General features: G+C 41.8%; 3 protein-coding genes across 3 annotated transcripts; 1 reads left to right on the forward strand and 2 right to left on the reverse strand.

Moving 5' to 3' along the window:
• Positions 1-1,970: 1,970 nt before the first annotated feature.
• thada (THADA armadillo repeat containing) lies at positions 1,971-84,098 on the reverse strand. Its single transcript, XM_058651826.1, has 38 exons — positions 84,002-84,098; positions 83,534-83,618; positions 82,959-83,068; positions 82,557-82,687; positions 82,289-82,437; positions 82,133-82,165; positions 81,995-82,043; positions 81,575-81,768; positions 81,283-81,377; positions 80,753-80,976; positions 79,944-80,662; positions 79,592-79,746; positions 79,323-79,478; positions 79,083-79,190; positions 78,869-78,992; positions 77,818-77,963; positions 77,280-77,508; positions 77,045-77,180; positions 76,759-76,895; positions 76,317-76,463; positions 75,665-75,825; positions 68,851-68,960; positions 64,674-64,806; positions 61,434-61,556; positions 61,008-61,130; positions 60,607-60,698; positions 53,908-53,997; positions 50,847-50,978; positions 43,121-43,289; positions 33,028-33,131; positions 29,511-29,593; positions 23,358-23,749; positions 18,981-19,105; positions 15,043-15,115; positions 14,151-14,301; positions 13,945-14,061; positions 4,098-4,288; positions 1,971-2,536 (listed from the first exon to the last, which is right to left on the reverse strand). The coding sequence occupies exons 2-38, from the start codon at positions 83,607-83,609 to the stop codon at positions 2,210-2,212; spliced, it is 5,814 nt and encodes a 1,937-aa protein (XP_058507809.1). The 5' UTR covers positions 83,610-83,618; positions 84,002-84,098; the 3' UTR covers positions 1,971-2,209.
• Positions 84,099-87,639: 3,541 nt separating this feature from the next.
• On the forward strand, positions 87,640-110,204 carry plekhh2 (pleckstrin homology domain containing, family H (with MyTH4 domain) member 2). The gene is made up of 29 exons (XM_058652102.1): positions 87,640-87,777; positions 95,331-95,393; positions 95,484-95,633; positions 96,164-96,247; positions 96,366-96,447; positions 96,782-96,970; positions 97,343-98,289; positions 98,799-98,874; positions 98,947-99,041; positions 99,298-99,457; positions 99,836-99,972; positions 100,047-100,160; positions 100,714-100,800; positions 100,944-101,102; positions 101,204-101,284; positions 101,409-101,588; positions 101,744-101,852; positions 102,451-102,563; positions 102,715-102,894; positions 103,547-103,644; positions 104,717-104,894; positions 105,246-105,401; positions 105,483-105,580; positions 105,751-105,892; positions 106,019-106,155; positions 106,989-107,118; positions 107,706-107,792; positions 107,911-108,060; positions 109,283-110,204. The coding sequence occupies exons 1-29, from the start codon at positions 87,655-87,657 to the stop codon at positions 109,466-109,468; spliced, it is 4,491 nt and encodes a 1,496-aa protein (XP_058508085.1). The 5' UTR covers positions 87,640-87,654; the 3' UTR covers positions 109,469-110,204.
• A 1,488-nt stretch (positions 110,205-111,692) lies between these two features.
• epcam (epithelial cell adhesion molecule) lies at positions 111,693-114,484 on the reverse strand. Its single transcript, XM_058651774.1, has 9 exons — positions 114,133-114,484; positions 113,486-113,587; positions 113,135-113,399; positions 112,984-113,049; positions 112,832-112,898; positions 112,624-112,722; positions 112,316-112,513; positions 112,173-112,217; positions 111,693-112,078 (listed from the first exon to the last, which is right to left on the reverse strand). The coding sequence occupies exons 1-9, from the start codon at positions 114,191-114,193 to the stop codon at positions 112,055-112,057; spliced, it is 927 nt and encodes a 308-aa protein (XP_058507757.1). The 5' UTR covers positions 114,194-114,484; the 3' UTR covers positions 111,693-112,054.
• Positions 114,485-117,394: the final 2,910 nt, after the last annotated feature.

Below are 117,394 nucleotides of genomic sequence, written 5' to 3' on the forward strand. Positions count from 1 at the left end.
CACCTCTCCATCCCTCTCCATCCCTGTGGACGGGGTAAAGACCGCAAGTATGAGCGGAGAGGAGTCGAGGCAGAGTGCAGCACAATTTTTAGAATCCACCGGTTGCATAATCAGCTTCCACAGTGCAACAGGCAGCAGCAGCAGCAGCAGCAGCAGCAGCAGTAGTCTATTCCAGTCTAACACACACACACACTGACAAACAGTTACTACCTGCTGTTCTCGCATGACCTACTTTTGTACCACCTCAACACCAAACCTTAAAAAACCCTAACTTCCACCCTTTGATTAGAAACGTGTCACTTTTTAAACACACGTTGAATCACCGTGGACACAGTGTGTGTGTGTGTGTGTGTGTGTGTTTCTGCTTTCCTCTGGAGCACTCTCAGTTTCTCTCTAACTCTGTTTCCACCCTCAGTCAGAGCCCAGACTGCAGGAATGTGGTTTCATGTCATTGTACAGCAGCACAACACTGCCCCCATGAGCGCAGAGGGAGAAATGCTTGTAAAAGAAAGACGGGGGGCGCCATCTGCTGAGCAGAAGTGGAGCAGGATTTGCGTGTGCGTCCACAGCAAATAAGACAGCAATCTTGTTTATTGACTTATTTACTGTAAAACAAAGCCTGCTTTCTTTCCAAAAACACCACATCCTCTTTCTTTGTAAAGCACAGTGCAGTAAGCTGCACCCCCTCCCCCCCCCAGCACGGTGTAACCTACACAGGATGGCAACATGTTCACATGAAAATGTCAAACTACTCCACTCTTTGCTCTTTGCAGTTTTAAAAACCACAGTGGAAAGACTGCCGAGCTGGCGAGCAGAGAACGAGAGTCTATATCAGGGTTTCCAAAGGCTGATATTTTGGTTCGTAGGGTGTAAAAATGTTGTGCAACACACATATCACCAGAAATTGCAGGTTTGTGCGACACTGGTAACCATTAAGTCCTTTCCATATAGGATCATAATTGAAAGAGTGGCTTAAAAATGATTTTTCTTTCTGTGACATGATTCAATATTCTCTTAAGTGCTGAATGGTTTGGTTGGAGGGGGGGGGGGGGAAATAGCGACAAGCGAAAAACAAGTGACATAAGAGGTTGGAATCTACTACTAGCCACCCTAAAATTAGTCTGAGGGCTGTCCCCGGACTATTTGCGCTGTGCAAGATGTGATAAATAGTTTAATGGGAAGGACAGACGCAGCAAGACTCCTAAGAAATCCCTTGAACATGTCCTCGTCCACAGAAACCGCTCTCCCATCACACAGCTCTGTTTTTATTGGGGGGGATGTTGAGCTGTTCCAAAACATTACGTCAGTTTTACTGTAACAGGGAACATGGCAACCAGGGAGAGAGAAGGGCCCAGCTGTAGGAACACGCAGTACCAACACACACACACACACACACACACACACACACACACACACACACAGGACAGTAGTCCATTGTGCCGTCCTCCTAATTACATAACCAGGAAAACTAGAGGGAAGCGTAAAAACACCGTCCAATGGGAAGAATCCTGCAGTAAATTAAATATCACAGGAAAATAACACCTCGTATAAACATACAGTAGAAGTCAAGCGTACACTAAAATACAACGTTGGTGACGTGTCAGAGCAAACACTTGCTTTCACAATCCCGTGCCTCGGTCATAAAGCTCGGCTGGCTGCACAATCACACCACTGAAGTCTGTGCTTGAAGCTTTTTTCTTTTTTTTGGTTCCAAACTTTAAATCCCTGGTGACACGGAGAGAGCAGACCGCTCAGAAGTGCCGTGTGACAAGTTACGATCGATAAAAACAACAGTGCGTCAGAGTGTTGTTGTGTACAAGCGTGTTCTGAAATACTCCCACATGTACAGTATTCCCATAATATTATCATTGCCTAGTTCCTCTCCTTCCTCTCCTTTTTCCAGAATCAAGAGAGAAGCAAAGACGTTATTTACTTTCAGGGGAAAAAAAAAAAAACCTGGAGCATTGGAATCATGTAGTAATCTGAGACAGTATTTATTTAAAAGACATCAAAAACAGTAATCATAAAAATCAAATGGCAACATTTGTAGGAGACAAGTACAGAGTGGAAAAACAAACTAAAGACTTGACCACAAAGCCTGTCTGTGGTCTTTTCTGTGTTGGGATCTTTTTTTTTCCCCCTTTTCTGAAATATTAGGAATTCCCCTTACGAAATGTGGTGGAATCAGAAACACACCTTGCTAATTCGTCTACTTCAGCCTCTCCAGCAAGTCCAGAGCCAGTGTGGCCCTCTTGTGCTGCAGAGTCAGCCGAGTGTGTTCCACGGTGCAGGAGAATTGGGGCAGAGCAGGGAGGGAGTCCAGGGCCTGTTGAGTGCCGAGGGCCTGGGCTTGGGCCTGAGTTGACAGTATTTGGAGCTGGGTTTGGTCCAGGGCTCCCGCACCTGGGTGCTGGGTCTGCTTCAAAGTCAGGATGAGGGAACTGAGGTTTCTGTGGAGCAGCGCCACCCACTGGACAGGTTCAGCCCACAAGTTCAGGTCCCCCTTCTCAAACAGGAAGTCTTCCTCATCCTGGTCCTAAAAGAAAATTTCGACATTACTTGAGTTATGGTTTATGGTAACAAGTCAAATGCAGCATAACGTAAATGTATCCTAGTTTTATTCCCTGAAGTCACAACACTGATGGAAATAATGACACTGTGGCAGAAAAGAAACATGTCCAGGAACCAATTAGTTCATGAACACTAAAATACTGAGTGGAACTGCAAAATGAGGTGAAACTTTGTGGTTTTAGGGCGGAGGAGCTCCGCAGAAGAGGCTGTGAAGATTGTCCCGCCAGCTTCCTCCTATCATCTCTGGTCAATGTCCAAGTGAGCTCATGTGAAAACGCAGCGGGAGAAACGGCAGTTTGTGTCTCACAACCTCCCATCGCATTCATCACATGTGGACGGCATGCTCTCCTCAGACATTGTCTGGAGTTCACGTCTAAAAAAAGGCTCTGTGAGTGAGTGGGTGAGTGAGTGACACCCTTCACATTAGACACGGTCATTTAACTTTGTTGATGTACAAATAAATGGTGCAGCATTAAAAACAAGAAAGACCTCAGGCTTTCAACGCTGTTAATATTTAAACAATCAGACACAAAGAAGCAACGGTCGACGGTGGCTTGCTCAGAGCTGCGTCGTACAATCCGCCGTTTAACTCGAGTCTGAGAAGAAAGAACCCGGCAATTAAACAGGCACCAAAACAAAACAAGCTGCTAAACAAAGTGGTCGGAGAGCAGAAACTTTGGCGGCTATAAAATGCCCTGCTATTTTGTCTGCTACTGTGAGTAAAACAAGAGCGACGATAAAAAAAAAGAAAGAAAGATATAGTTCTATCTGTTCCTGTTATTCCACAGTGTTAAATCAACTGGAATCACAGGTTGGATGATAGAAATTGTGTTCCAGCGTGAAACACAAGGATAATGATTTTTTTTGGAGGAAATGTTTTCCTTTCCCGCTCGAAAATAATCACCCGCACGACCTAAAAGCTGGCGATCACATTATTTCTCAAGGACCAGTGTCGCGTCTGTTGTGTCCTCGCAGTTTTCCTGGCAGATGACGACACTTTGACACAATCTACTGTCTAACAAATGTGTTTTCTGCAGTTTGTGATGTTCCTGTTCCATAGAGTAACAATGTAAGATGACAATATGTATCTGCGCTGAGGTCATAATCATTTTTATATATATACAATACACATCATTTGTTTACAGTGTGCCCTGTGGTGTGTTTTTCTTTCACCCCTTGCCTCAACTGTGTGTAAACTGTGATGTCATGGTGGGGGGGAAAAAAGAGTTGCAGGAAGAAAAACAACAACAGCTCCATGCGGTTGCATCTTTTGATTCAGTCTAACTTTAATTTGACCCTTTCAATGATCCAACTGATGAATGAACTGCCATCAAACACTGTCCTAAGTTTAAAAAAAGTAAGGATGACGACAAAGATTAATGTTAACAGCTGCACTGATCAAAGCTGATAAAAAAAAAGAGTATTTTGACCCAGAGGTGAATGCTAATTAAACAATGGTAAAAGAAAACAAAAGTAGTTTAAACCTAGAATTAAACGTGTTTTTGACCATTGGAAATCTAACTTACCGGAGAAACGTTCACCAGGCCAGAAGCTTCGTCTTCAGCTGCCTCATCGTTGGCGTCGTCTTTTCCCAGCAGCCACTCTGTCAGCGCGAGGAAACCTGCAGGAACCTGCTCCCACGTCTCAAACAGACGACACAGGAGTCTCATGCCCGACTCCAAGGCGACTGAGGGACACACGGACGTGCCTGCCATGTCTGTGGACAGACAGAGACGAGACATTTAGGACACACAGGTGGACCAGGTCACAAACCCGGACCTTCTTGCTGCGAGACAACGGTGCTAGCCACTCCTCTGCCGTGTGGCCCATTAAAAATCATGTAATTGAGAAACCTGATTTTCTTAAACAAGACCCTTGTCACCAGAGCTACAATGAAAAGGAAAAATCTTTCTGCGGCGTGTTCACTGAAAGCAGTTTCTACAACAGTGTCTATATGAGAGTGAGTATCGTGTGATGTGGTGGCATGAAGGGGAAAAAGCATTACTTGTAGTGGAGTGTCCCTCTATCCAAAATAATTCAATTGAACCAAATATTTCTAAATAAGTCGTTTTCCACGGCTGAACAGAGCACCATTTGTAAAATTAAGATTTGCCTCTAAGGAAAAAATGTGAGTGTACTCCCGTCACTGTGCCGCAAGTCCTTAAAGCAGAGAACAAACTCCATATTCTGCAAGATTATCACATGTAAAATATCACGTCTGGCTCACAAACACTTACAAGACAAACAGAATCCCTAAGTTGTTGTGTCAGTGTGGGGCAGTGATGTTTGAATGATGCTGCGCTGACGCTGTGTTCCAAACTCAGTGTGCGCATGTGCGTCTTCTTCTTCTTCTTCTTCTGGGAAACAAAACTATAACTCAGGCAGCCAACCACCATCAGGGTGTGTATGAGTGAATTCAAACGCACACACACACACAGAGGGAGCAAATGTGCCACTTGACTTCCTGTTTACATGTCAATAAGTGGAGTCTTAACCAAACGTGTCAGTTATTTCATCACAACAAAACGACTTAATCCATGGATTATTGAAGACATTAGAAGTAGAACAATAAATAAGTTTAATCACATCTATAAAAATAATGTCTCTTTCTTTTGTTTTTGTAGTTTTGAAGCTTTTGGTTCGAACATTAAATGGTTATATTTCGTTTATTTGATGCCACGGCCACATATTCTTTCATCACATTTGAATAAATGTCATATTCGTGTGGATTTTTTTTTCCCTCACGACCACATCACTAACCCGAAGAAATAAATGCAAATGTCTCACACAAAACCGAGGCCGACCTGCTACGAGCCCATATGCTGTGTAAGTCAGAGGAGGACGTGTGAGTGGAGGACACACAGACTTCAAACGGGGGGAAACATAATGTTCGACTTCACTTGCCGTCTCCAGTTGTCCACGCAGAGAGACGGGGAGAGTGTGTGAGTGTGTGTTTGTTGTTCTCCCACCTTGACCATCCTCACCACAGCTGACACCCTGATAACACCAGACACATCAAAAGACTTTGGGAGCCACTAGCCAAAACACTACCACTCTGGGAAACAAGGAGGGAGGGAGGGAGGGAGTGTATGTAGACCCTCATCAGCACACAGGCCGTATACAACACACACACACACACACACACACACAGGGTTGTTGGGAACCCGGATTGTTTTTCCTCTTCAGAGAGGAGGCGTAAAATCAGAGCAGAGCCTTCCGTCTGCACAGAAAGCGGGAGAGAGAAACCTGGTCTGTGAACATTAGAGGCTGTTGATTGTAATGTATTAGAGGAGATTTAAGAGTTTAGGAGCTTGAGTGACAAATTCCTTTCTTCACCAAGAGGCCACCTCTCTTTGGGACGGCCCTGCCTCTCATGTCAAACCTTTACAGGTTCCTGCCGCCCTCCCTCTCCCTCCCTCTCCCTCCCTCCTTCACGGGAAATTTTAGCTGCGTTCAATTTATCTACTTTTCTATGGAGGTTTCACACATTGCTTAACATGATTTCTCTCCTCAAGCTGTTGGTGCAAAATGTGCCGTTTTCTCAAGGGGATTGTCTTTCACGCGGTTTACTGGTGTGGAGTGAGTGAGTGAGCATCTGTTTGTGTGTGTGTGTACTTGGGTATATATTACCTTTTCAGGACCTTTACTGGCATAAACACAACCAAACACAACCAAAACCTGGTCCAAATGAAGCAGGACTTCATTTCTTTGCAAGTGGTAAAGTTTAGGGCCGATATTTGAATTGTGGTTAGGTTAAGGTTAGGCATTAACTGGTTATGGTTAATGTCTAAATATGAATGGAACTCAGTGCAGATTGTGTGTCGGTATGAGTATTATCCAATGTTGCGTGTCAGTGCCAGTTGGTGAATGAAAGGGTGCGAGTTTGACCGTGTGTGTGTGTGTGTGTGTTGGCATCCATTGGCACACATCTGAGCTGGGCAGGGCAGGAGTGTGAGGGAAAAACTTAACCTTATGCCTCTTGTGGAAACAGTATAACAGTTGTACCATTCTGCTTCTGATGAGTTTTTTTTATTTTTTTCTTTTTTTTAAAAAGACCTATGATGTTTGGTTGCCTTCTTAGAGACAGTGGCTTTATATTTTAAAACTGATTGAAGAATAACAAACAAGCCTTCAAAAACGTCACATTAAAGAGCCCCACTGAGGTATTATACATGGAAATGAAATATGGAAGCTCTTTTAACCTAAATTTAGCTGTTGTTTTTTTTTTTTTTTTCAAAAAGAGGTCGGTAAACCTGGGTTAGGGTGAGAGGCAATTTAGTTTTTTCCCATGCCAGGGAGGGAGTTTCTCTGTTTTCTTCCTCCAGTGAATCATGTTTTATGTCACAGTGTACCTTAAACAACCAACGTGCCTGTCAACAGTGCAGTGGTCACATTTCTTTTTTTTTTTTTTACATCTTTCACTTCAGTCTCTCATTCAAACTCACCAGCAACTGAACATGTTTTTCGATTGCTGCTCATAACGTCATGGCTAAAAAAGGAACAGCACAAAATAAAGTATAGTAGTAGATTACAAACTGACCATGTTCACACACGTAACATGTTTAGATTAGAGCCAATAAAATAACCAGATACAGTGGAAAAGGGGCAATATTTTTTTTTTAATATGTACATATACATATATATATATATATATATACAGTATATATATATATATATACATATCTATGTATATACATGTGTATCTATGTACATATAAACACATGTATACAGCACTGTGCAAAAGGCTCCGGCCACTATTATATTTGTTGTTTTAGCAATCCTTTAAGGACCACATGGTATAATTATTTCCAGGAAACACACCCAGTAAATACAGGAAACATATGCATTTTTAAAAGTAACACATTTTTCCAAGTCAAGTATTTAATGTGACCCACAATAGCACGTCACCCAGCTCTCTTAAACCTGGAGTAGAATCTTAATTCATGTTACCGATAAAACCTGTGTTTGTCCTATACTTCATTTAACAATTCAACAATTATCTGCTGCCAAAAACGTCTATAACACCAGGTTTATTCAAGACATGCTTGAGCACTGCATACACATGTTGTATGGACAGCGTTCTAATATATAAATAACTTTCAGTCACATTATTCCAATCCAATGATCACAGAATAAGAAGAAGACATAAAAACAACAAAGCTGGTGACGTCCTAAGACTCTAGCACAGTACTCTCCATCTCCAACAAAGAAGGCTGCAGGAAGTCATCACTGGCAGCTCACGCTGCACAATGGCTTTCCTGTGTGTTGGGGGAGGGGGGGGGGAGAGTAGACTGCTCCGGGGACAGTATAGTTTTCCAAAGTTAACAGAACAAATTGCTCACCTGGACCTTGTATCATATCTGTTACATGAATCAGAACAATGTGACCTTTCAAGGTTAGCTCCCTATATATGATATTATATTACCACCACTGCACAACATACATTCACGGCATGGTTATGAGTCTCTCTTTAGTTACTCTGTCCGTCCATCCGTCCATCAGAAGGCAGTCAGTACATTTCCAAGCACAGTTAAATCGAACCACGCCATTTAATTGGACTGCAGAACAGACTGAAGCGACCTGGGTCTCTGCAGAGGGCCTGGGCTCTACCATGTGAGCCATCCACCACCCTGCATTTAAAAGTCCAGGTTAAGTCGCACAAGCACAATAATCATTGTTCTAATGTACCGATGGTTATCAACATATTCACGGTGGTGGGACTTCATTCCTCTGCTCAGCCACCCACAGAGGCGCAGCGGATTTGGTTTAGAAACCCACTCATCTGAGTGTTCAGCAGCGGGTGAGAGGGCATCCATCCCACCTGGGGCTGTGAACTGACGACAGACCACCGTATGGGTCCCTCAGCTACACCTGTCCTGTCCCAAAGTCAGGTCTTCATTCTATACAGCCTGAATAAAGATTGTCTGTCAAACAGGGGGCCCCGCACAGATCAGCACGGGGAGCCGGGTGTCTGGGCCCCTCAAACATTTCATTTATTAACCCTAAAAGTGCATTGTTGCCTTGTCAACTGTACAAGGAAGACTTGGTTAAAAAAAAAAAACTGACAAATGACAAAGACAAGAGTGTCCCCCTGACAAATGGACTCATTTTCTCACTCAAAACCCACACAGAGTGATTATGTTTCCATGCACAGGAACGCACAGTTGCAGCTCCACTATGGCCCTTTCCTCAGTAAACGAACACTAGTGGGGAATAGATTAATTAAATGAAGTGTGTCTGCCTCCATTACTCTAGGGGATAATACACGGCCCCTTTGTCAGTTCTGTGGTCTTATTTTTCTGTGTACTGGCTTCTTGGGTATACACGCAGCAGCAGCAGCAGCAGCAGCAGCAGCTCCACTCCCACTCCTTTCATTATCTGGTGTGTGTTAGTCCAATTTTGGGAAATTCGATTTAGTCCAATTTCGCTCGGACTAAATGGTGTTTACATTCATTTTAAAAAGGTCTGGCTTTAGTTGGACTAACACAATTTGCTTGTTTTCTAAAGTCATGTGAACGCTCTGACTGCGTAGGCTACAGGCACGACAGTGGAGCCGAGACACCAGGAAACAAAGGTGTGAGGTAGAGAGAGAGGTGTGAAAAAAAACAGACACTTTACAGCCTCGACTTCCTCTGGAGACTAACAACAACAACAACATCCCCACCAGGAATAATTAGCACGACGATCATTATACAAACGTCAGTGAATAATGACATTAACATTAAAATAACAGTCTGAGAATATGCTGGTACATGAAGTCTGAGCGAATCATTGTCATCAGAGCCCAGTCTGTGGTTGGCTCAAGGAATCATATACAAGTTAATAGCTCTCTAATGGGGGGTGGTCTCCTGTCTGTCTCTGTCATGAAAACAACACCATCACCTGCAGTCATTTCTTTCCCCCACAAGACACAAACACAGGATGATTTACAAACAGTTGCTAATGTTTTGGCTCTGGTTGTTTGAGTTCAAAGCCTTTTTTTTCTCAGATAAGGAATAGATTCTGCTGGTTTCATCCTCCTGTGGAATAAGCTAGTGTTGTGCGCTTCTGTAAACGATTGAAGACACATTGACTTTTGTGTCTTTCTTTCTTTTATTTTTTAGAACTAAGTGATGTTTAAAAAAAAAAAGGGTTAATGTCGATGGTTCGACATTGGCCTCCAGTGCAAGGAATTCTCATTATTAATTAATCTGTCAATTATTTTCTCAGTTCTGTCGTCCATAAATCTAAACCCAAAACATATTTATTCAGAATGGCTTATGGCAGTAGTGTGGTGACAGTTTTTATTTATTTTTTATTCTTTTAGTTCACTTTTAATTGGTATATTCAGGCTTTGATTTATGTGTCATGAATTTGTTTTTAATGCCATGTGTCTGTGATGCTTTTATTTTGTAAAGCACGATGGGTTGTTGTAAAGGGCTCTAGAAATAAATAACATTACATTACATTAAACGTATAAAATAGTGATCGGTGTATACCAAACCTTAAAATGACGTTCATCAATTCCATCACTTTCTGATGCGTGGTTCACAGTAGCACTATCCTTGAAATCTCTATCCACACACTTTCTCAACACGAGCCTCACGACACCAGTCATTACTGCAAACATGTGATTGTATTTCCCACTAAATCATTAAGTGAAACCAAAAAGAAACACGTCTGTTTGGTGTTTTCGGTGGACTCGCATCCAAATTCTATGCAATTTATTGTTTCTTCTACGATGATCGACATAAAGAAGAGGCACGGACGACGCGTGTTTGATGACAAACTTCCACCTCCATTCATCCCTGTGAGTGAATGAACTGAGGACACATAAATGAAAACATTACATACAGAGAGCAAAGAAGGTTCATCCAGGACAGTTGGATGATAAAGGTTGATAGAGAACGTCCCAGAAAGTAAGTTTGTGAGGCCACCGTGGAGAACTGAGCTCATTTTGGTTTCCTCTTCATGCCTAATAGTTACTGACTAAAGTCATTTATGTCCATACTTTTCTTTATTTTTACACAATGTGTTATTTTTTCCTGCTTCCTCCTGACTTTTTGTCTTGATTCTAATTCTAATCACTGCCTTCTTATACGACGTTGTCCAATCCAAATCCCTCTGTGTTCTCTCTCTCTCTCTATATATATATATATCTATATAAAGTGATCCCTCTGTTCCTGCACGGCTCTGTCACGGTGCTCGAGGTCCAGTGAGGGTGAGTGGAGTTTGATTTCAGACCCAATTACTCTGGAGGTATTTGGGTGGTGGTGGCAATGCTGGTGGGGGATGGACAGGAGTGTGTGTGTGTGTGTGTGTGGGGGGGGAAATTGTTGGCGAGTGGGATGGGGTTAAATTAAATTTGCTCTTCCTGTCCAGAACAATGACTCCACTGTGAATTACAGCTCTGGGAAGAAGAGCCTTCACTAACCCTAACACCACTAATCACTAACTAAAATATCAGTACGCAATTGTTCAAGCGCAAGGAAAATTCACGATTGCAAGTGATAAGGAAAACATTCACACACTTCATTTAAAAATAAAGGCCCTGCTCTCAAATAATAATAAAAGCATGTTTGATATTTATCTCTTTCACTAATGACATGAAATGAGCCATTTGTAAAAAAAACAAACACCAAAAATACTGCAGAGTCCCAAACTATTTTACAAAGAAATAATTTACGATGTAGGGAATTATGCTTTTCTACTTTCTAGCTAAGTCTGTGATGTTGATCTTCTGACTATTACTTGTCATTTCTAGTTATTACTATAATCACTCTTTGTCGTCATCAACGTACAATATGTTTATTGAGATAATCTGTGAGTTCTAGATTGTTTGTGTCTAACCAGGGAAAGAACTGCAAATGAACTGCAGCTAAATCTCCTATAAACAAGGTATTGAAACATTTAACTGACACAGAATATGTATGATATGTATTGCCCCGTCAGATAAATCAATAAAAATGGTTTTAAAACACTAAAATTGGATTAAAAATGAAATACAAACGACACTGTCCAGTAAGATTATAATCAAGAAGACAACAAGTGAGTTTCAAGAAATACATTTGAATTGTCTTTCTTTTTATCAAAGGGTGGGGTTGTTTTGCATTTTGCCCTTTTGTGTGACGGCGAAGACCCCGTCTCTGTTCTCACATCTCTGGCCGTCCTCCATATCAAAGGGCCAAGAGTCGTCGCCTCCATCTGAAGCAGCTAACACCTCCGATACTTGACTCTGCAGCGGCGGGTCATAAAACACACCCACACACATTCACAGTGACCTGTGTACAAGCTCCCAGTTACTGCGACACCAGAGTAATACTGCTGAGCAGAGATATTAAAAAGGTCACCAAAGACAGACAGACAGAGAGGGAGGGAGAGTACCGCCATTAAAAATCAAACACCTGGTGTCTGGTAGGCGAGAACTTGACCACGAGGGTGTGATAAACAAACGCATGCTCTCCAAAACAGAAACCGTCCTTTTAAAACAAAAAAACAAACGTTGGGTACGTTTCAAGCCTTCAAATCACTTATTCGGTTAATAACATATTATTAATTCAAACGCATTGCACTGTGTGTGCATTCCTGACGTGTGTACATGGCACATGTTAATAATAGGTTGGAGTAGGTTTCGGAGTGGCTTGGCTGGAGAGTAAGTGGTCATGCAAAAGAATAGAGATAAACACTCATTACCCACAGTGTGTCCAGGAGGAAATGTAGGCTGGTTTACGGTAAGTGACTCACACTGGGCCTCCCACACACACACACACACACACACACACACACACACACAGACTGTAATCTCAGCCTCCATCTTCTCCAGTTGCTTTGCCCAAACCTTGAGACACGTCCACACATTAAAATGTAATGATTTACATTACGGGGACTTGTTTTTTTGTCCCCATACGAAAGACAAGTCCCACATACACATGTGGACACCCAGTGTGTAATTATGCCTATTGTGTTTTCTTCCTGTTTTAGAGAAAACCTCTCCATCTTAGTCACATTGCTCGGCTTATATCTGATTTCCAGCTGACAGCTTATCTCAGCCCGTCTAGCCTTATGCACATAAACACAGGCACACACACACACACACACACACAGAGAGTCCGATTTAGCCTTTAGTTGAAATAACTTGGCATTGAGACTTCCCTCATGACTCTGCCTGCCCACTCATCCATAAACTGTATTTCCATGTGGGGCTGCAGAGACTTTTGAGGAGCTGTTTTTCTATCTCATGTTATGTTATGTTATGAGATACTATCAGCGTGGCAACAGACACAATAAGGGCGGTGCAGGGAGAGGAAAAATAGACAAATACAGGAAGTGTGTGCGGTGACAAGTGACAACAGGAAGTAGCACGAAGGCTGCTTTTTTTGAAGGGACATTTGAGAGGTGCCAGCTGTCTGTCCTTGGGAGTGTGAGGGTCCTGTCCCTGCTGGGTGTGTGCACCTGAGTTCTAAGTAAGGACGGGCCTCATTTCATTCATATAAGAGAGAACTGACCTCACACGTTCCCAAAACAATGACACATAACCACACACACTTTTCACTGTTGCTTCCCAACTGCCAAACTACAATTAGTGCCCTTCATTACAGGAACGCTTCACCATCCTTACCACAAAATGATGTCATGAACTGCTAGTAACACCAGCATGTTTTTTCTTTTTTTATATATATATATATATATCGTTTTAACCATTCATCCACAGGGCGAAAGGCGGGTACACCCCGGACAGGTCACCAGTCCATCACAGGGCCACACAGAGACAAACAACAGTCCACTCTCACACTCACACTCACACCTACAGTCAATTTAATCTGTCCTGTGGGAGGAAACTGGAGAACTAGGGATAGGACGATACCACTTTTTTTGAGTCCGAACACAAACTATCTATTGATAATTACTCCGATACATGTGTCCGATGAAGCTGTTTACATTTGTGCTGAGTCATTTTTAAAGTTATAATTCTCCGACTGTGGAACAAACATTGCACTCCCCAAAAAAGAGGACATAAACAGCCCAAACATGAAGCTAAAATGCTTTTGCTGATATTTATTTACATTTTGTCTGTGATTTTTGGATTGTACCTGATTTTACATTTTATATCTGTGCGATATTATATCCAGTGAGTTTTGACCAGTATCGATACCGATACCGATTCCCATCCCTACGGAGAACACACGGGGAGAACATGCAACCTCTTCGCCTTCTTGCCTCATTCGAGAGTGCTAACCTTGTGACATCATCATTGAGTGCTGTATGTGACATCATTGTGGTCTTATACAGCTTTGGTAAGTGCTTGAGTCAGTAAATCCCAAGTAAGCAAATCTGCTCACATGTATGTCACAATAGTTGTGTACTCGGTGTGTGTGTGTGTGTGTGTACGCTTACTGAGCAGAGGTGCTGGTACATTTGCAATGAAGTCAGAGGCAGAATCTCGGACGTCCTGGTCTTCATCTTGCAACAACATGAACAGACTCCTCCACAGGGAGACTGTAGTGGACAGACCTGCAATACACACACACACAATAGTCAGGATCCTCAGATCAATATTTAATTTCACCAGTTTCACCAGTTTTACCATCTTTGACACTCACCCAGCGGCAGATGACTGCTGGTCAGCAGAGCGTCTGTGCAGTTGACCAACACCTTAGTGGCCATCAGCTTCACCTCTACTGGCTGCTCCTCGCTGCAGCATGAGCACACAAGCGCCCCCCACTGAGATAAGGACGACACCGTCCTTGCACCCTAAAAATGTACATCATAGCATTTCATTGTGACGTCGATCACAGCATAGCAGAATGAAAATGAAAAATAATCAATGATAATACATTATCAGCCACTTTCATTATAGGTTAGGATTCAGTCAAAAGTATTTAACGTCCAGTTTAAACTGGAAAATGTTCACTGACAGCTGCCTGCAGGAAAATAATGACTAAATGTATATGACCACGGCTGACAAAGGTTGTTTATTTTTAATGTCAACTTTAAAGAAAAGATGAACAATAACACACAGTAACAGTGAGTTTGCTTAAACATCAAAAAGAGAAAAGGCATGTCTCTTTTCACTGACTATATTTGTAGACGACGTCATCAATAACAACAGTCTAAATACGTCTTTTTTTTCCTGGAACAATTCTTAAACGCTCTTTACCTCGTTAAGATTCTTTTTTTCCCACAAATCAGATTCACTGACCTTTCTCAGTTTGGACACGTTGAAAAGCACAGGTGGAGCTAATGGCACTAATAATGTCTGTTTCAGTAATTATTGTAATTAACTATAATTAGTTGTGCTATTAGTGGCATCTGCGTTTAAAAGCCATTAGGGTACAAAGGTGTGTTTTCTACTTTGTCATTATGATTCACCGGTGCAACAGCTCTCAGTGCTTAAGTCTGGCAAACCCCGACTACTCTGTGGTAAAGACAGTACGCAGAGCGCATGCAGGCAACTAAAGTGTCTATGTCAGTCCAGTGTTCAACAGTCTTTACCTTTGGGTCAGCGTTCACCAGCTGAACGACCAGCTGAGACACCAGGGTTAGAGCAGCACAGTGGAGCTCCACACTGAAACACAAAATCAAACATCTTGAGCAACCAAATCTAAAGTAACCTAATCTTGACATTGCCCCTACCAGAAGAGAGTTTTTCTCTCATACAAAATTAGGAAAATCAGGACGGAGTTAAAGCCGTCACTGCAGATTAACAGAACACCGTGGGGCTGCAGTAAGTGAGTCAATAGTTTTAGTTTGTAATAGCCAGATTAACATCGTGAGAGAGTGAGTTATCCTGCTCTAGTCATTCTGTGGAAACTTTCTTGTTACGGTGCTACAAGCTCATTTGAGTTGCAAGCATCACATCAGAATTATGGATCTACTTTCTTTGATGGTCAACAGATGGTAAATATTTATCCATCAATAGTTACTAATGTGTGGGTCCATTTTTCTTATTTTTTTTATTTTTTATTACACACTGGATCCATTATGTGATTATCAATCTGCAACAATGTGAACCCAATCCAACCCACTTCCACTTTTTGAGGACCATTTCTCCCTTTTAACATTTTTCTAAACGCTCCTTATGTTGTTAGTGACAAACAAAATGAGATTTGGCAGTGAGGTGCAAACAAAAGCTACCATTAAGGAAAACCCCATCTATAAAGACACAGGAAGTCTAAATACATAAATGTAAACATAAATGTGAAGATAAAGCTGCCGAGGTGGGTCAGACCAACTGGGTGCAGAGAGTGGAGGGTTTGGGATATTAAGCCTATGATACAAACTAAGATATTTGACTGTTTCGCTACATATTAGTGTCATTTTAGCATTTTGTGTTTGTTAAAGATGTTGTATGACACCATCATCCAGTCTTCTTACCGATCAGAGCAATTTTTTTTATATTACAGTATATCTGTTTCCATTCACTCACTGTGCACACGTTTCTGTCTGTCTGACTGCCTTACTATGTAAAGATAGTTTGTCACTATACAAATACATTTGGATTTGTTTGATTTCATTAATCACATCGCCGTTAGTGTTTGATGGAGGAGTAGAACTGCATCACACCATCTGTGTAGAGAATGTGTTAAAACACTGAATTTACCTTTTACTCGATGTAAAACAATGTTGTTCTAATGAGCATCTACAAGCACATGTGCAATCAGGGTAAACAGGAAATCAAATCCAGCGCTACGGCTCATATTAACCGCGTTGGACCCAGGTTGAGTAGACGTCCCGTCCGAGTCCAGTTACTGGACTCGCGTCGGGTTCTGACAGAATTATGCAGACATAACACTGCAGCGCGGTCAGCCACACAAACATCGCTCAACTGTATTGACTTACAGTCACACAAAAGAAGTGTGCTCGTACTCACTGCTGCATTATAGATCACAATAGCACCAGTGCCATTCAATCACATGGCAGACAAGGGCAGCCAGCAACCCAATCTTATCCCTCCCTGGCTCTAATCATAACCCTGGGGCCACTCCAAAGGGAAAGTGGATCCCCGGGTCCAGAGATTGTGGCCAGGAAAAGGCTTTACACGGCTAAAAGCCTTTGTAATCCAATACTTATTCAAGCCTGTATTCTCTTGTCGGAGTGAGAAACGTACAGCGGTGGCTTGTCAATGAAGGTGTGTGTGTCTGTCAATGCATGTCAAAGGGCTTACAGTACATGCGCACACACACACACACACACACACACACACAGACAGTATGTGCCAAATCAGTTTGTGGTAGAGGGGGCCTGTGACTCATGAGCGTGTAAGCTCTCAATAAAGTAAAGGTTTGACATTTGAGAATAATGTAGGCATAACACTTTGATGACAGCTTTTGGGGAGCCGAAATATCAGCTTTCAACCACAATTACATTTCTTTGTTTACTTACTTTTAAAAAGCACCAGTCTCTCAAGCTGGGAGACCGTTTGGTTAAATAAATACTGCAGCAGTCTATGAATAACACCAGGTACGTAGCAGCAGCAGCAGCAGCAGCAGCAGCAGCAGCAAAGTGCAGAGAGCAGGCCTGTGTGTCCCTATGGATACGGGACAGTTGCCCGACAGCAGCAACAACAACTGTGGGGTTGAATCTTGAGCTGAAATAAATTCAGGTCAAATACTAACTATAACTATAACTATCTCTGTTTGCTGTCAGTTCATCTCAACCTGCCGAGCTGCGATTAAATCGCTTTATTTTTCTGTTGGGAACTTCATTTATGTATAAATAAGCATCAGTGTGAGTCACACACACACGTCACAACATCCAACATATCATCACATAAGAATACTGCACATCATCACCCCAACATACAAAACACCATTTTCAGTGCGTAAACACAGTGAACCATTTGTTGAAAGGACTTCATAGAGCAATAAAAAGTGTAACAGTCATTAATGAGTCAGATGAATGCTGGCATGGAGCTCGACGTGGCTTTTTTTTGTGTCCTGAAAGTGAGTGATCTGTATCTCCCGCCTGAGGTGGTGCGGTGTGTGGGTGGTATCTGAAGTCACGGCTCTTCTGTTGTAAATAGTGATTCCTGTTCCAGCCCAATAACTTTGCTGCTCAGTCTTGTACAGGTCGAACGATATGGGATTTTCTTTGGCTGATGTTTTACAGATCAGGGCGGCTGACGCTGATGTTTTTGGCCCATATATTCATCCAACTTTCTTTTTGTTTTTTTCTCCCCCTCCATTTGATAATATATGACCATTTAATGGTAACAAATAATACAGAAAAAATGGTTTACCTTCAGTAACTACTTATTGAACAACACTAATGGTACGTCTGTCCAATCATTTCTACATTTGCACTGCAGTGCAATTGTATACAGAGTTTTTAATAGAAATAATGTATAAACTAAATATGAAGCACATGAAACAGGTCATCAAAAATGCAACCTTAAGTCAAAGAGCAACAACTTTCGGAGAAAACAAATGCATAATTTGTAATAATTGTGCCAATGGCGATTCTTAAAAAAAAGGCAAATTATTTGGCCCAAACAATTCATTGGTCTTCCTTTAGTCTTATGATTTTTTTTTAACCCGTGGAACACAGAGCATTTAGGCTGCTTTTGCCATTACTAAATTAAAACATGATGAAAATGACATTAGGAAATAGGTCACATTTCAAAGGTTCGCTTGGCTCGTTTTTATGAACAAAAATAAAAAAGATGTGTCCTATAAACACACACAGCCCATATAAGAGTTGTGTATTATTCCCACTGCAATTTACCAAGGGTGCGCCTGTGGCACAGGTTGAATCCTGGAAACCTTCAAAACCAGTAAGTACTTGTAGTCAAGACGCTCATGGAGCCTCTTAGGGACGAGTACTCCCTCAATCCATTCAATTTGGTATTGTGTGTGGTTAAAAGTTCATTTATATACATATATATATGTATATGTATGTGTATATATATATATATATATATACACATACATATATATATATATATATATATATATATATATATATACATACATATATATACATATATATATATATATATATATATATATATATATATATACATACATACATACATACATATATACATACATACATATATACACATATATATATATATATATATATATATATATATATATATACACACATATATATACACACATGTATACATATATATATGTGTATACATATATATTGTGATAGTGGTTACAGGCCCTGATCATTTAAGATAACTGATGAAGTCATAAATATACCTGAATAAAAAGAAAGAGAAACTAACTGTAGATTTTGTTTTTAAGGATGGTCTAAAACACAAATGCAAGTGTATTCATTCAAAAAATTGCATTCACATGTCACATACGCATCAATTGTCTAACCCTTTCATCCAAATGGAGCCAAAGAAATGTTGCATCATAGGTGTAGGAGGAGGTCAAAGAACACTTGAACAGGAGTGCGAGTGTGAGTGCTCTGACCTGTGAACAGAGTTCTGAGCCAGAGTGAGGAGATGCATAAGGACCTCCTCCTGGGACAAAGTCTGAGCCCCATCCCGCCACAGGAGTTCACCACTGGAGCTTAACGCACACAGCACCTGGAGGACCTGAGAGAGGGATGGAGAGGCAGAAGGAAAAAAAGACAGTGTCATAGGAGCGAGCGATACGATATAACACGCACGCACACACACACACAGGTGGGGGAACTTCCTCAAGGCCATCCATCAGCACAGCTTTGGTGTCCTCTCTGCACGAGGCTGGCAACTTGCCCCGTAGGGTATTTTTACCACACCAATCAGATCCTCCCTATGCACACCCTAACCACGGGCACACAGCTGCCACGCTCGCATGCACACTTGCATGCATGTGTGTGCGACTGAGGGCGGCATATTCCCCATTTGTCTTCCCCTTCCCCATCAGCTGGTAACACAGTCCTTAAAGCGTCATCCAGCGTAACCTCCTAAACTTGTTTTTTTCGTCCATCACCCATCACTGCTTCCCCCTCTCCCCGTGCTGTTTTCTTTGCCTGGTCACTCCTCCAGAGAAAGAGGCAGCTGACCGAGTCAGAGGAGGGCGAAGACTTGTTTTCCACAGCGTGAGACCCCTGTTAAAAACACACATCCAGCCGAGAACACATGTTGACATTCCTCCTGCATATCTCGATGATTATTATTTCTTTCTAGGTCCCAACCTGTTATTAGAGCCTTAAAATAAAGCTTGCTTTACAGGATCTGTGTGGGTGGAGAGCAGGGCATGTGGGTGTATTCAGTGTCTGTGTGTAAACATCTGTATATTTGTGCTTATGAGCACTGACAGGATGAGGCAGATTCAAAGTCTGTTGTCTTTGTGCTTCTGCCAACCGAAAAAATAATCATTAGGTTTAAGGAACAACGTTTGATACTAAAGATAATCACGGGAAATAACATAAAAGACTTACAGGAGTCATTGAGTCATTCAACCATGTAGAGAGTTTCAAAGTTACACTCATAATTGTTTGTTTTTATTAACAATGGATCATGAAACCTATAGGGAATCATCAACACACTCTAAAGGACTATAAAACATTTTTGTAGTGTACTATTCCACAAACAAGTAGTATCTGGAACACTGTGATGGACATATAACATCAACAAAGGACGACCGATAATCAGCCAATGATTTTTTTTTGCACGTTTACATGTTTGTATTCTCAGAAACTTGATAAATGTGCACTAAAACATAATATTTGGACTCAAAATTTGATTTAATAAAAGGTTTTTTTGTTGACTGTTTCATTTATTTAATATTTTATTCTACCACAGTGCAGAGACAATATCACAATATATATATATAACAATATAATGAGCCAAACATACCAGTGCAAAAACAAACAAACAGAAAACTGCATTTATCAGCCAAAGAAAAATCCATATCAGACGACCTCTAATATCTCACCACCATCTCTTTCCGATTCCCGTGAGTATGAACTGATCAGGAGTCATTATTCATTCATCAAAGCATTTGTTGCATCAACGCTTCAGTTACCCTGAAAAACATCTGACGTTTGTCCCTTCCTATTTCTATTTCGAGAGGATATGATTCTCTCATTTCAAATCCCTGCTAGTGACCAGATTTCTCACCACCCATCTGCTCATCGGTCTGCCAGGTACCACCACAGCTGGTCTGAACATCTCCGCCACTTCTGACATTTAAAAGCCGCTTTTAATGAGCTCTCCATCTTGCAACACACTCGACTGCCCAACAACTCAAATATACAATCACAGAAGAAGTGTAGACACAAAGAGCACATTAACAAACTACACGAAAAAAAACACAACAGACTACTTTTGTTAGATGGTCTAGACAGACTTAACATGACTTTATGTGACTTAATAGCCCCATGTGTGAGGTGTAAGTTTACATGCTCTCACTGTGTAGGCAGGTGTGTCTCAGGTCTGAAATGTACCGACATGAAATTCACTTAACCCACACTTGATGCACATTTATCCTAACACTGCTTCAGGAAGGTATTCAGCCTTCCCACAATTAATCACGGTCTACTGCACAACACCAGTCCAGCTGTTGGCGGTAATGTCGCTATAAAGCACTTTTATGACCAACGGTGAGCAAAAACGCACATGAAGAAATCCGTTCACTCTTTTCCTGACCAACAAGCTTTATGCGACAATATTAGAATAATAGTTTCTTTATTTCCATGCTGCCTACATCAGCTGCTCAGGATGCACAATTCTTCGCTGGGTTTCAGCTTTAGTCTCGGTAACTTATCACAATGTGCACTTTATACTATGTTGGTCTAAAGTGCCTATTTACATTGCTGTTTATAATGTAGAGTTAACATGGAACTGTGTCTTCAAACATTAGTGTTACTATGATGCGCTGGCAGCAGTTTAGTAAGATGATGTTTTCTGCCACAATGATCTATAGTTAGAAAATATGAATTTAACCTTTTCAAAGTCATTATAGCAAAGTATTTACTGATGAGTTTGCTTAATAATACTAGGTTGGTTGATTTTTAACTTTATTATGTAACAAAAACAACTTTGTTGACTATTCCTTTTGATATATTCCAACAAGAACTGGTTTTTAAAACCCAAGCCTAAGCATTAGACTTCACAGTTTCTCTTTCTAATGTCTGAAATGAGAAACCTGGTGTCCAGATGCAAATGGTGAAGAGATGAATGAGCTTCATTTTTACCACGTTCTTGATTATCACACATTGGCTTCTGACAAAGTGTGGCCTTCCGTGAGCAATCTGGGTTTACGTGGGTGTCTTTGTTACACAGGCCCCATCAACATTAACAGTTATTAACTATAAATAACATATCAGTCATAATTTAAGAGCTAAAAAATTCTATCTGCAAAGGTTATCCTAATTTGGTATCGTGGCAAACTCGAGTACATACAGCTAGCTTTGAGATTCACCCATTTATTTACTTATTTAAAGCTGCATTTTTATGACGTATTAACATAAACAAATGTATGTTACATTGAAAAGGATGCCGCTGACTCGACTACAACAGCTTCATACAGGGGCATTGTGGGCGGAAAACACAAAGTTCCAGCAGTAGATTCTACTGCTAAAAATAAACCTGCACATTCAGCAAAACTTCACAGTCATATTTCAGTCACAATCATGACTTTGGCCGTCCAATATTGAAAATATGAGCTCCGCTAACAGCAATCAAGCGCTCCGTGAGCAGCTGTTCGACAGATTGCTTGCATGATCAAACACAGCTGCTGCTGTTTCCTTCACCACGTAGCTCCAAATACATTTTCCCGAACGCAGTCTGTACGAATAATAAAGGCTACGTTAAAAGACAGATACATAATAGATAACTCAGCCAAGTACGAAGTTAATTATTATTTCACTGTGTGTGTCTATATATGCGCGAGGGTGTGTAGAAGTGGAGGGGAGACAACTAGGTCATACACCGCATCCTGTTTTGGTAATTACTCAGAAATCAACAAGGGGCGATAGAGGCTCCAAACTGGAGCTTAATAATAGGAGACTAACACAATGTCCTTGGCCTATTGCTGCCCCTGGTAGAGGGGAGGCTCCACTTAACAGGGTCGAGACACAGCTAGTCTGTAAAGCAGTGCTTGGTGAACAACCGCAAAAAAAAATGTGCAGCAGCATGCATCATACAGAGTTCCGGCAGTGGTGACTGAGTCCGTAAGAGAGCTGGACGGAGCAGGTCTGCTGGCTGCCCGTCCGAGCTTTACGAACACAGTGAAATACGACCTTCTGTCCCTGTACAGGAAATTGGCTGCACTTTCCCTTCCAAGACTCCTTAGAGGGGAAGAACTACTGAACATGAGTGTGCGTGTGAGCGAGGGAGAGAGTCAGCTCACTGCCAGTGCGCTTGGCATGTCCCCCCGCAGCCGATTAGCATCTCACGCAATCCTCCTCAAGATTTCAAGGATTTGGACATTTAATCGATTTTTAATCGGTGTGTGATGAGACAGCTACTCTTCATCAGACACTGCACTATCCTTCCACTCATTTGGACAACAAAGTGTTATCCCAAACCTTAGCTGTAACCAGTTCATGCGTAACCCAAACCTTAACCGGACCACAACTCAACTCTTAGCCCTAAATCATTTCCTCAGAAATAAGGTTCTGCCTCATTAGGACCAGATTTTGGTCTCCATGAGGACTACTGGTGCTGACAAGGTCAGTGTTTATGCCAGAAAAGATCTCAAAGAGGGAACATAAACACACACACACACACACACACACACAGGCAGTTAGACCTATAAAACAACCAGACAAGTTCTCTCTCAAAAAAACAAAAACAAAAATAAAAACAAACTAATGCACCTATCATAAAGGTTTGTGTGTGTGTGTGTGTTATCCACCTTGGCTAGACACTGGGGGTGCGTCTCGTGAAAACTCAGGCCAATCAGGTCAGACATGGTGGTCTCATCAAGCCACTGAGGTCTCCTCTTCTTCTCCTCCTCCTCTTCCTCCTGCTGCTGCTGCTGCAGCCTCTTCAGGATCTCCTGCAGAGCCAACTCCCTCACCTCATACTGTGGGAACTGCAGCAGACACTGGAGAAGCTGTGTTGTCAGCTGAGGGACCTTCCACAGCTCAGGAATCTCCACAGTGGCACTGAGGGCCACCCGCGCCAGGCTGAGCAGGTAATGGGTAACGCCGGGCCCGCGGGTGAGAGAGGAAGGGTCGGCGATGACCAGGTCCGAGTCCATCAGGATGGACAGAGTCTTCTGACGGAGCTCTGCCACCTCTGAATCTGGAAAAAGATAAATCAAAATAGGATAAGGACTAAGTAGTTTGGGGTTGTTACACACATTTTGGCAGTTTAAATATTTATTTTAAGTATTTGAAAACCTAAGCCCTTACTGGCGCCATGTTTTGTTTGTTTGTTTTTAAGACGGTATTGTAAACATATCTGGGAAAACAAAACAGATGATTTTACAAATCACTGTAATGAACTTTACTCCAGTCGGGGTCAGATTCTATAACAATAACTAACAACAGTTAGCCAAATGATGAGACAATGAATTAGTGGTAACATGGGAGCAGGGTCCAACACTAACGAGGATCATTGATTCAAAGATAGTCATTCAATCGCCAAATATGATTTAAAATCTATAAATTATGAGCTGAGAACACACTTCTTCAATCAAATGATCACTGTCGCACCCTTTATTCCACCTTCCCATGCAAAGTTTAAGCATCCTATCCTCTATCCACATTTTATACAAGGCAAAATGGAGAATTCAATGCAATGGAAGTATGGTTGTTTGCTGAAAAGCCGTTCATTTAAACATACCATAGATGTCATGTGCCAGTAATGTCTGAGAAAGGGATAAAATAAAACTACAGTTTAACTCTTTTCCTTATGAAGGTGGATACAGTTTCAGCTAATGTTTACTGACAATAAATGGGATGTTTGTTTTTCATTTTCTTTAAATGTATGTCCATTTCTACACACACACACACACACACACACACGGCCCTTTGTGACGCAAACAGATGCAGACAACAGGCCAGACTGAAGAAGCCAGTGTCCTCTGTGTTGCCTTGCTATTTTGACTTTTATAGGAAGGGCCACGTCAGTGTCCGTAGCTGTGCCAGGAGCTGTGCCAAGCCAGCCACCTGTGAACATACACCACTGGGGAGTGATCGACACACAAATAAACACACCATTATGCGCACGCACACGCACACACACGCAAACTTCCCCTGAAATTTAAGAATAATCCAGAGGCAGGGGCAGCTATAGAGTAACCCAATGCCATTCTAAAGCTGTGCTCCTCCCTACAGTACAGCTTCAAGACTCCACACAGACCAGGGCTTTGACAGCCGACTCAATTAGTTTAACACACAGTCATACGTGCACGCTGGACGCACACAAACGCACGCATGCACAAACACACAGAGAGCTTATGAAGCCCACTGCAACTCAATCTGGCCCTGCAATGCCACCGAAAATGTGGCCTGACAAAAGAGTGGTAAATGCTGCATTCCTCCAGAGATGGGCTGGGTTACTGTGGAGATGGGCCAGGTTACTATGGAACCTGATCCTCAAAGGGGGGGCGCCGGGCCAAATAAGCATGGCCTAATGGTTATAATAGGGGGCAGGGGCACGGTAATGACACCAATGATGAAGGGAAAGAGAGAGAGGAGGATGACTGTAGGTGAATGGGAGCGTGTCAAAGAAAACGGCTGTCTGTCATAGTGGGAAAGAGAGAAACATGGTGTGTGTGTGTGTAATGGCTGTGGAAACAGCATGTTGCCATTAAATATAACTGCATTTCTAAAGTCCTGATTCATTGCAAACTCCGAGCAAGAGACAAATCACTACACATGCAGACACAGGATTTGAAGGAAGCAAATCAAGACGAATGGAGGCCCCGCAAAAAAACCTTCAACTGACTCCACATTCATTACGGACAGAAAAAGAATGACGCGAGGGGAAAAAAAAAAAAAAAAAAAAGTGAAAGAAAGGAATGGTTAAGTTACAGCTGGGGAGAGAAAGAAGAAAAACCCAGTACACGTGCGGAGAGCTGTTTTTATGATGCTTCTTATTAAAATAGTGTGCAGAGGAGGGGGCGTGGCTTCGGCTGGGGTTCCTGTGATTTTCATGCAATTTTTTTCATGTCTGATCATAAGCAGCCATTGTTCTGCCACAGCTGTGTTTATTTAAATCCGCGTCCACGACACTTGTGTCTCTTTGTGTCGCTCGTGTGCAAACCTGCAGCTGGACCCAGTCCAGGCTCCAGTGGAGTCGTGGTGACTATTTGATATTTTAGGACTCTGTAATGGGACCTGGCTCAGGGCAACACAATGTAAACAAAAGTGTCAGGCTCTGTGTGTTCAAAAATGTTGGTTCAGGTGTCAGTGGACAGTTCTGATGTGCCGCTTCAGAAATGTTTGGAAACAGAAATGAAAAGCGTGACAAGGAAAATCTCGCCCGCACACCTTTTTCAGGTGATTCTGAGTGACACGTCTCGACAACAATTTTTACTCCCATAGGGGTGAACTGTGAACCGGTGTTTTTAGCAGTCTGACACCTGAAATGAAACTGCACTCTCTGATGTAGTGCTATGAAAACAACCAAGAAAGTCCTCGGAGACAAACGCAAACTAACTACCCCCCCCAAATAAAAACACATGGCTTAAGAAAAATAGACTTATATGATGTGCTGCTCACATGTCTGGGGTAAGTGCTGTACATGTAACGGCGTGTTTTATAGTACAGGTCAAATATTTAAACTAAATCAAACCACAACATCTGGTTTAAATAGACCTTGCCAACCTTACCCAGGCCCATTCTCCCCCCCCCAAAAAAAGTTATTGAATCAGGTTGGATGAAGGAAGGAAAGGATCCAAACTAAACTGTAAACCCCAAACTGTAAAGTCCCACCCAACAACATCACCATTTTAACACTGCACGTTTTAAAAATGCGTCCCATACAACTGAGGCATACGTGTGTGTGCTTCTATAAAGTAAATCAATGTACCACAGAAACTTAGAAAGTAGGCGAGTGCGAGAGTGTTGATGCGTGCGTGTGTGCTTGTGTGTGTGTGTGTGTGTGTGTGTGTGTGCTTGTGTGTGTCAGTGAGTTTCTTGGCTCTCCATTAGCCCTGTCCGTAGCCCACTGACGGTAAAGACGCTGTGTCAAGCTAGAACTTTAACTAGACACTTGCACAGGCTCTCACATGCAAGCACACAGCTGGATTTCACATCAGCTTCCACACCATCATTACCCAAACTGTGAAAAACAAGCCCCAGACGCTACGTGTGTGTGTGTGTGTGTGTGTGTGTGTGTGTGTGTGTGTGTGCGCGCGTCTGCCTGCCAGAGAGAAAGAGAGAGAGAGCTGACCTCCTTCTCATGCTGATAGTGTTTTAAAATTTGCTGGGGTCCCTCCCTCTCATTACTCAGTCTTTATACACACACACACACACACACATATATGCATATGTATATATACTCTATGTGTGTATTTATAGCTACGACTATTTTGTCTGCCAGGCACAGTAGCTGACAGATTCACGAGGACCTTTTTTTTATTACCTCTCTGACCAAAATTACACTTCAGAAAATGACGACAAAGGCAGTGTACCAACAGAGGGGAAGACAAAGTGATCGACGAAAACCTCGAAGCAGAGCAATGGGCTAACATATTTAAACTACTTTGAGAGCACGGTACAAAAAAATCTAATCAAATCACATTCTAAGAATTCGCTATGCTTTCATTTGATTTATTCTGGAAGCTTTAATTCCATTCCACTTTCCTTAGGGCACTGTTTTTCCTTTTGGCTTGTGACACCGTAGAACCTCATCACAGGTTGCCACCAAAGAGAATTAAAGATTGCTGTGTCCTATTTTCAACTGAATAGTCTTTTTTTAAATAGAGGTCAACTTGAAAACAGAATTACAGTAAAAAAAACAAAAAACAAAAACAAACTCCCTTAAGTCAGAAGAGGAGGCGGTTGCGTACACGGTTCTCCTCTCGACACTGGATTGCAGCGGTTAGTGCATATTTATGACCAAGAATCACATCTTAAAAGTTAAATGAGTGCATCCAAATATGGAAGAATATGGCTTACCGAGCTGTCACAGATGAACATCAATCGCTTTTGCTAAAGATACTACAAGTAAATTATGGCAACACACTTTTTTTTACTCCTGTTAAAGCAAATTACACTTCGAGGACAGGATTTCTTCAAGACCATCTCACCATCAGATCCCGACATATTGCACATGTATAGTAGCCAGACTGATGGGATTGTGTATATTTTTTAGTGTTTCTTTTTAGCGTGTTGACTGTTTACTTGTTTACAAGCAGAATGGTGACCAGTGGTAAAAGCATAGTGCTATGAGTAGCTGTCCAAGTATGAGTGTATGAGCTACAGAGGGGCCACCATGATATTTTAAGTTTGATTTAAATCAGACAATTACAGATTCAACAGGAAATGAAATCGAGGCTGATTCCAGATTCTCAGACAGAAGAAGAGTGACATGTCATTGACTATGAAAGCACATGAAATTCCAGCAAATTCACCGCAACGTCGGATCGCATATTGTGTCAGGCCTCTCTTCCTAGTTTCTTCTCATTTCACTGGCAGAGAAACCTAAGACTGCCGGAGGTCGAGATGAAGCAATGAACGGTGGGGGCTTTTTTTTTTTTATGAGTCCGCGTGGATCAAAGGCCCAGGGCAGAGTAACACATGCGCATGCAAAACACACACAGACCTGTGTTCAGAGGGGAGGAATCAGCCGGTAAAATACACTATTCCTATATAAGTCAGGGTGCCAGTTAAAAGCAGGGGAAGAAGCTATATTGAAAAAGCCAATTGTTCACCTTTGGCCTCGGTGCCAAGCGCTCTTAAGAGCTTTACAAGACATCTGAAACCCCACCAGAGAGAGGGCGAGAAATTATGCCAAAGACAGACTTATGATAATAATAGACAGGCATTAGAGGTGTGTAAGCTAAAGGGTGCTTGTTTAGTTATGTAAGAAGCAGAGCCAAGTCGGGCCAGGCTGAGCCCTCAATCTACAGGCTTGTTTTGAGAAATCTCCGGTATTTCCACTGTCAAGGCGAACATGTGCTCAGCACATGGCCAACCGAAAACATTAAGTGCCTCCCCCCCCCTCCTCTCTCTCTCTCTCTGCCTCTCCGTACAGGACTCCTCCATAAACTGGGTCATAGGCACAATCCCACCATCTGTCAGAGATCGCTCTCCTTTGGTTTCACATTCCTCCGCTGTGCAGACCCCCGCACAACCCCACCACATACACAGATATAAACTCGCATACGTCTCACGCACACACACACACACAAGTAAGCATGGGGGTGGGGGGGGTTTACTCTGAATCATCCAAGTCATGAAGCCAACTTCTGTCGACCGTCCGTCTAAATGGAGATCAGCGCCGACAGCCATGCCGACAAACGTCGCAGCGTTTGTCCGTTCAGGCGTACACGTTGTCAGACTCGCAGCAAATGGAGGGAACACAGTTGCTGCTTCCTGAGCTTAGAAACTCCCCAGCAACTGGCTGACATCAGCAAACGTCTGTGTGAGCACTTATGTCAAACTAGAGAGAGGCCAAAAGCCCTCTGAAAGACAAATAACCGACCATTACCTTTCAAATATTCTTCAAATCAACATGAGATTATTCAGTTGACGCCCCCTGAATCAGTGACATAAATAGTCGCTGTTAAGTGATGATTTTATTTATCTCTAAAAAAGAGAGACCAGAGTGCAGCGGAGAGAAAACTGAGCCAAAAGTTTTTAGTCATGTTAGTAAATTATACTATTGAAGTATACAGAAGTGGATTCATCTTCAGGAGTTAAGAAGCTGCTTTGGACACTGGTGCATTTCTTGGAAACTTTATATCAAATTCTTGTCAAATGATGCGAGTATAAATAGAAAGAAAGGATGATGATGATATATTTTTTTTCCCCTGCTCCATGAAATTGGGCAGTTTTTTTATTAAACATGAAATTATCTTGATCGTGGTTACCGCACAGTAACTACTCACCTTCCAAAAGAGTGATCTTCGACCCACACAGGCAAACCAGCACATCCAGAAAGGCTCCTCTGGTCACCACACAGCTGTTATGTCTATAAAGTGAAAACAACCAAAAATTGTGTTTGCTTTAGCAAGAAAACTTTTTTGTACAAGTTTTTAATAAGAAAGTTTTTGTTCACTTTTATAGTTGAGGCTACTCAAGGAAAATGGTGCGGAAGTTCTTACTGAGTTACTGAAGTAACACTACAGCCTCCAGTCATTGATTATCTATTTTCCACTTTAAACTGTTCAGAAACAGACTCATGTCTTTACCCCAAACTCCTGTATTAGGTCACTGATGATGCAAAACTGAATGAATTCATTGATTGGGAGTTCTAATGTGATCTCTTTCACTAATGTTCTTGACCTGATCAGACCTCCCGCTTTTCTTAACTCTTAACTCATGAACAGTACATGATTGTATCAAAGATGCATTGCATTAGTTAAATTCTGACTTAGTGGCCTACTCTTTCAGGGCCATTAAAAAGTGCCTCAGGTTAAAGTGAAAATCTTTGTGTGTGTGTGTGTGTTGCATGTGCTCGTATCTGTGTGTGTATGCGCTGTATTTTATTGTGTATGTTCACCTGCTTGTGGAATACAGTTAAGATTACGAGGGTGGGCTGAAAGGTTCATGAGCTGACCGTGATGCGATGGTCAAATTTGACCAAATGTGGTTTATTTTTCCAACATCTTTTCTGCTGCGGTCTAAATTCTTCTTCCATTGATGCTGCAGCGCTTGGATGTCCTTGGTAGAGAAGCTGTCATCCCGATAGTCAAATTAAAGTCCTCAATGGAAGATATTTCCATAGCATGCAATGCCTTTTTGTCTGTGGCTCGAAGTGGTGGACCCAACACTCATCCACTCATCAGCTGTCTGACAAATAGTCAAACGTCTGTCATCCATCACCATGTGGTGCACACAATCAGTGTTTTCTTGGTTGGTGTCTGTGGCAGGACATTTGGATCTTGGGTCACATGTAAGGTTCTCCCTCCTCCTCTTGAATTCACATGCCCACTATTACACAGTTGACAAAGCTGCAGCATCATTCCATAGTGTAGGATTGAATGTAGTGTAGCATGAATATAACCTATAACTTGATACTGTTATACATCCGCTCCTGGTCTCTCTCTTCTGTCTCTACCTCACCTTCCTCTTTCCCTTTTTGGTCCCCCACCTCTCCTCTGTCCCATATTTTCCCTTTTACCCCAACCGGTCGAGGCAGATGCTGTACATTTTTGTTGAGTCAGAGATTTCTTCCTGTTAAACGGGAGGTTTTTTTCTCTCTACTGAAGCTCATGGTGTGAATTGTTGTTGTTTTTTTATCTCTATAATATTGTAAAAGTTTCTGCCTTACTATGTACAGTGCCTTGAGTTAATGCATGTTATGATTTGGTGCTATACAAATAAAATTTTATTGAATCGAATAACCCCTTTTCTGCAGATGTTTGGTAAAACCACATATTCAAAGTCTTCAATTACCTATTAAATGAGGGTTGATTAAATGTGAGGACACAATGCAGTTAGTATCATGAGAGAGTGAAATCTGTTAAAAAAAAAAAAAAAAAGCATCTTTTCTCTTGCTAAGATTAATTTATTTGGTAAACTGTCACAGATGAATAATTAAACTAAACAAACTAAACTAAACTAAGTCAAAATTTAATCAAATCTAATCATTATGATTGCCCAGCTTGGACAGCACACACTTAAAACGCAGATTAATTCCAAATGCTGGACAAGTTGTTGTTTTTGTTTTTTTTAAAGAGACACATATATAAACAACAGACGAACAGCAACATCTTTCTTAGCACATGACTGGATAATAAATTGGAATGATATCATGTTGACAACTCAAACAGAAACCTACTGTCCTCACTGAGTCAACAGCTTATAGCAGAAGATGCATGCTCCACTTGTGGTGAGACCTTGAAGCAAAGATCGTGGACCCATCACATGAAATGCCCCCAGACATATGATCAAGGCACCAGTTGTATTTGCTCACTATCATTTTATAAATATAATCAATTACTTTTTTTTTTTTAATATAAGCAATGAACTACTTACGCTACGACTCATGCATTAGCAGAAGAATTACTACCGTTACATTAGTTGTAAACGTTGCCAGAAATTACATGCATGCAGCCTAATGTGTGTGAAGTGAAGTAGCGTGTGTGGGCAGAGAGAAGTGTGTGCACTCAGTCAAGTGTACGACCGCAACGCTGTGAAAGTGTGAAAACAAGGGCCACAGTGTGTGATCTTGACGTCATATTTTCATCAGATACTAATAACACGCACATCCCCTCGCACAAATCCACACGACACACACACAGGTTTGTGCAGCTAATCTTCTTATTACACGGCATTGACTTCCATTTATTTGGACGGTCTAAACAAAGTCTAACCCTACCCATAATCTATCTATGACTCAAATCTTACTCAGAAACAAGCCAGAAAAGGATTAAAAAGAGATTAAAAAGGACACACACACACACACACACACACACACACACACACACACACACACACACACACACAGACAGTACATGCGTACTAGAAGAGAGGCAAGGGGATTGTTTATGTATCTTAAATGACAACATATTTGAGACAATATTAGTCATTTGAAGTAATGAATGTGAGTTAAATGTAATGTGCATGTAAAGCTGAATGCTGAAGTTGAATTGACAGATCACACTCCAAATAATACAGTGGGGATGTTCTAATTGGTAATGAGTCTGCTGCTGCACCACCCAACCACTAAGTCAGCTGCAGTGAGTTAAACGAGTGCCGGCAGTCAGCGTTACGTCGACGCCTTCTCTGAGCCAGACAAAAGTCCCAAATGACAACACAGAGCGAGTGTGAGGCCAAAACCCAACGGTGACTCTCACCATTTGAACAATGCATTCCGTCCTTTTTGGAAGGTGACCACTTCAAATTAGTGGTGTTCTGGACGAGAGAGGCAGATTTCGTTTTACCAAAAACGGAGAACCTCTGACCTGTGATGTCCTTGGATGGGAGTGTTGGGCTGTGTGGAGCTGTACGATCAAACAGACTGCTCTGTGGATGTGCTCCGGTAAGCAAGAATTCACCCCGTCATTTTAATAAAGGCTCATCAGTGCAACCAAGCGGAGCTAGCAGGGCTTGTGTTGCGAACTCCGGAACCCAGTGTTATCTGTTATAGGCCACAGCACGGTGGAGTCTGGAGACCTGGGCCTGACCTCATTCGGGCAGGAGGGGGCAATATCTGTGCCCCATCTTAAGGTCTCGGTCTTGGGTGAGAGGGGCCAGAGGTGTGTGTGTGTGTGTGTGTACGGGTGTGTGGATGGGACGGCAGGCGGTCTCTTTGAAATCAAAGCCTGGGCAGGACATGAAGCGGACACAGCCAAGGAGGGGATGAACACTGGGACAAGGAGCTATTCTTCTGGTGAGGGAGTTGGGAGTGAAGGAAGGATGCTTATCTGTGCGTGTGTGTGCGAGTGTGTCTAGGATTACCGAGAGGCGAGCCACAAGCGCTGAGTGAGGGCCTCGCTGATGCCATTTCCTGCTGGCAGGGGTCTGTGTGAGTCAGTCTGGTAGGAGCGTAGGAGAAACAGCACCTGTAAACACATAAATACAGTACACAGACACAGTTAAACCTTTGTGTATGAGCACTAATAGGGCTGGTAATAAAAACATTACATTTTCCAATTCACAGCCATTTACATTTTGAAGATCAGATACCGATTCATAAAAACCTTAAATCAATCTTTTAATATGTTATTTAGACAATCAACATCACACAAGACTATGAATACAATACAATACAAAAGTCTTGCATGACCATGAGTTGTTAGCTCCGGTTAATCTAACAGCTAAACTACAGCTATGGTGTAGAACTAGAAATATGTTTGTTGCTGCCATTGTTCACTGAGGGTGGCAGTTTTGTTTTGCGCTCACAGCACCCTCTGCTGAGCAACTTGTTAATTACTTAAAAATGTCTGACGGCAATCGTAGGATGGATTTTTTTTTTGAACTTGAACAGGTTTAGAGTTTGAATCTACAACTGTACTGCAGAGTTGCGCTTTATGGTCATAATAAATAAAAACTGCACAAATGTAACCACTTTTCTGTCAATTCCTTTGGTTTAAGAGGTTATATACATACAATTTTATTCAATTTGCAGCATAAGTTCAGTCAAAATCTCTTAAAACTTAAAATATCTCGAAATGAATTGATACTGAATCAAATCAAAATTCAAATTCAATCAAATCGAGACATTGTGTTTGGAATCAAATTAATTCAGGAAGTCGGCATCGATACCCAACACTGAGCACCATCATTCACACATCAGTTTCTCATTAATGTTGCCACATATACACTCACCCATTAGAAGGGTCTTCGTATCAAAAAGCACAAATGGTGGAACCAAACGTCTTCAACCAAGGTTCATACTCCTTCAGTATGTGTATTTGGTTGCATTGTAGGTAAGAGTTTAACCTCACAGCAAAATAAATCCTGACTTCAACCTGCAACACTACATGACCTCTTGTTGTGAAAGTGTTTTTTTTGGTCGTAGCATGTTAACCCTGTCATAGACTGATGACATGTCTTGGTATATCCCAGCTGTTGTTGTATAAATTGGAATACGCACTAACACAGAAGCAAATGTTTAATTTAGAGTACATTTCATTCACTATGTTTACGCTACTCCAGATTTTTAAAACTGCTACTGGCCTGTTTTAGTTTGAAAATCCAGGGGCAGAATTTGTCACGGACAGAAACATTGGAAATGATGATGCATCCATGTTCTTATTAGTTCTTATTAGTGGCAAATGCAGAGCATTACTAATGCCTACTGTCAGTAACATTTTCAACTTGTCTTAGATCCAAGAACAGAAAACCCCAATGTTACTTTCAGCCATTGCCATTTCTAATTTGCTTTATTTTCTGCAACTAAGCAACCAACTACAAAAAGACTTCCTATTTATACTGGCACATGCATGCTCACTGTATGTGAACGGTCATATGAGAAGTATTTCCAGATGTGTTCGTATCAACGCTGATTACTACTAACGGTGAAATGCTCATCTGGATGGATATTGTTTTCATTTAAATGCCATTTTAAATCTAAAACATATAGACGTGAATGTAACCATAATGTGGAGACCGACAACCAGACAAGCAATTTTAAAAACTACTAGGCGGTAAACCTAACTTTGCCTTTAAGGGGAGACGGTGAACATCATCCCTTCCGTTACAGAGCATCGGCTCTTCCTTGTACTTGGATTCTAACCCGTGTGAAATACATGTGTGACATTAGACGACACAGCTTGTGGCGACAGCAGCGATCAAAACACTTTCCCATTGAAGATCAAATCATTCTTTTCATTGTGGCTAATGTGACAGCGAGAGTGCACTAGTTTGTAGCAGGTGGACTGGCGGTTGGGAGTGTTCGGAGGCCAGGACACAGGCTGGCTGGCTGGGGTGTGTATTCTGGGCCTTGGTAAGTATACTCTTTAAGCCGGGGCCACGGCCACAGACCAGTAGGAAGCCATTCATTACGCCATGCAGGGAAGGCAACGTGGGGAAAAACCAGGCCGACCACGTAGCACCAAGCCTGGCCACTGAGACCTGGCCAGCCTCTTCTCTTCTCCAGCAGTCTCCACACCCAGGCAACACCCACTGGCTCACACAAACAGCTTCCACACCCCTATATCCGTCTTTCTTTCGCTGTCACTCTCTAAGGGCTTTTCCACCGACAAGGAGTCAGAGTTGGAGCTGAAACCCAAACCAAATACTGAACCCAAGCAATTCCATTGTCAAAAAAAAACAGGTTCTGCAGAATCGGTCACACTTGGACCTGCCTCTTCCCTCGACTCACAGTCATTTCCCTAAATGCCACAAAACTAAAAATTCCAAGGAATGTTCAGAGTGAGCTTCAACCAGGTTTGGCCAATTTCCAAATCATAGCTCAACTGTGGAGAAATCGACATGTTTGACACAGTGATCTCTTCATGCATCCTCTGACGGACAAGAGAAAAGCTAATTATTCCAGCATTGTACCATCAACTGGGTTGTTCAATACAATGATACCGACCTAAAATAACCTCAAAACAAGTCTGGCATCACTGTACAAATCCAAAAACGAGGTTTGAATTAAGTGGAGGGTTTGAGATTAAGGACGATTTTTCCTAATCAAATATGGCCTCAGATGTGTGTTTATGATAACACAGTCCATTTTGACATGACATTAAACTCAACAAGAACTCTTTTTGATCCACTCATAGAACTTTATCATTACTGATTTAACTATTTTTTAATTGAAATGTAGATTATGTAAAACATAGGGTCCAGTGTTGTTTCATGCAATTACACAGAAACATACAGATGTGTTTTTATGTTGTTGTTTTCCCTCCATAAAACTGCAAACCATATGTAAAACACCAGGCTCTGGTTCCATCACTGAACCAGAACACACTGGAACCAGAAGCCTTATGTCTTCATTTCCTCTCCGTGCACTCCACAGTTACACCTCATCCATCGGGTTGGGAAGTCCCGGCTTGGGAGGCTGAACCAGCTCAATCCAGCCCAGTACAGAGAAAACTGGAATATTTATAGAAAAATGCAGCCTCCCTGTTCCTCCCCCAAAAAAGACAGAGTACTAAACTACACCCCATGTGGGAGGAGATGTTGGGATTGGATCAAGCTAAATGAATGGAAGAAGATAAGACGGCAGCACAGAGCTGCCACAACTACTACAACTGCAGACGTTTATCATGAGAATGATTTCAAATTTGAACCAAACTTACACACACTTGAAATATATAAAAAGTGAATGAGCTTACTGTTAAAGAAAATTAAATGTGCACAGTTAGTGAAAGTCCAGTAATTCTGACCAACATTGCATCTCAGGGTCCAAACAACCTTGTTTGAATGGATTTCTTTTAATCATTGGCCTTAATATTAATATATGTTCTGCTCTAAATGACATTGTTACGATACTAGAGGGTTATAACGAAGAGCAGAAGGTTTTACCTGAGACCTCTATATAATCCATCATTAATATTGAGTTATTACCTCTAATATATTACTACAATAACATTCCACCCTCTAGACCAGGGGTGTCAAACATATGGCCCGGGGGCCAGAACCGGCCCGCCAGAGGGTCCAATCCGGCCCACAGGATGAATTTGTTAAAATTTCACACTAATCTAAACGTAATGTCAAATGCTCCAGATACCCGTGACTAAATGTTTGTGCCTTTATAGATCCATTGTGCTGTGTAAATAGTAAATTTAGGCATGATATTGTTGAAATTGCACTTATATTTCTCAAGAAATGTCATGTTTTGTAAAAATATCCTTCATTAAATGTAAAACAATGGAGAAAAAACAAAGGAGTTCTTGTTGTTCATAGGTTATTATGCTATTATTTTACTATTTTTACTGGTCCAGCCCCCTTGAGATCAAATTGTGCTGTATGTGACCCCCGGAACAAAAATGAGTTGGACACCCCTGCTCTAGACGTTGGGGTTGCAACTTTATGTATAAATCAAATCAAACAAATGTTCATATGTACATATATGAACATTCGTTTGATTTGTTTTCTAGTGAGGCATTAAAACGCTTGTATGAGTGTGTGTTGCAACGAGCCTTATGCCTCTTTTGGGCCTGGTAAAAATAGTGGTGGTGGATGTGAGGTCCCTTCAGACTCTGTTATCAGCCTGCCCTGCTGTCCCTCCCACTGCCGCAACCACAGACTGACCACACGCGGCAGCAAGTGCGCACGCACGCGCAAACACACACGCACGTGCAAAGCAAGTGCAAATAATTGCACGCCAATTCGTGGTTCAGTCCAGTAAAACACATGCACAAAGAAACATATAAATCGGCATTCACATAAAACCGAATAGGGGTTAGGCAAAGTGTGGACGCGCCCAATTAGGCAAAAAGAGATCCCGGGGCTAAATATAAAAAGAAATAAACACGCTTGCGTACTTTAAATAGCCAGATTCTTGCACAAACAAAAGCTTCCATATGCAGTTGAGACACCAAGTCACACTCCCTCACATAAGGATATGAACATGGATGCCGCAACCGAGGCAATTAAGGGGCATGTGTATGTCTGTGTTACAACATGTTTGTGTCAAATGTTTGACCAGTGCATCTCAAAGAGTCTCTGGGGAGGAGTAGCCCCCTCTGCCATTATGTATTATACGTATTATGTATTTTTATGTCAGCAGTGAGAGCAGTGTGTGTGTGTGTGTGTCTGTGTGCGGCTGACAGTCAGTACGCCCCTTGCCACCACTAGTGCGAGCATTTCCTAAGGCAATAAAACGTCGACCACTTCAACGACAGGAAGTGGAGTTGACTCCCTGTTTCTTCATCTGAAATGTTAAACAAAACTTCACTGGATTTTTTTTCCCCCCTTGGCTTAACACGTAAAAGAATCTGGGCAAGCAAGGAATTTGTTTTTACATTGTAAAACAAGCAGACTCAACTGTATCAGCTCCAATGCTGTGATGAACTCGAGAAGGTGGTAGGATGACGTTGTATAAGGCGTCAGTAATTATTATGTATGTTCAATTTATCAAATAAATAAATTCACTCATTCATTAGTTGATCGTTGAAAGGGCTGTCAGTGAAATACTTCAGTTAAAATATGTGTTCTATAGCTCTTTATTCTAACAGCTATCACTGATCAAGAGTGTTTGGTCAGTGACTTGTATTTTCAGTTATTAAATATAGGGCTGGGCTATTAATAGATTGAATTAATTCATTTGAATCTTCCATTGCTGTTCTCCTTCGCTTCAGTGTTTGTGTTGCAGCAACCACCCCGGGATCAGGTCCAGATTCCTCCTAAAAACCAAAGTGAACATACTGACCAGACACCAGGGGGCAACTCCATTTGTTGAAAAAAGATGAAAGTTTGAAAGGAAATCTGTGGGGAAAATTAACCTACTTTATGCTTGATTTAAATTATTTTTGAGGAGTTAATGGCCCCAATCGCTAGTTTGATATTTTCAAAAGCAGACGTGTTAAAATAATGGTACATATGATTGACAGCTGGTCGTCCAATAAGAGTTTCTCGAGGCTTCATAACAAGAGTTCAGATTCCTATGGGTGCCGTCACGGTCTGACACCAGAATTTAACACCTGGGTTTTCCTCAGGATTACATAGACAAGGGCTGCAGCAATTAGTTAACATAGAACCATAAATACTTTCACACGCTGCTTTTCAGATGGTTTGAGTCCTCTATTGTCACCTCAGAACATCACTGTTGTTTTCTTCTTATGAGAAAAGAGGGCATGTATGCAGTCCATGTCCAAACTGAACTGTACCATATTTAAAAAAGTTAATTAATGTAACAACTTCTCTACATTGATCAATATTGAATAATATCAAACTGAAAATTGTATCGAATGGGGAACTTGTGAATCGGAATCAAATTCAGGGAATCAGTAAGGATAACCAGCCCTAATTCACAATGACAGGATGTGCAACATACAGAAGTAGTCGCTGGAGTGGGACGTGGAGTTGGATGGAAACACAGACATCTTCACTGTGTGTGAGAAAGTCAGCAGGGTGGTACAGCCTCTGCTTCAGAAGCGGTGATGGTTCCCAGCTCTAAACTTGGCCCACTCACATTTGTTTCTTTGACTATAACAGAGGAAGTCATTCCTCCTTCCAGCAGAAACATCTGCTACCTGTTTTTCTCGCTCTCACACACAAACACACACAGAGACACACACTATTACATACATTAGCCCAAGGCTAAACACAACGCCCTCATCATCTCAGCATAAACACACAGACACATCCCCTTTCTCCCAAGTCTGTTAACTTTACCACAGTCTATTTAACATACACTTCCTATTATGCACACTCACTATCTTCTCAGTCTGTAACAGTGAGTGCAAGACGCTCCTCTCCCCATGTACACTGTAGACCTCTATCTCTGTTGTACCCTGTACCGATCTGCAGCTTCTGCTATAACTGTCCAACGCCTCTTCCCACAGCAAATATCTGCCTCCATTATCTCCACGATGCCCTCACCCTACAACCTTCACCTGCTATCTTTAGCATGAGTACGGATGGTGTGTGCAGATTAGAGCATAGACACCTGACCTGAGCCCATTGGGACCTGTCGGGTCAAGAAATCGGACAGAAATCCAGAAATGTTTGGCAGTCTCGGGTCAGGTTCAGTCTCTGATATTTTCAGGTTCTTTTAGTGAAAAACAGTAAATTCAATTCATTTTTTATTGGTTTATTGAAAAAAGTATTGTTATAGTTATTAAATAGGAGACAAGGTTGTGCCTCACTAGAAATGTTACTTTATTTTACTACGATGCCAGGGGAAAAAAAGAGATCAAATACCTCATCCCATCGCTCATTGTTTTGTTTTTTAATATATACAAGTTGCACAAATGCGCTTTAAAGATGCTAGTGGACAAACATTATTGTCTCTGGACAAGTCTTTATGTTACGTTGAGATAAGCTAAGCTAATTTACTTCTTACTTAGCACACGGCCGTCTCATCTAACACAGACACTTAGTGGAAAAGTGAATGTTTCAGTCTCCCTTTTGGGCCAACAGCAGAGATTATTATTCATAAATCCTGTAACTGTGAAGTATGTGTGAGGTTTAACAGTCTGCTGTGGAAGGAAAGAAAAAAAGGGAATAAAAATGTTTAAGGCAGTCTGACAGGCCCATACAGACATTTTTGTGCCAGTGCCATGTGTTGGATGATCAGGAACACAAACTGAAGGGGAACAGAAACAGAGCTACTACATGCCATAAAATGAAGTGGGAACAAGTCGCGACGTCACCCATAAGAACTCTCTGAATCTGAACGCCCGTTTTCAAGCCTCAAGAATTGGGATTTGGCTGGTGCCATATAGAGTTTCAGAGTTCAGTAACCAGGCTCCTGTTGGATAATACCAGCGGTCAGTCACACTGTTGTCCACTTGTATAGGACACACATTATTGTCTATTATCCTCAAAATGGAAACATATTTACAAAATTGGCAGCAAGTGCTACTGACGAAGGCCTGAAACCAGTGATTGAGACCATTAACTAAATTAAATGTAGACTCATTTTCTACAGACTCACTCAAAAAGACTTCTTTTTGCAACCAGTGGAATCACTCCATGTTGGCTATTCAAATTATTTGATTAACCTCACAGAGGAAACTGAAGGACTTTATATATAGTCTATAAGTACAATAAATGGACAAACTTTCAAAAGTTTCATCCTGTTTCCCTAAATGCACCAATCTAATCTTTCACTCTCATTTTACTGCTTTAATGCTTTGGCTACAGAGTGTCTTCAGTTATGTCAACGCTGAAGAAAGCAGCAACACTATTTTTTTTTTTTAAACCTATTTCCAAATACTACAACAAACTTTTGGTAGGTGTCCAAAAGGTGTTGTCATTGCAATAACGTTGGCCAAAAAAACACAGCAACAGTAACTAAGGAACCTGTGGTTATAATGGGTGGATACGATTGTCAGGTTGCACGGTGCTGAATAAAATTTAAAGACCTATGTTTACCTCAGCCAAGGAGGTTATGTTTTCAGTGCCATCTGTCTGCCTCCATGTCTGTAAGTCAAAAGGATTGACTTACAAAAATCTAATTTTCATAACATTTTAAAGTAGATCTGGATAAGTAGATGGACATCAACATTGTGAGATACAGCGTTTTACGTGTTGGTGGAGGTTTGTGTTCTTTGAGAACTATGTACAGTAAATCACATTGTGTAACTAAACTGCTGTAAATGCATACAAAGCAGCTACCTGACAGGTCCAGAAATGATTTCATGTGACAACATTTATCACACAACTGAAGGAAAAGACCAAGAGAAGAAAAGACAAAGGAGAGCAAGAAGAACAGGAAGTCATAAATGTACCAAGCGTGACTTTTGGGGGGTTTTTCTTTCCAAAAGAGGAGACAGAAAGCAGAGAAACAGAGATGGATGAGAGGAGACGAATGCAGAGACAGATCAGGAGACATCTGGGCAAGCTCCACACATGGAGGCCATGACAGGAACGCAAACTAAAATCCTCTCTCTTCCCCCAAATCTCCTCTAATCCTTTAAGAGGCCCACCTTTCCTCCTCATCATTGACCTTTACTCCACAGCAGACCTCCCTGCGGTTTAGACCGTTATCAAACCGCAGGTGCTCCATCAAGTCCTGAAGAAAATGATGCAGTTTCTATTCTTCGTGTTGTTGAACCCTCGGCCCTGGTGCTTCCACACCATGATGCCCACAGCTCCTCATCAGTGTTATTCAATAAAAAAGGACAGGGAAACCCCCAATCCCTCTTTTCCTCTGTGTGTGTTGATATTACCAGCAGACTGTTTGGTTGCGTTTGTCAGAGTGCGATGACAGAACTAAACACTGGTATTTACACTGCGATAACCGCCTTGTCTGGACAGGCTCTGTGTGGGACTGACAGAGACTGTCTGTGCATGTGTGGGTGTGTGTGTGTCTTACTTCACTTGTGTGGACACATTTTGGTTTGAATCCAAGGCTGTAAGGACATTTGTCACAGCTTTAAAGGTTTTTTTTTATGAATAAGACACTGGGATAAAGCTTCAGGTTAGAGTGTGTGTGTGGGGTGGATTTTATATTTCATCTTTGTGGTCTGTCAAGATGTCCGTGTTTTTTTAACAGGCTCATGAAATTCTCGTTTATAAACTGAGGTCATTTCATCTTCAGAAAGGTTGTAAATGCAAATTTACGACAACATTTTATTTTCGCTTGGACGGGGTTCAATTTGCAGTGGACAATCGTTTTATCTATTACGAAAGTAGATTTTTCAGAACAAAGAAATCTCCCGCAACTATAACAAACCATGTTAAGAACTTAATTAGAGCTAAAAGTGCAGGGTTACATCTTCTAAGTGTTTTGGCCAGAAAAGGAGCATTCCATTGCATTTGAGATGTGAAAATAAAGGAAAGGCACAACCGGGCTTACTAAGTACTTGACTAATTGAATCCGTAATTGAATCAAAATGAAGGTCTCATTTCAGGGAAGGATGAAAACATGGCACCATGTAATAAGCTAGTGGCTGGAGTGTGTGTCTGCACGACCACAAATTTGTAAAAACAGTCTGATAATGTACGTATCAGTGTTTGTCAAACCTGGAAATAATGACATTCTCAAATGTCTTGTTTTGTCCACAAACCAAAATGAGTCAGTTTTTTAATGACTGCTTTGTTTTACGGAGCAAAGAAAGAAAGAATATATTCACATTTAAGAAGCTACAACAATCGATGAATCCATTATCAAAGTAGTTGACGATTAATTTAGTAATCAATTAATAATCGATTCAACTAGTTCAGCTCTAATGTCATCTCCGTGAAAAATAAGTGCACTTCATCAGACGCAGATGAAAGCTTTCGTTAGCACATAAATGTACAGGACAACAGTCTTTACAGCTACATACAGCCTTGTTTACCTTATGCTCAATTAGACTAAAGTGCAGGATACCACTGCCCCATAGAGTGTAATGTAGTCCTCTGCACCGCATGAACACTGTGGTTCAACGCTTGATTCATCTGAGGCTACAAATACATAATAGACATTAACTGAATGTCAGACCTGAAGCAGAGTTCCATGGATGTGGTTGTGTTGGATTCTGGGCCGTGGTTCTGGAGGAAGCTCCTGTAGCAAAGAGTGGATTGTGGAGGGCACCTGGGTGACGAGCACAAAGGGGACGAGGGCCCGAGCTGCCATTTCTCTGGTCCGATACACAGCAGAATGACCACATCTGCAGAACACGCAGACACAGAAACCAGCAACAATAACATTAGTGTTAGTGTCATAATCTTTTAATCATGCATTACATAAAACTTTTGGATGCTTGAGTTAACACAGATCATGGATTGTTGTTGTAACCATTGTAAGCATTGTCTGTATTATGATGAATTATAATTTTTTTTTAGTTCTCCAGTCACATTATGTCATGGTATACTCTAGATATAACCTATAGTACATTTTCTTCCTGCTCATTTCTCCCTGTCTGAGTTGGTTTTTGCATAAACTTTTACTGCAACGATGAAAATCAGAAGCAAAATAGCTCCTAGACCAGCAGACGACCAATAATCCCAAAATCAAATATTTTCCAATCATTACCTAACCAGCCAGGAAATAACCTCTTTCATTCTGTTTTCGCCCACACACAGATGTCTGTATCACACACACACACACACACACGGTCATTTACAGTGTTCACTAGTGAAGGAGAATGTGGCCAGTCACCCCAAGTCCGGGCTAAAATTAACCTTGTTTACAAGCCGATAAGTCTTTCCATCTCCAGTGTCATAACACCGCCATCGCTGATAAGAAAGAAGGACATGACCAAGACCTAAGGGGGGGGTGAAAGGAGGGGTAAAATAGAGCAGAAGAGGCAGAGGCAGAGTGTGATCTACTAAAGGAAGTATGCTATTCCAAGAGACTTCAGATCAACCCACTGAAAATACCAACAAGATTTCACAAAGCTTCAGTTTCAAAGGAGTTTTGAGATGCTTCAGTATCTCAGAATAATATGCTTCGAGCGTGATCCATACAACTCTTCTGTCTGTCTGTCTGTCTGTATGTACAGACAGCAGCTGATTATCTTAGCACAAAGATCACTGACCAGATGATTCCCAATGGAAAATCTAATATCTTTAGCCAAGAATAAATTGTGACTACATATAAGATATGCAACAAGAGTTTAAAAAGGATAGTTATCCAAACTACTCCCAAGTGACTTGCAGTTGTCCAGCACCACACAACAGTCATATAATCTTATAATATACAATAAGATTGAAGCCAGTATTTTAGGGCAGTTTTACACCAGGATAGTCCAGGGGACTCGGTTTGATTAGGTGGGGAATGCTGAAAAATTCCACACCTGCATTTGGTTTAGTTCTCTTTCACACAGCACTTTTGTAAGCGGACCAAGGCACCTGGACAATGTGATGCAGTTCAAACAGCTGCTCGTTTGGGCACCTATTGCCCGAAACGAGCTCTGACCAGGAAGTCAAAATGCATGAGGAAGAAGAAAACCTGGCTCATCGATCGGCCAGGACCGAAAAATCCCCTTCAGCCAGCTTCTTCACCACAAAAACAAACAAAGGAGCAACACCAAATTTATTTCTGTTTTTACTTTGGTGCTCAAACCTAATTGGTTTTTCACAAGACGCTGACCAGTATGAGCAGCAGGCGAAGCGGCGAGCTATCCTCACTCCCTCTCTCTGGTTCACTGGATGGTGCGAACCGCACCAGGGTTGCAAGCGAAAGGAGAGCCATATCTGCAGGCGGACCAGAACTGGGGTTTGGATGAGCTTTCACACCTGCCCAAACCAAATGCACTATCCAAGAAAACAACAGGTATGACTCTGTGTCTGTTGGGGGAGTTCTGCCACACACACATGCTGGCCTGTTCACTTTTTGCTGTTCTTCAGTACTTGTACAGAACATTAACGTAAACGAAATGGTATCAAACTTCTTTTTCAAAGAAAATGTAAAGGAACAACATGTTCAGTCCCCCGCGGGAGTCTGCTCTTCTTTATGATCTACTTCTCTACATCATTTCCTCATCTTTAGGAATTCTGAATAACACGGCAGAGCTTTTCTGTGTGTTTTTATCTTGAAGACACATTTTCAAGACAAAGACATCTCAGCTAGGTAGCAAACCAAAAGCAGTGGAGAAGGAGCTGGGGCAGTTATTCATGAGTGAATGGTTAAATCGCTAATAAAATGCACTAAGGGCTCTTATTTTGAGGTTGGAGGAGGAGTTATGCTAAATAAAGCTGCTTTGCATCATCGAGCCATATTTTAGACATGCCTAAAAAATCCAGTAGACTGAAGAGAAACTGTTTTCAGTCTTTAGCCCACAGTGGTAACTTTTTTCTTACATATACTACAAGTAAAGAAAATCTAAAGCAGGCTGAAAGCCAACTGTTGGTGGTACAGTGGCAACATTCTGTAATGTTGATCACGTTCACCACCTAACAGCATGGCACTTGTCTAAGCACTAATACGCCTGGATCCTCCAGAGATTACCGCTGCTGCATCTGTCCTACAGTATATAGACAGCAAAAGTCGGACAATAACCAGACCCAATTCTTCAGATTTTATGCAGAGATCTAATGTCGGAAAAGGGCTACACTGATGCTGAACATATGCATTTATAAAAAGCCAAGGAGAGTCTCAGTTCAGGGCAACAACTGTGGCCTACAAATGTATTGCGAGCAATCCCCGAGTGCTGTGCATAGCCAAACACACACTGGCATTTATGCAAGCATAACAAAAGTCAAAGACGCAGATGAAGTGTGTATGGGTTGCAGACTGTTTATAGGCCAAACAAGAGGCTCAGCTCCAATGTGGAAAATTCAGCGGGAGGTTCTAGAGAAATATGAAACACCTATCCATCACGACAGTGGTATGTGGGGATGAAAAGTAAGCTTGCTTTTTTGGCTTTAGCATGTGAGAGAATGAGGATGAGAGAAGTTAAAAGACCAACTTATAGAAGAAGTAGAAAAACACTTAGGAAAACAAAAAGAGTGAGAGGACGGGGAAAACGTTACTTGCGAATAATGACTAGCGAGTTAAATTATAACAGAGCGATGGAAATTGCTCGTCAAAAAAGCTACTGCTGGTCAGAATAAGAGCTGGGGAAAATATAACAGCGAAGGCTGTTTGGAGCAACAAGTCAACAATTGTCAACAAATGCTTTTCCACCTGCTGTGAGCAGGCCTCCTTCACCCCCAACCCCTCACACACACACACACACACACACACACGCACGCACACATGCATACATACACCTATAACCAGACAAGCAAAGACCCTGTATCAAACACAGACAACAGTTTGCATTCCTGAGCTGTTCACGCCTGTGGATGTGAGTTTATGTGCACATACACACACCCGCACGTCTAATGACCGAGATCCACGTCCATTCCTCACTTTCCACATTTGCCAGCCACCATTTGGGGCCCATATGTTAACTATCTGCACTAATTTGTCCCATTGAAACTATTTTGCAAAAGGAAATGACAGTTTGGAGGGGTGTAATTTTAGAAACAGGGTCGTCCCCTGTGGGGTCTGGAGGCAGACTGCTGACTGGCATGGATGAGACTCATCTGGGTTTCATTTCAAAGAACTGGGAAAATTGTTTCTTCCACAGACACTGAACAAGTGTTAGCAACAAAGAATGTGGCTGATTTCAAATGTCGACAGTTCAAATCATTTTGGAATATGCAGCAGTCTAAATACAACCACTCTTTTACTCATTTCCAAAATGGTCTTTGTTCGACTTTTTAATGGTTAGTTAGAATCAGGTTTGGTGCCACCCAGTGGTATTGTTAAAAAAAGAGTCTGGCAAACTAAAGTACTTACAGATTCATTCATCAAGTGTTTGATATTTGCTATCAAACTCATTGACGGCAATTAATAAATTGATGTTTAATTCTACTACAAACTTTATTTGATAATGTGAAGTAAAAGGTGACAGACCAAGTCCCAGATCAGTAGATTTCCTTCATAATCGGTGGGTGAATTTTTACTTCCACAAGTCTATGTCCCACAAACTACAGAAGAATAAATGACAGTTGTACGATTGTGTCTACTACAGTATACGCAGTAGTGAGTGACTGCAAAAGAAAGCTGGTTTTAGGCTTAGTTTTACAAAAGTAAAGTGAAAGTAGATGTACATGTACATGTACTTAAACCGAACATTTTCATAGTAATTGTAGGATGTGCACTAAATTACGTATGTGTGACATCCAATCATCCACATACTCAGTCATATAATCTATAAATGAATTATAATAATTGTTAAGTCTTGAACTTACCATGTAAAGTGCCTCGAGATAATGTATGTTATGTTATGTATAGTCTTCTATACAAATACAAATTTAATTGAATTAAACTTGCATACCACTTTTTTTTATTATTATTTTATCAGCAAATGTAACCTCTGTTAGTCATTGAAATAATGACGGGCCACAGCCACACAGTATCAGTTCACATTTTGAAATTCGAACTTGGAACAAACCATTTCTTTTTTTGTGACTGGCAGGCTTCAGCCAATGTTGACAGGTTCACATTGCTGAGATTTTTCTTTGCGATCCCAGCAGCCTCAGAGTGTCTGAGCAGTGATTTATGCCCTATGATATCCACTCCAGGCTTCTCTCCTCACACTCCCCATCTGCTTTACTCCTTTGCTTTGCTAAGCTGCTAAGCTTTTTTTATTTAAAAGGCAACAAGGACAATGACGAATTGTAAACAACTTACAATTTGTCTTTGCACTTTGTCCCTCTTTTGATTTTAACATATACACGGTGAAGGCGTCCAGCATCTCTTTTGGGAAGGAAATAAAAGTGGTGTCTCTTAAAGCCTCACTTTAGTTTATGGGCAATCCCATGCCCTTTCAAAAGAAATGAGATATGTGACAGTGAGGACGGGAAAGGAAAGGAGTAAGACAGGGAGGGTGAGGAGAGATGCCTGGACTGGATATCAAGGTACATAAATCACAATACCAGCACTCTGAGACTTAAGCACTATGGCAGAAAGAGAGAGGAATAAAGGGAATGGGAAAGACAAAAACACCAACTGATCATCAGATATAAAGATGTGGAAGACTGAAATAAAGCGGCCATAATGTATTAGAATAAACGTATCTGCTCCTCATCATCATCATCATCCTCCCCTTCTGCCTTTGTCATTCTCTTCCCGAGTCATTACCTGTGTAGGTGTGACGCAGGCACAGGTCAGGCAGCAAAGGAATGCAAGTGGGAGAGAAATTGTATGAGGATAAAATGCTGTGTGGTGTAAGGGAAGAATTATTAGGCAGGATGCTTCTTCCAGTCTACAGAGGAGGAGGTGGCTCGGATCATCCGACACGTCCGCACACGCTTGGTGAAGATGGGTTTGGGGGGTTGGGGTAGTGTCGAGAAACACGGCTGGAGCCAAAGAAGTCGGGGCTGGCTATATTTAACATCTCCAACATGTGGGCTTCATTTGGGTGGATGTGTGCTTTGCATAGATACTCAGGCAGACAGTCACACCTCCAGGAACAGACTTTAGGAATAACCTTTAAATTTCTAAACTAACTAGTGATCCGTTCAAATATTAGCCGGGTAAATCTGACACCTGTTCAACTGCTTGCTAACATACATACCAACCACATGGCAACAACTCCAAGTTGCTACAAGACGACCTGCTATAGAGGAAAATTACCAAACTGGTTTGAGATGATAGAAAGGCAACAAATAACCACCACCACCACCACCAGTTCATCACTGGGCCACACAGAGACAAACAACAATTCACCCTCACTATGGTGAGTGTCCAATTTGCCTAATCCTCCAAATCTGCATGTTTTTGGAGTGTGGGAGGAAATCAGAGAACCTGGAGAAAACCTATGCTCACATGAGGAGACCATGGAAAGTCCATGCAGAAAGGCCTTGGTTGAGACCAGGTCTTCTTGCTGCAAGGGCAAGAGTGCTAACCACTACAGAACCATGTGGAAGAATCCCATTTAGTTGTTGAAGTCCGGAATAATGTCCTCTCCAGCTGTTTATATACCCAGGAAAGGTGTAGAACTGTTTATTTTTGCAAAAGCTTTTCCTGCCATCATGGCGGTATAAACAAACTGAGTCTCATGACGTTGGGAGTTCTATAGGAGCTAATAAACAACTCTAACACTGACACTTGGCTCTGAGTGGTAGAAGCAGATAGACACCAACAAACCATTTATTCATAAGGAGGATAACAATACTACGTGTCCAACCAACATTTACAAACACTACCAACATTTATTTTCAAAAACACAGCGTCATAGACACACAGTTGGAGGAACACACACAAGTTATCTAAATAAAGCATTCCAACCTCAAGGTCATCGTCCCAGATCTCACTGAGACAAATGTAGTCAGGCAGTGCAGGTCCTCACAAGAGCGGTTACACAAACCCGTGTGTGCAGGACGCACAAGCTCCAGCTCCATGTGCAGGTGCAGTGTTCACAGAGATGAACATGTTCCAATAATATTTGTAGATTTCTCTATCTGAGGAATGTGAAAGATGAAGAGCGTAACCACACTTTCCCAGTGGCCTGTGAGGCCTCCGCCACAGTAAACACTGAGTGTATTCAGACAAAAGCAGTCACAATATCACCCAACTACTATGACACGAGACAGCACGAGCAGTGTATTTTGTCTCAGAGTGCAAACGAAGATGCACACACTGACACACACCGATCTGGTCATTCGCCAGAATACGCCGCATTAACAGAGATTTTCTAAGACATGGGTTTCTATGAAAGACGTACTGTAGGAGCACCTGTGCAAACAACACACAGGAGCGCACACATTGTTGAGGCTGTAGGTGTTTTGTCTCAGCGATTGTGAAGTGCACTATTCTTAGAAAGGGGTTGTGGTTTAAAGGAATGTTGGAGAGGTTTATCGTGGACGTGAGAGCAGGTGCGTGACCCTCTTACATTTGATAGCAAAGCCCTTTATGTTTTTGACTGTAACCGTGACAGCGAGGCCAATCGTAAAAACAGATGGACATGACAGAAGGACAGACGGACAGTTGAGTATATGGCTCTCAATGGCCATTGTTCTTAAAAGACACAAAGATGTGAGGGACTCAAATCACGTGACTTGACAAGAGTCTGACTAAAGTCACAAATTTGAGTACTGGAGGAGTAACAGTTACAATTTGTTTTTTGAAACGTGTAAAACATTGGGTGTCTGCTTTTGCGGCCTTGCATACAAACCTGGAAGGCGAGCGGCACCAATACCCCTACATGAACTCGACACTTCAAATCCCACAAAGGACGCTAAGACAGGAAGTCAGTTGGTAGCTATTTCAAGCTGGGGCTAGTTTTGCTGGGTCTGATGTTTGAAATGCATTTCCATAGTTTAATGTAGTCATAATGTCAGTATTCTATATATTTTAGGCTATGTAGTTCTATTCATTTTCATTTTATTGATGTTAATTTTATATCGGTTTTTTTTCCAGTTGTATGGGACCATGAAGCAGTCCTTACATTGTATGAGTGATACAGCTACAGACACAATGCCAGCAGTATTTGTATAGCAGTTTTAAATGTGGAATATCTGGGAAATCATTTTCATCTTGACTTGCTTGAATGACTTGAATGAAACTTGAAGGTTAAGACTTAGGACTTGCATAATGTGTGATTTACTCCCATCTCTGGTAATTGCTTTATTCTGTATATGGACTATCTATTATGTACATAAATGTGCGTATACTGTACTTGTGAGTGTGTGTGTGTGTGTGTGTGTGTGTGTGTAGCACTGATACCAACCTAATGATGAAGGGCATGAAAGGTGCGAGGCCCAGAGGAGAAGATGATCCGTCCATGGGAGAAGGGTAGAGTCGACTGAGCACCAGCAGCAGCAAGAACAGACTGGGATGTAGCTTCACCTGACCACTGTCACTGAACACACAAACAAACGTTCCTTTTTTAAAAAAAAACAAAAAAAACTGTGCAGTTGACAAACTAAGGTCATTGACCACTAAAATGTAAAGGAGTAGAGATATAGAGGTTTAACTGTGGCTGTTTCTGGACACCAAAAAAAAATGATCGTCGACCAGCCCTAAGTGAGAGCTACAGCAATTTACTCAGAACTAAAAAGACTGAATGATTTATTCTTGAATAAAATGATGCACTTGTGTTTGGAACTATTAGGAGATGCTGGAGGGCTGGATTTGGTTCACAGGCCTTTATTTGTTGATCACTGTCAACGGTGAAGAGAAATGGGTGCGTCGATGATTTACGACTAAAATAAATGATTAAAAATACTACGCTTCTGTCAAGAATGTGACCGTTCTGGAAAACGGTGATAAGCAAAATAGCCAATATTGATTTTATAGCCCATTTTTCATGTATTTGCATTAAAAGAATGTTTCCTTTTAGGGGTAAACGAATTCAAAGAGTCTTACTTTATTATTTGACTTGATATGCCGCAACTATAACAGAGAGCACGAGCGATATATAGCGGTGAGCGCAGTTGTCGAGCTCAAACAGAACTATGAAAACCACATACAATCAAAATGCCAACGCAAAATATAACGGGCCTTAATTCCTCTGGCTTTTTTGAACGCTGCATATGAAAAACCACCCACACACCCAACACAGTCATCTCCTCATCCGTCCTTGAGCTGAGCTTTTCACCTCCCTTTTTCCCTCCATCCAAATATCATCATCACCAAGTGACTCAGAATGGAAACTGTCTGCCTGTGCCAGCGGTTTCACATTTTCACTCTGACAGGCTCACAGTGAGCGAGGGAGGAAAATGAAGACAGAGAGAGAGAGAGAGAGAGAGCGAGAGGGAAACAGACATGAGCTAGAAACACAAAGTAGATTAAGGTCAAAGATTAAATGGATGAAGATCAGATACCTAGTATAGGAATAGAGTTTTGCAGTGTCTCTGTGACTAAAGGAGCAACTCTCAAAAGGTTATAAAACTACTTAAGCTTTAACTGTGTTTAAATACAGGAACATGATAGGAAAACAATGTTTACAATGTAGCGAGAGCTCGCAGTCGAAGCTAAGTTTTATTGTAGGTTTGGGAGCTTGTCAGATCTGCTTCTGTGAGCGTATATGTCAGGAGAGCGGAATGTCCTTTGGGCCCCCATCATTAGTCATGAGGATCTCATAGAACCGAACAGAACAACAACAACAGACCCCCTGCGAAAACAACTTGTGCTTTTCATTAATTCACTCAGCGCTGGAGCGTCCGCCGGGACTGTTGCGCTGCAGATCGGCGAGATGGTCACTGTAATAGCGGCCCAATTAGTGACCAGTCTAATGTGTTTAGTGTCACAGTTCAGTCAAGCCCAGTGAGACAGGATGTGATGTGAAGAGATATAGGAGGGAGGCAGATAGAAGGAAAATTGCAAACATATTAAGTCATGTTGGGATACAGCTGGAGGCTCAAACACTTGACAGGATGAAAAAGAGACTCGGTGGCTTTTAATGGCGCTCTTAAATTCAATGCTGCGTGCCCTCTCTCTCTCTCTCTCTAAACTCCATCCATCATCTGCGATTTATTTTGGTTTAACATCTTTTACTGAGAGTGCAGTGACAGTACACTGACCTTAAGGAGTTTCATTTTTCAACAAGAAAGCAACGAGAGGGACAGTAGCAGGGACACAGAAAAGGCTCTTAAAGAAAAAGGAAACGCTCGGCGAACCATTTCGTTCACTCTCAGACAAACAAATCATCCGTTTTGTTTTGGAAATTAGACAAAAGAACTCAGGGCACGACATGAAAACTGTTTTCTTAGGAAGAGGGGGCCGGAGGAGATAAGACAGGTTGTTTTTTTTATACAAACAAATGTAAATATAGACACAAATTCAAATTTCAATAATAAAATAGACTAAAATACTTGTATTACTGTTAAAATTCCTGCATAAACAATTGTTATGATCACGATTCATGAGAATCTTCGGGGAGAGCCGCTGCGCCGAGCAGATGGATTGCATCCATGTATAATATGTACATGCATCAACTCTTAATTACAACCTCAACATCTCAAAATCTCATTTCTATAATCTTTCATTTATTATGCGACCTATTTTGAGAATGCACTTGCACTGCCACTTCCACAAGGCTGTTTCAAACCACTAACAGCAGCTCTTCTACCTCCTGTCCTGCTGTGCACTGCCACAGTATAGCATGGCTGGTGTGTTTGGGTGGCGAGATGCACTGAGACCATGTGGGAATTCAGAGAGCAGAGATCTGGTTCCGTGGGAAATGTACGAATGTTTTAACAAGGCTGGAAGGGAGTGAGGGGGAATTGTGACGGAGGCAGTCCGAAAACGCATTTAATTAATTCGAAGCGCATTAAGATAAGGCCGCCTGAGGAGCTGTTGGATGACGTTGATGCTTTTAAAAAGGGAGTTTGGGTTGAACAGTGAAAGATAAGGCCAATGACCCTCAGTGGACTCAACTCCCCACTGGAAAAAAAAAAACAAAACTAAATCTCAAAAGACATGTTCTTTACATGGCTGTAAAACCGTGTGCTTTGAATAAACAGTCTGTCAACTGTGAAAGTTCATTTTTGGCAAAAAGGTGTACACAAGAACTCAGTCCAGGGCAATTCTACTTCATTATTAGTGAGACCCCGGGTTCACGGTTTGTTTCCCACTTAAAAAAAATGTCTCTTTTTAATGCTGCGGTAAATGTATTCAAAAACCCAGCAGCAAAAAAGCTCCACTGCTCAATCAGTTTAACAGAACAAATAAGCTGCCTTAAATGGCTTAAACGCGGGTGAAATTAAACCCCTAATGGGATCAACAAAGTGTGAAAAGCCATGGCAAGGCCTGAATGGGGAGTGTAGATTAGGGGAGAACCACCTCACCTTTCCACTGTGGCAGCAGCCTCCTCCAGCTGGTTCAGAAGGAACGGATAGAGAGCAGGAAAACGAGTGAAAAACTCTCTGCCTGTCATCCTGCAGGGAAGAGAAGAGGAAAGACGGTATGAGGATCCAAATATTAACAGGCATGTGTACAAATAAAGCCGCTCTGAGCTGAAACTAGCCCTCTGCAGATTTTTATACCGATTCCTGCAAAAGCCGACATAAAAACGAGGAATTGCAAATTCACAGAGTTGTTGTTTTTGGGCTCACTGAACAACAGCATCCGGATTAGAGACGTGCTGCACACATGAGCGCTGATGAGGCACAGTTCTGATCAGATCTGAAACGACCTGATCAACACGAGCCAAACCCAAAGAACGGCGAACAGAATGCGATTCACAATATGGCAGATTGTCTTCCGTGCAAACTCGTGACTTACACAAACTGGGAAAGACAAGGCAGTTTAATGCTCAGTTCAGTCTAGGGCTGCAATGACTAACTGACTATTACTACTACAACTTCTTCTTTGTTCCATATCACAACGAAATCATTTAAACTGAATAAGTTTGGTTTGTGGACAAAACAAGACGTTTGATAAGATCATCATTTCCAGGTTTGGGAAACACCAGTCAACATTTTCTAACATTTTATGGCCCAAGCAACTAAATGATTCATCAAGAAAATAATCAACAGTTTAATCCATTAAGAAAATAATCATTCGCTGCGGCCCTATTTTAATAAACTGAGGTAGATTTGAGGTGCTGCACAGACACAGCAAACAATGGATAAAGTGAAAAGACAATCCAGAACCAAAAAATCACAGAGAGCAGAGTAAAATAGGTAAAGACAAGAACATTAAAAAGAAAAGAAAAACGATGTAAAGTAGTCCAGCACAACGTATCTGCTGACTCAATCTTGAAAAGAAATAAAACAGCAGTGAATTAAGGCTAATGTCATTTAGAGGAACAGTGGCAGCAATTACGTGATTATTTTTAACATGTTCCATAAAACATCTGTCTGTACCTCCAAACAACAGATGACGGGACACGGACACAAGAGGAGGAGACCAACTGAGGAGAAATGTCTCAGTCAGACGTTTGTAATATACCGATAAGGACAATCTCATATTAAACGCTGTTGACTGGAACAAACGGAGCCTTTGGATTTGTTTCCCCTCTTACTGCTCAAACACAACAATCGCATGAGTGTGGTATGCACATGTGCCTCCGCCGTGTGTTTGTGCACACGCATCCACTCAGACACATACACAGCTATCAGTGAAACGGCAAACGTTATATTTAACACTGGCGGTCTTGCTGATGCAACCGCCATTCAGCCTCAAGGCCAATAAAGTTTTTATTTAAACTCTGCCAGTCTAAATCAAGTTGCTCCTAAAGGGAAGAGGTTTGGTCAGCCAAGCACATGATCACAAGACTGGAGAGATGGCAAACTGCTGCAGTCACGACTGCCACTAAATCTGGACGAGCGCATACGTACACACACACACACACTTGGATCTGGTTCAAGTTAGCAGCAGGCGCTAACTCATGGTAGGCAAGAGATTCACGTGTAGGTCTCGGAGCCCCTCTCTGCACAAATGTGTGTGTGTGTGTGTGTGGAAACAACTGCAAATAAACTATAATGTCACAGTGAGACGTGAGACGTGTGCATTATACAACAGTATGTGTTCACCACGCTCCTCCTCTGCGTTCTCCAGTGCGAGTCTCTCCGTCTGATGAGCTGCCTGAAGGGCAAAAGTCAGAGGTTGTGCCAGAGCAGATAACAAGGGCAAAAAGAGTTGACAGAGTGAGGTGGTGGGTGAGAGTGAGGGTGAAGAGGACTAATCATACTTGTAAACTACAAATGCGGGTAGTTCCACTCACGGATGGGTTGCGAGACCTTTAGAAAAACATTCATTAGCAAGTTGTAGTGAAGTTATGACAACCGAAAAAACGCCAGTGCGGAGCTGAGGCCAAACCTCTAATCATTCTTTATAAAACCACAGCTGTGTCTACTGAAGATGCAAGCCCTTCCAGACAAATGATGGCGGCACAATAACAGGACAAGTGTCCTCGTTTCACATTCAACTCCAACGAGAAGCGGTTAACAATATCATATCATAATCATAATATCAGCGTCCGCTGCGATTTGTGAGAGAAAATAAAGCCCCCCCCCCAAAAAAAGGATTTAAATTAACATATTTTTTTTTCTCCAAAACCTGAAATGTTATTCTGGTAGTGCGGCTTTCTCGTATCATGAATGTAGTGACATGACACACACAGCAGAGGAGATTAACTATATCAAGTATTGAGCAGCTCCACCAAAACAAACATTACATTCAAATATTTCAACACTGATATCGGAATAATGTTCCAGTTGTAGGTACACGATGACACAATGAGGACACTGTAATCTCCCTTTCAACTGTCACATCCTCACTGGTTGTATGATTATTACATTTTAGATTGTGTTCAACAACATTGGAATAAGACGTTTACTTTTTCCAAAGGACATCACATCAAAAAAAGTCAAACTAGAGTTTGCATGCAACAAAACAACCAACATGACACATTATTTAAACACACCGTCTCTGCCAGAAATGAGAAGCCTGTCGCTTTGTGTTGGCGTTTCACGTACTCGTACAATTAAATTAGTCCAATAAGACTAAACGGAAGAGTGAACTCAGTTTAACAGTTTAGATAAGTTGCAGATGTTCCTCTCCCCTCTTTGACGACAGTCATGTTCACTAAAATTGGTGTTTTCATGTTTTGTCAATAATATTTATGTAGCAGGATTTGGATACTGGACATTCATAAACTTTATACACATGATTAAGCAAAAGTCAATGTCGCTCTCTCTCTCTTCAAAGACAACTGTTTACTTAAGGGCTCAAAACCACGTCAGCAACGTTCATTTGAGACCTCTGTGTGAAAAAAAAGAAAAAGAAGATGAGGTGTAAAATGAAACGTTGACGCAATATTAGGATAAAGCCGGAGACGCCGGCTGGAACGCAGACGGAGCAGAAATCTTCACAGCGTCAACAACGTTTAAACTTTCTCTCGACGGCAGCGTTGCCTCAGCATCAGTGTATGGATAAACAGAGTTGAAGAGCAAACAGCACGTCTGGATCCCAGTTACTGCACAATACTGAGATTCCCACAGACGGCAACAAGCTCGATCTTTCCAAAAGGGCCCGGTACACGAGCAGGAAACACTGCCGCTTCAAAGAGACCGTGACACACAGTTTAATAATGTTGCGTGGACAAACTGTCACTGTGCATTTTCTGCTGCCAGAGATCCCAAAGCAATAAAAGTGTGGTAATAACAAGGACCAGGCGTGTGCGAAAGACAAACTCTAACACACACACACACAGACACACACACACACAACTATAAATGAGTTGCAGCTTTCTCACAAACATGCACGCAGTTCTGTGCCAATTATTGATTACCGGCATGATAATAAATGAAATATTATATTGTTACTATTGACTTGTAAAGTAAAAGTGTAAAGCACAACATGTACAGACAAATGTTGGTAGTAATAGGAGACGTATACAATCTCATTGTATTCCTCCTATGACACTAATTCTCCCACATGATTATGAGGGCTGCAACTAAAATGATTTTCATAATCGATTCATCTGTTGTGTATTTTATTGACTCGTCTATTTCTTATTTGGTCCATAAAATATCAGAAAATGTTGAAAAAAACCCTTGTAAATGTGATGTTTTGTCCATGAACCAAATGTATTGCGTTTTTATTGATTTCAAGAAAATACTTAGGACTTTGTGTTCATTATTTAAAGAACACTCAATTGGCGATTCCTTTAGTAATTGACGAATAACTATGACAGCCCTAATGATTATACAAAAAACAACATCACACTAATGAGAGAAAAGAAAGCGGCAGACATGAGGAAGAGGGGAGATAACACAAGTGCACCATGGGAGGGACAGCAGACTGAAAACACAAGTGAAAACAGACCAGATAAACAGGAGCAGCCTTGGTTCGGTTAAGTCTTTTCAGTTGGATTCGGCGACATTAGCCAATGGGAAAACGGTAAAACGGAGCCAGACTGAACTTCCTGGAGAGCGGCCCAGAACATTGTGAAACTCTGCCATGGTCACTCAATATAGAACTGCTCATAGGGACAATGCTAACATGCTGATGTTCGGCAAGAGGCATAATCACCACTATGTTGTTTACCTTTACGGTTTACATTTAGCACAAAGCTGAAGGCAGGAGCACAAGGCTTATTCGTGTCAGAGATGGCATTACAAAGTGGAAAGTTGGATTTTTCCTTTAAAGCTATAAAACGTGACACTTGGCATTCGTTAATATAAATATATCTAACACATCAGACCGGTATGAATGCCTCAATGTAATTAAGCCCAAATGTGAAGGATAATAAAATGTTTTATTGTCAGCGTACTCAGGATTTGAAGCTCCACATACCACCACCATGATGATGTAAACACTGGACTTAGATTTAAGATTAGACTTAAGACTTTCCTCAAGTCAGCATCACTAAATGCTCTTGAATGCAAACAGAAATAAACTCCTCAGTTTATAAAGGAGGTAGGAATGCAACATTATGGATGTCAACTTCCATAAGACACCGGTGAAGAAGAAGGAGTGGAGCCTGGCTTGAGCATGCAGGGGACCAGGACTCTTATCTGAAATATTCCCTACTGATTTCTCACATAAATTGTCTGAAAGACGCTCACTACAGTCAGCTGAATTTCTTTGGCTTGTTCATTTTGAGTTTTGAGCAATATTTTCCGTCACTTTTCGGACGTTTTATGGACGAGACAACAAAGAGATGAATCAAGAGAAGAATCAACAGATGATCCAACAAGGAAAAAACTATTAGCATTATCATCACTACTATTATTATTGTTGTTAATAAGTGCTACTGTGATTGCTGCTGTTATCATTTACGCCATTGCACAGTGACACGTGGTTATTAAAGAGCCAAGTCTTCCAGGTTGTCTGTCTAGTTTTTCCTCTCCCCATCTCACTGGCTGAAGTAAAATGTGTCTCTGCAGTTGGGAAGGCATTTCTTTTTTGGTGTCTAGACATACCATCTTTGTTCAAAAGTGGGAAAAGGTTGCTGGCACTATGGTATTAAATGACTCTTTATTTAATGTGTAATCACATAAAACGTGAAGCATCCCGAGTGCTTAACTCCACCTCACCTGCCTCCAAGTTGTCAAATTAGGTGGAGTTAACAAATCATCAAATATATATGTGGAAAAGATCCCTTCACCTGCTACTATTCTATGCTTCAAGGTTTTTCCACATTCTTGTCATAATTTAAGACTCTTTTCCCCGAAACCTCAGAAATGATCTTCTGTTTTTTCAAAGCAACCTTGGCAGCAGAGCAGGATTAACAACAGCTAACCTTTCAACTAAAATAAAGAAAGTTAAACCTCCGTGAACCACTTCATCACTTACACAGCTCATACATGTCCGCTGTCCGCTGTTTGTGCAGCTAAACTGCACATTTTTGCGTATGCAGGTGCTTCTGGCTCTTCAGATTTTACCCTGATAATTTGTAAGAATATCATCACCGTTGCTATTTATTGTGAAATCCCCAGGCAGCTGTTTTTTTTCCTTAAATAAAAAGCTGTGTGGTCACTGCATGGTGAGTCCCATTTACGACTTTGTCTTGTTCTGGCTTACCTCATGAAACAAGCAATTGAAATTACGGAAGTGGTTTCTACACACCTTAGAACAATCTTATTTAAATAGCAACCAGGAGGCATATCAGTTACACCACATCAATGATGTTTTGTCAAGGCACGTAGTTCCACCATATTGTCAAAACAGGGCACTCGGCTAAAACCTGTTATTACAAAGTTTTAATCTCTGAGGTAATTAATTCAGGTTTAATTCATCAACGTAAACATCATCGCCTTGGGTTTAAGCACGCCCTATTTAACTCCCCCGCGGTTTATGGTGCGAGCGCTGTTTAAAATCGTGTGACAACGTCCTTTTATCCTGCAGACAACACGGTTCATAGATGTATTATCAGCAAATATTTCCTGCCCTCATTACACCCAATGTGTAGCTTTTTCCATTGAACTCTCTGTTTGTAATTACAGGACGTGTTTGGTGGCCAACATCTGCAACAGATGCAGATACAACAATGTATTGTACCGTCTCAACTACAACCCGCACGTTCGCTACGCCAGGCTTGGGATGTTTTTGAGTGCTTTATAGAGTAATTATGTGTTTTCATTTATATTTCATCATTCCATTTTATTTTGAAACTGTCGTTTCCCCCACCCATTTGTTTATTGTGTAAATTCCCTCTAGCTGGTTAGTTCAGACCTGCATCTCTGAAGCAAAAACCAGCAGAGGCCAAGAGTGAATGAAACTTCTTAGGCAAGGTGCTGTCACAACAGCGCCCCTCTGTGCTGTAAGATAACTACTGCTCATTGACATTATTTTACTTAACCTTTATAGTTTTACACTCATTTTTGATCTAATGTTTGGTTTATTTTAAATTGTTATGTCCTATAAAAAAAAACATTTTCCATTTTATCTCAAACGAACCTGCATACTTTAAAAATGGTTAAAGCAAGTGGAGTACAACCGGAAATAAAGAGAATGATGTCTCTTGTAATTCAGCACCGAAATTATAGTAAACTCTAAACTGGTAGAGCAGTGTGAGAGAAGGCGAGGTAGCAGACCTGTTCTTCTTCGAGTGCTCGTCCTTCCCTTTCTTCACTCCAAAGATCCTCGTGATCAGGGTGCTGAAGAGAAGAGTGGACGAGTTCCTCACCTGGAACAGAAAACAAATGGGAATAAATGAGAGGAAAGGATGAGAGAAGAGAGAAGTGTCTTTTTAAGATTGTAAACAGCATCACCGCAAAAAGCATGACTCATGCATTTATGAAGCAATTCTATGCGTCGGACCTGCGATCGATTAATTAGCTACACTGAGCTAAAAAAACCTGCAATCCAGACAACAGCAACAGACTTATAAATGTGTTAATTCAACTCTATGATCACTTAATAAGATAGAACAGGATGCTGCTCAATGACAGTATACTGTGTTACTTTGTAAGACAGAGGATGGAGAGAAACTCACTGCCCAGACAGGAGAGGTGAAGCCCAGCACAGCGGCCTGCATCCCATCCGAGACGAAGGGGATGATGTTTTCACCCAGACGAGTGTCCCTGTACAAAGCCCTGAGGATGTTTAGAGCGTGGACCTGTGGCGGGAGAAACAAAACAATATTCATATCATATCAACAATAGATCACATTTCAATTCACATTGAAGAAATCAGACACAAAATGTGGAAAACGTTGACATGACCCCAGGATTATTATTGTGTACAGCTATTGGATGAGGTACCTAAGCACAGTGTGGTTGCTATTCATGAGTCTTCTAGAGATGGACTGTCTCCTCTGTGGATTCTTAGTGCAGTATTGATCAAAACCCCCACTATAACTGCATCGACTGACTGACCCTCACCTGTGCCAGGTGAGCTCAGACTACTTGAATGACCATACCTGAGGGACAGTAGAGCTCTCGGTGTCCCTGTCGGCAGACGGCATGGCCAGTGTGATGAGCTCTCTCATGGACATCTTCAGCAGACTGCAGCTGGACGACTTGGGCTCAGAGGAGAGCAGAGCCTGCAGAGATGGACAAACAAAAACACAACATTAAAGATATAGTATGTAACATTTCTGCATTAAAACATCTAAAAACTAAAGGCAACTGGGATTTTTTTGTATTGCACTCCAATATAGAAATCTGTATTTATACTGAAAGCATCAACTGTTTCATTCATTTCAGTCACCTTTTAATGATGTCATCCACTGCCATTGCCTCTGTATCATGACAATACACTTTTAATGATCTAGAGCTTCTCTGCACTGAAAAGAATGCCAGGACTCTTCAGTAGGAAGCCACACGTCCATTGGTCCCGCAAATATTTACTTGCCAGCACGCAGAGATGCAGAGTGCTCTTACTTAGGTAAGGCAGTGACGAGCTGCTCAGTGGATCAGAGCCTCACCAGTTGTAGTGAGGTGTCTAATCATGGTCTCAGTAGTGAGCAGAGAGAGAGTGAGGGGGGGTGGGAGTCAGTCGGTCAGTGTCACACTTAAAAAAAAAGCTGACATATGCAACTTTCAAAAAAATCTTTCGGGGAAAAAAAATGCTGAGGATCGCTCCCTTAATCAGAAAGTGAGCTGAAGCTCATGATCCCATGCTGCTCCTCGTGTCATCTATTCAGGATCTGACAAAGTGTGAAATATGGTCACAATTTACCCTCCCGGAGCAACTGTATTGAATACAGCTCCAGGCATAATGTGACTCAGCACTTAAAATCCACAGAGATCGAGCAATGAATCAGAGAACCTGACCGACACTTTATGTCTGCTCCTTACACCTGCTGAATCCTGACATCTTTAACTTTCCTCATCCTTCTCTGCAGACATTAACACATCCCAATAAAAGCATGTAAAATAAACAAGATATTATGAAGGGATCACAACACAAGCAGATTTGGTTACCTTTAGATTCCCATCACTTCATCCTCTCCGGATTTTCACCACTTTTTGATCTTGATCTTGTTAATACTTTTTTTCTTTTTTTTTCTTAATACCTCTTCTAACAAGTAATGAGAGATGAATATTACTGATGTGATATAATGACAATTTCCTATATTTTCAGGTCTCTGATGATGATCAATATGTTGTTTGTGAGCCCAGGGACACGTTGGCATTTGGACTAGCAGCATTAAACCCGACTTTCCAAATGCAAGACAACGTATTCTACCACTGAGCCCCAAACGTGGATGGATTGATGGATCGTTTGTGCAACTGATCTTCATTATAGGCCACATGAAATCAACTTTTAAATTGCTTGTCAGTGTGCATTTGATTACTTCATATTTCTTTGTTCTCAATTGAAACCACCACCGCACACAATCATATCCTGTGATATTAAGCAACAGCCATTACATAAGTTCTTCTACACCAATAGCTTCACTGAATGACATCATTTGTATGCACCAGGAGTGGGATTTGGGAATGTGGGAGTAAGGAGGTCACAGCACTTGGCTGCTGTGTGAGAGAGGAGTTATCTTAGTGTGGGAGCTGATGGGAGCCAGCTGTGTGTCTGGCCCGAGTTATGGTTAAATGTCGGGCCTGGGAGGGATAGGGAGATGGAGGATGGGAGGAAAGGAAGAGGAGGAGGTGGCACAGTCTGGCTCCTATAAACATTTTTGGGGAGGGGGGTTTGAAGGTAGGAAAGAGGGAGAGGAGGGCTAGCCTGGTTCCTGTGAAGTCTTTCCTGTGTTGATCCAGACCAGTATGAGGTGAGCATAGGAGCCAGCCATCTCTGATGTGACTCCATCGTCTATGTGTGCAGGAATGCAAACTCAAACGTCTGCCAAAGTGTGGACTTGTGCTTCACCTCAGACTTCCTCTGCTTTGTCGGCATGTTCCTCTTTCTCCTTTATCTTTCTCCGTCTCTCTTCCTCATCATCTTATGACATCCGTGTTTGTTTTCGATCAATTTACCGTGATACTACTCCTTTTATACATGACTTCAGCCCTCTGGTCTTTTAATTAAAACAGTACATTCTGCCAACCATACAACTTTGCCATGTAGATAATTACCATTAAACCTAATAGATAAATAAATAAATAAATAAATAGTCACACATGAGTTTATATTTGTATGAACATCAATTTAAAAGAATTGCATCTGGCTAAATCCAGTTCAAAGAATTCAGCTCTTTATATGACAGCACATGCCTGGCATACAAACAGCATCAGTCATATCAGCGGCAGAGCCAAGCGCCTCCTTACCATAACCACAACAAAGAGCGAGCCCGCTCCAAAATTACTGCCACTATAAAACACGAACCCTGTCGTGTCTAGTTTTAATATCAGTAATCAGAGGAAGTGGGAAGGAAAGCTGTGGCTGAATAACAGCCTGACTCAGTCAAGTGTTGAGTCAGTGAGAGATTACAACACACTGTTAAAGGTGTGTGTGGGACTGGTGAGAGGGGTCAACAAAAGGACAGTGTGTGTGTATGTGTGTGTGCGTGCGTACTTGTATTTGTTACCTCTTTAGGACCTTTGGTCCTCATGGAGACCCAACCCTGGTCCTAATAACACAGAACCTAATTTCTGAGGAACTAAGATATGAATTGTGGTTAGTTTAAAGTTAAGCATTAACTGTTTATGGTTAACGATAACGCTTTGGTTCCAAATGAATGAAAGTCAATGCAGTCATTGTCCTAAGAGGAATAGCTGTGCAAACCTGTGTGTGGGTGTGTCAGTGAGAAAAAAGCAGAGCTGGATTAAGAAATGTGGCGTTCTTCCACCGCGAGTGCTTCAGTCAGTGACTTAAAAAAGAAAAATGGAGCATTCTGACATTAAAAGCAACAACACAATAAAAAAATAAACATCCTGTTTTGTCACACTTGTGTCTGCGATGATGGACAGAAAGGGAACGAGTGGTTCTAAACAATGACAAAGGATCACTGTGTCCGGAGAGGGTTAGAATAATGAACAGTGGGTGAACCAATGTGACCATCACCCCAGCACACTCTGCAGAAACTAAAACAGTGGAATGTGCACTTTACTAAAATTCCTGTAACCTCTGTGCTCTGAAGTGTTGTAATTTAAACAACAACCTCTCACAAACACTTGAATTCAACAGAGCGAGTCGCGCTTCAAGAGTAAACTTTACAAGCACCCTTCGGATACTTCTTGAAACCCATGCCCACACAAACCTGGATATAGAAGGGTATTCCAGCGCTGCGACGTGTGGCACACAGCTTGGACGATGGATCGCTGGATTTGACCTCCTCCAGGACCTCAGACAGCCAGCAGGCCGGAAGCTGCTGCAGGGCCTCGCTTCCACTCCTGACACACACATGAACACAGACAGTGTAGTAAGTTAAGTATTTCTTTGCTTGTGTGATCATCAAATTCAATAATATCCTGTATATCACACTGTTTTTCCTCAGTATCAACATGTGGATCGTTCAATATACAGTATATATCAATATAATGTTTAAGCATTGTGCTGACTTTTAAATGTTCTATAACACAGACTTTTCAGCTCTTTATAATCCTCACTGCATATTTCCGTGTGCGTTTTATCAAGATCATAGATTTCCTTTTATTTTCGATCCAATACGTTTCCTCTCACCAAAAACAAACCAAAGCACAATGTCGCTGCAAATGATCTTTTACATTTGTTCACTTAGCCAAACAGATGGATTTCAAAGTCGGTTCAAAGAAATGATTAACATACAGATAATAAAATGTGTCACACAAGTGGACAGTTGTCATAATGTGATCTTTAAAAAAATCTTTAAAAAAAATAAATAATAATAATAATAATAATAAATAATAATAATAAAACTGTTGATGTGTCGGTTGGCTTTAAACAAACTGGAGAATCATTATTTATAACTTTATCCAATGTGATTCCTATCAAGTCACATCAAGCAACCACAAATGTATTTGAAAAAATCCACAGTCTTTGGAGGGATTAATATTACAAAGGAAATTGCTGCCCCACACATTGACACATTAACTGTTCTCTGGGGCACCTGGTGCTCAAGGCACTTTTAAACAAATGCTATGAATACAATCTGAAGCAGCAGGTCTGGCAAACACACACGCCCCACAAGAAACCACACACTCACCCTGTGGAAGAAGCAGCTGCTTCACAGGAAACATGGAAGCAGAGAGGATGAATTTAAACAGTCAATGTGGAGGACAGTGCTAGAGGAGCGGAAAGTATAAGGAGCATTCCAACACTTTAGAACCACAATCACCATCAAGCGTTTAACAGTGATACGCAGTAGAATAGTGTTAAAATCAAGTGATGTGATGATGGAGACGCACAAAGCTCGACATCATAGTTCCAGTGTTCAGTCCTGAATGTGTGAGATCGGTCTTTCTGACGTAGAGGTAAGTGACTGTATTGCTCGTGAGGGTTTGAGTGTTTTGTGTGTGTGACTTTGGGGATTAGGCAAATTGGAAGCTCTAAATTGACCGTAGGTGTGAGAGTGAATGAGTGTTTGTCTCCACGTGTCCCTGCGATGAACTGGCGACCTGTCCAGAGCGTACCCCGCCTCTCGCCCCATAGTGCCCCCGTGACCCTCATGTGGAGGATAAAGCAGTAGAAGATGAGTGAGTGATTGGGTAAATGGTATAATAGTTTGGGGAAAGCAATGAATAAAAGTTTTGAAACTGATAAAAGAAATTACGGACAAATAGTTAAAAGCATTCAACTTCCTCCGAATGTCCGAAGTGTGCATGCAACGTTTGCCAAAGCAGCGTAAACAATATCAATCTTCAATAACAATCATTACAGCATTAAAAGTGGAATTCTCAGAATAAAAGCCCCCATTTTGTAATAATTGTTTTGTTTTGATTATTTTGTTTTTGTAATTTTTTGGGGCCATAATCGTAATTGAACACCTTGAATAGAACTATGTATTTCTTATGGATTTAAAGAGTGTTTTGGCTACTGTAAGAACACTAGTGTAACAAAATATGTCACATTGGTCTCATGGTTTTTATACGTTTTAGTGGAGAAATGTTACATATTATATCTTTTATACCATGAAACTGGTGAAAGCCTGTTGTGATTAACACATTTAGAACATGACAGGTGGAGTGGCGGCTGAAGGGGTAGCTGAGTTCATCTGGTATGCCTGCGGGGGTACGTCTGAAAATAAAGGTTGTGAACCACTGTCGTAAACAACTTCAGATATATAAACGCACATGGCTAACCAGTCACAGAGTGAAAAAAAGAAAAAGAAGAAGAGAAAAAGTAAAGAAAGATATATAATAAGTAAGCGGAAAAACTGGGAAGAAAGAAGAGAGAGACAAAAAGACATAGTAGAGCGCAAACACAGTGGAACACACCAGAGCCAGATCCCAAGGCAGAGTATCAAAAGACTGTGGTTAAGCACCCCGCAATCAACACCCCATAACGCAGCGCACGGCCTGCATACCATCCACACACTGCTCTACGTCTGATGAAAACACACACTCACATCCACACAGGCCTGGAGCAGCACACACACACACACACACACACTGCCAGGACGCCTACACACAACCACTAGAATGTCACCCTCATTATACGACACATTGAGAGACAGGTTTCTGTGCAAGAAAGAAAACAACTGCTTTGTATTTTAACTGCCCTGCACTGGGTGGTTCAGAGTCAATACTGCTGCAACGGTTTTGTGGTTCGTCACCTGCCGCAGGGCTAAAGACATCTCCTCCACAACCCGCCATTGAGGAAAACAGAGAGGTACGTGAAGACAGTGAGAAATTCTTTCATGACATTCAGGTTTAAACAAATTTGCTTTTTCTTTTTTTTTTTTTTTACTTCCATAAATAGCAGAGGTTTTAGGGAGTGCGTAGCCGATGACACCCGAGCCAAGTTTGATGTCAGAACAGAAGCCCCATCAATCTTGCAATGTTAATTGTCCAAATAAAGTGAATAGGAAGCTTTGAATTATCAAACTGAGATATATTTAGAGAAACCATCAGTGGGGCAATAGGGTTTGGCCCTGACTTGTTATACACGTACGTCAGTTCTTTAAACCTTGCTATAAGTTTTATTCTGTATGCAAATTCAGTGTAGTGATTTGCCATCCTAAGGCTCTATATAGGGCTGCAACTAACAATTATTTTCATAATTGATTAACCTCTCAATTATTTTCTTTATTAATAAATTAGCTGTTTGGTCCATAGAAATGTCAAAAAATGTTGCAAAATGTTAATCCGCTTTTCCCAAAACTTGATATGATGATGCTCTCAAATGTCTTGTTTTGTCTTGTTTATAATGACTGCTCTGTTATATGGAGCAAAATCGAGCTTGTTGTAATTATAAAACAACACTCATAGAGATTAGAGCTGAAACAATTAATCAATTAATCGATTACTAAATGAATCAACAACTATTTGGACAACCGATTAATCGGTTTAAAGCTTTTTTTCATGATTAAACGGGATTTCCGATTGTTTAAGCTTCTTAAATGTGAATATTTTCTTCATTTCTTTGCTCTGGATAACAAATAAATCATTAAAAGAATCATTTTGGTTTGTGGAAACAAGACATTTGAGAACATCATCATTTCCAGGTTTGACGAAATTCGATCAACAGGTTTTTTGATATTTTATGGACCAAATGATTAATCGAGAAAATAATCGACAGATTAATCGATTATGAAAATAATTGTTAGTTGCAGCTCTAATAGTGATTAATCAATTCTCAGAGTAGCTGGTGATTAACTTAGTAATCGATTAATAAATGATTAATCGATTGACTGTTGCCACCCCAGTTCTATACACGTCAGAATTATCAGCTACAATGTTATTTGATGCCTATATGTTTTCAAGATAGAGGGTCTTATTTCACACTGTCCATGCATGTAACGCAGGGGTCTCAACCTCAAATGTGTGTCTAGTATGGACAGCTGGGGGCCGGTCGGCAAAGTTTTGGAAAAAAAGATATCGAAATAATAATATTTATGGTGATATTTCACATGATTTTGTTTGTTTTGATATGGTACAATAGTTCACGTTATAAACTTATTTATGATGAAAAAATAATTTAATAATTAAAAAAAACAGACAGAAATAACTCATTGTAATGTGATAAGTGACGGGCCACATGAAAGTGACTGGGGGGCTGCATGCGGCCCACGGGCCATGACTTTGACTCAGGCACAGTGTGATTCTCAGTTGGAGCCAGCTCTATTTTTTTTTTTCTGATAAATGTAATTCCAGCATACTTCATCTGAAGACAAGGAGACAACATGCCTTTCGCCAATTAGAAGGTAGAGTGATATTCATTATCAAGATGGAAGCTAATGGCCACAACCTTGCAGCCGTATTACCTTTCACTCCACACACACACACACACACACACACCTGCACAGCATGTCGGTGAGGCGTACAAAGCCAACATAGGCCAGCTCGAAGGCGCCACGATGACGGGACTGAAGAAGCTGCTGGCGGAAGTACAAGCCTACACCCTCCACCTGTAACAGAGAGAGGGACAGAGAGGGAATCAGCTATGTTTGTGTATTTGTGTATGTGTGAGTGTGTGTGTTTGTACTATGCCTTTTCTGACATAAACGGAATAATGGCAGAAATGGAAGTCTGTGCAGTGCACATTGGTATTTAGACAGAAGCAGTCTGACTAAAAGCATAGCGGATAGAGTATTGAAGGAAATACTCCATCCCACGTTAACCTTTCCTCCACTTACCAAGCTCGCTGGAGCTGTTACACAGGCTGCACTCTTGTTTTAGAGACACCACTTAAGTTTTCAGCCAGTAAGCAGCGAGCATGTCAAGCGTGAGAGCGGCATGTCAGTAGCGTGACAAGTGTGTTCAAATAAGGATGCTGAGCCATCCACATAATGGCCACCGTCAGTAAAACCATCCAGTTAGTAACAGTGTTAGCAACATTATTCTAACTATATACATACACACACAAGTGAGTGCTGTTTGTGTGGCAGTGTGTAAACTGGTGAGTGTGTTGCAGGTGAGGCGGCAGGGCGAGGCGGACGCAGAGCTCCAGTGCCCTGTCATTAAGGCTGTGGTATCACCGCCACCACAGAGGCAGCCAGGCCCCGACTTAGTCAGGGGTGGCATGGAGGGCACAGGGAGGAGTGGAGAGGCTCTGGTGCAAAAAACCCCTGTGTGAAAAGGGAAAAAAAAAATCCCAAAGGCCCCTTAGGGGATGTGGGGTTAGACACAACATCTAAACTAACACAGACACAGACCCACAGATGAACAAGGGGTAGACCAGTCACTGTAACCTTCAGTGACCAACCCTGATGTAACTGGAGGAACCAACAACGACGCATGAAGACTGGGTTTTGTCTGAGAAAAACAGCAGGAGAAAGTGCTGAAACAGACACAAATTGAGAAAGCACTTAGAGAGTGCAAACCCGCACCACGGCCGATCCGATTCTCACTTTGCAGATAAACCACAAAAAAACTTAAACCAATGAATCAATTATCAAGTTAATTAAGTAGGCCATTCATAATCAATTAATTAATGAATTGATGGAGGCTACACACAAGTGAAATAAAGTCAACCCTCTGCCCCAGAAAATGTCATCACAATCCATACTTAACTTTTTTGGTCAATGCTGCTTCCAAAGAGACAGACTAACAGTCAAAACATAAACTCCCGGGCTGAGGACAGAAATACATAAACTACTGTATATATGCATGAAATCGAATGATTACAAGAACAATGAATGCAAAAAATGTGGGGCTTAGGCAGCCCACTTTTAGCCAAATGACTGGTCAGTAAACTTGACTGACCCTGCAGACCCAAAGTGGACTCACTTAAACACCACTGAGTAAACCACAGTGGTACCAAACCCAATGACTTATCACATTGGTGGCCAGAGTGGACTCCCAGGACAGGTCTGACCTCACCGGGGTAAAAATGGCAGCGACAGTCACTGTTAGATAGCCCGTGGCTGCCAGGGAGCAGACCGCTGCGGTGCTGAGCTGGGCTGAGCTGGGCCGAGCCGGGCCGCGGCTTCTCCTATTTAAAGCTTCCCTCTCAAAGGTTCCCGTCTGTGTAACGATTCAAAAGGGCCGAGCAAGCTTCCTGCGTGGGGCAGGGGAGGGTTTGGGGGGGGGGGGTTCCTTTATTTAGACGTCAACTTCCTGTTTGCAAACGTGCCCGCTTCCCAGAAAAACTTCCATGTGCGGAGAGAGAGAAGTTTCCCAAGTCTAATTACATGTATGGCTCAGGGCCGTGACAGTGACCCAAATAGCCAACTTCTCCCCTGACGGGACAGAGTTAGAAAGCACTCCAATAATGTTTGTCTGAAGAAGGAGTAGTGATGTTTGTTTGTTTTTTCAATGTTAGAGCAAATCATATATAGTCAGAATCGTCTATTGAAACATAATAGGATAATAATCCGTCTCTCCAGCACTAATGCAGTGCTAGATGAACTGATTTGGTATCGGGTGAAAAACGTGATCAATGTTATATTTCAGAGAAATTAAATTAGAAAGTCATATCATTTCAACACAGTGTTTCGGTCTCTAAGAGGATGTATGAAAACAATCAGTATCTAGAGGAGTTTCCTTTAGTTATTTAATGCCGAAGTGTTCAGCCAAGTCCAAAATCCATCCCTCCTTCACACATTCCCATTCATAATACGCACAATACTGTACTCTGTCCAGGATATGAATCATTTTAACTCTGCAGCATCGTGGACAGATTGAACAAATATCCACAGTGGGAATCTCTGAGGGCAAAGTTTGGGTGCAGAGGAATTAAATTTGGACACTCAAATAAATTAAATAAAGTGCACTACAAAACAAATTGCCAAAAACTGCCAGACAAAGCATTCCTATTGTGTTATATGTGGTGTGCGGCTGTGGGTGTACTTCCCTCCCAAACGGTCCATCTCTACTGTGTAACCAACGCTCCAACCGATCCATGCCACGCTATGCCAAATAAACATCAGCGCTGTCAAAGACGGTGTTGATCGGCTACTTTGGTGGTCTCAGGATGTTTAAGCGCAGCCATTTCATTTCTCAACTAATGCAATACAATCATCCGACTCCATTGTTCCGTCTAAACCAAATCTCCCGTTTGTGCTGAAAACATCTACAAGTGATAATCAACGGAAAACACAGAGAATGACTCAAACGTTCGCCTATAACAACTGTTGTGCCACCCAGTCACAGAAAGACTGGCCAACCTCCAGGCCAACAAGGATATAATACAGGATGCTCGCCTGTGGACCGCAGGAGGTGTGGAGCTCACACACATTTTGGAAGGTGATGTGTTTTGGTCTCTAACACACACACACACACACCTTTATTTACCCGTGCATGCCATCACTGTGGTAGGGCAGAATGATTTTCTTCACAGACTTAACTAGATCCAACTTTCCAAACTGTATTAGAATAACCAAACTGACTGTTAATACCAGCAAGAAACTTCATTCACACACACACACACACACACACACACACACACACACACACGCAAGAAGAAAACCAAAGTTCCGAATTTTCTCATATTGTATTATTTATGGCCAGGAACAGACTGGGACAGACAATTGGCCCAAGTCACAGATCATCCCCATTAGCACAACTGGTAAGGAGTTTCACTTTGAAACCAGAGCACCGGTTTGCAACAACCCAGCTATTTACCTCCTGTTAAGATATCTGACTACATCTACCGTGTTCACTCCTGCGTGGATTAGATTTGGTTACATTGGCATTTAAAAATGATAATTGTGATACGGAAAATAAAATTATTATAAAACACTGTAGGCCACATGGTTGGTGTAGTGGTTAGCACTCTTGTCTTTGCAGCAAGAAGACCTGTGTTTGAGCCCCGGTTGGAACAAGGGGCTTTTTGCATGGAGTTTGCATGTTCTCCCCGTGTGTGCATGGGTTTTTCCTGGTTCTCAGGCTTCCTCCCACAGTCCAAAAATCATCTAAAATTGACCGTAGATGTGAGAGTGAATGGTTGTTTGTCTCTATATGCGGCCCTGCGATGGACTGGCACAGCACCCCCTGTTGAACATAAAGCTGGAGAAAATGCATGGATGGATAAAACAGTGCATTTGAAGTGAAGTATGAAACTTCTACTTCTTTGTTAAAAAAAAGGTCTGAAAAGACCATCGGCCCCAGGGAATTTTCACTTTGTCAAATCTGGCGCTTGTTTGCTCAACCCTGCATTAGAGGCACCATTGAACACAAAATTTTAATTTTAACATATTCAAACATTGATACTTCACAATCAAGTTTTTATAAAGAACTCTTATACACTGCCAAAAGTCACGAAAGGATGTGTTTCATTGATACTGTGAAGGTCATGAATCACCTGTCAACATTATTAAAATGGTAACTGTGTATATCAAAGTTTCAGGGGAAAAAACCCAATTTTCTTTCCTGTCCATATTAAGATAAGTCAGGAACTAATTTGGTGAGGAAAGCTCAACAACAAGCTATGATAAGCCTCCGCAGTGTAGCTTTCTGTTTATTGGAGAACATCTGGTATTAATCTTTAAATGATTCCCTTTCTCAACTCATAATAACAGAAATATTACAAATGTTTTTTTTAAAAAACAATCCACTCCTTAGTGTCAGGCTTCCAAATGTGAAACCTTTTAAGGCTTTGTTATTGCTGCCGCCTTCAAAATGACTTTTAAACTGATCTAGAACTAAAAGACACTTGTATACGTGTCATTGGGCATAAAGAGTCAAAAAGCCGAGAGAAGAATTTTACATTAACGGTTATGTTTGGATCATAAATTAGGGATCTAAATGCCACATCTGTACTAAAAGTCCAAATAAAGTCTAGAAAGGAAGTTGACAGTTGCCCCTAACAAATGAATATTCAGTCACTTTAAAACTTCAGAATGTTAAAACACAGTTGAACTATCACATTCAGCATATTGTACGGTGTGATACTTCATTCCTTTCCCTCAGAGGTGAAAATATATGCTCAACAGACAAACACAAACACACACATGCACACACACCCTTTTACCCCCTACACAGACAAACACAGCCTGTGTCTGGTACCCTAGTTATTACGGATGTTCACATGTTGAAACACTCAGACAACTATTCCTGCGTAAGTTTGTACGTGCATCTGACTCTGTGTGTGTGTGTGTGTGTGTGTGTGTGTGTGTGTGCAGTACTCGGTGTTTTCCTGCTGCTGGTGGAAGTGATTTGGAAAGAATGCAGTGGAAAGGGAGGGGCGTTGCGGCTGTTAAACCAGCAGGGTCGAGTCTCAAATGAAAGCGCAGCGCTAACGAGGGCGGATGCTAATTGAAGAGCCTCCCAGCATGGTGTCACAAACAGACACAAACACACACATCCCCCACTACAGTACACATAGGCACACATATACAGTAAAAAACAAAAATGTTGACTGTATTTTGCGTGGATTACTGGGTTTGCAGCAAGTGTATGTGTGTGTGTATGCGAGAGAGAGAGAGGGTGGAGATGCAAACAGTTTCCGCGAGTGACAACAACACTGTCCACATTAAGGTCAGGCAGCTGCGTGTATTTTTACATCATCTGATCCTCGCCGTGTGAGATCGACAATTCCTGATGCGACTGTGCCGGGGGAGTCGGCGTGTGTTCTCGGCAGCGCACCACCACAGCTCAGCTGTTGTAGCTCGGTTAACCGTGTTAGCCTTCTCATTCTAAAAAGACTTCAAAGCAGCAAGAATAGTGACAAGACAGAAATGAATAGCGGCGGCAGATGTTTACGGAGTCCGCCGTCAGATGTACCCAGAAAACACTGGTACGGCGCATGGGATATTTTATATTTTATTTCTAAATGTAGCCTATTACCGATGGCTTACCACATCATTTCTGTACACTGCACATTGACATGACATGAAGGAATTAATCAGTTTGACGTTTTCTCTTCCCAATAACCATTTCCATTACCAGTGTTCCTATCTCACCACATCTGGATACCACATTAGGATCATTTTTATGTAAGGTAGCATGAATCCATGAATCCAGGCACTACATTGTGGATAAAAGCAACCCTATTGATGCAGAGTAACGTCCCGCAGGCATGTGCTAGGTGTGTGCATATTAATAACATTCATTTCATGCAATAAATTAACTGACACAGGCAGTGTGTGTGTTTGTAGGTGTGTGCTGAAGCAATGCAGGCTTTAAAGCATCCGACTGGGATCGATTTAAGTATTTAATGAGTGTACAAATGCCAAGCGAGTCACATCTTGCTACAAAGGTGTATGATCATTTTTTGCAGGTCTGGGCAGCGCAGATGTATAAAAACAGATCTCATGGGATAATAAAAGATTAAATTGTTAACTGAGTGCAGTGGTGTGGTAAAAAAAAAAAAAAAATACACTCGTTTTTATTTTGTTGTGAACCAAAACGGCATCTGCTGTTATTTGCTGTCATGAGTGCACACTGACTGCAGTTACAAAAAAGAGTCACTAGATGGCATTTTACATGAAACAACTTACTGTTACTGTGTGTACTCTAAATGATTTTATGTCTGACAATAAGGCCCTAATGTGGTACACTGCAAAGAAATAATCAAGAATATTCTGAATATCTTCAGAAATATGAATTATTTGAATAATAATTGAATTGAAATGAGTTTTTGTGAAGTAACGCCAACGTTAAGACAGTAGACTAGTCTAAGTATGGCAGAGCCTTTTGTGCTTCAAGAAAAGGAAAACTGGAAAAAGAGAACTGACAATCCTCTTTAATCAATTTAATCTAATTGAATAAAGGATTTGGAAAATGTTGACAACCCTATTACCAGCATCTTGCTGATGATGTGCCTTCACAACGGTCACCAAACAGGAAGCACCGGGAACATAAAAGTTGTCTGTTGCCCCTGAAATTGTTCAGGTTTTCTTTTTTTCTTAAAGAAAAGGATGATGTTCTACATTAAAAGGAAAGGAGGAAATACCTGGAATGCTTTGGTCTGACTCTCAATATTTTCCAACCACTACATAGACAATACCGGGTAATGGATGAATTCTCAGACAATTGTAGTATTTTCACTGGGTTTTACTGGCCTAATACAACAGGTATCACCAAATTATTGATCCAGATAATGGACATTGGACTGAGAACTTATTTCTTATTCTTTTGTGGATATGGATATTGACAGGTTAAAGGGCTTAAATGGATCCAAAACTAGTCAGACCCTGTTTGAACAAATTTTACATGTCTCCGTTCTCACCTGCTCCTCTGTGATGAGTCCTGGTTGTGTGTCCGCCTCGTCAGTGGTGTGGTGCAGAGGCAGACTCTGGCACAGGTGGCCGAGCAGCATGGCCACTTCCTTCATGCTACGCCAGCAACATACCAGCACCATCTGGGCTGTCACCCTGTAGCTCTCACCACCTGGAGACAACACACATCCACAGTGAGACAAAACAAACTGTGACAAGATACTGGAATATTGTGGCTGCTCTTACTTTATTCACTGATAGTTTACGCAAAGAAAATTAAACAGTTGTAATAAATGGAAACCGTGAGAAGTCCCAATGTCACAGAACATGCTTGCTGGTCATTTATATTCACACACACATTTAAATTCATCTCATGTGTCCAGTGTGACACTGTAGTAATCCAAATAAGTGACACACACAAAGTATCATGTACAGTAAATACAGTACAAAAAAGGGCAAACACTGCCCCCAGCAGCATATTAATGTTACTGCACCCACAACAGCACCAACTGAATCCACTGCTCATAGGGAAATCTTGACACTGGTGAGCCTGACTTTGAATTTCACAATATTTAACAAAGGAATTTCAAAACTACACTGAGTTAAGGTCTAAAGAATAACATTTCTGTGTACAACTGAATCAACTAGTGTGCCATAACTCACCCGTGTCCACTGATGGAGTGTGTGTGGTCTGGCTCTGTGTTTGATCATCTTCAAGGTGTGTGTCCAGCTCTCTGGTGCTGGTGAAGAAGTCATTGGTGTCTCGGGGCTGAATCTCCTGCAAAATCCTCTGCAGACCTGCTGACGTCTCTGTCCATAAAACACACAACAAATATCACATACAATACTCCATCAAAGGGACTCTTTTGGTGCCATTAGTATGAGTTGAGTATTTTCCAGTTGACGTGTGAGATAAAAAAAAAGTATGTCCATGTTCAGGGAAATGCTTTACTCTCTTATTTTATAGGCTATTTTATTTTTAAGCCACGGACTGTTACCCTCACAAATTATACATATAAAAAATGATTACATTACATTACATTACATGTCATTTAGCAGATGCTTTTATCCAAAGCGGCTAATCCAGAGTAAGAAATGAGATTACCTGAGTCAGTATCCATGGGGATGAGTCCTTCAGGGGAGGAACTCTGAACTACAGGGGAAACCACGTCCGACATTCTGTAGCACACAGCAATGAGCTTTGACACCAGACATCTCCACTGCTCAGTCTGTTCCAGACTCCTAAACACACGTATCGAGAACACAACTGCTCAGACTCAGACAAACAAAACACAGTGTGCTCTAGAGTGGTGCAGTAAGCTTTCCTTCACTGCCAACAACAAAGACAGTTGTTTAACATGTGTATGAGCTGCGATGGTTTTTGTTCTCACTCTATTTTGAGCTGCTGTAGCACTGCTGTGATGCAGTGAGCTCTGCCATACAGAGGAAAGGAGGCCGCCGCTTGCAAGAGTGACGACTCGGCTCTCAACACCTCTGACTGCAGACAACACAGCAGGAACTGAACCACTGTGGACAAAACAACAAAACACATTTCACACCTGCAAATCAGTAAAGTGTTAAGTACATGCATAGATTTGCTGTGTGTACTATACACCCAGAACCTACCTGCAAGGGTGTTGAGTTCCAAAATAATCTTCTCCGAAGCCTGGGACTGTGGAGGGGGAGGCTGGAAATCGAGGCCCTGCTGCTGGGCACAGTGCAGCAGAGCTTGGCTCAGGTGTGGCTGCGGCAGCAACATGTTGAGGAGGTGAGCTGCTGTGACGCTGTCAAACGGCTTGGTGCTGGTACTGAGGTCCAGCGCAGCTTGAAGGACACATCGCATCCTCTCTGGCTCCTGACATCACAGAGATGATGTGAACATAGTGATTGTACAATGTAAAACCTAAAAGTATTTTTTAAATATCTCATGCACTGTATCATGTAGGGGAACCGGAAGGTATAAGGAAGCCAAATGTAAGACTTTAAGGCACGGCAACCTTGTTATATGTGCCCAGTTCTTTTCTTTTTTTAAGGCCTTTAAGACCTTAAAAAGCCCTTTGTATGTCAGATATCATTCTGACATTCTATCATCATTTTAAGGGATAATTAAGGTCCCAATTTTGAACAATCAAACAGACGAGTAGTTAGTGTTTGGATTATTTACCTGTAGCCCAACAGCTGATGGAGGGAGCTGCCGTAACAGTGTGGATGCCAGATGTTTGACTTCCAAGAAGTTGCTGGCAACAGAGTATAGGACATTCTGAGCATGTGCAGAGGAAACGACCTCACCAAGGGCAAACACATCAGAACCTGAAGAAAATGGTGAGGTAGAGGTAAGAAGAAAAAAAAACACAGTGAGACAGTTGGAGCACCAGGCTGGCATCAGGGTAAAGAGCCTGTCCAATAATGGATAGACAGTTGGCTCAGGAGCCAACAGAATCATGGACTCCAGTGCTGTGACTTGGCAAAAGCTAAGTCACAGCACTGCAATATGCCAAGTGTCATCAGTATGGTGCCCAAAAGCACTCGGCAAAACTTTTTATTTAAGGACCCACTTTTTAAAGATGACAAAGCATAGTGACCACAATTCATGATATAAATTGTGACAAGAGCCAATTTTGTCCATATGTTTCTGACAATTTCTGCTGACAACAATGTAATTATTATGAATAAGTTTACCAGCATTTGTGTGATATATGTGTGATAAATGAATCAACTTCATTGTATGCATGTCAATTTAACAAATGCACATAAATATTAAGTAAAAGGCTGGAAAAATCCTGCAAATATATTTGGTGACCCAAAACAACATTTACCAATACAGTCTCTGGGAATTTCTGCCCGAGGGTAAAGCCATGAATTCCAAAATACTACACGCTTGTGTTTTCTACCACGTATATGACCAGGTGTGCAATTTTCAGCTGTAGTATAAGAGAACAGTCGATTCATAAGGAACCTAGTACTTAAACTGAATAACTCACTGCAAAAAACATTTTTCTATTTTGAAGTCAAAACAAAGTTACTAAAGTACTAGCATAAAGTACTAGCATTACACAGCCACTGCCTTTGCAGTGATACGATGATTAAAATATGTATATTATAGTGTACATTTGTTATAAAACTATACTTTTGTTAATTGTGGGAGAAAAACGTCTGTGACATTCTGTTAAACGTGAAAGTCAATTAAGTCTGCAGGTGCTGAGTGTTAGGTGTACCTGTGCTGAAGGTGAAGAAATGGCCCAGTAAGCAGAGCAGGTGGAGAACCATGAGGCATTTAGAAAACGAAGCTCCAGGAATCAAAACCTCCAGCAGCCTCACACAAAGCCAGTGGAGGAACTCCTACATTGCACACACAAAAATAGCCCTTTATTAACTAGATCGAACTGAGAAAACTGAGTGCTGAGTAAACGTGTTGTGTTAGTGATATACCTTGTACAGATGTAATGTGTGTTGGTCTCTGTCTCTCTGCTCCTGGTCTCTCAACTGACTCACTCTCTTCTGCAGCAGCAGAGTGCTGTCCCTCACTCTACAGAGTAACTGAGGAGTAGGAGATGTTGTTGAATGAAGTGACCACTTTGGTATTTGCATTTAATCAAACATGAACATGCACAGGCATTCGCACTGTGTGATTTTAGAGGCACCAACGACGACATGATGTGAACAGCTCACCTTCTTCAGCAGGCTGACTGTCTGCTGTCTGACACCGGGGGACTGACTGTTGAGATTGGGCAGCAGGAAATGGCAGATCAGGTCCCTTTCCTGTGAAGTCAGAACCTCAGTGCTGCGGTGGCTCTCGCACACCAAACCCAAAGCATCCATCCTCACCTGGACAGTGAGAGATGATGATGATGATGATGACATTCACGTATAGAGAGAATCCACGAAATGCACAATTTTAAGAACCATTCACACACATTCAAGGACAAACACAAACTCACTTGATCGTGTTTGTGTACGAGTGCCTGCTTGAGGAGGGAGAGGGGCACTAGTCCTCCCCACAGACTCTTTTCAGAGGATGGAACAACACCCTGGGCCCTGGCTGCTCGCAGGCACGTCATCAGAGCTCCCATTGGACCTCTGCAACCTGAGCCACCTGGTAGAAAATAAAAACTTTATTAACAGAAATATTCTACCCCATTATGGACTACCTTCTTTAATTGCTTGTGGTAAAAATACAGTCTTTCAAATCACAACAGAAGTCTTATTAATATGAAGTGATGTGGATCAGAAGGGGAGAAACACAGAAGACTGTGTTTGTATGTGGCGTCGTGTGAGTGTTTGGGACTTTGCCTGTGCTGGAGGGAGGCGTTTCCTGCAAGGCCTGCACCATGTGAGCCAGGCTGGAGGGGCTGCAGCGGAGCAGCTTTGGCAGGAAGTAGTCCAGGATGTATGAGGTTTGATCCAGTCTGGCACGGCACAGCACCTGTAGCAGTGGTGTTACCCATGTCCTGTGCCAACACTCCATCCAGTCCTCTATCTTTCCTGCTGCAGCAGCGTCCTTTACCAGCTGTGCTTTGTGACCAATAAGAAACTTTTCCAGCAGGTTGCTGGCATAAGGAGCCAGCGTCTGGTCCCCCATCAAGCCCAGGAGACACGATGGCAGTTGGGGCTGGATGTTAAGCAAGTACCGTGCTCCACAGAGCTCCACCAGGCAGCCCAAGGAGCTGTATTTCCCCCTCATGTGCCACTCAAGTCCCAGCAGGCTTTGGGTGAGCTCTCTGATGTAAGAGTCCTCAGTAGGGTCAGAAATGGACGAGTTGATGTGCAGATGGAAAAGGAGAAGGTTGTGAAATAGTGAGCGGGTTTGGTGGCGCACTGCGTCTAGTGGGTGTTCCCAGTGGGAGTAGATGTGCTCAAGGAGGTGTCGGTGCAGCTCGGAGCCTCCGCTGAGAGCCTGCTGAAGGTGTGGAGGGCAGGGCCGTGGATCTCCCTGCAGACAGCCCAGGGCCGCACCACTCCACAGTGTTAGCACCCGAGCCACCACCAAGGCTGTACTGGACTCCTTGACACTATGGCAAAAGAAAAGTATCAATACCAGGATAGTGGTAGTACATTTTTAATAGAGCAATCAATAGAAAAGTCAGTTTAGACAGATGTACCTGACATCCAGATCCAGCAGCAATCTGGGGACTAACAGTAGCAGGTTCTCCCACTGTGGTCCTGGTAGAGCCCCGTCCCAGCTAAACATGGCCAGAACCCCATGACACAGATACAGGGAGACACCCAGCGGGCGATCACTCGCACACAGATGGATACACCTCTCTTTGAGCCACAGCGGGGCCAGGTCCAAGCCCTGGACTGAGCTTTGCAGCAAACTGCACACCTGACACAAACAAACACACAGGAACATTAAGGTGATTAAATGTGTCTTCCAAATGTTGCTTTTGATCATGAGTTTTAGGAAAATAAATGCTAACAAATGTGTATATAAATATTTATATATATACATACATATACACATATATATACATACACACACATATATATATATGTATACATATATGTATTTATACATATATACATATACACACATATATATATATATATATACACACATATATATATATATACACACATATATATATATATATATATATACACCCTCAATTACCCTCAATCCATGACTCACCAGAGAAGCGATTTCTTCCTCAGAGCCCATGACAGACCTGATCAATAACACAACAGCCATGGCAGCTGTACTCTGGACTGACTGGATGAACTCCTCTAGAGGCAGAAGGAGGAACAGATGAGAAGATCAGTGTGGTACAGTATGTTGGTGTAGTACTTTTTCTATTTTTATGCGTCCCGTTTTCAATCTCAGAATATTCCTCATTCTTAATATCAACCAAGAAACTGCACTGTGAAGTTGTTGGGTACAATGTGTGTGCACAGAATACTACAGTTTGCAGCAAGTTTCTTACCATCAGTGAGGATGTGTACATAACAGCTCAGGAGGCTGCTCAGTGTCTCCTCCATCCTGCAGTGATCCTGCTCTGTCTGCAGGGCGGCACTGATGGTCTCTTGGGATCTCTGAATTACCAGCATGGAGGTCTTCACAGCAGTCAAACAGGAGTGCATCAGCTCGGCCTGGGCAATGTGACGGCCTGCAAGACCACTAAGGGAACAGCAGGGGGCGACAGACACACATTGATAAACAACAAGCCATACACTACAGATGTCAGGGTTTTCCTGATCCACTCCAAGCGTCTGTCAAATTTGAGTGCAGTCATGATGAGCCAGGAAGTAAATGCAACCAAGCATGAAAGAAAACACAACTAATTTAGCATTATCAAATGTCAAATCTCTAAATTTTATTCGCAATACTAACATAAGTTGTGTACCTGTTCTGATGAAGGTATTCCCTCAGTCCCTTATGAAGAAACTGCAACACTACACAAACGAGAAGAGCGAGAATAAGGCTGAGAGAAAAAACAGAGTCTCGTCTTAAAATCAGACAATAAAGACATGCAGACACTAACCTTCAGGCACAAGTTTGTGAATGCATCTCTCACCTGGAGATAAAACGTTTCAAAGAGGCAGATTTTGTGTTTACTAATGTAACAGGAGGTAAAAAAATGATCTGATCGATCAACAAATCAACATTAAAAGGCAAACACGTGCAGTAGCCCACTCACCAAGAGGGAAGCCATCCAAACAGGCAGCGATTGTGTCTACAGTGTGAAGATATTTGTCTGAACCCAAGTTAGAAAGACTGTCAGACAAGCAGGCACACAAACAGTCTACAGTTTGCTCCCTTAACCAGGCAGGTACTGAACCCAAGGCACTGCGGACAATATAGAAACTTAATTATTTATTACAGAGCCAAAGAATGTATTGTTAAATCTGTACACATCCAGCACTTTTACATCTTAAACATCAAAGAACAGACTTTGACAAAAGTACCTGGCGATGGCTCGTCGTAAGGGATTCTTGGCTTGCAGGGAGGTGAAAAGCAGGGCCATAGTGTGTAGACAGGTCTCTAGAAGAGTGTTTTCAGTCTGCTCTTCACTCAGTGCCTCCAACTGGGACCCTGCCTGATGAAATATAAATAAAGCATTTTTGGTCATATACTGTATTTTCAGTCTAAACGGACATTATCCGGAGTTTGCTGTTCACATTTGACAGTACCACAACATTGTCTCAGTGAGACACAACCACAAGAGCAGCAGAATGTCTTATCTCTGGAGTTCAGCGCATGTCTGAAAGCATCTATAGAGACTGTAATCGTCTGATTATATATATATATATATATATATATATATATATGTTTATCATGAAAATCACAACAGTCATTGTGTTCTTTACCTTTTTCACCAGATGGATCTGCTGCACTGGCTCTGTCAGCTCCAAACAAGACTGTAGGGTCTGGGCAACCTGACTGACGCCATCTTCTCCCCCATCCACAGACAGGGACGCTGCGAAAGACAAGCCATACGCCTCAATTTTTAGTCGTAGAAAATGCAGTGGAGCAGAGTAGAACTGCAAAATATATATCTTGTAAATTACTGCCATTGCAACAACAACATACACAACATGACCTGTAGCACAGCACCTGTAGCAGTGGGGTTAAACTTTTAACTTTTAAATGCAGGCATAAAGATGTTGATTTCTTGATGTTCTTCTTTTCAATAAAACTATGATGCTGAAATTGAAATAATTAACTTTTCACTGTCTGGGATTATGTTATCAGTGAATCCAAAGCACAAAGACATTTCACCTTAAACATAGCTATTTCTTTACTTATTGCAAGTCACATCATCATTGCAATATTCAAATATGTTGCATGCTGTGCAGCCTTATTGGAGGGTACACAATTGAACAGAAAGAAGTAGTAGTTGAACAGAAAGAAGCAGTAGTAGCAGTAGTTTTGACTTCATTACCTATCAGTTTGTGCAGGTTCTGCTCTTCCAGCACCACAGCCTCCACTTTGGCTGTCTTCTTCTTCTTCCCCACCATGACTCTGCCCTGTGTGGGAAGCAGGATCATTCCACATCAGCCCCATTCATTGAAAATATATGACTGTGATGCAAGCAAAAAGACAACTAGATTGTAAAGAATAAAACTTGGAGGCAACCCAGCCTCATTCTCCCTCTTTCAGGTTCTCTTCTCTCTGATGACAACTTAACCCACACTTGTTAACAGTATGTTTCTTTTGCAACTGCTAGCAACTGTTAGCCAACTACTGCCTAGCAATGATTCTAGGAGCCACGTTGAAAAGAAACACAGACAGGGTAAACACTCAAAAATCACGTCAACTAAATCCCCACAAATAACTGTTTAAGAAAGGCAATGATTGATTGATACGATATGACTGACATTCACGTAAGTTTAACATGTGGTTTACTCACCGGAGCCCCAGTGTTTTAGCTGGCTACTGAGGAGATTCAAGTCGCGAGTAAAGAACGACCCTTTCCGGTAATATGTTTTTCAAAATAAAAGACAGGAGTCAAAAAACAAAACAGTTTACAATCGTTGACTTGTTTCGTGAATTAAAATATTATTCGCTTTAGTTCACGATTGAAAATATAGTAAAACATATGTGGTGAACACAGTTGATGTTGTAAAATGTTACAAAATATAACTTTGAAGGCATACTTTTAATGGTTCCTGTATTGTTCCCGGGTGTTGACGGTCCATGCTGTTGCCGCACGCGAGAGTCGTCACTTCCCGAAAGACTGCAACGGACCCGCCCACAGAGCGCTCCAGATTTCTATTGGTGGATCTTAACGTCAATCATTGTACGACGCAACCGCTGGGAAACGCCCATCAAAACTGCAATTGGACAGAAATCACGAAGCAGCTCCCTCTGACCATCTAACTCCAACTTTTCCCGTGTAACTGGATTGAAAACGTTTGGAAGACTGAGCCATTCACTGTGTTGTTGTTTTTTAAAGTTTCCCTCACAGGAATAAAAAAATAAGAATAAACGCATAGACACCGGAATGGACATGGCGTGAAGTCCCTATTACAGCTTTACATCTATTCTCAAGGGTGAGTAGTAAACTCTAATGAAATTTGCTTTTTCTGTATAGTAAACAGGAAACGATGGAGAATAACGTATGGTTATCACTTTTTATTAGTGGAAGAAGTTAATTAAACGAAACACTGATACTCTCTGAGTTGGTGTTTTTTGTAAGTACATAAAAAGATAGCTGTGGGTGTTTTAATTCAGAGTAGTGATATTTTCTGTGATCTAAGGACACTTAAATCACCCAAATACATAACCCACTATGTGTGTTTGAAGTAAAATACCGACCACTTCGCTCCACAGAGAGTTTACCTCAGTGAACTGTCCTTCAACAGGCTGACTCAGTCCTGTATGAGGAGCAGCATCAATTGAATACTTTTCAGGACTGCTTGGTTGCTTGTCTGAATTTAAAGTGTGTGTACAGTGTATTTCAAAGTATGGCTTTGTTATGTGGAGTATACAGTATATGTTGGAATACAATCAACTAACTAACTCTCAAAACTCTCAGAACAGAGCAACAACAAGGAGGCTTAACAACTTTTATATGATTAATATTGTGTTATATTTTGTTAAAAACAAAACACACATTATTTTAACAATTGAACATGGGGCATTTATATGGAATAACCACAAGGAAACACTTCCAAGATGACAGACAAACCTGGAAAAAATGGGGTTGTAACAATAACATAAAACATTAGAAACACAGTACATTTGAGGGGGGAAATAATACAATAAAAAAAAAGCAGTAGTGAGTGATGCATATACACAATTGACACAGCATTACTTAACTACTGGTCTATTAACAGAGTGTTGTGCACATTTTACATAATAGCCCACAGCCATTTCATGGGATGAAAATGCAGTGCCTATTATAAAAGACAGGTACTGCTTTCACAGTCTATTTCCCAGTGAGAAGTGGATTATATTCCCACACTGTAAAGCCTTATTTTAATTTCATTCCCAGCAGGTAGTGGAGTCTTTAATGACTGGCTGTGGAACCACTCCAGATCAAAACACAGGAACATTCTCACTCAACTGATTCTGGTTTCATTGGTTATGCGAACAAAAATAACTAGAACAAGACAACACGTGAAAAACATTGATTACCTTAATCTGGATAAAGGCATGCTCAGATTGAGAGATGATTTTATTAAGACGTGGAGTTGTTTTTTCCAATCTCAGTTGCATATGATCATGAATGAATGTTGTGAATAGAGACATTTTGCACATTTAACTTTTCACAGACTTTTTGTTTTCTATTGATTATCACAGAATCGTTGTACCGTGATATTATTGGTATCATAGACCGTGTATCGCGTATCGTATCGTGACATTCCGACACCTGTATGATAACATCCCGTTTGTCGTCATAATGTGAGTAATGTCTTATTCAGAACAAGGTCAACAGTTTGGCTGACTTTACTCTGGGGGGAAGTGGGAGTGAAAGATAATCCCAGACAGACAAGGTTCAGGGGTTAAATGGCCTTTTATGTTTCTCACCAACAACATCCTTTGATTATCGTGGTGCAACGAAGCTCTGTATCTGTCCATGATTCACGCATTTGACGAATCTTCTGGCAGGATCTTTTTTAAAAATCTCCAAAGAAAGAAAATTGGAGTGAATTCACCTCTCAAATCAAAGTGAATTACATATATCGTAAAAAAAAACAAAAAAAAACTAAGTCGTGTTTTTTAAGTACATAAATATATAGTTTTGGTTGTTTTAATTCAGAGTAGTGATATTTTTTTGAGATTTAAGGACACATAGGACACTTAAATACATAACCCACTATGTGTGTATAAAGTCAAATTTGAAATACCACAAATTAAACCTTTTCGCTCCAAAGAGCCACATTTCTGACGAGTCTTAAATTATAAAAGTTGCCAAACGTACAGTTCATACATTATGCATGCTCTTATATTTGTATTTCTTCTTCAGTATGTATACAGTATGTACATCTTTGCAGTCAGTTGCTGATGTTGTTTTGTGGGTTTCTTTTTTCCTTTGTCTATGATTATACCACAGGAAACAAGCAGAAAAAAAACAAGCCTGTTGAAACAGTTTATGGCCTCTCTCTCTCTCTCTCTCTCTCGCTCTCTCTCTCTCCCTCTCGCTCTCTCTCTCTCTCTCTCTCTCTCGCTCTCTCTCTCTCCCTCTCGCTCTCTCTCTCTCTCTCTCTCTCTCGCTCTCTCTCTCTCCCTCTCTCTCTCTCTCTTTTCTCTCTCTCTCTATATGTCTCTCTAGTCTCTACATATGTTTGCAGTCTCTTTGTGAGGAGGCCATGCTAATGAGAGGTTATTACATAGAGGAGAAACCCAGGCCTTCTATCTTCCTCCTCCTCCTCCTCCTTCATCTAAGATCTTCATCTCTCTCTCTCTCCTTCTCTCTCTCACTCTCACTCTTCTCCCCCCCCCCCCACAGTCTGTTTTCTCTGGAAAACATGATGCAGATCTGGCCCGGGGAGGGCAGTGAGGTGTTTTGGAGCACCAGTGGAGTTTTACTGTTTGGTCAGGCAGAAGTGATACACCCACTGCCCACGCTGGTTCAACTCAACCCTGGAATGGTAGCAATGCGTTTATACAACAACAACAAACCCTCTCTGTGTGTGTGTGTGTGTGTGTGTGTGTGGGTGTGCGCACGCGTGTGTGTGTGTGTGTGTGTGTTCCATGTGGTGGAAATCTCTCAATCAAACCTATTCTGGTGCAGTAATAACACAAATGTGCGTCAGTCCTGTTATTGTCTCTCAGTCAGAAAAGACAATCATCCCTGGGGATTACAGTCACAGCGCCCGTGTCAACAGACATACATACTATAGAGGTGCCTTTTAGCAAAACTCTGAATCCTGACCAGCTTCACGGTGGTTTTCTTTTTCCCTGATCTCTGATCTCCTTCACAAGGAGGAAATTGAAAAGGAAATGTTCACACAGGAAGCCTTTAGGAGATTGCTGCACTACTATTTACATATATTTATTCTCTGTTCCACTTCTCTCTCTCCCTCAATCTATCTGTCTTACAGCAGATCGGCCAGTATGGCGGATGGGGAGGAGACCATGAGCCAGGAGGACTGGAAGGAAAAGTGTACGGTCCTGGAGGCTCTGCTCATGAAGTTCAGAGTGCAGATCATCAAGATTCGAGAACTCACCGCTGACAAAGTTGGTTCAAGTAAACTTTACGCTTTTCATCACACAAAGACAAAACTCATCCTCTTTGCATCGTCATTGAGAGTCGAACTGTTGATTGTGACTGTTTCAATATGAACTTCGTCATCGTGGGCGAAATAGGAGGTTCTGATGGCTCCTCATGTTCCTGACTTGCATGTTTGTCCTTCAAAATGGAGTTGGAATTTGGAGGCTAGAGGATGGAAGGCAGCAGTGAACAGAACGTGGCACAGGAGCAGTGGCGGCCACTTATCTGTGCCCAGGGAGCAATGAGGGAGTGTGTGCCTTGCTCAGGGGCACACCAGCCTAGGGATGAGCCGATGCGATACTCAATATCAGTCCATTACTGGTCAAAAATCACTGGATCGAATATCGGACAGATAGAAATGTAACATCCGATACAATCCAAACATCCTATCGCACGATTCAGTCACATTGTGGGCTGTTGATTTCTTTTTCATGGGAGGAGAATATTTGTTCCACAGCTGGAGAATGATGTCTTTGAAATAGAAGAAAACTTAAGTCCTCTGGCTCATAAAGAAAGATTAGGAAAGGCTGTGCCTTTTTTAATGGGTATTAAACTCGCACCACTGCAGTAATGCACTCCTATCAATTCCCCAGATGTTTTTCTGCCCAGGCAGTTCATAAAACCAAACTTGACAAAAGCAGCTTACCACCTACAGAAACTCAAACTACTGGCCTCTGCAGCTGCTTTCAGACCTGCACTTGAATCGGGAATTGTTTAGAGATTGTCCAGCGGGGACTTAAAGTGAGAATGGAAGAATGGAGAATGTCCTCAGAAGTTCTCCTTCCACCTCACAAATCTGATCTAAGGCAAATGTCCAGGTGAGGTCGTGTGAGAATGCAGCAGGAGAAGCTCATTGAATGAGAGGGCGATGACTCTGCCACCCGCACGCTCTAACCAGGTGCTGCTTCTCTGGAGATTCTCCTGCTGTTGTGAACATAATTCACCGAGACAATCTCGCACTGCGTTCATTATATGTGAAGAATGTCTGGACCCAACTTTATCCAGAGTTCATGTCCACAAATAAAAAGGCTGGGGGCAAAATTTGAATGGAAGTCTATGGTAAAATCAGTCTACTCCCCACTTGATTTATAATGTCAGTAAACATTTTCCTAAAGAAGTTATACTCTTAATTGATAGGTTTAAGTCTCAATAGCACATGGTGTCAGTTTTGTGAATGATGCCTCAATTTATAGGAAATAGACGATAAAGCACGACACATTATGAGTGGACACCAGTATCTGTGAACATTATGCGTCCAAAAATGACACGGCAACGCCGACAACACGATTTTCTTTTTGCAACCCTAAGACTACGTCCATTTCTGTACACGGCCTATGATCGTACAACATGTACGTAAGTCCTTTTAAGTACAGGAAGACGTGAGTTGTGGTGTGTCTGGTCGTTGGGGACAGAGAAGCCTGTCCCTCCCAGCTGCTCGGCACTGGGCTGGCCCAAACTGTTCCGTGGCCTAGATCTGAAGCTGCTCTCCGGGGGATGCTGATTAGAGCTCTAATGTAAACAGCAGTCTGACCACAGGGCTCCGCCGCGCACTGCATGACGGGATTGACCCAGCTCCAGTCAATTACAGAGTCAAAGTAAGCTCAGCTGGACAGCAAAACAAGCTCCCGGAGAGACTTGGAAGACAGATTTGGCGTTGGTAGGTTTTTGCAGGCTGTGTAGAACATGTGAACGTCTCTCCCCATCCGTCCTATTCGACAGGTTCAAATGAAATCGTGAAACGCACCATTAAATAAACGCAGGATAGCATACCAAAGACACTGATGTGCACTCCACTGTAGCTTGTAATTCTTGTCTATTTAACACATAAATTAAAATTTGGTGCCAACACCACGCACAAGGCAAACCACACTCTTTTCGTGTGTCGTTCCATGCTGGTGGAATGACCTACCGAGCACTACCAGAACAGGGGCGTCCCTGTCTGTCTTCAAGAAGCTCATGAAGACACTTCATGTCTTAGCACTTACCTACACTTAGTCCACTGTTCCTATCTAGTGAATTCCTATGTATATTTTCTTCTATGTAGCTTATTCCTCTTATGCAAGTCACTTTGGATAAAAGCGTCTGCTAAATGCTTAAAGGAATAAATCTTCACCAATTTGTATTACTTGAATAGGCCTAGTATTTTTGAAAAATTGTGCTTCCCAACCTCAGTTTCCCCGAGTCGAGAAATATCTTCATTCTTTTTTTTGTTACGTGCCCACCAGTGAAACTTGTGGGCACTTTTTAGACCCACTCGTAGGGAGACGGGACCTCATTCCTAGAATGTAAAAAGTGTCCGCCTTCTTTGCTAACAGTTACGCTAACAGGACCAAGTTTCACTGGTGGGCACGTAGCAAACAAAAGAATGAATATATTTCTCCAACTCAGGGGAAACTGAGGTTGCGAAGCACGATTTTTAAAAAATACTACCGCTATAAGCTAAATGCAAATCAGTGAAACATTCCTTTAAATGTAAATGTAAATATCTGGTCCTATGCTCCGCCCACTGTTCACAATAAATCACTTCTACGGTGCCATTATTATCGAGTGACCCATCACCATTGTGCCCACTGACCTCTTGATGCCATGAACTCATCATCATGTTGCTATCCACAGACCCCTGCTGATGGTTTTCCTCTCCATTGAGGCTCCCACCAACTCAGCCCTGAGCTTGTTGTTTTAAAGCCTTGCGTGGGCGCTTACATATATATATATATATATACACACGTCACAGCAAAATCCCCCCTCGTGTCTCGTTGTGGAGGTGGGCTCTGAGGCACTCTGGTTGTTATTTATTGACTGATGTCTGACACGTAGTTAATCTGTCAATGGTTTTATAAATTCACTGCTCCACTTTATGACCAACAGGTTTTCCTAACAGATCTTTACAGAAGGGTCTTCATGAAAGTAATGATTACTTTAAATGTTAATTAAGAGATTAAGTGAGCGTAAACACGTACAAACAAATACTAATTAAAGCATAATTTCCTTGGCATGATGATAATAATTATTCATGTAGATTCCAAACGTGAGATTTCCTGCTTTAACTTCACAATTACTAAAAATAGAAATGCCAGCTATTGTAAGACATTTTGAATCCTCTAATTTAGTTGACTTTCTGTTTCATGAACTACTTGACTACAGCTGGGTTTGGCAGATTACTGAAATCCTCGAAAGCCTGTGAGAGAGTATAGAGAGGGCAGGGCGGAATGAAGAAAAAAATAAAGCCTTGTGTAAAGACTGAGCTGCCCCACAGAAGGAAATACCCTTTAGTTTAGTAGATAGTCTGTGTGCGTGTGTTGGACCAGAAGTGAGTTATTCTGTATGTGCATCTGAGTGTATCAAAGAATTTAAATTCATCCAGACACTATTGTAGATTTGATCCTGTACATTTTCAAGTGTGTGTGTGTGCGTGCGTGCATGTGTGTGGTGCAGCTATTTGGGGTGGGACGTTAGTTTTGGCCAGCGTGGCCTCCAGCTGTAACACTGGTGCCACACATCTCTTGGTGGAGACAAAGACGCCATGTGTGTTATACTTCATGATTCTGTCCTCCTCCCTGCGCTCGCTCACTGACTGACACTGTCCGTTTTTCCCTGTGAGGAATAAATGTGATCCTCATATCTTATTTCTACAAACATAAACTATCAAGCGTGAGCAGACAGGAACTCTATGAAAGGTGTGACCCAACAAGTTAAAAAGAATTGCTATTGTACTGATCTTTAAAGCGACTGGGATGGAGGATTTAATCTTTAAACATCAAGCTCACAAAGTATATCATTCCAATGAATTGTTTATGTATTAAAAAAAAAACAGATTGATGTACATTTGGTACTATAGGTAGAATTTACAGTAGCAGGGTTGTGAATGTGTGATTAAGCCAAAATGGTTCAATTGAATGAACTGAATCTGTGACATGTTTCACGTCGGCCCTCCATGATGATCGATTCCACATTTAGAAAGAGACAAAGCGTCCACCCACGTGTATATGCGGGGTTGAACTGAGTCAGATCAATCACGATGGTCGCAGTCGCCTGCATGTCAAGATCTGATTCATAGAGAAATCAAGTTGTGAAAACAAGTTTCAGGCACCGGCGAGCAGAGAATAAGCCCAAACTGTAGCTATATTTGACCCACAAGTATTTGGTGTGAAACCTGTATAATTGTAGGTAAACGTTATGCAGTGGCTACAGAGGGAGGCTTTGTGAGCTGGCTGTCTGGCTGTGGATGGAGTGATGGGGGAGGGAGGGAGGGACAGAGGGAGGGATGGAGTTCAGGGGGAGGTTGGCCACAGAGCACTAGTTGTGGAATTCCAGGAATGGAAGTTGAACTGGTTTTGAATCTGAAGAGGGAATTCAATATAAGAGATGATAGAGCTTTGTTCAGAGGTCATGGGGCGAGGAGGAGAGAGGTCGTGAGTGTTTGTGTGTGTGTGTGTGTGTGTGTGTGTGACAGATGTGGACACATTAGAGCAGCACGGGTTGCCATACTGTACTTGAGTGTAGGGAGCAGGTAATGGGCCATGGAGTATAACTCTTACATTGTATTGCTCATCTCAGCTGCTAGTGACTTATCCTATATTTAATATAGAGAATGAGTAAAACACACGTCCTCTTACAGTCAGTACAGGGGAGAATATCGTTATCATTAGACTGTGTGTGTGTGTGTGAGAGAGAGCATGTCGTCTTCAGCTGTAGCGTACAGAATACATGCCCTGTAATTAACGAGCTCTTCTTTGCCAGATGCTATATCTGTAACTGAGCAAGGCACATGGGGTTTGTGGTGCAGCAGACAACCTATATAGTAGTAGTAGTAGTAATGTGTGTGTGTGTGAGACAGAGAGAGAGAGATTAACCTTTTCTGCATCTGCTTTTAATCAGAACTTGAGGTGAAAGTGATCTGTGTGTGTTTCTGTGGTTTGCACAGTGAGTAACTATAGAAATAGATCAAAAGTTTCATGCAGAGGGGTCACAGGTCCCTGTGGTCATTCGTCTTGATATTTCACTGCAGTTTATATTAGCTCAAACGTTACGATATGTTGCTACAATACTTCTAAAACCCTAATAATTTACAAAAATAAAATAAAAAAAATTTAGTGACAAGTGGAGCAGTGGCTGCATTAAAGGTCTTGCTTCCACTTTGGTCCAGAAAATGCTGTGCAGTGGAAAGAGTTAGTGTCTCCTGCAGGGTGTGGCTGCTTTTGAGTCTGGGTTCATTTTCTTTTGGCTTCTGGAAGTGAACAGAAGCAGAGGGAAAACTGGAGCACAGGCATGCCAGTCTCCAACCTGAGGCCACATACGGTTTTTCCGACAGTTTACACACAGTTTGAATATGAACCAGAACTGGATGTTGATTTCTAAAGCGCGTGTTAAGGAACCTCTGCGGACACCAAGTAGTTGGTGACATTAAAGTGCATCATGACGTGAGCTTGTACGCCAACAGCATTTTCCAATCCTGTTGAGGTCAGAATACAAGGAAAAAAACAATGTCAGAACTTGGATGGAGGAAGTTCCTCAGAATTAGTGAAACACATTTTCTTCAGTTGGCCTTTAAATGTCTTTCTATCTCAGTCTTTATTTGTGTGTGTTTTTAGTAGCATCACACCTGTCTTTTAAAATAGAATCAATGTCACATTATTCGTTTGCGGTGTCCTTGAAACGCGTCTGAAAACGGGTTCCAACCTTATATGAATAAACAACGTTTATTCAGCACAATGTTCAATGAAAACCCCACGATGAGAAGCTGGGCTTACTGGAGATCCGTACCGTGGAAAGCAGAGGGAACTCCTTGAGCCCAAGATGACAAGCCCACACAAGGGAGATGACAGGTCCGGTGCAGGACTGTTCCACCACTGGAACAAGCAGGCAGAAGACAGGCAGGAAGCAGGCTGAAGCTGTTGTCGGGGGCAGAGACAGACCAGGCAGGTCAAGGACGAGCAGGGTCGGTACTAGAGAATCAATCCAAATAACGCTGGCGAGACTAGTACTGGCAACATAGAGTTGATTGGTGATCAGAGGCAGCTGAGTGCAACAGGTGGGGCGAGTTGGACTAATGAGCAGGGAGTGGCTGAGGAGAAGGAGGGGCTAGTGAGCTGAGGTGAAGGAGATCCACACCCAAGGAATTGTCTATAATAACCAAGTCATTGAGAATGCAGTTGCTTAATAAAACAGTTTTTAGTGTATGTTTTGTTATAATGTATCAATTCTATCATCTTTAGCCATTTGACTCTTCTACTTCAACCTATTTTATATAGGTTTTACATATCATAGTTTAAGACATCACAATGGTGCAGGAGATGTATATTATACCGTACCTTCAGTGTCATTGTCCACATCCCGTTCTCTTGTGTGTGAGCCATTTGGTCCACAGGGGCTGTGATGTACTGCACATGTCATGTACTGAAGCTAAACAGCATAAAGTTCTCCGCTGAGAATTTCCGTCGGCATTTTCCTCAGTGGAGCTGCTGAGGTTTTCCGGCGTTTCCTCAGAAGACACTGGTTTCTCCGATTCTTCGGCCACTTCGAGCTGAGGAATTTCAGAGGAATGTTGTCTCATAAAACCATCCCTCGTTCCTCCATCCCTGTGCTTTTTTTTTTAATCTTTGTGTATGAGTAAGTCGTGTGTGTGTGTGCGTGTGTGTGTCAGCATCTGTGTAACTGTGTAATGTGCGTGCACGAGTGGAGGGTTGTAGCCTGCATGACCTTTTTCATGTTGCTGTAGTTTTAACACTCTGCTACCAGGTTCCACATGCCGGCCTCTGATCATCACGCACAAAGAGCTGGTTGTAGCTGCTGTAGATGTGATACCTCATCGTCATTATGTCACTGGTTAAAGGTTTTACATGCAACAGTAAAACTGCCTCTTTGTTTCCGTTTTGTTAACGTCGAGAAGAACCGAGAGCTTTTTACTTGATTAAGTGTTTAGTTATTGCACTGTTCTCAGCCACAAATCAAGAATTCATTAATGGCATTTCTTCAAGGCTGTAATTCTACTTTATTAATGCTCCGACAACACAAACGCAGGAAGATCGCAATGATTATAGTTCATTTATGAGATCATTTAAAGAGCACAAGCAAAATATGAGCATAAGTGTGTGTAATTACAGGCTGTAGAAGCTGATATCATGTGGTGTAAATTCACAAAGCCACCACTTACAAAGAAAGAGATTTTATATGAGAAACTTGCTATAATGCCGGTGTTGAAAAATGTATCCTAACCTAATTCTGATTCTCCGTGTGAGTCATGTGCAATGGAGAATGTCCAGATGCTGAAAAGCATCTGCGCCGCTCCGGCGTAGCCGTGTTATCTTAACTCAAGTTCTCATTACGTCTGTAGCGCGCAGCTTTCTTTGTCTTTATTTGGTGCTGTTGTATTTGGCTTGGGACAGACGTGGAGTTGATACTTCACCTCCACGTGAAAAGGTTTCAGAGCGTCACCATGTGACGCGTGTTCCTCGACTCATTAGAAACACAAGCAGAGGATATTTTGACAAAGGAACGTGTTTTATTCCTGCTTTCCTAGATTCAGCAGTTGGAGACGCAGGTGATCGATGCAGAAAAACGGGCCTTCACTGCTCACCAGCAGGTAGGCTCCTCAGCACAACACTGTTCACCTGTACTCAGTCCAGTGTGCGTTGCCCGTTTGCCCACCCGTTTGTATGTGTGGTGATTAAAGGTGGAGTGGATGGAGGAGAAGCTGAAGGCTCCAGATGGTCAGTCCGCAGACTCTGAGGTGCATTTGTTTCAGCGCTGCCAGGAGCTGGAGACCTTGGTGCAGGAGAAGGACGACGTCATCCGGCAGCTGGAGCAACAGCTGGAGGAGCAGGTAAAACACGGACACAGGGAATCTCATCAGAGCAATAGATGTAGCAAGAGTGGATGTTTTTACTTTTTTTAAATGCTGCACACAGTTTTGTCCTCACACACACACGCAACCACACATTTTCCTCTTAGGTTTGAGTAATGAAAGTCTAATTTGTCTGCTGTGCAGCTGGATAAAAGCTGCTGTCATGCTCTGGGAATTTGGAAAATAATTTTAGATGCTCAAACCTCAGCTTGGTAGAGAGAGAGGGAAGATGTTTTTGTTTAAGCAGCGTGTGAAGGACACAGAAACAGGATTTTTTGCTATGAATACTGTGTTTATTATAACATTGAATTTGCAGCTTTCCTGAGCTCATCTGTGCTTTTTACAGTAAACCTGCTTTTTGGATGCATTTGAGAGGACTTTTCTCTGCACCAATTTTCCATTTGAATGCAATTCAGTGGCTCATTTCATCTGTGTTCATTTCTCTCTGGTGTCTTTGTATTTTGAGAGAAACTTAAATGTCTCTGCATCCCACCTCTTCCTTCTACTAGAAACAGACCCGAATTCAAGATGCCAAAACAGTGGAGGAGAAAGCAGCTAAGATCAAGGAGTGGGTGATGCTGAAGTTGTCCGAGGTATTATTGTCATCTTATTACATATAAACATGCCCACGTCTGTTTTTTATGGATGGAAAAAAAAAGACTTTAAAAGATGGGTTAAGTTCATTAATGTCTGATTATGTTTATCCTTCAGTTTGAGGTGGAGAACGCTGCATTAAGAGAAACCAACAAGCAACAGGCAGCTCAGATTCTGGAGCTACAGAATCAAGTGCAGGGTAAGGATGCCATCCTAGTTTGCTTATATATGTATCCCTGAAGAAATGAAGCAGACTAAATTGTCCATGTACTTTAAATAATAGTCTGTTAAAACAATGCTAATGAACTGGAAAAGTAGGAATCTCACAAATACTGGATCTTCTCTGACCGACAAAGTAACCAACTCAAACAATTCAATAATAGCAGTAAAAAATTCCATTGCTGGTTAATTAATGCCACAAAAAATGAATGTACATAGATGTAAATTAAATAGAATTAAGTATAAGCAAACAATCGTGAAAGAGGGAAGGGGGGATGTTTGTTTTACCGCTGAGACATTATGTGTGTTTGCAGCGTTTGAGCACAGGTGTGGTGGCGGTGGACGAGGCGCGCTCATCAGACCAGGTGAGGCCCAGCGTCTCAGCAGCCTCACGTTCGGCTGTTTCCAGGTGAGAGGGAAGAATCCTCAGGTCCTCACAGGACCGGCACCTTCCCAGAGAACGCTCAGCAGCCAGGAAGAGGCCGAAGGCAGCGGGGAAGCTGGTGAGTCGTCCCACAGTTACAGCCGTGGAAATGTGCCTGATGAAATCAGAAAAGAAGAAATGGAACGTGACTTGTACAACATTTTTTGCCACTAAGTCATATCTGTGGCGTTATAGGGAAAGTTTTTCACTGCTAAACCACTTGCTGTAGTTTACAGGGTTTATTGTAGAGGCCAAAACCTCAGTCAGACTAGAAGAGTGTGTCTATACTGTATTTATTATTCTTTTTTCTATCACTATCTGCTACTGTAACACTGCAATTGTCCCTGTTGTGTGACTAATAAAGGATAGTCTTATAAGACAAACACACACACACAATGAGCACATCAAGTAGAAATTATTAATGTACATATTTTCATGTTTGCCTTGACAGTGAAGAATAAGCAGACTGCTTCTCCAGAGGCAGATGGTGAAGTCCACAGACCAGATCAGGTTCTGTGTCCTCCTGTAGAGGATGACAGTGCATCTGAAGGCCTGGCTGAGGATGGAAGTGGAGCTGAGTCTCGTGGTGTCTCCTCTGTGCTCTCCAGTGCTGCATCAGAGGGGGAGGGAGGAGGAGGAGGAGGAGGAGGAGGAGGAGGAGGAGGAGGAGGCTGTGAGGGCAGAGAGGGAGTGTGTGGTCTGGAGTTCAGCCGTCCAGGCAGCGAGACCTACCTGACAGCGTCCGACGACAGCAGCTCTCTGTTTGATGATGACATGCAGCGAGCAGAGCGGCCCAGCTTCAGCCTACTGGGACAGTCAGATGGGACTGTAGGGTCGGGTAAGGAGGGGGAGGAGGAGGAGCAGGAGGCACTCAGAGCCAAACTGGAGGACAGCAACTCTGAAGAGCTCAACAAGCGATTCCAGTCACAAAGACTTGACTCCTCATCTTCTTCCAGTGAACCAAACACTCCCAGCCCACTACTCACCCTTGCCCTGACACCTAAGCGACCCACCCCGCCCCAGGACCTGAGGGACAACCTTGCCTCACCCAAACAGCCACGCCTGCGCACACCAGTGGGGTTTGGCTTGATGAATGTGTCTCTGGCCAAGAAGCACCTGAGCCAGCCCTCAGTCAGCTCAGAGACAGCCCACGGACAATCACGCAACGCCCTCAGCATGCTGCGCCCCTACCGGCCGCAGGAAACTGACCTTGACTATGAGCGGGAGGTTGCCATGGAGACGAGCAGGGACATGGTCACTCAAGCCCCCTCTAGCACACATGTTGGGTCAACTGTGCCCTTCTCGCAGGCTTCAGCTGAACCTGGTGCACCAGACTGTGATCTGTCGGCACCTGGCAACACACCTCCTACCCCGCCTTTACACAGACTGCCCTCCTGGGTAAGAACGTCCAGCTGTCCATTAAAGACGCGTCTGTCGTGTCACTTGAACATTGTTAATGTGCGTCTACTGCTAAAGTCTTAAAATAGTGCATTGGAAGACACTGGACTGATAGGATCATATTTGAATTCATACTGGTACTGGTATGTTAAAATTGTTATGCTGTGGTACCTCTTTTTTCTGTAGTTTACTGTCTTATAATAACAAAAAAAAACGTAGTTTTAGTCAGAACAATTGAGTGTGAGTTGTCAGGCAGTGAGAACCAAATTTAGGCACAATTTGACTGAAAGTCGGCGCCATTAAACGTTTAGTATCCAGCCTCACTGACACATGCCTTGTAAATAACACACCACATCTTCACATGATGCCTCCAACGTTACAAAATGATTACCATCTGTTGGGCTAGTACAGTATATTTAAGGTTATACACTAACAGATGCTTTCTCACGGTTTTAATGTGTGTGTGTGTTTTTATATACTGGTGGATAATGAGCAAAGTTTCTTCACAGGAGAGTCGCATCTATGCTGTGGCTAAGTCAGGCATCAGACTGTCTGAGACCTCGTGCACAGACCCTGCCAGCAAAGGTAAGTCAGACACACGTTTGATGCATTTTCATTTTAACTCCTGGTTAATGTAAGCTGTGATCTTTGTTGCAGACCCCTCTCTCCAGTCCTCTTACCCTGCCTTTGTCATGTACACATCCCTTGTCTATAAAAACATGACAACACCCGTTTATACTACTCTGAAGGGGGTAAGTATAGCTGAAGACTGATTTTGTGCTTCCCTACAGTTTTAATTGGTCTGTAAAGATGTTAATGAGGTTCATTTTAATATAGGCCTGGTCTGTCAATGCCTCAAAGTAATATCAGTTCATTTCTTTCTTTTTAGCATCATTTTTAGCACAGGTGGTTCTGTGTCTCTGCAATATTCTTGTGTTTTTCAGTCCTTTGTTTTTAGTCAAGCAGTTGCAAATATCTAATCGAAATATCTCCACTGTGTCTTCACAGAAAGCCACTCTACTGAGCAGCAGTCCATTCTCAGATGAGTCGTCCAGCTCTGAGGAATCATCTAGTTCAGGGGAGGAGGACGGCTCCATCTGTAGCTCCCGCACCTCGTCCAGCTCCCGCAAAGACAGCAGCCCAGGCAGCCCACGCTCTCTCAAGAGAGGTAGAAGACAAAGAGACACATGTGCCACAACACGGCTGTTAAAAGAGCATAAAAAAACAGGCATTTAGTTAATCCGATACTTGCTATAGAACTTCTTGATTTCATTAAGAAATATTAAATTATAGTTCGGTAACATCGTAGCATTTCATCATTGTCCAACCTCATCATCCCACTTGCGGAAATTTGGCAAAGGACGCACCATCGTTGTTAAAAAAAAAAAAAAAAAACGTACAATACAACATAATAAAAAACACATGATAGACAATATGCGTAACAAAACACAACAATCTGAAAGAGTAAATACTTTGACAGATGTGCCAAATTCATAATGTGTATGTACGAACTCTCACGCTTTCCACGTCTCTGCATCTCCACCAGCTGTATCCATGTCTTCAATGACATCAGAGAGTGACTATGCCATCCCGCCTGATGCCTACTCCACAGACACAGATTGCTTCGAACCAGAGCACAAACTGCCCAAGACCTGCTCTGCAACCAGTGACAATGGCAAGAGTGTGAGTGTCTGTCAGGGTGTCACTTGAAATACATCATGTTAGTTAGAGGCTCTGACCTCCTGCATTGTTCATAGGAGCCGATGGAGAAGTCAGGCTACCTGTTGAAAATGGTAAAGACCTGGAAGAAAACCTGGAAGAGGCGCTGGTTTGTCCTCAAAGATGGAGAGCTGCTCTACTTTAAGTCGCCTGTGGGTTTTACTCATTTTCTTGCTTCAATATTCAACTTCACTTTCTTAAATGTTGTGCTCAGTATAAAGGTATAGTTCAGGTTTAAGGAAATGTGGCTGTATGATGCATAGACACATGGGCAGGACTGACTTTGCCGTGCCCACCGCGTGCCAATTTTGTCACCGTGTGGCAGCATTCAAATAAAAATCAACCAAATCAGCAATTATACATCCTGGAAAACAGGAGTTACTGATTCACTGTTGGTTCACTATCTCAGTAAGTTACTGTGGGAGAGTGAGCAAGTTTACAAACTTGTTTAAGCTGGTAAAGTCTGTCTAATGGTGACATATAGCAGCAGCCATATTTGGAAGGTATTGTACATTGTACTGCCGGAAGCCATACCTGACATTATGCTGGTTCTCAGCCCAGGGAGCCAGCAGGGGGCAGACTCAGCTCAGGCAGAGCTGACTGATGTGTCACCTCCTCATACAACCACATTTCAAAACTATCCCTTGAAATGCCTAAAAACCCAATTAAGGATTTCTTAGTGGATCAAATCTCTTTCTCCCACAGAGTGATGTGATCAGGAAACCCCAAGGTCAAATCGAGGTCAACGCCACCAGCAGCATCGTCCGCGGAGAGGGAAAACAAGTTCTCCAGGTTGTCACCTCACCATGTTTGAATAAAAAAGACCTACGTTGTGACTTATGTGAAAAATCTCATGTTTAAAACATTTAAACTTTGTTGATTCCATTTTTCCTTTCTATCCTCATCTCTTTTTTTCCTCTCCCCCTGGTGTGTAGATAGTGACTGGGAAGCGTGTTTACTACCTGAAGGCCGACTCTCCCAACCTACTGGAGGAGTGGCTCAGGGTGCTGCTGACCGTGCTGAGACTGAAAGCTGCCAGTCCTCTCTTCACTCAGCCAGATATTCGCCCCGGCATGAAGGGCCTGCTCATAAAGGTCCAATAACTAATATGGCCTCTTGCCCTGTGATGAATCTTGACACACGTACCCTTATTGGTAAATAGTGCAGTCTCACAATGTTGTCAAATTTGCTTTAGGTGAAGCATGGCCACTCTAAGAGGGTTTGGTGTGCTCTGATTGGGAAAACGCTGTACTACTTCCGCAGCCAAGAGGACAAGGTACGATTTTGCTCCGCAAGCATTGACAGGAAGGGTAGACAAAAACATGGCGTGGACAGGTGGTCATCTGGTGCAGCACTTAAGCTTAATCTTTGTGTCTGTGTTGCTTTTGTTGTCTTCACAGTTCCCACTTGGTCAGATCAAGCTGTGGGAGGCCAGGGTGGAGGAGGTGGACAGGTCGCGGGATTCAGATGATGACCTGAAAGTGTGTGGGTGGGGCTTGCAGGGAGCACACTTTACCATCGCCATCCACCCACAGGAGCAAGGGCCCACATACCTGCTTATAGAGTCTCGCCATGAAAAGGTTCTCTCACAACAATTGTATTTTATTTGTTTTTATTACTCAGTTAGCTCAGTTAGTTAGGCCTACTCCACACAGGCCTACTGTCCCCCTTTCATGCATCTCCGGCTTATCTAACAAAACTTCTAAATGTTGCTGCTGTCGTACTTGATCTGCAGGACACATGGCTTTATCATCTGTCTGTGGCAGCAGGCACCACAGTGGGTAAAGTTGGCACTGAGTTTGAGCAACTGGTGGGAAAACTCTTTCAGTTGGATGGAGATTCAAGTGAGTATTTCTTACAAATGATGCTGGGTCTCTGATTTTGTTTTACTAATAACTTGCTGAAGTTTCCTAGGGCGGCCTTGTATCTACAATGTAGATATGACAACATTCGAACACCAGTCACAGACAAAACGCCTTTGATTTATGTAGTTACTCACACCGAACGTTTAAATATAAGACACTTTCAAACCACTGCCAAATGAGCTCACACAATTTCTATGTCACGACAGGGAGAGGCAACAGCAATAATGTGCTAGTACAGTGAAGTCAAGTCTTCTGCTCAAAACCTGCAGTAATTCATACCTTTGATAGAAGTACTACTGCTGTATACGCACAAACGCTCACCCTAAGGCATGTCTGATAGTATTGCTTGACAGAGCCCATTATCTTCTGTCTATTTTCATTCGCTTATTTTACCAAATCACTTCTTGTGATCTCTGAACTGATAACTGATAACCTTACGGAATCAATCAAGTCTTTCTCTCTTAACCATTTCCATGTAACATGAAACATACATACTTTTTCTGCTCTTTTTCTTCGGCGATGCATAATTCAAGTGTCCCTTTCTAATTAGTGCCTCTCTCACGTCTCTGTCCGTCAGACTCACAGATCTGGAGACATCCCATGCTGTGTTTCAGTAAAGAGGCTCTGACGTCTCCTCTCACCACGCTGCCTTCACAGGCCCTGCAGACAGAGGCTGTTAAACTCTTCAAGGTTCACACTGAAAAATACACACACACACACAGACACGTTGTATTGATGTAAAAACATGTGTATAAAAAGCTTTCATTTGAACAGTTTCATACCGCTGAAGTATTTTCGATCATACGTCGCCTCTCCTCCTGTCTCTGTCCCGGTGCATCAGACTTGTCAGCTTTTCATCAACGTGGCCATTGACGCCCCAGCTATCGACTACCACGTCTCGCTGGCCCAGAGTGCCCTCCAGGTGTGTCTGGCACACCCGGAGCTCCAGAACGAGTTGTATTGCCAGCTCATCAAGCAGACACGCAAGAGGCAGCCGCACAATCACCCAGGACCACTGCAGGTTTGCTTTCTCGCCACAAGATGTCAGCAGTGTCTCGTAATATTATTCATTCACGGACAATTGCAAAAGGAAGAACAGGGTGGAGCTGTGAAGTGTGCAATCAACAGAGGGTTGCTGAGTAAACTCATATATCAAACGCCTTGAGCATATAAATACGTAATGTCTTTCTTTTTCAATCACTTCAGTCAACAGCGTGTTGTTAGACACTTCAAGAGCCTTGCCTTTGTTGTGTTGACATGAATACAAAAAGAGCTGTTATGCACAGTGACCAAGCCCTCAAAAAGTTCATTTGAAACCATGTCTAGTTCTCTTCTAGTCACGTGACATCCCATAGCCAGTATGCAAATATAGCAAGAACACCTGGAGTCATATTGACCAGCAGAGGGCAGCTATTGAAGTTGAAAGGTCACCTTTACCTGATGATTTTTACAACAGAGTGATTCATAGCGTGATTAACTTTTGAATTTCCTCCAGGAAACGCTGTGTTGTTGACTAATGTGATCAAAAAACAAAAATTGTGGCAAACGGTTTCATGGTAAACCATTGTGCAACCACAGTTGTCAGTCTGTCGCACGCCTGCCGCTTTGCCTTCCGTGAGAGGTTGTACAGAAATGTGAGCAGTGACCGCGTGTTTGTGTGTGTGATTCTTTAGGGTTGGCAGTTTCTAGCCCTGTGTGTCGGACTGTTTCTGCCTCAGCATCCTTTTCTCTGGCTGCTCCAGATCCATCTCAAAAGACACGGAGACTCCAGGTGACAAAAAAAAACACTCTACAAAAAGCATGTGTCACAATATTCAGCGAGGCTTGCCAAACAAGTCTGCTGAAACCTGCTGAAATTTTTCCATTGACTTATTGTTTTTCCACGAATACTATTATTGCGTTGCATTACACTAATGATTTAAAAACATGTCATCAACTTAGCAAATTACATTTTGTTCCCCCTTGAAATCTCTAATATGTTGGCACACACAGATGTCTAACAATCCTGACACTCTAAATGAGGCTGTAGTGACACTGACACACACCTCTGCTTGGTCTTTGAGCAGTACAGAAGAATATTTATAATTTATGCAAACCATGCTACTATCATCTTTCCCTCTTATTTGAATGTACAGTAGTTTGGCAAATTATTTTCTAGATTTTGTAAGGTGCAGTCATGGAGACCTTGAAAAAGGTCATGGAGGCCCTTTTTCAAATCTGAGGTAAATAAAAACACAAGGGTCGAAAGTTATTGACCTTTTTAAAGGGACAACACCTGTTTCAAACTGAGGGTGTGGCACGTCAGAGGCATAACTAAACATTTCGAGTTTTGTTCTCATGTTGCACAGCGACATTCCCGTGCATGACTGAAAACACAACAGCGAAAAGTTTCAAAGGTAAATTCTACTGTTCAATAGTTGGACGGGATAAATGCTTCTTGGCCCCGCCCACCCCTGTCCTGTCACTGAATACACACAAACACTCCCTCAGTCACGTCCGACAGTACCGGCTGACAGAGGCTGTTTTTTAGATGAAGGACGTGGGATAAAAATAATGTCCCATCATTTCTGTTCATGACCAGGCAAAATAAGAACAACAAAAAAAAATCACCACAGGTTGCACACTGCAGCTTTAAGTTAACAGGTAAATCCAGTAATGTCCATTTATTGCTTTCCATTCCAATCCACACAATTGCTTCAAAGGCACAAATGAATGTCATCTACAAAGGTTTAACGTGATTAGTTAGTGCTGAAATGTGTTGTGCTAGTTCATTTTTTTACATTTTACTATTCTCATATAATGCCCATCCCTCTCATGCACTTCTGTATCACTATGTCGCTCAGGACTGAGGTAGGTAAGTATGCCATCTACTGCCAGCGCTCCATGGAGCGCACCCAGCAGAAGGGTGAGAGACAGGCCAGGCCGTCCCGTATGGAGATCCTGTCAATCCTCCTGAGGAACCCCTACCATCACTCACTGCCTTTCAGTGTCCCCGTTCACTTCCTCAACAACACATACCAGGTAATGTTGACATGTCACACAAAAACACAGATAACGATATTCATTAATATTAATATGACTATTATTAGAATGACAAATACAGCCAAATTCCAAGAGTAGTACAAATATTACAATGTACATAATATATTGATCTAAAAGAAGTATAAAATACAAACTCTTTATTAATTATTATTATTAAAAACTTTTATTAATGTTTATTCATTTTATTCATTCATTTCTTTTTTCATCACACTGTTTATGTTGAGTGTGATGTCGAAGCTACTGGACCTTGAATTTCCCCTTGGGGCTCAATAAAGTTTTTTGAATTGAACTGAATCCCTGCTAATGCGCGTCCTCTGCATTTCTCCACAGGTGGTGAGCTTCGACGCCTCAACCACAGTCGACGAGTTCCAGTGTCGCCTAAACCAGGACACTGGCATGAGAAAGAATAGCCTGTCTGGTTTCAGCTTGTACTCGGACGATCCTACTGGACGGGACGTGGAACACTGCCTGCAGGGAGGCATCAAGGTGCGCTATTCACGATTCACGTGAATGTGGCTTTTTTTTTCCTTTCCCAACATCACGAGTCGTTGTGTATGTGTTGTGCAGATTTGCGACATCATCTCCAAATGGGAGCAGGCCTGTAAGGAGCAGCACACTGGCAAGTCTGAGAACGCCAGGACTGTACGCCTCACCTACAAGAACAGGTAGGGACTCTTTAGACTGAACCAGAACCAGAACCATTTCACATATTGTAGTCTTCAAAAGAGATTATCATGTGGTTCATCCATTCACTTATATAATAATAATTATTTTTTTTCATAACCATCTTCTCCCTCCCTCTGTTTCTGTTTTTCATTTCCTTTCTTTTCCCCAGGCTGTACTTCTCTCTCCAGGTCAGGGGGGAGTCAGAGAGGGAGAGGTTGCTCCTGGCGTATCAGACAAATGAAGCCATTGTTGCCGGACACTTTCCTGTTAACAAGGAGCTGGCTCTGGAAATGGCCGCCCTGCTGGCTCAGGTCTCAAACTTCATTCATTTGAACTGTTCGCTTGCTTACTCAATCTGCCTTTAGTCACTCTCAGGAACTAATATTACCAAACCCTCACTTGAAAACGAACAAACACCTTTGTGTTGTGGTGTTCAGGTGGAATTCGGGGATTTTGAGCGTCCCTTCTCTGCTCCTGGATCAGCCCTGACCAAGTCTAACCAAACCCTCAAACAGGTTCTGGAAAGATTTTACCCTAAACACTACCGTAAGACCACAACCGAGGAACAGCTCAGGTACCAGAACACACTGACAACTTCCTGTGTCTCGACACACATTTCCTGCTTTAATGTTTATGTATTGATGGCTAAATGATACTGAATATGGCTGCATTAGAATCATTACTTCAGCCCCTAAGCCTTAACACATTCAAATTGTTATAAAATATGTGATACTACATTCATATTCCAAGTCTCAACTTTAATTTGTGTGTTTATGTCAATATACTAATAACTGTAATGGGAGATGAGAACAGATCCTTGTTCTTTCTTTGATTTCTGAGTTGAATGGCTCGACATTGAGTGTCAGTATTGAAGCTCAGAGCGTACATTTCACAAACCTCAATATCCTGTTTGTGTTGGCAGTCAGCAGGCAGAAACTCCTCCCATCTGCTCTTATTTAATCATATTTACTAAGCCGCTCAAAAGAGCTCTTACTCTATTTTTGTTGTTTACAATTTGAATGTAATTAGTCTAAAACCTGCACCTGTCACCATGTCACCTTGTCCATGTCCTTGTTTGTGCCTGTATTTTGTCTTGTGCTTCTTTAATCTGTCTCATTAATGTTTCAGTCGTTTTGCACAGTTTACTATTATCATGTTTATTATTATTTCTTGTATTGTGAGTCTCTTTGTTGCATGCACTGTTCTATTATAGAAATGATCAACCATAAACCAGTTAAATATGTCAAATGCCAAAACCAATCAGAAGAAAAGTCAGAAAACATTTATTTCATCTTTTGGGCTTTGTTCGAACTGTCCAAGATTCCACCAAACTATGAATACAATTGTTTCTTTTGGACCCCTGTCTATAAAGACTGCATTAAAGGGATGTGGTTTTATACTCTGCAGGCAATTACTGCAGCGTCTCTCTGCCCGCTGGGCCTCGCTCAGGGGTCGAAGTTTGTCTGAGTGTGTCAGGATTTACCTGACGGTTGCTAGGAAATGGCCGTTCTTTGGTGCAAAACTGTTTGAAGCAGAGGTAAGTGTGCGTGCGTGCGTGCGAAATAAACAATATTGCGAACAATATAACACAATACATAAACTAGTGTCGGAAACAAATCAAGATACAAACTAAGAAAAAACAAAAAGGATGAGGAAAGAAATGGAAACAGCATCATGTTTCTCATGTTTCACCTAGTAAATAAATAAGGATTAAGTGTGAGTGTGAGTGTGTGTGTGTGTGTCATGTTTAAACACGCTCTAGGACGAGTGAATTGTAGTGACTGTTGTACGTGTTGTTGACTAAGGATTTAGTCCACCTTTATATTCTTTGAAGTCCAAACTGTCGTCTCAGTCGGACCAGCAGCTACAAAACAAAGACGTGATAACAACAACAATAGTCACTACTCGGCAATGTGTGTGTCCTGAGATCTTGTGAGGCAGAATGTTGTGCATGGATCCTTTAAAGACGACGGCCTCTCGTGTCTGAGAATCATTTTGAGCATAACCACACATCGCTGTCAAAACATCGACACTCCTACTCTACTCTATCTATATTGCAGAGATTTGTTTCAAATTTCAGTTTCAGCCGGAAAAGTACTGACTTGTGTTTTTCTCTGCCTTTAGGCCATTACTCCGTCTCCAGAGCAGGGTGCGCGTGTTTGGCTGGCCGTGCACGAGGATGGCATCAGCATTCTGGAGCACAACTCCGTCGTAAGTGTTTGGGATGAGTCGGAATATAGATGAAGTTTTCTACATAACTTTGCAAAGCAGCTTCAGTCCGAGCACATGTGAGCTTGTTTTGTGACATGCGGCACCGTCCTGTAAACAGAAACCTCTGGTGTCCCATACCTACAAGAACCTGATGACATTTGGGGGCTGCAAACAGGACTTCATGCTGGTGCTGGGACAGAGCATTGGCACCAACGGCAGCAAAGACAAACCCACAGATAAACATCTGTTTGCCATGGACAACTCAAAGGTGAGTGAGACGCAGCGATGTACACGTTTTGTTTTATGCGAGTCCACTTATTTTGGTGAAGTTATCGTGGAAGAGTTCAACAATATAGCTCAAAGATGCTCAAAGACGGGCGCCTGCATACAGTTCCATCATCGTCCGGCCATTCTGCTCTGACCTCTGACATCAACTCACTGGATGTTTTTTTTTTGGTTGAACTTCAGCAGGTTGTCTTTCCCATGTTTACATACCTGAATGAACTGAGCCACTGTCATGTGCTTGGCTGATTAGATATTTCCATGATAAAGTAGAAGAACAGGTATATCTAAAGAAGTGGCCGGTGAGTGTTTACCAAAATGAAAGATCATTTCTTTATCTACAAGAAGCTTGTCGGGAGAAGAACCTTCATGTAGTATGATAAGATAGATAGATAGATAGATAGATAGATAGATACTTTATTCATCTCACAGAGAAATTCACAGTTCAGCAGCTCCAGAATATGTTACAAGATAGAAACATAAGAGGCATGCAAGTCTATGTACAGTCTAGATATAAACTGAAACATATGTATAAAAAGGAAAAAAGAAAAAATATATAAAAAATATAAAGGCGTAATGTTTGTGATAAACAAACATTTGAACTATGACCTGGACAAATATATGTCTGGAATCTGGCAGAAAACATTCAGAGGATTTTAAAGCTGTTACTGAAGCAGCAAAACCTGTCCAGCAAAGACCAAATGATTCACGAAGAAAACCAAACCAAACGTAAAAATGTAGCTTTGTTTGCAACGATAATTGATAATCGATTCATTGGTTTGAGGTTGTTTTTTTTTTTCAATAATTAAAACAACCGTTCTGATTTTCCGGCTCCTTAAATGTGAATATCTTCTGGCTTCTTTGCTCCATATAACAAAGGAATCATTAAAACGGAATTAATTTGACATTCAACCACATCATCGTACTCAATTAATCGAGAAAATCATCGACAGATCAGTCGATCAATGAAAACAATCGGTAGTTGCAGCCCGATAAAAAACTCTACCAGCGGTGCTGTGATGCTTCCGTCTTCTCTCCTTCAGTCAAAATAAAAACATAAAATATGCCACTGAGAGGTGGATGTGCACACGTCTGTCATCAGCACCGCCGTTTGATTCCTGACTTCCTGCTCATCACCCGACAGACAGATGGTGGTGAACCACTTTTGCAAAGTGACTCTGACGTCTGAAACGTTGGTTTGTCAACAGATCAGAGAAATCACCCTCCTCGTCTCCAGTTACATCAACAGTGTCCATCAGCAGAAGGCCGCCGCTCACCACCTCTCTGCCCCAGCGTTGATGGTCGCTCAGCCCATCAGCCTCAAGAGCAAAGAGCTGAGGAGCAAATCACCACCAGCACTGGGACGACCCAGCAAGGCCCCGACACTGCTGTGACGGCAACCCAACAGGACAATGTCATCTCATGGTTTTTCCTTTTTTTTGTTTTTTAAATGAAGGAATTGTTTGAACAAATAAGAAGCTTTGCTTAATGATGCTTTACGAAGAAAGAAATAATACAAATAATTGTATTGGGGTGTTTTTTTAACTCTCTTATTTTTGTATAACGGAGGATACTGAACAACAAAAGGAAGAACATAAACCAGGTGTGACAGGTGTAGGAGTGATGAGTTTCTTGTGACACGAACCTCGAGTGTGAGCCCTGTGTGCTTTTAGTTACTGAACAGCCAGGTGAGCTGTGAAACCTTTAATTGTTCACTCATTCACTGGTGGAGTGGATGCCTCAAATCAGCCAATGTTCCGTCGGCGTCGCTTAAAGGAGGAAGTATGGCAGGGTTATGGTATGAGAAGTCTGTGGTCATGAAGTTATTAAAAGGAAGATGGTAAGAGGATGAAGAACAGGTGTGATAATAAATGAATAGGGTGAACTAGGATGTTGTTTTTTTTTTTTTTTAGATGTAGTGCCTCATTCCATTAACAAGAAACTGGAAAAAAAAAACATGTTTCCTTTTGTGTAAGGTACTTTTTAAAGAAAAGTAATTATTGTTTTTACACCTGTATATGTGCAGCGGAGCATATCAGGTATCATATTTATTTGTCAAATGAATTGTATTTAAATGCAGTTTTGTGTTATAATGAATGAAATGCTTGAATAAAGTCAAGGTTACTTCCTCATTGACTACCTGCCCCCTTTTTTTATTATTATAAACCACGCCCTCTGGGAGGCAGTTCATCAGCCTTCTTCGACCGCCCCACAGTCGCCGCGAATGTATCATGACATGTCGATACCTGCACAAGGTGCCTGACAGCAACTGGCACACCCTCATTCCTGCAGTCTTTCACAGAGGAGAGAGACAGGGAGGGCAGTGGGGGAGGGGCGGGGGGAGGTTATATGAAACCTGCCTCAACTAGTTTGAGGCATACTTTTGTCCCAGTGTCACTATGGAGACGAGGAGAGAGGGAGGACTCTCGCAGAGGGGGGGGATAAAACTGGGTGAGGCTAAATGGAATCAAGTCAAAATAAAAACAAAGTAAATGTGCATGAACAATCGAGTAAGACTGGACAAGAGTTAGGAGAGGAAGTCACACAAATAATAGGTACTTTCAAAATATTTGTAAACTGAAATAGTCAATTAAAACCCAGAGAAAGCACTCAGAGAGCACAAACCTCCACCAAGGCTGCTCAGGTTCACTCCCATATCTCACACTTACTGTCAGGAAATCCTAAATCCACATGAGTGTCACCACCAAAATGTAATCATTTCTTTAAAATGCATGACTTTTTGAGTTATGTTGCTCACTAACAGACAAAAGGTAATGATTAAACTTTTTGTGTGAACACTAAAGGTTAAGTAGGGACTGCTCCATCAAAGAGAACACAGACACAAAACAAAGCACAGACCCCTGTGATCATGTTGTGACAGGAATGTTTACTTGTGCAGTTTCACCATCTGCGCCTCGACTCTCCTCCACACGAGTCGCCCCTTGTTCAATTAAACCCTTTCTGCTGCCAGAGCTCTGTCAGACTTTGACTCTTCACCCGACTTGTGAATAAAAAGCTCCTTCAGCGTTGCTCCAAGCGCCTTTGAACTCAAAGCTTTCTCTCGGTATTTGTTGTGTACATACTGCGGAGTTCTCATTTACGCAAGTGAGCCAGAACCTGTCCAACAGGTCGTTCACAAAGCCAAACAGTTTCTTAAGATATGGCTGGAGATGAGTAACCAACTACTTTTTTCCTTTTAATACACTGACAGGTGCCGTCCTCTACATACCAAGGTAATCTTTGCTAACCAGTATGAGTAAAACAAAGCACATATAAATAAAGCAGGGATTTAAGTTCTTAGTTTAAACACACTGACTGGGACACATTCAAAACAAGACTGCCACACCCATCAACCTCCAGTAAGACCTGCCCCATGTAAACAGGTTTACAACAGTCCACCTGTATAAAAGGGCAGCCATTTTAATTTCTGAGGTAAGGGCAAAAGTCCATGTAAAGTTATTAAAACCACATGATTTGTTTGTGCAATAAAAGGTGACCACTCATTTCTTGTAGTTTTCCTGTCCGTATACAAATGCCTGTACTTTGCTATTGTGTTAAAAAAAAAAAAAAAAAAGCCATAAAGTATCACACACAAAAAAAGATGGAACTTCATCGAGAGTCTTTTAAAACATTTTATTAAAAACAAACTGTCAAACACACATCAATAAGAAAGCAACTGTACAATCTGTTACACGAAATTTAAACCATTCGACAACTTCTAACATTTAAACATGGCATGTGTCAAGCATATTTTAAAAAGCACAGTTCCTTATGGCATGTGGGACTGGATGACGCATGAAGACTTTTGAAAACATTCATAAATAAAATGATGGTATCAGTAGTGCCAATGTCACCAATGAGCATCGGCATTGCTCGAGTAAATGGTAAAAAAAAAAAAAAGGCACACTGCAAAACATGATCATCCAGTGGTGATGTATTAACCGACTCTTCGTTAGACAAATCCCGCACCAGAGAAGACTTTACATGGCCTCCATCTCTCTTTGCTGTATTGGAAGAACGAGACGATTAAAGCAGGTGAGCAAAAAAAAAACAGCCGATTGACATTTAAATAAAATGGTTAACAGGACATTGTCTCACCTGAGCTTTGTTGTACCGCTGGTTCTGTCTCCTTCTGGTAAAGAACTATACATGTGCAGAACAAAAATAATAATAATTAGCAGAGAGAAACATCAATGTGCTTCAGACAATAAAGAGGAAAATGCTGTGGCAGGTGCACTCACCAGGATCAGCAGGCCGGCAACCACAGCGAGCACCACCACCACGATGACGGCGATGATCCCTCCAGACAGGTTCTTCATGGTGAAAGTTGGGGCCTCCTCATCCACATAGTACACCAGAATTTTCTCCATCTCCAGCTTCTGGGTCCCCACCATTGGCTCAAACTTATCCTGGTTCTTGAACAGGGGCAAAACCTTCACCTGAGAGATGATAAAAAAAAAAAACAACGACAGTGTGAGTTCAAAAAGGCGCCTCCTGAAGGCTCCAATGAAAATATAACAGTCGCGATGTCAACATAGCAATAGCATACATCTTTCTCCATGTAATAGGCCATGTTGGCAATGTCACTCTTGCGCTCTCCCTTTGCCTTCTTCACATCGGCCACAATCAAGCGGGCATCAGGGTCGTACTGCGGAACAACACACAGGAAGCTTCGGTTATTATCGTCAATCAACACCACGTTAGAGTGTGACATGCATCGCTTCATTTTATGCTCTGTACATGGACCAACAACGTACCTGGACTTCATCCACCAAATCTTTGTTGAAGTTCTTGTAACGCTTGTGAATGGCATCCGCAATTGCACTACAATTTGAAAAAGGCGAGAAGTGATGATAATGCAGAGATTTCAATATAAACGTGCATGTTTGGAAATATTCAAGATACTCACGTCTTCAGAAGTTTCTCATCCAAAGGTTTCGTCAATTCTTTGTGAGTCAGCTGAAGACGGACCCAGCTGGAGGGGGAAAAGGAAGAAACATTTCAGATTTAATCGTCAAAATAAAACATCCCAACACTGTTGATAGTTGAAGGGTACTCACAAGGTCTCCACCAGCTTCTCACACTTGAGGTTCTTGTCTCCCTTGTCGGTTCGACGTACGCCGGCGCTGTTGACGCACCAGCACTCTTCAGTGTTGTTGCACTGCTTGGCCTTGAATTTGCCGTCACTCTCGCACTCGGGGTCGTAGATGCCGTCGTTGTCCACAAAGGCCGTCTCCACTGGCTTTCCTCCTACCATTAAACGAGTGTCCTGGCCCTTTTTGGCTCTGTACATCTCTGCCTTCATCAAAATGCACTTGGGGACCACTGACGATGGGACAAAAGGGCAGGTTATGAGCAGATGAGGGCTACAGAAAAGATAATAGAACACACCGGATCCCAATAATACTTACATTTGGTGCAGTCCAACTGCTGTTTGTAGTTGTCACCAGTCATAACATAACAAGAACATGGAGTCCCATCACAGGTGGCCCACTTCATAGTCTCACATTGACCTGAGCAGAAATAAAAGGTTTTGAATTCAGAACCAACATAATTGACAACATTATACATTTTGACACTTAATTTAATAGCTCGTTGTTAAATTGTGATCGTGTCTAACATTATGAGCAGTCACATGATTTAAAAACGTTAAAAATCCTCAGAAACTGGTCAAATGTGTGGAGTGTGGACTGTTCCTGCCGCACTGTGTCATAGAGGCCTATAAAAGCAGCAGCAGCAGCAGCAGCAGGTAGATAAGCAGGTTTACTGAACACCTGGGCGTTGGTTTCTATAAACAGACAAGTCCCCCAACGAGCGGGACAAACCTCCCAACCCCCACTCTTCAACCGAACTATCTGCTTCACTTCACATAGCTGAAAACAACACTTTCTACGTCATTAAGGGGTCCCCTTAAACAACAAAATGTCACATTTAAAATGAAAAATGGGATTAAAACCTAATTACAACCCTAGTTTAACATTACACCGTGTTGCTCCTTTGTGGTACTTCAACCACAAGCTGGTTTCCTTTTTTAAAGAAGGTAAATGAAACTACTTACAGGTCTGGGCTGAAGCTCCAGCCGCAAAGGCTGCGACAAACAGCGCGATCCAAATCTTCATGTTGATATCGACAACAGAAGAAAAGAAAGAATTAAAGTCTCCTTGTTGGGTTTCTGTGCGTCCGACGTCCACACGGGTCAAAGCTGGAGTGAAGAGAAGCGTCGAGCTGTAGAGCACTTCCTCTCTCTGAGTGCAGGTGTGTCCTGGTCGAACCTGTTCGGAGAGAAAAGCGGAGGAGCGCACGCGCACAAACTTAAGAACGGAAAAATGCGCGAGCAGCGGCTGCGTTCGGTTGCTATGAGGACCCTAATTAGTAATTAGCTCCCTGCTTGTTGTTCTTGATGAACTGAAGCAGAAACTGCAGAGGGTTCAATTTTTATTAACTCCAAACGTAACCCGCGGTGACGTCAAAGAGAGGGGGTGGGACTCGGAGCTCCAAACGCACCTTTACACCGGTATGACCATATTTGGTCACACCCCACCCCCATCTTCCATTGTTGTCATACTGAAAGTTCCTTCTTTGTTTTTGTGTCCTTTTAGCTGTGCAATTAATCAAATAATTCAACATTTTATAGACTCTCTGTAATATTTTTTGTCACTTTCTATTATTTCCTTTACACTTATATATATGTTTTGGCTTTATTTATTTTGACTATTTTGAAACTAGTCCTTAAAATGTTGTGTATACACATAAACGTGGGGTTTCTACTGACCTTTGCACCCTTTTTTTCTATTCAGAAAAAGCAGAAGTACAACACACACTCTACAAATATACATTAAAGCAAATATTTGTACTATATGGTAGTACTGACAATTATTATAATCAGTAGTAGCACTTTCTTGTTGTTGTTTTTAAGTAAATGAATGTGAATAATGTAGGAAACAAAATCTTTATACCACTTACACACACTTATGTAAGGTCATATGTTATTTTATCATTACTTATATTATTCATGAACCTTTATTTTTTATTTTATTGTAAGGTTGTTGTACACTATCCAAAGTGTTCAGCTATGTACAAAATCTTGCAATTTCCCACTGTGTGCATTAGGCAACTCAGTCCAAACCTGTATGTGGTTTCCAATCAACTGGGAGACATTGTGTTATGATGACATCATCAGCTGTGGGAAGCAGGTATCTGACATGACAGAAACCAGCGCGAGAGAAACCATTTCTCAGGTGAGTCACACTCGGCTGCATGACACAACTGAGACACAGTGTCAGGTATCACTGAGATCTGTTTGATTGTTTTTTGTTCTGTTTGTTTAAACGTTCTGCCACTCATATTGTTTTTTATTAGTGAGCTGAAGTTAGGAAAACTTATTGCAGAGTTAAGCCATTTTCCCTGTCTCTAAAGTAATTGTATACTTTCTTTAGTCATAAAGTATGTGATGAGTATTGGCATTTAATCTTAAACTGTGCAGGAAGAAAAACAAGTGCCTATATCTGTGTATATTTTCTATATCAGCATTGTGTGAACTCATTTGACAATGTTTGAATCTAATGTACATTTGTTTATATTTAAAGTGCTAGTCATGGTCCTTTGGTGTGTGGAAATACAAACAAAGAAATCACAGTATAAGTATATAATGATAATAAGAATAAGAATAACATTAAAGTCACCGCACTTTCCTCAGAGAGGGAACAGATTAGGTGATGAGGACAACATTTATATGAGAGGAAATGATGGGTTACGATGGTTACTAGCCAAGTTTCAGTGATGGGAAACAGGTGAGGTAAGTGAATTTGCAAACAGGAAGAACATCTGGGGACATCTGGTGGATAGGTGGAGTATGACAGAAATCATGTCACTTTGACAGCCATGAAACACTAAGTCTAGCCATGACAAGGTATCGTTCTATAGCACAGGGTGGGTGGTGAACAAGAGCAGACAGATAGTACCAGTGTATCAGGTCTGTCGATGAGTCAGAGACAGGGTTGACTGTGTAACACAGAGAAAACTATTCCACTGTTTTCATTTAATGTGTGATTTGTTTGCAGTAACATGAAAAAGGAACCAACAGTGCTGAAGCCCACAGACTGATAGAAGCAGTATAAAAGTCACATCATAAAAAGTACGACCTGAAAGGTCAAATGTAAACAAAGGTAAACAACTGCACAGGTGATCATATACAGTACGTGAATATGTTGCACTCTGTGAACAGAGCTCATAAACCCGTATGTGTGTAATCTGTTCAGTAGCTGCTGCCAGATATGTGTTTCTATGAAGTGCACACAGGACCGGATGTAGAAAGTAATGAATAACATCTACTCACGTTGCTTTAGTAAGATGTTTTTGTTTTTTAAAACTTGTAATTTTACTTTTAAAACATACTTTTAAGTGTGTGTTTTTTTTGGAAGTACCCATATTTATGATACATGTTTTATTTTGTCAGCACTTTCATTTGTAAGGTTTGCCTTTAATTAAAAACAATTCATGTGAGATTTGTGTCCCCTTGTCCTTTTTGCACAACACAAGACAGAACCACAACCTTGTTAAAAAAGTAACTAAGTAGCTTTTACTCTGAGTACATTTTAAACAAGCTACTTTTTAAAAAGTAAATTTTTAGACGAGTACTTTTACTTGTTCTTAAGTAAAATGTTATCAAAATAGTGGTACTTTTACTTGAGTAGTATATTTCAGTACTCTTTCCACCTACTGTATGTATATAGTGGCAGATACACCATGTGTCTGGACTGAATATATCATATTGTACAAAACACTGAAAGAATGATGAATAACTGAGGCCGATAAGTTTATGCTCTTGTTTTTTTGGAACTGTGTGTTTCACACTGCTGCTTTTTCAGGTAGAGAAAATATTGATCAAGTAATTAGTCTATTCTCTGTGCTACAGACGGTCAAATGTTTCAATACAATTCTTTTTAACCCTGATTTGCCGGTACCCTTTATTGGCGTTTGTAATGTAATATGTGATGAAATGAATTAAATGACATAACTGATTTTCTTTATTTCAGCAAGTTTCCTTGAGCCACATCACTGAAACAAAGTGTGGCTGTGTTGAATTTGATTTATAGTAAACTAAGCAGCTGTATGTGAACCAGGCCTCAGCCTCAACCTTTTACAGAAAATAGCACAAATGTAACATATACTTTACAAAAGGAAGTAATACTGTAAATTCACTTAGTATTTCAAACACAAGTAACAAATAATATGAAATACATTACATTTTTAGTAACTTACCCAACACTGATTGTAATATGATCCACATGTTTGTACCATAGATCACAGTTAGTAACCGA

The sequence above is a fragment of the Solea solea genome, chromosome 15, assembly GCF_958295425.1.
Source record: "Solea solea chromosome 15, fSolSol10.1, whole genome shotgun sequence".
In the NCBI taxonomy this organism is placed as follows: Eukaryota; Metazoa; Chordata; class Actinopteri; order Pleuronectiformes; family Soleidae; genus Solea; species Solea solea.

Bases quoted from the DNA above. Each gene is read 5' to 3' on its own strand.
- thada (XM_058651826.1), bottom strand. From the start codon at position 83,609: ATGGTGGGGAAGAAGAAGAAGACAGCCAAAGTGGAGGCTGTGGTGCTG. The intron at 79,747-79,943 runs GCAAAGTCCCAA...ATTTTCTACCAG, and splicing joins AACGCCTCCCTCCAGCACAG to GTGGCTCAGGTTGCAGAGGT. The intron at 33,132-43,120 runs GTCTGACATTCA...ATGTGTTTACAG, and splicing joins TCCATGGAACTCTGCTTCAG to GTGCTGTTTCTCCTACGCTC.
- plekhh2 (XM_058652102.1), top strand. From the start codon at position 87,655: ATGGCGGATGGGGAGGAGACCATGAGCCAGGAGGACTGGAAGGAAAAG. The intron at 105,581-105,750 runs GTAGGGACTCTT...TCTTTTCCCCAG, and splicing joins CGCCTCACCTACAAGAACAG to GCTGTACTTCTCTCTCCAGG. The intron at 107,119-107,705 runs GTAAGTGTGCGT...CTCTGCCTTTAG, and splicing joins CAAAACTGTTTGAAGCAGAG to GCCATTACTCCGTCTCCAGA.
- epcam (XM_058651774.1), bottom strand. From the start codon at position 114,193: ATGAAGATTTGGATCGCGCTGTTTGTCGCAGCCTTTGCGGCTGGAGCT. The intron at 112,899-112,983 runs GTGAGTATCTTG...TTCAAATTGTAG, and splicing joins GATGAGAAACTTCTGAAGAC to TGCAATTGCGGATGCCATTC. The intron at 112,079-112,172 runs GTGAGACAATGT...CTTCCAATACAG, and splicing joins AGCGGTACAACAAAGCTCAG to CAAAGAGAGATGGAGGCCAT.